Source organism: Notamacropus eugenii, chromosome 2 (assembly GCF_028372415.1).
Source record: "Notamacropus eugenii isolate mMacEug1 chromosome 2, mMacEug1.pri_v2, whole genome shotgun sequence".
Taxonomy (NCBI): domain Eukaryota; kingdom Metazoa; phylum Chordata; class Mammalia; order Diprotodontia; family Macropodidae; genus Notamacropus; species Notamacropus eugenii.
In genome coordinates, this window is record NC_092873.1 from 389,101,629 (window position 1) to 389,245,807 (window position 144,179).

The following is a 144,179-nucleotide window of genomic DNA, read 5'->3' on the forward strand; positions in this document are numbered from 1 at the left end:
CAGTATGATCCATGGGGTCATGAAGAGTTGGGTCATGACTTAATGATTAAACAACAAAATGGTGGTTTAAGAAACAAAAAATATCAATAAAAACTTTTTTTTTTTTTTTTAAAATGGAAAGGACCTCATTCCAATCCAAGTTCTTCTATTTACCATGTAGTGAGCTTTCTTATCTGAGTCTGTTCAGGACCATGATCCCATCTCTTTGTTAACTGACTGAGTCAATTCAGCTCAGAAATGTCATTTACCTAGTAAGAGGCAGAACTACTATTGAACGCACGTCTCCTGCTTTTAAGACAAAGTCCTCTTTCTGTTACTTTATACTGTCTTCTATTACTGTAACTGCAGCAAGTGAAAGGTGCTTTCTCTAAAGCATCTTATTTCCCCTTAATTGAATCCTATCTTTTAAGTCCAGTTCAAATCCCACCTATTTCATGAAGCCTCTGTGTGATAAGTCTAAGAGTCTAAATCCCTGTAGTATTTGTTGTCTACACCTCTTACTTCAGCAAGTATTTCTGTACTGGCTTGCTTTAATAGATCCTGATTCTCCAAGAGGTACATGCGATGTAGGGATTGTCCATCTTTGGGATCCTTCACTGTGCAGTATTCATTTTTTATTACTATTTTTTGTCTTTGCATCATCTTCATTTCCAAATATATTTTTCTTCCAGTCCTATCTAGAGAGCTATACTTTGTAACAAAGAATAAAAAAAGAGAGAAAAAATTATTTCAGCAAAAATAACCAACCCATCAACCTAGACTGACAATACCCTGAATATTGTAATGTTCTATAACCATAGTTTCTCACCTTTAGAAAGAAAGGAGGGAGCTATATTTTCTTATTTCTTCTTTGAAGCTAAATTTGGTTACTATAATTACATAGTATTCAATTTCATTTTTATCTCCATTTACATTATTTGTAGCATTAAAGCTATTGTTCTTCTGATTCTATTTACTTTGCATAAGTTCATATAAGTCTTCCCATACTTCTCTGCATTCTTCATAAATATTGTTTCTTACAGTACAGAAATATGCTGTCATATTTGTGTACATAATTTTATTAGTCATCCCCCAATTGGGGGACATCTACGGTGTTCCTAGATTTTGGCTACTACAAAAATTGCTGCAGCAAATAGGGCCGCACTACTTTTAACTAGGATTAATTTCACAAAATTGTTGTGTAGAATTAGATAGTCCAAGTAGACAGTGAGGGAATCCTCCAGTGTCCCATAGTCAGAGGGAAAACAGGGACCGGGAAACAACAGTCTGCAGCTTCCAGAAACAGTATTGTGGCCTGGTCATTAGTCTGCCAGAATGTTGAGGGAAAGTAAGGGCTAGAAGAGGAAAGGCGTGCGTGTGTGTGTGTGTGTGTGCGTGTGTGTGTGTGTGTGGTTTTATATATATATATATATATATATATATATATATATATATATATATATATATATATATATATATATATATATATATATATATATATATATATAGTTAGGTTACAGACAGCCTGTGGACAGACTTGAGAGAGCGACTAAATCACACACTGGAGGCATGGAAGTTTAAGGAACTTTGGGAGACAGGACAAGAAATACCAGGCTAGAACACTCACCCTATGTGTGAAATACTCTTTCCCAGGCCTAAGGAAGTGGGAAGATAAGAAAATTATAAAACTGGTCTATCCCTGTGATCAGATATGTATCATCACACCTCTTCCCTCCCTAAAAAGCAGAATGCAGTAAAAACTCTTTTCTCCCTCATTGCCCAGATTTATTAGATATATAAAAAGACATCAAAGGAGGAAAAACAGGAAAGTGGCCCAGAGGCTTCAGCCCTGAATATACCCAGCTAGAAAGGCATCCTTCTTCCCCTGCCTCTTTATGGGAACAACCTCATAGGTGAGTGAGGGGAGGGGACACTCTCTCAACCAAAAATTGGGATCCATAGTCTTACAACAGTTCTTTTGCAAAATTCTGCAACAGTACACTTTCTTTTCATGAAAATGGGACTGTCCTAGAAAATCCAAGGTGAAGAGTCTTTGTGTCTATAACCTCGTACCTTTCTTCCTGTGTGCTGGGACTTTGGCCCTAGGATGACGAAAGGGAAATTTGTTCATGTGCTTGCTTGCAAAAAGTATAGTGATGGGAAGTCATAGCAAAGAGGTTTTAAATTTGTATCACAAATCCCAGGAAGCCAGGAGCTTCTGGACAATGTGTGAATAATAAAGAGGAAATTTAACATCTTTTGGCAAAGGGAAAGAAATCATTTAAATGATATCCCAGAGTTAATTAAAGACAGGCTCCTCAGATCCATGAAGAACTGACTGAGCAGGAATAAGTGTTGTTCCTCATTGTTGAAAAAGGACCATGGGATGTCTTTTTTTCTCCTCTTCCATCATACTATTTCTTCTTCCCCTCCCTCTTCCTTCCCACTTTAATCCTTCCCATCCCTCTCTTCTCCCCTCCTTTGCCTTCATTTCCCTTACTGTCCTCTCCCCTCTTTTCCCCTCCCTTCCCCTCTTCTCTCCTCTCATAATAGATCAATCAACAATATATGTTAAGCACCTACTATGTGTCAGATGGGGCAGCTAGGTGGCATAAGGGATAGAATTCTGGGCCCGGAGTCAGGAAGACTCATCTTTCTGTGTTCAAATCTGGCCTCAGATAATTACTAGCTATGTGACTCTAGGAAACTCATTTAACCTTGTTTGCCTCAGTTTATTCATCTTTAAAATGAGCTAGAGAAGGAAATAGCAAACTACTCCAGTATCTCTGCCAAGGAAACCCCATATGGGGTCATGAAGAGTTGGACACAGCTCAAAAGGACTGAACAACAGTATATGTGCTAGGTACTGGGGGTACAAATAAAGGAAACAATCAATCCCTGTCCTCAAGCAGTTAATTTTTAAATCATATACATATATATGCATTCATATATATATACACACATATATGTATAGATATACATATAAACAGACATACACATGCATACATAAATATATACACATGCATATTTACATACACACATATACATATGTTATATATGTATACATACATTGTATATACCATGTGTATATAATATTATGTATGAAATATATGTATATATACATATATGTGTGTTTGTATGTACAGAATAAACATAAATAGAATAAATGCAAGGTAGTTAAATACACAGTATTTCGGGAAGGAGTGTACCAACAATTGGGGGAATCAGGAAAGGTTTCTTGTAGAAGGAGATGCCTGAGTTGTGTGTGTGTGTGTGTGTGTGTTCATCCTTCATTGTCAAAGAAGACCATGCCATCAGAGAAATGATGACATGAATTGCACTTGACTTTGTTTTGAGTGAGGGAGGGCTGTGCAGGTCACCAGCCTCACTTCTCCTCCAGAGCCATCTGAATACAGTGACCAGATATTCATCAGGATGACTGGAGATGACCCAGGATGAGGCAGTTGGGGTTAAGTGACTTGCCCAAGGTCACACAGCTAGTGAGTGTCAAGTGTCTGAGGTGAGATTTGAACTCAGGTCCTCCTGACTCCTACACTGGTGCTCTATCCACTTCACCACCTAGCTGCCCCTTGCCTGAACTCTATTCTAAGGAAGAGGAGAATTCTGTGGGACAGCAGTGAGGATGGAGGGCTTTCCATGAACCAGGGACACCTGCACAAAGATATGAAGAGACAGGAGAAGGTCATACAGACCTTCTGTATGGTCTGTTGTGGGACTGATGTCTAATGAGGCTGCAAAGATTGGTTAGGGCCAGGTTGTGAAGGGTTTGAAGAGCCAAACAGAGAAGTTTGTATTGTATCTTGGAGGTGACAGTGAGCTAAGGAAGTTGGTTGACTCATATGGTCAAATGTGTTCTTAAGGAAAATCACTTGGACAGCAGTATGGAGAATTGGCTAAAATGTGGAGAGACTTGAGGCAGGAAGATCAATTAAAAGATTACAAGGAGAATCTAGGTGAGAGTGGATAAGAACCTGAATTAAAGTGACTGCTGTGGAAATAAAGAGAAAGGGATCAGATGGGAGAGATGTCATAGAGGTAGAAGCACCAAGACTTGGAATCCCAGTTAGATATGTTATGCCATTTGGAAGACTTAGGACTTAAAACTTAAGATTTAGGGTAGACATTGAGGAGAGGAAGGTTTTGAGTCCATGTGAGATAGAAGTTCCTTAGGAATTAGAGTTGTGCAGAGGCCTAATGGTCGACTTTGGGGGTAATGGTGTTCTACATCATTGGATATTTTTCCTGCAGAAGCTAGATCTCCATCTGTTAGGAATGTTGAGGGGATTCATGTTCAGGTACAGTTGAGCTAGTTTCCTCCCAACTCTTATATTCTGTGGTTCTTTGACCCTTGATTTGCCCATCTCACTCATAGTGCATCTTATGTTCATAGAGTACCATGAGATTTTGATTCTCTGGACCAGATTTGTGAGTTGGGCCCTCCAAGTTTTGCTGGGCCATCTTTTAGGAAAATAAAACCACACTTGGTTGAATCACATTGACTAATATTTGTGTGTGTAGACATGTGTGCATGTGTGTGTAGACATGTGTGCATGTGTGTGTGTGTACATATGCCTACACCAAATTTGGAGGTTTGCATTTCCATGCATCTAGATGCAGATGTATGTATTTTGTTCTTAGCCCCTCACCTGAATTCATTTTCTCACTTCATGAGAACCATTCCATTAAATGCAAATCTTTTGCTTGCTTAAGTAACTTTTCAAGGTGCAAGTTAGGAAGTGCCAGAGCTGCGTTTAAGATCAACAGTGAGTCAGGGATAATTGAGTGTATTACAGCAGTGTATTAAAGGACAGAAGCATTTGCTAATAGAATCAATGACAAGTTGGATGATGAACTGACAGACATATTGCAGAGGGAATTCCTACATTAAACAGAAGAAGGCCTGGATAACCTTGGAGATGCCATCTAGTTCTAAGAGTTTACAATTCTGACTGTATACCATATTTTCATAAGTGGCAAGCACTATTTGTGCTCCAGAATCCAAAGTTGTGATCAGCTTCTTTTAACTCCAAGCTGACATTCTGATCAAATTTCTTTATTTCCCATATTTTTAGAAGTATTGGATTCAGTGCCTCAATGGTAATGAATAGATGAATCCAATCCACTTTTTTCTGGTACAGCAGTAAGCAAAAAGGGAATAGAATATTTATTCAATTAAACAGTTAGTTTTTAAGCCCTTTTAGGTTTATAGATGTTATCTTTCATTCTTGAAGAGGACCATTATATTGGAGGGGTCAAGAAACAGTGTGTTCAACTGTGGGTGATCAGACCAGTATGAACTCAGAAAGTTCTCCCACAGATCAGGCACAAATAGTCCATATGAATGTTTGGAGTGGAGATGTTTCTAAATTTGTGCATCTCACTCATAGCGCTTCTTAGGGTCATAGGACACCATGAGATGCACTGATCTTAGATAATTCCATATTCCATCAAGAGTCACACAGAATTTCAACACTGGAAGGTATCTCAGAGGCCATTTAGTTCAACAAATGGCCATCTTGAAAACCATCAGATGGTCTTCTCTTGAATAGTTCTTCCAAGAGAGGTCTCTTGAGGCAGCTCATTCTACTCTCAGATAACTGTTTTTTCCTTATGTTAGGATTAAACCTTCCTCTGTACAGTTACTTCCCATTGCAAATAACTTCTGATATCTGCGAATGAATAGAACAAGTCTCATCCCTCTTTCCATGTGATAGCTGCAGGGAAAAAGGGGAGAGAATTATTTCCCGAAGAGTGACGCAGTGTCACAAGAATGGCAGTTGTAAGAAGAGGACAGATGCCAACGGAGAACAACATAAGTATTTGGCCTTTATCACCTCCAGCTCCACAGACACGTGGCTCAGTCAAGTAGCAAAATACAATCTAATTCAAGGCCCCAGCCACTCAGGGCTCAAGCTTAAGCTGAATTTAGACAAAGAGCTGATAACACTAAAAAGACTGTTCCACTGTCTGTGATTTCAAGACCACTGAAATTAGAGTATTTTCTGAATTATATAATAAAGAATGAGGAATGAGGGACAGGAATCCAACAAACTTAACTCTAACTGTGCCATGGCAATCAAATAGATGGAGACAGGGGTTGGCCATGCCAATGTCTCTCTCAGTCAGTTAAGCCTTTAGCACGCATGCATCTTGGGCCCATATCCATCACACCCATTTTTGCTGGCTCCTAGCAGTCCTTCAGATATATAAAGATAGATTTCATGACCACCCAGGTTTTCTGTTCCCTGGGTTAGACATCTCCAGTCCCACCAACTGACCACATATGGTTTGATCTCAAGGCTCTTCACTACCAAGGTAGTCAGTCCTTTTGTGGACACATTAGCATCCTGCTGCTTACTTCATATCACTTTTCACTTGTTCATTTTTTTACTGTCTTTTACCATCTTGGCATGACATTGAACTGCTTTCTTTGATAGATTGCAATCTCCTTGAAGGCTGTGGGCTTGTCCCCTCTTTCTTTTGTATCTTCTTAAAGTGACTTCACAGTCATTAATGTTTGAGGACTTAGTGACTGACTTTCTTCTGTGTGCCTGATTTATGAAAGTGCTCCCTCTGAGTATTCAAGGTCAACCAGAGCCAACACTATGAGTTTTGGCACCTGGAGAAAATTCAGCTCAGTGTGTGTGTGTGTGTGTGTGTGTGTGTGTGTGTGTGTGTGTGTGCATCTTGGGGTGGGGGACTGGTAACTAAGATGGAATTCAAAGAGATAAAAATCATAGGATCTGAGAGGATTGAAAAACTGGGGGAGGGTCAGAGTATCAAGAATGGCTACAGTTTGGGGTGGAAAAAGAAGATACTATACTTATGGGGGAATAAGAAAAGTCACCTGGAGGACCATATATGGCAGCCAGAAGGATTTGGACAGAATGAACTAAGTGTCAAATGGGGAGATGTATTTGTTGAGTAATGGTGGAAGATGGAGGGTCTGAAAATGTCAGTAGAGAGCAAGGAGTGCTCCAGTTCTCCATGTGTCTGGGAAGATGAGAGAAAGCATCCAGTCTTGGAGAGATAATAAGATAGTCAGTCTTAAAGCACTATGTAACTGTTAGCTGTTGTGGTGGCTGCAAATGGGGACTGAACCAGTGATTCTGTTGGTATGGGGGAACTCCTGAAAAGTTGAAACTCTCTTCCCAATGTAGGTCAGTTCCTTCTCTGCTACTTATAGTCTTAGGAGAATTGCCCAGAGCAGGACTTCTTAAGCTTTTTCCACTCTCGAATTGTTTGGCAGTTAGTTGGCATTGCATGGCCTGAGGGCATGTGCAGTGTAGCATGCTTTGTGTTCAGAATTAAGGCTGCAAGTGAAGTTACACACAGGCAAACAGTGCCAGAAACACCTCCAGTTCATTATGTGTTTGATTTTGAATTAAGTTTTGGTCACTGCATGTTCAGAAACCTTTTACTGTTGTCAAATTTTTTGTGACCCCCATATGGGATGGCAATCCACAGTTTAAATAAAATTAATTCAGAAACATTTAACAAATAAAAATACAGTAAAGCATAGATAAATGTTAATATGTGGTTTTCTAAGTCAATATGCACCAGTAAGAGATCTTTGTATATGTTTTAGTGGCCCCCATGTCTATTTGAGTTTGACATCACTGGCCTAGAGTACTGAGATGTTAACCAAGAATTAGATGGGATCCCTTAGAACTTAGATGGGACCTGTCCATTGTCATTCAGGCAGTATGAACCCACGGTCTCACTGACTTTGAGGACAGCTCTCCAAGCATTGTACCATGTTGCCTCTCATCATCATCAGCGTCATCATCATGATCATCACCATTTTATTAATCAATTTATTGTTGATATTTATTATTAATTTATTAATATTATTTAATTATTAATTTATTATTATCATTTATTATTTATCATTGACTTGTCAACAATTATTTATTTTAAGATTAGAGCTATTATTTGTTTTTCATCATTTTACTAATTAATGTGATTGATATTTATTATTTTATTTATACATATTATTAATTTATTTTTAAATTTACATTACTTATTAATTTATTATTGATTTTTATTTATTATTATAAGGAGAGGGTAAAAAAGATGAAGTGTCTTTAGGAGAAAGCTAACCTCAGTTACTGTAAGCACCATAGAATGGAAGGAATTCAAGAAGAGGAGAACTGAGATCTTTCAGCTCTAGCTGAAAGGGACGTTATGAGTTATTTAGTCCAACTTCCTTATTCAGCACATGAGAAAATTGAGGCCTAGAGGGGTGAAGTGACTCCAGATTTGAATTCAGGTCTTCTTACGCTAAACCTATAGACCTTTACCCAGAACCACAGTAAAGAAGGGTCTAGTGGGTAAAGCAAAAGGGAGGACAGAGGAGGTAAGTAAGTGAGGAGTGCGAGGACTGAGTCTGAGGCAGCTAGGTGGTTCAGTGGTACACTGGGCCTGGAGTCAGGAGGACCTGAGTTCAAATCCAGCTTCAGAAACTTAATAGTTATGTGACTCTGGGCAAGTCACTTGACTTCTGTCTGCCTCAGTTTCCCCATCTGTAAAATGAGGATAATGATAGCTGTTACTTCCCAGGGGTGTTTTAAGGATAAAATGACATAATATTTGTAAAGCACTTTGTGGCCTTTAACCACTACACAAATGTTAACTATTTATTAAAGGAAATATCTTCAGGCCAGTGAAGCCAGCTGGGTAGGTCACTAGCAGGAGATGGATTAAGAATTTGATCCTAGCGGTAACAGGTATTGAGCAAGGGAGTGACATGGTCATATCCATGCTTTAGGAATACCTCTTTGGCTAGTAAGTGTCAGAGGTCACATTTGAACTCAGGTCTTTCCGATTCCAGGCCCAGAGCTCTATCCATTGTACCACTTAGCTGCAACTTCTGTCTCTGCCTCTTTGGCTCTCTAGTTTCCTAGTTCTAAGATGACAAATTGCTAGTGGGAGATGCCATTATAGCCTAAGAGTGACTTGCAAGAATTTTGCACAACTAGGACCACAGAAACAGCTCTGGGACTCATAAAATTGTAAGTTGGGGTAAATTTTGGAGCAAGGGATAGACTTAAGCTTCCTGTAGGAAGTGATCTCTTATCTAAACTTTGTATTTCCCCCAGCACCTGCCACGATAGTATCTACCTAGCAAGGACTTGATAAATGTTTGATGGATTTTTTTTTTTTAAATTTGAATTGACCTCCAATTGCCTTCCATAGGATCAGATTCTAGCTGTGGGCCTGCCTTTATTTTGCAAAACTAAATTCTATTTCCTGGTGTCAGTAGACCCAGGGAGCCAAAAGTTGCTGTGCTTAATTAGCTGGAGGAACTGTGACTTCACCATTCTGGGCTTTCTAGCTAATGGGCTTCACTAAGAAGATTCTAATCAAAATTTCTGCTTGGATCACACAAAATAGAGCCTGTTTGTAGCATAAGCTTGGTTGTAGATTTCTTTTCCTCAACCACCCAAGCTGTCGTGCCCCGCCCCCCCAATATTACTGGGAAGAGCAGAGAATAGATTGGGTTTTCTCCAGCAGTGAACACGCAGTCTGCTTCCTTAAGCCAAATTCCTTGTTGTGTTAATTAAAAACCAAAAATGACTTTGATCACAGGAGACTTCATTGCATAACTGGTTTCAATGTGCTATTGTTTTCACTTGTTTTTTTCTTCCCCCTCCCCCCTCCCTGAACCCCGTGATGAAAATGATTTGCGTTTCACACTGGGCCTGAGATCATATTTAAATGTTTCCTGGGTTTGATCTCCTTACAGGGCATTAACTAATGTTTCTGCTGACATGCCTAGTGGCAGCAAACAGATTTTAATTAACTTCAAGCTATTTGAGCTGCCATTATGGCAAGTGGCAGCTAAGGTGTTAGAACCTGCTGCTTTGTAGTCTGCATTAATAATAATGCCATTTTGTAATTTTGTACTTATATAGCTCAGAGGGCTTTTTTAAGGCTGGAGGAAGTAGTTATGGGGGAGGAGGGGAGGGTGTCTAGTCAGAGAACCAGATTTCTCTTAAGTTGACTTGACTTGGGCAGGACATTGCATTTTTCCTCTGGCTTTTCCCAACTCATCAACATTGTTCCCTACTTATTTTGCAAGGACAGTACAGGGATGAGTGGAACATGGAGATTTCTGGAAAGCTCCTTTGAGGGATTAAAAATGTAGTGCTAGCAGAGACCAAGAAACAAAAATGTCATTTTATTTTCACATGCCTCAGCTTTCCCAGCCATAAAATGGGAGGCATATTCTAGAGCCTTGTTATAGCAAAAGTGACTGCAATATGGCACTTGCCCATACATAGGACAGGTCCTTGCCCCAAGGGGCTTATTATTGGTAGAAAGTGCAGTGGGCTTGGACACAGGAATACTTGTTGAATCGGCAGCAGGTTTGTCATAATTGTCCCTGGTGCTGCATAAGTACTTTGCTTCTGAGTTCTTTGATCAATTTGTAAAATTGGAATAGTCTTATCTTTCCTTTCCCTTTCCTTCACTTTTCCTCTTACTTCCAGGATCCTCTAAAAAAATGGAATTACTCCATAAGCAGGATGACGTTGGTCTAATAATGGCAATAGCTCATATTTCTATAGCCCATTAGAACTTATAAAGTATTTTCTTCCTAACTACCTTGGGAAATAGGTAGTACAAGTACTACTGAATACATGTAACAGATGAGAAAACTGAGTCTACAAGACATTAAGTGATTTGTGCCATGGTTAGTAAGTGACCCGAACTATGAGGAAGGGTGTATGACTAGTTTATTCCGTTTATCCAAGTGAAGGGATTCTTTGTTCATATTTCTTTCAAGAACTTTCTAAGATTCCTTAAACAACCCCATTCTAGTCCTAATCTGCTCCTGGGTCCATTGCATTTCCTTGATATGAGTATTCCCCTCAGTTATACCTGTCTTGTATGACTCTTGTCCAAGTTTTTACCATATGTTTGACATAGGGGTCCACAGAATGTGCTGAGAGAGCCCAATGTGTTGGGTTCTTTTGATACCACGAGGGCATCAACAGAGAACATCGGGTTGTCCATCACTTGTCCTTCACTTTTATCATTTGGGCACCCATTTCTTTGGTAACACTCGTTATACAACTTGTCCTTTCTAGTTCTTTGTGAAGTCTTGTAGCCTGATTGTACCCAGCATGCCCTTCTCTGCTGTTCTTTGTATGATCAAAGGAGGAAGTATGATATGGTGGCAAGAGCCCTGACCTGGGATTCAGAGGACCTGTGTTCCAATTCTACCTCTGATGATTATCACTCATGGGACCTCCCTGAATCTCTTTCTTCCTTTATAAAATGAGGGGGTTGAAATGGTCTCTAAGGCTCCTTCCAGCTCTCAGCCCATGACTATTCCCTTTATTTCTTCAGTGGTCCACCACCATACAGTATCACCAGAAGAAGAGTGAAATTAAAAAGATGGGCCTTTGTTCAGTGATCTTTACATTAAAACCAGTTAATAGATTTATGTGACCCCAAGCTCTGAAAATGAGGTACCTTGTTAGCATTTACAATGGCTAGCATTATATGGCATTTTAAAGTTTGCAAAGTGCTTGATAAATAAAATCTCATTTTATCCTTGCAACAATCCTGGGAGATAGGTGTGATTGTTATCATCCCTATTTTCCAAATGAGGAAACTGAAGCGGAGAGAGGTCGTGAATTGCCACAAAAACTAGCATCAGGCTGTATTTTGAACTAAGGTTCAGAAACAGCAGCTAGGTAGCCCCAGTGGATAGAGAGCTGGGCCTGGAATCAAGAAGACCCAAGTTCAAATCCAGCCTCAGGCATCAGTTACGTGACCAAGGACAAGTCACTTAACCACTGTTTGTCTCAATTTCCTCAACTGTAAAATGGGGATAACACCTACCTCCCAGGGCTGTTGTGAAGTTCAAATGAGATATTTGTGATGTGTTTAGCACAGTAACTGGCACAGAGGAGGAGTTACATATTTATTTCCTTCAAGTCTTCCTGACTATAGAACCTGAGCTTTATCCACTCTACTACCTAGCTACTTCAGGGCAGATGAAGATGAAGTATAGCACAGTTTTCTTTCTGTTACCTTATTCTCTTCCCTTCTCTCTACTCCCTCCACATACTACCCCATCAAACAGCCCAGAGCCAAAAATATCCAAGAAGACTGTGGTGCCTGGGGCTCTTCTGCTTGCAAAAAGAGCAGCCACAAGCTTCCTTGCACACAGTAAAATGTCTGTCTGTCTGCCAGTTGAATGGTTCTGTCTCCACCCAAATGATTTAAGCTCGGTTTTCCCAGCTTCACTGAGAAGCATGTAGCAATGTCTCTCTGGGAAAGAAGAGAGACAGTAGAAGAAGTCTGGCTGCTGTTCTCTGAACTTTTTTTCCCTAATCCGTTTGCCTGCTCAGAGAGAGATAATCTTTGTCTATCTTTCTTGATCTTTCTAAATCTCACTAATATCTTTCCATAAAAGCTTTGATGAGTTTTCCCTCTTGACACCAATTTCCACATCTTTCTTTTAAAGTGATAACTTGGATCTTTTAAAATTCATTTTCCAAATTAAAGAGCAGTGAGGTGGCTCAACGGATAAAGCGCTGGACCTGAAGGCAGGAAGACCTGCAGCCTCAGGCTTTTCCTAGCCCTATGATCCTGGACAAGTTACTTAACCCTGTTTGCCTCAGTTTTCTCATGTGCAAAATTAGCTGGAGAAGGAAATGGCAAATCACTCCAGTATCTTTGCCAAGAAAACCCCAAATGGACTCACAGAGTCAGACACAACTGAAATGACTGAACAAAAACAACAAATTCAGTGATATGCCTTGTTAGGTGTGGGTGTTGCTGGCCAAACTCTCCCTCTGGATGAGTACACCTCCATCTCCAGGTAGGCAGTGATAGATACTAGATACATATATAGTAAGGGCAAGATGACAGATGGGAATTGGGTCTCAGTTTTCCCATTTGTAAATGGCAAGAATGTTGTTCATCCTTCCTTTTGAAGAGGCCCAATGACAGTGTGCTTAAATAAGACCCATAGCAGTATGGGGGTTTGTAAATGCACGTGAGAGGAGTCCAGCTTTGGCTTTGGTCCTGAGAGTAGTAGCGGAAGGATTGAATTTAAGGAGTGGTGCCTTTGTGTCAGGAAAGAAAGCAGGACAAAGGTCCCCAACTCGGTCCAACCATGTTCAGTCTTGCTAGATGAAGCTCCCAGGTTGATTTGCATGGACCATGTGAATGATGGGAGTTGTAAGCTGTTTTACCCAAAGAGTAGCCATATTCAGGAAGTGGCAGCTGAGACGGAAGAAAAACATTTAAAAGACACATAATACCTAAAGGATTATCTGAATGAAGGAATGAATAAGAGAGCATTTATTAAGCACTTACTATGGGCTAAGCACTGTGCCAAGCTCTGGGGATATAAACACAGGAATGGTGAACTGAACCCTAAGGAGGCAGATGGACAAACCTTCTGGTAGCAATGGCAGTATTGATCTAATTATGGAAAAGGGTGGGGGGGAGAACTAGAATGTTGATGTAAGGAGATACAAAGGGAGGAAAGTGAAACGTGGCTGGAGCCTACCTAGCTATATTAGGTCAATTAGGACAGTGGAAGAGGGAGGCAGGAGGGGAAGGACAGGAGCTCTGGAGCTGAAAGACTAGATCTTCTCTGAGAGGCTTCACATTGAAATCACAAAGACTGGAGCCTCTGGGGCTATGAGAGAAAAGTGCTGTAGCTCTTTCTGGAAACATCTATCAGCTGCAAATTTAGCAGAAACCTAACAGAGAACAGTTTAGGAGAGATCACAACCTCAAAGTACAACAGAGAGAATGGATTAGCAAGAGAATTCCAACAGCTTGGTGGCACAGGCCTGGAGTCAGGAAGATTCATCTTTCTGAGTTCAAATCTGTCCTCAGACACTTACTAGCTGTGTGAACCTGGACAAGTCACTTAATCCTGCTTGCCTCTGTTTCCTCATCTGTAAAATGAGCTGGAGAAGAAAATGGCAAACCACTCCAGTATCTTTGAAATGGGGTCATGAAGAGTCTTGAACAATAACCAGAAATTGGCAGCAGCATGGGGGAGGGGGGTAGCACTTCACAGCCTGAGGTCATTATCAGACCTGCAAATGATACCAGCAGTTAGTCCAGTAGCTATGGAGCCCCTCTAGGAACATGAGCTGCTTTGACTATGCCTGTTTCCTTGGTGTACCAGTTCTTGACCAGGTGGAGCTCTGCGCCATGTCATTTTTATTACTACCTCCTCCATTTCTACCTCTTATTTCCTAATGGTTACGTGAGACTTGTTTTCACCAAATATTTACCAAAAACAAACAAAATGACTAACGATGCTTTGTGTTAGGCATCTCATTAATGCTTCATGAGGCACATTTTGAAAGAACCCAAGACTACAGGTAGCTTCTCATGGGAAAAAAAATGGCTGTCCATGTGGTAAAAATGACTAAAAGGTTATAACAGGTTTAAAACACAGGATGTGGTGAAAAGAGTAATTTGGAATTAGAAGACCTGCGTTTAAATCCTGGTTCTGATACTACCTCTCTGTGAGAGCTTAGGTACTTAACCACTCTGACCTTCAGGCTCTCTTATCTGTAAAATGAGAGAGTTGGTACTAGATGTTCTCAAGACCCCTTACAACTCTATGATCCTAGTTAATCTCCCAGGAAAATCAAATTAAAAAAACCAAACCTCTAACTTTCCTAAGATTCTGTAGCCACTGAAATGCTTTGGGGCATGGGGAGGGGAAGGAGAGTGAAAGGGGAGCTGGGAAACCAGATCAAGGAACTTTATGTGATTTAATTGGTACTGGGAACTCTTCATGAGGAAATTCCATCTACAAAGCTAAAAAGCACTTGCTTTGTAACTTAGTCTTTGAAGGTTGCCTAGGGATACTGAGAGGTTTAATATCTTTCCCAAGGTCACACAGCTAGTACTGACCAGAGTCAGGACTTGAACCCAGGTCTCCCAGATTCCAAAATTCTCCATCCACCAAGCCCCTCATGCCTGAATTCAATTCAGTTTTGAAGATTTCTGAGTTCTTTGCCTTATTTTGAGGAACACATTTAGACTCTTTCTAAAATCTAAAGGAATGTGAAGAGAGAAAAACGGAAGATAACATCTTTCTGAGTCAAACTTCTACATTTAAATGTTTCATGGACTCTTTTTTCCTAGTTCCAATTCATTTCAGATTTGGTCTTTCTTGATTTTATTTGAACATGCCCAGTCCATTCTGTATGTCAACAATCTCCAACTCATCTTACCCATAACAGGAAGAAGTATGTAAAGGGGGAATTCCAAGGTGGCTTAAAAAAAAATGACCAGTTTTAAATTGAGGACTTTGGGAATCATTCAAGAGTTTGTTTTGTGGTTCATTGATCACCAGTGTGGGCAGTGGAACCCAGTCTTTCCATTTTGGCTTTGGGATCACTTATGAGACAGACATGGTTGCCCTGGCTGTTTTGGTTTTGATTTCTGAGCTGGCTCCTTGCTATCCATGTTTTTTCTCTCCATCCTTACTCCTTTTTTCCTCTAAGCCTCTCACTCTCTATGGTTTCACTGCCTGCCACACCAGATACCTGGAGGCTATTGCTGAAGTAGTCTGCCCCAGTGGGCAATCCATTCACTGGGTAAGAATTTTAATTCTTGATCAAAACCTTGTTGGTTTTTTCTCCCCTCCATTTAGAAATTTCTTTAGGGAGCCCCTGAGATCACACGTCTGAAATTAAGGAATGTATTTATTGGAGTCAGCTTCTTTCTGAGGGAATGTCATACTTTTGGGGTGGCTCAGTTTGGTTTGTCTGGCCAGTGTGTAGTCCCCTATGTCTCACTTGCCTGCTTTTTCCCCTCTCCCCCTGCACGTCCACCGTTTACACTCCTTGGGCTAAGCTCTTTTTTATCTTCATCTCTCTAACTGATCCCTATTCGTGCCCTGCCTCCTTCTCTCTGGCACTTTGCTGGCCAAAGGTGTCTTAATGCTCCCAATCATATTCAGAACTTCTCGTCTTACGTCTGATTTACAAAGAGATCTGGCATGCCAGGCATTTCCCTGCTTGCTGAAATACCGCAGAAGAAAGAAGTGAAGGCAGCAGAATGTATATCCAAAGAATTATCTGAACTGAACACCAGTAGGCTTCTTCTAGTTTTCTTTCAGTTTACAGTGTACATACAAAGGCAGATAACACAGCATCAATTTTCTCTTTCCTTTTTCTTCTTAAATGAGTATTTGATTAAGTTGGGCATGGATCCACAATGTTTCACCTTTTATTTTTGTCCTACTGATTTAAGGATTCTTTTAAAACCAGTTTTGCCAATCATGAAAACAGCTAAGCTAAGCAGAGAATTTTGGCTTTCCCTTGGTCCCTTCCATTAAAACAAACAAGCAAGCAAGCAAACAAAAAAACCCAACTGTTTATCTTGGGTGTATATCAACCATTAAGCATTTATTAAGCACCTACTACTCATCAGGTACTAACTGGGTAAGGGCTGGGAATATACAAAGACAAAAATGAAACAGTCAATGAAACAGTCTCAGCAATCTTAAAGCATTGTCCTAAATTGTGGGTGAGATACAGAATTGAGATAGGTAAAATGGGAAAATCATTAGACAGAATCAATGACATTTGAAATGAATAATACTAATTGTTACTTATTTATAACTATTGAGAATTATTAAGTAAGTATTAGTAATTATTAGCACTTAATACAGCTCCAGTGTTGGTAGAGGCATACATTGGTCCAATTATTTTGGAAAAGTTTAGAATTATGAAAACAAAGTGACTAAATTTATCATCATTTTTCTGGAGTCATATTTGGTCACTGCACTGATAGCATTTATAAGCCTGTCATGACTGTTTTTCTTCACAATACCCTAGTCACTGTGTACCTTTGGTTATGCTCACTTTATTTTGCATCAGTTCATATAAGTCCTCCCAATCTTCTCTGAATCTTCCCATTTTGTCATTTCTTTCATTAAATTCATGTACCATAATTTCTTTAGCCACTCCCCGACTGATAGGCATCACTGTAGTTTCTAATTATTTGCTACAACAAAAAGTGCTGTTATAAATATTTTTGTACATAGGGGCCCTTTCCATCTTTTTTCATCTCTTTATCTGTATGCCTGGTAAAGGTATCACTGAGTCAAAGAATAAAAGCAGCATCTATTGTTGAATATGTGTATTTAAACCTCTTCCATGAGTGAATATGTTTATATTTGGATCTTCTCAATGAATGAGCAGAAGCTCACAGGCTCATAACTCACATGGGCAATTGTAGAGCTTTGTTTCTAATCCTGTCATATAATTGTACAGAAGGTGCTATGATCTTGTCCATCTCCCTTTCCCACCCCAGGAGGAAAAGTGTCTACCTACATTGAATGTATTCTGGAGGATGGGACTGACAGCTGATGGAGACCAGATTCTCTCATCCTTTGTCAGAACTGTACAATGGCTGGTGTATTTATATGTGTGTGTATGTATACATATATATACATACATGTGTGTATGTATATATACATATATCATATATATGATGCTATATGCATATGGCATTGATATGTATACATAGACAGTAGAATCACATCTTATATGAGGGTTAGGTTCGAAAGTCAGGACCTAGGGCACAAATCAGTTAAAATCTCTCTCTCTCTCTCTCTCTCTCTTTCACACACACACACACACACACACACACACACACACACACACACACCACCTGAAATTACTCATAAAGGCAGCAACCAAGGGTATGTTGAAAGTCTGTTCTACAACATCTGGATCAGAATTGGTTTTAAGGTCTAAGTTGGTCCACTGGGATGGGGGCAGGCACTGAAAGTGGATGGACACAAGTTGCGTCTTGATGATATAACTCTCCTGCTCAGTGCTCCCTCAATCTCTACTGCAGCCCTGTTTCAGCCCTCACATACCGCCACTCCACATGGAGACTTGGTAAAAGGGTAGTGGAAGGTTGTGGGGCAGGGTTGGCAATGGAATTTGGTGGGCAGATTTATCACATCACACTCACTCTGGGGATTATGTTAATTATATACTGGAGCTTATGCAAATAGTTATTTTCAATTTTGCCAAGTACATGCAGTTAAATTTACATAAGTTCAGTGTGAATATGATGTGACTCTAACTGCATGGAACATTGAGCCTGCAGTCAGAAAGACCTAAGTTCAAATCTGGCCTTGGACACTTACTTAGCTGGGTACCCTGTGCAAATCACAGCCTATTTGTCTCAGTTTCCTCATCTGTGAAATGGGGATAATAACAGCAACTATGAGGCTCAAATGAGATAATAATTGTAAAGCACTTAGAACAGTGCCTGGAACATAGTAAGCACTGTGCCAATATTTGTTGTTTTATTGTTATTGCTATTATTATTGTATACATATATTTAAGCTATTAAAGCTTCAAGTTGTACTACAATTTTGGGGACAGACTGCATCCTGGCTATTTGAATACATGATACTTATGTGATTAGGAAACTCATTATATTATTTAAAGAAATAGTTATTTATAAGGCTATTATATGAATATATGCGTGTCCACCCCTATTTGCATATGTCTACATGAGTCTCTGAGCTAGTATGGGTCGAATTATTTTATGATTCACTCCAATTCAACAGATATTCAATAAATTTCTAACATGTGTAAGGCCCTGTGGTAGACACTAGGGATAAAATTAAACAATGTCTGCCCCTGAGGAACTTTCATTCAAGGGATACAACATGTGCTCTGATAAGTTAATACTAGGTAATTTCAGAAGAGAGAAAGCACTAACCACTTAGGGAGGAGGTTCAGGAAAGATTCCCTTGAAGAAAGAAGTGGCATCTTATCTGAGCTTTAAAGGAAGGTGGAAATTCTAAAAGGCAAGTGCGGAGGGTGTTTCATCCCAGGCATGAGGCTACATACAGCCTAGGCAAGGACATGGAGTCAGGAGATGGATTCTTAGTTTCCTATAACTTCTTAAGGGAATTTATTGATTATTTAAGTCCCTAAAAATAGATGAACATGCAGAAATTTATGACACCATTCTTGCTAAATTCTTGCTAAAGCTCTGCTATTAGGATGAGAAATTACCAGTATACTGAATATATGATGTCAGTTCTTTCAGTTCATATTTATAAAAGCAAACCTTCTCATTCTTAGAAAATTGTAACATTAGTCAGTCAGTCAACAAGCATTTATTAAGTGCTGACTATGTGCCAGGCTGACTGTGCTAAGTACTTGGAATGCAAATAAAGGCAAAAACAGCCCTAGTTCTCAAGGAGCTCACAGAGCCCCTGGTCTAATGAGGGATGGCAACATGCAAAAAACAGTGTGCATTTAAGGTATATACAAGGTGAATTGGAGATAATCTCAGAGAGAAGGCACTAGTATTAAAGGGGATTGAGAAAGGTTTTTTTTTTGCAGAAGATGGATTTTAGCTGACATTTAGAGAAAGCAAAGGAAACCAAGAGATACTGGTGAAGAGGAGGGAGAGAATTCCATAGATGGGAGACAGCTAAGGACAAATGCCCAGTTGGGAGATGGAGTGCTTGATGCAAGGAACAACAACAGGAAGGCCAGTGTCATTAGATCAAAAAATATATGGAGTAAAATGTCAAGTGTAAGAAAACTGGAAAGGCAGAGGGGAGAAGCTTTAAATGCCAAAAGGAGGATTTTTATGTTTGATCCTGGATATACTAGGGAGCCAACAGAAGTTTCTCGAGTAGGGGCATGATATGGTCAGATCTGCCTTTTAGATCACTTTGGTAGCTGAGTGGAGGATGAACTAGAGTGGGGAAGAGACCAGCCAGAAATATATTGCAGTAATATAAGTGTGAGGTGATGAAGTCTTCATTCCTCTGTGGAAATTAAAAAATTTGAGAGACATTGTTTCTGGTGAATTTAATCATTTTATTAATAAGACCAGCATGTCATTAATTAATTAATTAAAGGATAATCTTTCTCAGAGTATAGTCCCCTAATGGTAGTGGACTCACAGTTTATATACCCTAAAAAGAGTAGGTGTTCCTGAGGGTGCCAATCAACTCTGGTTAACACAATGGGAGGTAGGACATATTAAATGAGGGTCTTAGGGTAAGTGACTTAGGTCACCCAAATCTCAGTCAGAGAGACCTCAATTTCCATATTACCTGCCTTGACAATAGGGAGAATCAACATTTTCCCCTGACCTGTTCCAGCAAGCACAATGAGGAGGAATACACCCATTAGCCCAAACTTAGAATTTCTTTTACTATCTGATTAGATCTTGACCTGGGTGAATCTTTAAGAGGGATTTCCCATCCCCCACTGGTTGGTTTCTGGATGAGGAAGTAGAAAAGGGGAAAAACCTTGGTCCTAATACAATAATTAGTTATGAAGTACAAGAAAGAAACATTCATTTCTCACACCTCTAGATTATACTCCTGACTCTCCACAGGATTTTGTCTACCATTCCATGTCTACCTCCTTACCCTAGAAGTTCACTCTACCCCTGAACAACCCATATTGGAAATACCTTCCACCCCTTTGGTCTGTCCATCTGATTGGTTGGTTCCTCCTGGAACATACATTTTAAGGAAGAGGTTCATGCCAACTATGTCTTCATTTCTATGAAGCTTCTATCCTGGCTATATAAAGGCATGCTACTTATATGGTTAGGAAGCTCATTATATTATTTGAAGGAATAATTATTTATAAGGCTATTATATGAATGTATGCATGTCTACTTATATCTGCATAACCCTATATGAGTCTCTGAGCTAGTATGTTTCAATTTCTAACTAGAAATAACTTTGTTTCCATGCCCCAAAGCCAGTACCTCCATTTCTTACCCCACCCCCTGCCTTGCTTTTCAGCTCACTTTAATGTGTTGTCTTCCCCTTTAGAAGGTAAGCTCCTTAGTCTTTCTAGCATTTAGCACAGTGCCTGGTACATAATTTAAATGCTTATGGATTTGACTTGACAAGAGGGCCTCTGTGGCAGCAGTCAGAGGAGAGAAAAGATCTTAGCTATACCTAGACTGTCACTAAGATTAACTGGTTAATGTTAAGATTACCTAGAGCTTGGACTTGAGCTGTGTCATATGTACAAACATGGGTGCCTTGCCAAGGCTATAGTCATATAGTTCTATCTAGAGAAGAAAATACTTCACACGAATAAATTTCCCTCCTGTTTTGTCTATCATAAGAGCTGCTCAGAAAGACGAGTAGCGCTCTGATGCCTTAAAAGAATTGCAAAGAAAATCCATTTTATTCTAGAAAGAATGGAGTTTCCAATGGCCTCTGCCAGAACCAGGTCTGGTTTTTCCAACAGGCACTGGATATTATTAGGAAGGTAGACGACAAATCCCCTCTACCTTGGATATCTGTCTATTCAGCAGAATTCTCCCTTAGGTGATAAGAGAGAGTGCTGCTTTCGTTCTGAACATAATAATGGGACTAAAACACTATAATTTGCCTCTGTGGATTGCTTACCACTTTTTCTGCCTACTCAGGCAGCATGACAGGTGCCTATTAAAATAACCAACATAGAATTTGCTTTGAAATTCTTTGAGAGTGAGGTGGCTATTTGAAAGTGGACTGGAAAGGGAAGTGGTCTGTGTTTGCTGGGGAATAGTGAGGGTCCTTTGCTGTTTCTTTTTAAGTAGGAGCCTTGGAGTGTTTTATAAGACTCAGAGACCTGAGAGAGCTTTTAGTTTTCTCCCCACCCCTACCTGGGAAATCAATTTCTCTTACTTTTTCGACATATAGCTTCCAACCCATTCTGGAGATTTGGCTAAGCAAAGAGGAGCTTCCTTTAAGCCTGAAGTTAGCAGTCTCTTTAGCTCTCTAGGACTAGGTCACCAACAGAACCAAGGAATACCAGTGGGTAACTAAACCACAGAGGGAAGAAGGAGTAAGTGAAAAGGGAGACAGAGGATATTTGCTATTCTCCCTATCTTCAAGAAGAAAGGGAATTGGAGAAATGGAAAAGAAATGAGGAAGCAAAGAAGATGAAGAGACAAGAAAAGAGAAGGGAAGAGAAGAGAGAAGTCTATGATGGAGAATACTGACCAGCTGTGCCAGAGGTTTATAACCCCTGATCTAAGGGATTTGCCCTAAATTTAAAACAAAAGATCTCTTTCATGCTTCACTCCTCCCTCCCCTTCACTCTCCTCCCTTTTCCTCTCCTCTTCCCTCATTTCTCTTCCCCTTCCCTTTCTTCTCTTCTCCTTCCTTCTCCACCTCTCCTGTCCTCTTTCTTCTCCTCTCTTCCTCTCCTCTCTTGCCCTCCCTTCTCTATCTCTTCTCTGCTGTCCTTTCCTCTCCCTATGCTCCTTCACCACCTTCTCCCCACCCTTACCCCATGCCAACTCTAGAGCCTTGAACTAATATCAAATCAACTTTTGTCATTGTTCCTGGACAGAGTATGTCCATCTACTTCCCTTTAGCTCTCCTCCCTACCATGGCAACTTTCTGGACCAAAATGGCCCTTCCTGCATTCCATCTTCCTTATATGTATAGTTTCCCCCATTAGAATGTAAGCTCTTTGATTTTGTATTCCTGTCACTAGATAGACAGACAGATAGATAGACAAACAGACAGATAGACAGATAGATAGATAGATAGATAGATAGATAGATAGATAGATAGATAGATAGATAGATAGATGGATAAACACATTTATTAAGCCCAAACTATGAGCCAGGCCCTGAGCTAAGTACTGAAAGAACAAATAGAAGCAAAAGAATATTTCCTACCCTCTGATGACTTTCATTCTATTGAGGAAAGTCAATAATACATAAAAGAGACCTGGAAAGGGGATAGGGGAGGGAGGTGTCTGGAGAATAACAAGTGGAGCTGGAAGTGAAATGAACATGGTCTGTGCGCTGAGTAAAATGGATTTCCAGGCTAGACTCACCAAGTGGAAGAGGATCAAAGGATCTTCAGGGTGAGAAGTCTGGTGGTGAGGCTGTGAGAAAGCCCTAAGAGTGAAGAGAAAAGCTGGGAGTTGGCACAGTGCTTGGCACCTGCCTAATAAATGGGTGTCTTAAAAGAAAAATTTGTTCAGCAAAGGGAGCTGATGTTGAAGGCAGTTAGTTTGATGTAGTAATTAACACAGGGGAAGTGAGCAGTCCCAATTTAGCCATGCTTCACCTTTATCACTCCCCCCGCCCTGCACCCAGCCTGTAAAAGAGGTGCCTTATTTTGGGGTGGGGAGAGCTGAACGGAAGAACGTAAAGTGGACAAGTAACTTGGTCTGTGTGTATTAAAATGGGCTTTTCATGTGAACCAAGTATTTACCAATCTGAAAACAGGAAAAGGAAGTTGTCAAAATATAGCTCAATGCCCTTGCCCTAGAAGACGGAGAGACTTAAGCATGTTTACTTACTTCTGGTACCAGGAGTGATTAGGGATGGTGAGCCTTATGAGGCTCAGGGGAGAGATAAGGACACAGGACTTCAAAGCCAACCAGGGAGGGGCCTTTCTATTTGTGAGCCTGGATCATTTCCTCCTTTTCCACTTGTGCCCCTCTGAAACCCAAGGTCCTAACAGCCAATGGAAGCAAAAGCTCAGAACAATCATGTTAATACATTTCTTCGTGTTTACCCTTCATCTACAGTCTTCACAATCCCTTACAAAAACCAGTTTGTGTGTGTGTAGGGGGGGAGGGGCGAGCAGGGTTTCTTACCTCTGGTAGGAGTTTGAAAGCAATGAAAAGGAGTTGAGAAGAAGACACACTCCCCCAGGTCACAAATAACAACATTGCCATAGGAGTGGCAATGGAAGTGAAAATATTTAAACAAATAATAATATGATGACATCTCTGGTAGAAAACCAGAGAACTAAAAGGTACCATAGATGTGTGCTAGTCTAGGGGTTCTTCATCTTTTTTGTGTCATGTGTATCTGAAGAGTCTGAAGTTTACCTATAGAGTAGGGGAAACAGTAACTCAGTTTTGCCACTTGCTACCTGTGAGACCTTGCAAAACCACCTCAACCTCTCTGGGCCTTGACTCTTTCATTTATAAAATCAGATTATCAATGAAATTTTATGAAGTGGCTATTATGTGTCAAGCACTGTACTAAGTGCTGGGGATTCAAAGAAAGGCAAAGGATGATCCCTGCCCTCTGGATGCTAATGGGGGATTGGATCCAAATCTCACATCTGATGGTGCTTGGGAGAAATAAGTTACATGTATTTGTGCCTGCTATAGAAGATAGTTCTTACCTTTCCTGGCCTCCTTCAAAAGGTAACCCCTAATTCTAGTATTTCAGGATATGGAGAACAACTCCATTTACCCTGACTATGAACTTCATACTTGGTATAGATTTCTATCATATCTCCTTTCAGCTTTCACCTTTCTTAATGGGTGAGTCCTCATTTTTTTAGTTTCTCCTCAGGAAAGTCCATTGATCCCTTTTGTCATTTTAGTTTCTCTAAGCTTTTCCAATGTCCATTATGTCTTTTTGTGTCCTGGTCTCTAGGCAGCTTGGTATAGTGGATACATCATTGGATTAGGAGTCAGGAACTTCATTTAAATTCCATGTTAGATCCTTACTAGCTGTGTGACCCTTGAGCAAGGCACCTAAACTCTTTGAGCTTCGGTTAACTTCCTATTAAATAGCACCCACCTTCACAGGACTGTTGTGAGCTTGAAATCAAATAAAATACCACACAGGGTTTTGCAAACCCTAGTTTGTTGTTGTTGTTGAGTCATGTCTGACTCTTTGTGACTTCATATGGGTTTTTCTTGTCAAAGATACTAAAGTGATTTGCCATTTCCTTTTCCAGCTCATTTTACAGGTAGGGAAACTGAGTCAAACAGAGTTAAGTGACTTGCCTAGGATCACATAGCTAGTAAGTACCTGAGGTCAGATTTGAACTCAAGAAGATGAGTCTTCCTGACTCCACTTCTCTATCCACTGAGCCATCTAGCTGCCCCTCAAATCACTCTATAAATGCCATCTATTACTTTGATTGGGAGGCATTGATCAGATTCGCATGTAGGCTTCTGGTGCATTGGTATAAAGTTCAGGTTATGTTTTTGTCTTTTTCTTTAGTACTCAGCCTAGTACTATCTGGTCCCCTTTTAGACATTTTGTTTCCAGACAACCCTTGCATACATGTCTTCAGGGAACCATTGCCCCTTGACTCCAAGATCACTTTTCTAAGCCAAAGATCCTATAAATATTGATCTGATTACCTTTTACATAAATGTTTACTCATAAGAAAGTAAAGAATCAGAAGGCAGGAACCCCACCCACATTGTGAGTGCAGGCAATAAGTGCTCAATCTGTCAATCCTTATCCCTCCTGTTTTATTTATTCTTGATTGGTGGTGGAGTAGGGGAGGGGAGAATCTGGTGTTGACGAAAAAACTTGTCACGAAGGAATATAATCAGATTTCTAGGCTTCCTTTTTTTTTTCTTCTGAGGCTTATCTATCTAGCAGAGTCTATGGTATAAGGGATGTGCCTTTACAGTGTAAGATATAGTATATAGGGTATGCGGATGTAAAATGAAAAATGATTTTCAAATAAACATGGCAAAACTTATCTAGTTAAAGAGTCTTTTCCCTATGTGAAACTTATTCCAATGATATTGCTGCTGCTGAGATGATTTTGAAGGCTCCTCTTTTACAATTGCCTTCAGAGCAATTTTATGAACCACAAAGGAAAAGTAATCAAATTACTTTACAGGCACACCTTGTTCTTGACCCCAAACAGTATTACCCAGATTGCTTTCTCCTCTTTTTCACACGGCTCCATATGACTATTGGTTGTCTGCCAAATCAAATTGACACTCAAAAGAGGGAAAGGAAATTTAAAAGGACAAGCTGCAGCTTTTGAAGATAATTCTCAAAAAGAAATTTCCAAAATATTGTAAGTCATGTCAGCCTTTAGGTCCCTCAAAGGCTCTGTTCCTGACATTCTGGACTTCAAAAGCATGCTTTTACCTACTGTCGTATCCTGGAACTTTCCTTGGTAGCTAGAGCCTTCTCACTTACTGGGACATTCTATTGCCCTTGTGGCAGACTCACCAGCTCCCCTCACGTCCCAGTGAAAATGACCCCAGAAACTAAGTGTGAGAGTTTGGATAATTGTGATACTGCAGACCTCCTTCCCTGCTTCTAGCTGGGGCTCCCAAACCAGCATTGTGGAGAGCGATCACTGTGGACAAGGGGATCGCTTTTTTTGCCATCACCAGTGCAAGCTGCTGACCAGCTGGCACCACAGAACAGAGCTCACAAGAGCCTGAGAGCAGAACCACCCTCCCCACTCCCTGAGACCACCAGACCTGCTTCAAGCTGGGGAATTAAATTTGTGAAATGTAGAGTATAAGAATTATTTCGTTAACCTTTATTGGCCTTCCAGTCCTCTGTTTTCTGCTCTTCTGCCCTAATTTTGGTGCTGTGTGCCCCTTTCCTGAACTCCCTACCCCCATACATGGATCCTCATTTGGCCTGGTACAACTCCCAAGGACTCCTACCATGGCATCTCCTGCTCCCTGCTGGCATCCAATTCCCTTCAGGTTCTGTTTACCTCCACCTTACACAAGGTCGCAAGGTCCCCTACCAAACCTTGGGTTTTGAAATCCAGAATGTTAGAACAGGCCTAAATGCTGCCATGACTTACAATACTTTGGAAATTCTTTTTTTGAGAATCATCTTCAAAAACTGCAGCTTTTCCTTTTACATTTCCTTTTCTTCCTTTGAGTGTCAATTTGATTTGGAAGATAACCACCAGTCAGATGAATGGGAGAAATGCCTGTGGTAAGGGGCTTATTAACTAACGTCGCTCCAGCCAGAAAACATAGCACCTCATATTTTTACAGTAATAATAATAATTAGCATTCATAAAGCACCCGTGCCACGCACTGTGCTAAATTTTTTATAAATATTACCTCATTTAATACTTAAAACAATCCTAGGAGGTAGGTGCTATTGTTATTCCCATTTTATAGCTGAGGAAACTGAGGCAAACAGGTTCAATGACTTACCTAGGGTCACCCAGCTGGTAACTGTCCAAAGCTGATTGGAACTCAGGTCTTCTTGACTTCAGATCCAACACCTATTCACTGTACCATCTAGTTGCCTAACGGAGTAATTGCTTTGGATCAGAAGGAGGGTTTTTTGTTTGTTTGGGTTTTGTTTTTTTTGTTTTTTGGTGATTTGGGGCCCCTCAAACCACATTACTAGGAAGCTGCCTGCTTATTGGCCCTGAGGAGGACCCATATGTCTCTGCAGGTGCCATTGATAATTCAATTTCCTTACGCTTTCTCATTGAAACCTTTGGACAGAGCAGTGAACAATATTTACTGATGGTTGAACTGAATAGGTAACGATGGCTGCCCTGGTCAGATGCCAGGTACTTGGCTGCTGTCTCGTTACTTGCCCTTGACACAGGGTGCCCCCCTTCACTTATATCCTGTCATTTGTAAGGATAGAGCAAGAAAACTTTAAGGGCAAAAGAGTTGAGGGACAGGGGGAGTCTAGGAAAGGGAGTGAAAAAAGAATGCTGGTAAATCTGCAGTGTTTCCAGGACATCAGCAACCATGCCAACCCCTCAGAAAGAATCCTCTTGGAAGAGTTAATGGGGCATATTAAAAATGAGCCAGACATAGATAAAAACCCCTCCTGCAGTGTGGGCTCATACTAATAGAATGACTGTAATCAGGTGTCTGCTTTCTTAAGGTGGCTGAAATATCAGCTTGAGGGAGAAGCAGTACCTAATGTTAGGCTTGTTTTAAAATTCATTCTCTTCCTGATGGTTAGCTGAGCTCAGCAGGCACTGATGCTGCTAGGCTCCAAGATTCCAGAGTCGACTGGGAATCCATGTGTTTTATTCCCAGCCCTCTCCACTGCAATTCTCCACAGGGGAACTCAGGCCATTATCCCTAGGCTAAATGGAGGTTTTCTGAGTGAGGCATCTTTTCTGGAGTCATTTCCCTGGGCCTGAGTGTGTTTTTGTCAGGGAAGCTTGAGACCCTTAGGGGTTCATTAATCTCTTTTTAAAAAATATTTCAATGACTATATTTCCACCTAATTTTGTTTCCTTTGTAATCTTTTGTATCCTGTGTATTTTATTTTATGAATTTAAAAACATTATTCTGAGAAGAGGTCCATAGGCTTCACCCAAGTGGCTCATGATATAAGAAACGTTAAGAACCCCTGGTTGAGAGGGATGGGTGGGGTAGCCCATCAATCCTGGCACCTCAACAGCTTTCCTGCGACTGCCCAGACATGCTGGTATTGTAGTTGCTTGTTGGGGGAGAGAGGCTGAGAAGGGGATTGGTGCACATCTTGGTAAGCAAATTGAAGTCTTTTTGAAGACAGTTGGGGCACAGAGCCCAAAGAATCCTAACCAGAAATAATAAGCATATGTAGGGGGAATTAAAAAGGAAAGGGGAGGCAATCCTATGGCCTAGAGGATTGGCTGTGCATTTGAACAGTCAGTGTTGCCTAGTGTAAAAATGTCAGTTACTTCCCACAAACCCGTGGGGTCTTGGTACGACCCATATGTGTTGAGTGAGCCTATTAATTCCATATAAATCAACGCCTCTCACTAGAGGATTTCAGTGGGTTGCCTCCTTGTGTTGAAGTAAGTGGAACTAATCCTTCTGAAGGGAGGCAAAGAATTTCTTGGGTTTTTTAAAATCACTAAACATGCAAATCAAACTTTGCCTTACAGACATATTTAGAGAGAGAACTCATAAAGCAGGAGATGATTTTAACCAAATTTAACATTTTGATGGGCCCTCGTGAGCTCTGTGAGAAAATCATTTTTCCCTTATAATAGGAATCACATGCACATTCTTTCCTTTTGACGTGTGCTTGGGCAAGGAAGAAACACCTCCGTGCAGGAAGGCCTTGCTCTCCTTGGCCTTCGGGTCACAGAAGGCCATTCTTGGTTGGGGGGGCAGTATTATTTTTCTTCTCCCTTTCAAATTTCTAAGCTTTGACTTCAAGGGCTCTTTTGTTGTTACTTTTGAGTTGCTTTTCAGTCGTGGCTGACTCTCCATGGCCCATTTCGGGTTTTCTCGGCGAAGATACTGGAGTGATTGCCATTTTCTTCTCCAGCTCATTTTACAGATTAAGAAACTGAAGCAAACAGGTTTAAGTGACTTGCCCAAGGTCACATAGTAGGTAAGTGTCTGAGGCCAGATTTGAACTCAGGAAGATGAGACTTCCTGACTCCAGGCCCAGCACTCTATCCCCTGGGCCACCTAACTGCCCATTCAAGGGCTCTAGGGCTTCTCAAAGCTGGACTGATTTTCTGTTCCTTTGACCATAAAAGACCTGGGGCATTTGTCCCAAAATGATCCCAATTTAACATTTCTAATATAGTCCTTAACTGTGGCGGATATCAACAGATTGAGAGACTTGGCCACAGGGCCTGTCTTAAGTAAACAAAGCTCAGACAAAACTGGTCACCTTCCTCCTCTTTCTCAAGGTTTCTAATGTCTCCATGCTACCCCTTGATCCATTGTACTCCATCAACTATGGCACTTTGCAGCCAATCTCACTATACTCCTTCCAATAGAAGCCTGAACATATAATAAGTAATTCATATAATGTTTTTTAGTTTACAAAATGCATCCTTCTCAACAGCTTTGGAAAGTGTATGGTGTGAACATTATCATGCCCATTTTATAAATAAAGAAATGGGGCCTCAGAGGTGATGTAATATATCCTTGAGCACATGGTTAGAAAGGACAGAACAAGGCTGTCCAACTCTGAGTCTAGCACTCTTTTCATGATACCAGATCATCTCATGCATTATGCTTATAGAACAGTGTCATCAAAATCTTAAAATGCCAGAATGGCAGATTGTCGATTTAAAAGTGTGGTAGAGATGAGAGACATAGAGAAGGAATAAAAAAAGGAAAAGAAAAGAAATATGACATAAAGCAAATAGCTCCTGCTGAGGCAACATTGACGTAGTAGAGAGGGTGTGGGCCTTAGAGTTAGGACATTTTAGGTTTGAATCCTACCCCTGATCCTTACTATAGATGGCCTCGGACAAGGCTTGACTGTCATTTTCTTTATCTGTAAAATGGGGTTAATTTCTGTAGTACCTACCTTAGTTGTTATGAGACAGAAATGAAATAATACATGTAAAGTTTTTAAAACAATGTAATTGTCACTTATTATTTCTAGAGGTGTGGCAACCATAGTAGTTTATCTCTGGAATTCAGTAGAAAGAATTTTCTTGAAAGAGTTATCCCTTTAGTGGATCTTTTCTGACCCTTCCTTCTATCAAATGTCAAGTGTGCTATTCCTTTGGGGCCCTACTTGTAGCTAATCAGATCAATTAATTCATATTATGTTGTGACAGTGGAATGCATTAGGCGTCTTAAATAAGGTATTTATTAATATTGCATTTTAATAGGGATCTGCAATGTCAGTCCTAAAGAATGAGTAATATAGTAGTCCTGGACACCATGGCAAGAGCAGTGGAGAGATATTTTAGGCAGCAGGGAGATCTTTTAGCTGTAGCCTTCAATCAACATCCAGACTTCAGTCTATTTCATCTGAATGTATAGCTGGCATTATTTGGCTTGAAATTCTGGATAAATTTAACATACAAATAAAACAAATAAATTATTAAATAAAATAAAACAGACTAGAAGGAGAGGGTCACAAACTGGTGTGAAAGCAAACCAAGTGGGATTTTCGTTGTTTTCTTTTTGGAGTTCAGTTTCCTCATTGAAAACATCTGAAGGATTGATCTCCTTTGAACCCTGATAGTTCACAGCTGTGCTGAGTCATGTAGGTTTCATGCCTACTGACTCTAAGCCAATCAGGAGCCAAGTCTTTGTTATATATAGTGGGAGGTTGGTGTTATACCTTGGAGGCTTGTTTGTGGGAAGGGCCTTGTGATTCTCTGGTTGAGACTCTTGAGTAGCCATATGTTCTGACTCCACCCTATCCTCCTTTCCCCACCCCCACCAGATGTAAAGACTTTCTTGATCCAGGGATGTATGTTAACTGAATCGCAATATTGCTTTAATTCAGGCAGTAGAGCCCTGCTTGTTGGTCTTTATTTCTCTGCTTATATCTTCTCTGAAGTTCAAGATGCTGACTTTTCCTCTGGACTAGTGAATGTAATTAAAGAAGATTGTTGGCCCCTTAAACAGCGATCTTTCCTAGTAAAGCAAATCTAAGAACCTATGCTAAACAGCCATCCTGGATGTGCCAATGTGGTGGCTGTTACAACTGGTCAGCAGGGGTGGAAATAATGTTGGAACAGGACAAGAATGGGGAGGGAGAAGAGGACACATAGGAAAGAGTATTGCCCCATGTCTTGCTGGTGCTACCAGGCCAGCGTCTTGACCAAAACACAGTGATGGAATGGTGGGTTCCCAGATTCTCGATTCTCACCCTTGTCTGTCTATTTCCCCATTCATTTTCCTAATCAGTAGTTATTGATCTAGGGCTTATGATTTTGGATCAGATCCAAGGTGTGGGTTAATTAGTCAACCAACACTTGATCTACATTCTACATGAATGATTTTGGCATTTGAGAAGTCGTAGAAAAGGAAATGAGGCTCTTTGGGGATGAGAATACAGGGTAACTATTAGTTCCCATTCTACTTCTTGCTTACCTATTTCTTTTTAAAATGAGGCCCAAGCCTGAATTGTTGTGTTCCCAGACCGACCTTGGAGAACCTTGAGGGAAAACTCACTTCCTAGAAACAGTTTTCAGGAAGGTGGGGGGAGTTACTGGAAGGTGGCCAGGTGATAGAGAGAGGCCTGCTTGTATGAATTACATAGTGAAGAAAGAACAGAGTCATTTGGCCACATACCATGGATAAATCTTCTTTTAGCTGAGAACCTCTACCTAATTGACAGATTTTTTCTTTACCTGATCCTTTATATTTAATGAGGATATAGACTTCCTCAGGGCAGAAACTAGTGCTTTCTCCATTACATCCTGCCACCAAAGTGATTATTCTAAAACAAAGTCTTACCATGTCTTTTCCTTGTTCAATAAAGTCTAGTGGCCCCCTATTACATCTAGTATCATATATAAACTTCTCTGTTTCAATTCTAAATATATTCATATTGCAGCACTTTCCTACCTTTCCAGTCTTCTTACACATTAATTTCTTTCTTGTATTCTGTGATCTAGCCATATTCACTCAGACACACATGATGCCTCCATCTCTCATCTCCATACTTTTGCATGAGCTGTCCCCCTGCCTGGAGTACACTCTCTCATCACCTTTGTCTCTTAACATCCTTAATTCCCTTCAAGATTCAGTTCAAGAACCCCCTGTTACATGAAGCCTCTCTTGATTCTCTTAGCAACAAGTTCATTCCCTTTCAAACTACCTTGTATTTATTTTGCATATATCTGGATGTATATATATGTATATGTGGATAGATGTCTATGTATACATGTGTATGTAAATTAATATAATATGCAATGAACACTATAGATTATCTATATTAATATATATTCTCTCTATATTAATATGTGTACATGTTATCTCCCTCATTAGAATGTAAGGTCCTTGAGAGCAGGGTCCATTTCACTTTAGTTTTTATATCCTCAGCACTTAGCACATTGCCCGATGCATAGTAAGCACTTAATAAATGCTTGTTAATTGATTGGGCTTGAGATGAATGATTGTTACAAGGTTTTTGCAGTCATCAATGAATTCCTTTTATCCTTGCTCTCAGATCTGGTAAAAAGGCAAACTGCAACCTCAAGGTGCAATATGCAGCACAATTCACCAGAGTAAATAACTAGGTAAGGGCAATCAGGGCTTTGTACAAGGGTGTTATATTTAAAGAACACTAAAAGCATTTGTAGTCCTTTAGTAATTCATTGAGCTCTTCCCTGACTTGATCCTCTTTTCCCCTAGCTGGCCTACCAAACAATGTTATGGGATCTTTAATACCCTCCCCAAACATCTTTAGTAATGTCCCAGGTTATCCAATATCCCAAGAACACCTAAACAGCTAGTGGGCCAAGCAGGACAGAAATGGCAGAAAATGTGGCACCCAAAAGAAGCAAGAATAGAGAGAAGGCAGGATAATGGCACCAGGATACCATCATAAATGTTTTCCCCTTGCTGTTATACATGACTGAGACAACCCAGTTGGTTATATCTTATGAAGACGCATATCCTCTGTACCTCCTGCTGTAGAAGACAAACATATGGGGAGGAATGTCTGTATGGGGAAGCCAGCAGGATCCTCCAATAACTAGAGAGCCAGAACCTTGTTTGTAGCTAATCCTTCATCCTCCCTGCTACAGCAAGAAGGGAAGTTTGACTCTACACATCTCACCTGTTTCTTTTCTTGAACTTCTAGGCTTGGGGATGCATTCAGACTGATTTAGGTTGCTTAGGTTTGGGAAGATCTTTGCTTGTGCAATCTGTAGTTTTTTAATATCCTTAACCTTATTGTTTTTTGTTTCATTGGTCATGAGCAAACAACTACAAACAGTTGATTCATGCTTGTGTGAGCTGATTCAATGACACCATGCTCATGTGTTTAGAGTCTATTGAAATACAGGATGGAAGGGAAGAGGGTGGAGTCTCCCAGGCAAGGGTTGAGTCAAGAAACTAATTGTATAAATCCGTGCAGATCATAGCCCAAGGTGATCATGGCCATCTAGTAAAGGGCAGAGATAGGGAGTAGAGGCTACTAGCTCTGTGAAAACCAGAAAGGGATTGGAATTGACCCTTGGCTTTGGTGTTCAGTGGATCACATTGCCTGGAGGGTGGTCATGAGATCAGCAGTATTGCAAGTAGTCTGCATTCCCTTCCATTATAACAGCAACAATGGCAAGAATAGTGTTTACGTAGCTCTTTAAGGTTTGTCACTTGTTTTATATGTGTAAACTCATTTGACCCTTACAACAACCCTGTGAGGTAAGTGAGGGAACAGGAAGTTGATTTGTGCAGGGTCAACACAACTGGAAAGTATCTGAGGTAGCATTTGAATTCAGATCGATCTGATTCCAAGTACTAGATTGTATCCACTGAGTCACATGATTGCCTAAGAAGAACAAGAACATTTATTTAATGCTTTAAAGTTTGCCACCTACTTAAAACATGTTTGCTCTTCACAATGGATCAGTAAGGTGGCATGACCGGCTGGGGTCATCCAGTCATGTATAACTACCAGGAGGGGAACATTCATAATGGTGCCTTAGTACCATTACCTGATGCTCTCCCCCATCCCCACTGCCCATCTGTCTGCCTTTCTCTGTCTCTGTCTCTCCTTGCTTCTCCTTAGGTAGTGCATTTTATTATGCTTACATATTATTTTCATAAGCCACATTACTTGAGTTATAGCAAAAACTCAGGATGTTGGATTGCTAGAAACTCACAGAGGAACATAATTTTCAAACTTGGATTAGGGTCCACAAAGGCCTTGTCCTAATGCCACTTACTCTATCCTTGCACTTACCTCTACTCTCCACCCACAACTCCCATTCAAATATAATGTATAATTGAGTTTTGATTACATCATAATTTTAATTATTCTTTTTGAAAGCCAATGATGTTAGATTTCCTAACCTATGTTAAAATACCCCATAGCTAAGCTGTTCACAAAGGGGATTAAACATGTCTGTCCTGTGATCCATCTCATACTTGTTCATAGAAGCTCCTTTTTTCTCCTTTAAACTGGCTTACATTGGCTGCAGTACCTCTTACATACTCTGAAATAAGAAAGACCGAATGCTGGGTGTGCTGTCTTGGTGTATGGATAGGTAGGGCTTGCCAAATCTGCATTTAGAGGGCAGGATTTCCTGATGAGTTAGGAGAGGACACTTGTTAGAGCCTGTCTTTTCAGTGAAAAATGTCACTGCTCTGGAAACAAAGGATATTCTGAAAGGCAGCTTCAGATAAATTGAAAAGGTCCTAGAAGGAAGCAAAAGAGTTGGTCTGGATTGAATGAAAAAAAAACAAAACAAACAACCTACAAATCAGTGAACCCCTTCTGATAGCAGGCATATCAGAGAGCTCAAGGCACTCTGTGAAAAGAACCTGAGTAGATCTTGACAGCAGTGCTTGTGAGGCTGACAGAATTCTGTATCAGGTCCAGTTACCGTTGGAGAACAAAATATGCCAAATGGTAAGTAACATGTTGTCCTTTCCTGTATAGAGTAATGGTTCTTCTCAAAGGGTGTGTTTTTGGTTTTGTCAAGTATGCCACGAAATTTTTGGATGTTAGGTAATTGCCAATTTTAAAAAATTGATTATTTTATTTCATGTAAATTTTACTTAATATATGGCATGGTAAGCATAATATTAAAATAAACAAATTTGCTCAGTGTGTGTATATGTATATATATTTATATATTACTTCATATATATATATATATACACACATATATATATATATATGAACTTACCTCAAAACACATCAGACCTTGAATTTTAACAAGTAAGTCTATATCTATCTGTATCTATTTCTATGTGTGTGCATGTATATTTACATATATTTTTAAACACTAGGTCTCCCTAACTATTTATGGCCTTATCCCACCCTGATTAGCAATGGAATTTTGACCTGCTCCATTTCTAACTTGTGCTGGTTCAATCCTTCTTAGGCAACTTTATGTTCCACTCCCTCTCTCCCAGTGCCCAGGCTCACTCTATTAGTCTAGAACTTAGTGCTGATACCATATCATTTAGTGCACTGAAGTTTAGAACTCCTGAGCTTACTTGATCTTCACAACAATTCTGGGAGGTAGATTTTTCTCATCATGCAGATGGGGAAACTGAGGCAAACAGAGGACAAGTGATTTTCCCAGGGCCACATAGCTAGCAATACACTTAGAAAAAAGGATATTACATCCAGTTGAAATAAAGCAAGAGAACATTTTTGCAAATTTGTTAAATTGTTTTTCAGTCGTGTCTGACTCTTCATTACCCCATTTGGAGTTTTCTTGGCAGAGATCCTGGAGTGGTTTGCCTTTTCCAGCTCATCTTGCAGGTGAGGAAACTGAGGCAAACAAGATTAAGTAACTTGCCCAGGGTCACACAGCTAGTAAGTGTCTGAGGCCAGATTTGAATTTAGGTCTTCCTGACTCTGGGCCTGGCACTCTATCTGCTTCACTATCTAGCTGCCCCTAAAGAAGGGCATAAGGACTGGCAATTTCATTCATCTATTTCTACTCATTACACAAGGCACCCAGTGTAGTATTCTGGAAACTTGCTTGGGGGAAAAACAAACCACTCAAACCCACCAATTTGCTGGGGGGAAAATGTACCTAGGGCACACTTTTATGTTTAATCTTAATTATTAACATTTTCTCCACTGATTTCTTAAATGTGGATAACCAACACAACAGTAAATTAAGACTAGATTTGTAGAATCTGCTGAATTCCAAGGTGTGTAAAGTTCACACTAAAAATTTAACAATTGACTTTTGCAAGTCTATGGGCTAGCTCCAGCGTACTTCTGAAGTCCCCTAAACAAGACCCCATGATTAAGAACAGTCTTATAACTTTGTGCTTTCCCTCTTAGCTTTTAACCTCTGCAGTCTCCCAGGAGGCATGAGTTTGAGGAGGGAAACTGACAACATGCCTATTGCTTCTGTCACTATCACTGCTGTTATTGGGTATGGGAGGTAGGAGAGGGAAGATCATCACCTTCCTCCTCCCAGTGTGTTCTCTATCTTCCTTTGTCTTAAGACCTTAAAAAAATACCACAGTAGAAAACTCTACCTTCCTATTCTGATCTTGTGTTAATTTCTTCTCTTTCCAAGTTGGGAAGAAATAGAACTCATAGTCTTTAGCAACTTAGGTTCTCATCCAGTCTAAGCCTGATCAGGACTGTTATAAAGTTCTTCAGAATACTCCAAAAGCAAGGAAAAAGCCATAATCAATATTAATATTGACTACGAATATATACACTGAAAAAACTTGAGGGGGAGAAACTACGTAACTAACCATATACATAATTTTTCATCTTTGCATAAGTTTTATGAGAATGGTCTATGACAATATTGAAGGGTGGCATCCTTGATGAAAACACGAAAAGGGAACAAACAGGCAAAAGCAACTGCTCTTCGGTGACTTTTCTGTTATCCCAGATCCAGTAATATGGCAGTACCCTAGAATAAGTGTATCTCCAGCTAGAATAAATTGTATCTTTAAAAACTGGCCATACTGGGATGGTTTCTTCCTTGCTCATTCCCTCCTGTTAGGGAGATCTCTCATTGTTCAACCCACAGAGGCAACATCGTAAATGCAAATCAGGGATTTAGGGGCACCTTCCCCAATCTAGGTTCAGAGAAACAAGCCTAAGGGTGTTTTTTGTTTTTGTCTCAATTTTGTCTCAATTTTAGGTACATTCAAACTGAGAGTTTGAGCTGTGGTGACCTTGGAGTCAGAATCACAAGTAGGATGTTGTAACTAACCTAGGAAAACCAAGAGGCCTGGGACTTGAACCTGAAAGGGATTTTGGTCTTGGAACTAGGACTGTTCTCTATCAGAATGAACCCTAGGAATAGTAGATGCTCATTAAATATGCTTATTGACTGATAGGGACATGGCCCTGAAAAGTATGATGCTTGCATAGAGGTCTCCTATAATATCTATTCTTCCCATTTAAGTGAAACTCAGTGAGAGACCCATCACTTTGTGCTGCCTTGTAATAGACTTCAGTTTTCTCCCATTCTTCCCCCTTCTCAAAGGAGACTTGATTCCCGCTGTCCCTCACCTACATTCCCTCTCTTACTGCTTCTAACCTACTCCCTTCCATAGCCCTCTAGGCTAGTTGAAAGACTGAAGAAATTGCTTCCTCTCCACTTGGGGTAGGAATGCCTTTCTGTTTCCTTTTGAGCTTCCCTTCCCCCACCAGTAACTTCCTGTGGTCACCTTCCCTCCCTTCCAACTATTGATATGGGCTTTAGTTATTGGGTCCTTTAACTCTTCTAGTTTCTTTAGCTATTCACTCGCTGTTCTCCTTTTGGCTCTCAACCAATGGGAGAGGTTTTATTTTTTATTTTTTTAAACAAAATCTATTCTTGCCAAGAAGAATGAGATCATAGATCATAGGATCGTGGATTTTAGAGGCAGAAAAGACCTTAGAGGCCATGCCTGCATTTTATAGATGAGGAAACTGGGGTCCACAGAAGTTAAGTAATGCAACCAGGGTGGAAAAGGTAGGATGTGTCTGATCCAAGATTTAATCAGGTCCTCTGACTCCAAATACAGCTCTCTACTTCTTTACATGACTACATTCATTTAATAACTTAGTCTTTTCTTTTTTAGCTATATTAATTTTCTTATGCTTCTTTGGTTTGAAATATTCACAAGTCACATATCTGATTCATATCTCATTTCTTTTAAATAACTCAAATTCTTTCCTATTGTTGAAAGTCTCTTAATTGATAATTAGGCTCAGATTTACAAAATATATTATTGGGGGGAACAACCTGATTTTCTTTGCTTTGGGGGAATATCATGTTATAATCATTCCATTTCTCATTGGCTGCTAGGTGATACAGTGGATAGAGTTCAGGGCCTGGTTTCAGCAAGCCTCATCTTCCTGAGTTCAGATCTGGCCTTAGACATCTACCAGCTGTGTGACCCTTGGCAGGTCACTTAACCCTGTTTGCCTTAGCTTCCTCATCTATAAACTGATATGGAGAAGGAAATGGCAAACCACTCCAGCATCTTTGCCAAGAAAACCCCAAATGGGTTCATGAAGTGTTGAACACAACTGAAACGACTGAACAAACATCAGTCACATATCTATTTCGTATTTCATTTCTTTTAAATAACTCAAATTCCTTCCTGTTGTTGAAAGTCTGTTTTAGCTGATGATTGGACTCATATTTATAGGATGGGTTATTTTGGGGAGCGACCTAAATTTCTTTGGGGAATATCGTAATCACTCCATTTCTCATAGACAAAGCTCTTTTAGTGGATTTTCCTTGAGAGCTAGAGACATTTCTCTTGAATGCCTCAAATATTTTATGTTTTGCAAAAATATACTGAGTTTTTGCCCCTTATGTCTTGTTGATGTAAACTCTGTCTGTCATCTGTGGATTCTATCCATCCTTACCTTGCCCTCTATTTTCAATGCTTCTGGGCAATTTTCTTTATTTCTACACTACGGTAATTAAGCATTTTAAATTATCATGTATTTTGTGTGAGGTGTTAAATTATCTCCGCACATCTTATTTTCAAGGTCAGTTTCTTTAGCATGTTTAGTATTCATGTGCTCTTCCACTGTTGTTTTCTTTTCATAGAATCTTAGATTTAGATCTGGAAGGAATTTTAGAGGTCATTAAATACAACTCCCTCATTTTACATGTCAGGAAACTGAGACAGAATGAAATTAAGTGAATTACCCAGAGTTACACAACTAATAAACGTGTCAGGTAGGATTTGAAACCACGTCTTCCTGAATCCAAGTCCAGGACCATTGTATCAGGGGTTGGTAAACTATGGCCTGTAGGCCAAATACAATAAAATTTTATTTAAAAGTATAAAAGCTATTTTTAGTTTGTGGGTCATACAAAAACATACAATGAGTCAGATTTGACCCTTGGACTAAAATATATCAACTCCTGTAGTATAGTGTTCTGCTTTTGTATTTTGTTCCATCAACTTTTCTTCCATTTCTGGATTTTTGAGCTGTAGTTCTGCCATTCCTCCTTCCCCCCCAAAAAGTTCCACTGTTTGGATGAAAGCCTATAATATGTTCTAAATGATCTACTCTTTTATTTTCTTTTTGCTTTGCGAGCTCTGATTTCTGCTCTAATTTCCATCTTTTCATAATTTAATTTTTCTTTCTTTTATGAATAATTCTTTGTTTCTGGTTGTTATTCCATTATTTCTCAGGCTTCTATAGGGATTATTGTATTGCTAACATTTTTATGGAGGGGTTATCTATCCTTTACTATATTTCCTCATTGTTATGCTCCTTTTTTTCTTAATAAGTCTCACTGATGCCTTGTTTGCTTAGAGGAGATAGATAGCTTATACCTATTGTTTCTCTCTGTCTCCTTATTTTCTATCCTTTCTCCTGTGTTCCATATAGCTTTGTATCAAATCCCCTCACTGTTTGGCCTCTCATCCATCCACTATCACTCGCTTTATTCTATTTATACCACTGCTTCAGTGCTCCACACAAGAAGGTAAGGTCTGAGTAGATCCCTGCCATGTGTAAATTCAATGGACTTCCAGTCAAGAAGGTGGAATAAATAGGAGCAGAAGAGCTCAATTCCCATTCATATACTCCAGAAAAGGTGTAATACAGAAGATTACCAAATTGAGTAGTGGTAAATAGGGAAAGAGAGAAACTATAGTAACTACCTTCATTTAGCTTCAACTGACAAAAGGAGATACCCCAAAGTCTTCAGGAATTAAGGTGGGGATCAAACCAGAGAAGATGAGTAAGTCAAGTTCTGTGCTCAAAAGTCTCTGATAACCCCCCACAGTACTTCAGCCAGGAACCCCTAAAGTGGGGTCAAGCATGCTCTGACTTGGGAACCAAAAGACCAGAATGGTACAACAAGACAGTTCCAGAATAGGTAAATATCCACAAAGCTTTGGATCTGATGTGGAGAGGGAATTCTTCTACGTGGCAAAGTTCCTGGAAGATTCGGACAAATTTACATGACCTGAAGGCTCTGAAAGTTTGCAGCAAGCTGACAGCAGCTGCTTCTGATCATCTCGAAGAGATCAGTCCTCTGTACCTGGTACATATAAGAAGGCTTGGCACCTACCAGCATATGATGCACAGCAGACACTATTACGTAAGAGGGCCAAAAGCAGAACTCCAGAAAGGGGCTACCATTTCATTTGAGAATACAGGATCAGACAGAGCCTGACCTTGGCCAAAAAAAAAAAAATCCCTATGTGGGCAATAAAACTAAAAATATGAATAAATAGAAGAAAATATCAACAATAAAGAGAATTTATGAATCCAAGGACAAAAGGCTAGAGGAAAAAACAACTTCACAAAGACTATGAGCAAAGCCTCAGGTAGAGGTGTGACTTGACTAGAAGATCTATTAGAATTCCAATAAAAGGAAAACTGGAAAATAGCCTAGAAGAAATTAGGTTTAGACCAGTATTTATATGATATACCAAGATACTCAAATGAATTACAAGCTCCTTGAGGAGCCTTTTTTTCTATCCCCAGTGCTCAGCATAGTGCCTGGCACATGAGAGATGCTTAATAAATGTTTGATCAACAGATTGATTAATAAGTGACATCGATATAAATTGATATGTCCCAAACAAATTTAAAGGGCAGGAAAGGAAATATTTTTCCAGCTTTTGATAGGGGAAGAATTCATAACCAAGTGAGAGAGAGAGAGAGGGCAACAGAAGATAAAATAGACAATTGTATTACATACAATTGGAAAGGTTTTATTCAAACAAAATTGATGCAGCTAAATTTAGAAGAGATACAGATAAATGGGAAAGATCTTGTTAACAAATTTCTCTGATAAAGGTCTCATACCCAAGATATATAAGAAATTTATTCGTGTGTATGTGCGCTTGCACACACAAGAGCAAGGCAGCTACATGGCACAATAGATAAAGTACTAGGCTTGGAGTTGGGAAGACTTGAGTTCAGATTTGGCCTCAGATATTTCCTAGCTTTGTGTTCCTTGACAAGTCACTTACCCTCTCTCTCCGTTTGCCCAATTGTCAAACGGAAATAATAGCAGAACTTTTACATCACAGCGTTGTCGAGAGGATCAAATGAAATATTTATAGCGTGCTGAGCACATAGTAAGCTCTATATAAGTGTTTCCAGTAGATAAATGTTCAAAAGAAATAACGAATCAGTTTCCAAAGGAAGAAATTCAAGCTACCAACAGACACAAAAAAGTCATGAATGATTAAAAAGTGCAAATTAAAACAACTTGAAGATTCTCTCTTATACTAATCAAATCAGCAAAGAAGACAAAAAAGGAAAAATGACAAATGTTGGAGTCTATGGGTAAGCAGGCAAACTAATTCCCTAGTAATGAAATTGTGGATTGGTCTAGTTATTCTGGAATGAAATTTGCAAGTATCCTTCAATTTTACTAAGCTCTCTCTGTCCTTTGACCCAGAGACAGCATTACCAGAGCTACACCCTTAAAGAGATCAAGGAAAGAGATTCATATGTATAAAAATCTACAGCAGCTCTTGGTGGTAAAAATGGAAACTAAGGAGATGCCTATCAGTTGGAGAATGGCTGAACAAATTAGGGCATATGAATATGATGCAGTAGTATTTTGCTGTAAGAAATGATGAAAGGGATGATTTCAGAGGAGCCTGGAAATGCTTTTATGAACTGATGCAGAATCAAGTGGGCAGAACCAAGAGAACAATTTGAGATAACAATACCATTGTAAAGACAAAATTTGAAAGACGTGAAATTTTTATCCAGCAATGGTAACTACAGTTGCCAAAGGGCCAGTGATAAAGCACGGTACCCTCCTCTTGACAGAGGTGTCAAGACAGATTGTCACAAGGTGCAGAATAAGAAATATATTTTCAGATACGGCCATTTAGTGGATTTGTTTTGATTGACTGTACACCTTTGTTACTATTTCTATTTTCTTTGTTACTGTTTCTATTTTCTTTTTCTTTTGGGGGGAAGGGATTTGGAGGGCAATAATATTGTCAAAAAAAAGAAGAAAAGAATTATTGGAGAACTTTTAAAATGAACAGAAGGAAACACAAATGAGCAGGCCAGCTTTTGAAGTAACATTCAGTTTATTATATACTTAAAAAGAAAAGTCAAGCAGGATATAGTAGAGATTCATGGTTTTACTTCGTCCTCAATATCTGCTTTAACTGGAAGTTCAGAATAAAACAAAACTATTAAAAAGAAATTCAATAGGAAAATAACTAGCTAGTTTTATATCCCAACTTGTTCCCTCAGCAGAGAAATCTCCCACTTCAACAGCTGATCTGGTTTTATACTTGTGAGTCCATCCCTTCTCCTCAAGTGCCCATTCTTTTATCATGGGATTAAACACGTTTAATTTTCTCCCGTAATTAAGGGGGCAAGGTTGAGGGATTAGATTGAGTCACTTCTTAAAGGGGATAGGATAGAAGCTGCCAACACCACTAAGCTCAAAATGACAGCCTAGTCAGAGTCACTCATATTGGGTATAGGATGGTATGGGCATTATTAAAGGGAGTTTGTGTTTCATGTACCCCTCTGCTACCATTTCAGAAAGTTTTACGTAGGGTACAGTTGTTTATTCTCTTGTTATAATTTTAATTTCTGTATTTGGCACATTTCTTGTTTTGAGAGGGCAGAAGAGAGAGTTTTGCTGAAAATAAGCCCCTCACTTCACTATCTTGACATAAATTCCAGTTGCCCTCCATCAGAGGTGTTCCAGCTTGTCTTGACCTTTCTCAGATGTGTTGCTTAGAACTAAATACAGTTCTCTAGATATGAGCAGGCTTGACTATGGCGGAACTCTTGCCTCCCTTTTGCTGGACAAAATGCATCTCAGTTTGGTCTAGGGTTAGATCAATGAACTGCAATATCACACTTTTGACTCTTAGAGAGTCTGTAGTACATGAACCTCCCCCACTTCTTTTCACACACACAAAAATGTCATTTAGCCACATAGTACTAATAATGCCCTCCAGTCAATGGAGGAGAAGGTGGAGGATGCTTGGAACACTGCCCCCATGAAGGGAGAGATTCCAGGACATCATTCCATCAGTAAAAAGGAGAAATATTTGGGATACTCACCTCAGTAGTCAAGGCCCTGGGACACTGAGGCAGTAAGAAGGAGAAGGATTGCAGAAGGTCACATAATATAAATTTTTGCACCCTCTGAATTTTGGTGCCCTGGGCAAGACCACCTTGTTGTGACTCCTACTCCCTTCCTGGTTGTAAAGTACACACCTTTGGAAGGTCTGTTTGTTCTTTCAGATCAACAGGATAATGTGATACCCAGAAATAGCAATTTCTCGAATCATGTCAGTGCACTATGAGAATGGTTACAACTTCCAAGGGTGATTCAAGTTACTCAAAAGTAATTTAGGGTTGGAATTGGCCAATGTCTGCAAAGTCTTTTGTGTTGACTGGCAGGAAGGAGCAAAAGAAAGGTAAGTCATTAAAATGACTCTAAAGATTAATGAGCTGAGCAGGCCTCCTAGGTAACGGGAGGGAATGTGGTAAGTCCTCTTTCCACAACAGCTCAGCCTCATTGCTCTTAACTTTCCTTTGAAGGACTATTTTTATGCCATCTTTTGCCGACTTTAACCACTTAAAGTGCCACAATTCCACTATATGAGGAGACGGACAATGCTACCCTAATGACTTTCAGGATTTATCTTTTCTCCCAAGTGAACATTTAAACTTGGGGCCGTAGGTCTGGAGAAAATGCCAAGTTCATCTAATGGAGATTTCCTTAGACCAGTAAAACATCCGGTGAAGTAAATGCCCTTTGGACTTTGGGATGTGGAAAAGGGGGATGAAGGCGACTTCTTTGGGGAATGAAGGTGACCTATCCACATAGGTGATTACCAGTTGCTGGTAAAATAAAATTGACTCTGCAAATATGGTACCCTTTGTGGAGGTAATACAAAAAGCTGAGAAAAGTCAGCCAGGCAGTAAACACTTATCAAGCACCAACTGTGTGTCAGGCACTATGCTAAATGCTGGAGATACAAAGAAAGGCAGAAGAGAGTCCCAGCCCTACAGCAGCTCACAATCTAATGGGAGAGACAACATGAAAACAACTATGCACAAATAAACCATGTGCAGGATAAATAGGAAATGATCAACTGAGGAAAGACCATAGAATTAAGAGGGATTGGGAAAGGCTTCTTACAGAAGATGGGATTTGAGTTGAAGGAAGTCAGGAAAGCCAGGAGGGGCAGATGAAGAAGAAGACTCTTCTACTCACAAAGGACAGCCAGTAAATGTGCTTGCATCCCAGAGATAGAACATCTTGTTTGACAGATAACAAGGAATCGAGTATCACAGAATAGAGAAGGGTGTAAGTTTTAAGAAAGACGAAAAGGGAGCTGGTTGGGGCTAGGTTTTGAAAAAGCTTTGAACTCCAAAAAGGATTTTCTATTTGACCCTGGAAGTGACAGGGAGCTATTGGAGCTATCAAGTGGGAAGCAGGGGTGGATGAGAGATGTGTGATACACTTGGACCTGTGCTTTAGGCAATTAAATGGAAGATGGACTAAAGTAGGAAAAGAAATATAGCAGAGAAGCTAATCAGAAGGCTATTGCAATAGTCTAGGCATGAATCAATGAGGACCTTCCTGAACAAGGGTAGTATTAGCCTTCTCTTTCTTACTCCTAGTAGGCACTCTGCAAGTTCAAAAACTATATCACAGGAATGTAGTTCCTTTTGTTTACCCATCTAGAATCCAGCTCTTAGTTCAAACATTCACAGGATACATAGAAGCAGCATGGTGTAATGGGTAAAGTGTTATACCTAGAGTCAGGAAGATTTAGTTTGATTTCCACTTCAGACACTGGCTAACTCTGTGGGATTCTGGCCAAGTCACTAGCATTATGCCTTGGTTTCCTCATTTGTAAGATGGAGTTGGACTAGAAGACCTCCAAGGTACTTCCTGGTTTTAACTCTGGTCTTGAGGTGTTGGGGGGAAGAATGTGGAGTTTGTGGTTTTCCCATTTCCTTTTTTTCAGCATGGTATAAAGGGGAGAGCATTGGACTAAGTCAGAAAGATTTGGGTTCACGTTCTCACTAAGACACTTATCAGCTGTGTGACACTGCATAAGATATCTAACCACTCTGTACCTTAGTATGTTCATCTATAAAATGAGAGAGGAAGGGGGCAGATTCAATGGCTTCTAAATGTAATTCTTTAATTCTAAATCTATGATCAAATGAAAAGAACATTGAATTGAGAGTTAGGTGTGTGGCTTTGGAAACAGTCAAACTCTTTGAGTCTTGCCTATAAAAATGAAGGGGTGTGGGGTTGGACTAAATGATCCCTAAGAGCCCTTATAGCTTGTGACCTTAAAAGAGGAACTGAAGGGTAAGAGCATTCCTGGATTTTAGATGAGGATAGATTGTTCATCCTTCAGTCTTACCTCAGAAGGAGTGAAGATGTCCTGGGGTGAGGGAGACACACACACACACACACACACACACACACACACACACACACACACACAGAGACTGTTGTTCAAAGAACAGAAAGGATCTTACCTCAGAGTCATCGGATCCCAGACTTGCCAACTTTCTGAATCCGTGCTGGCTTGGGAAAGCCAACTGTCACAAATCTCTCTAACCTAGAAATTAAGTGAAGTGGGGTGTCACGGTCAGCCAGATTACACATAGGAACTGGGCTACCATTATGCAACTGGGTAAGGAAGAGAATGGGTAATCTAATAATGCTACCCCTGGCACAAAGGAGACATTAAATCAGGGTTCCTTCTGCTTGTCCCCAGGGGGGAGTGAAAGGATCCCATGGCGTTCTTCAAAAAGAACCAGGGATCACCCCACTGCCCTGGTCACTTCCCCTCAATGGAATAGGTTCAAATGCCCAAAGCTGCATGAGGAAAATTTCTGAGCATATAATGGCTGCTTTGTCTATCTCTACACGGTTACGCTCTTCCCAGCATCTGACTCATGGTTTAGCAAATCACTTTCATATCCCTTGAGTACAAAAGGCAAGTTTTTGAAACCAAATTTTAAACCTCAATTCTATTCAATATGAGCCATAGTTTTGGCTCCAGATATGTGAGCAAAGGGAGACTATTGTTCTCTTTGAGAAAACACCTTGATGGAAACATTGAGGTGTATTAGACTATGATGGATCAAATGATACTTATTATCTCATCATGTGTGAGAGACATACTGACACTGAGATCCTAGGAAAAGAAAGAACAAGATAAGAAGGAAGGAGGAAATGAAGGAAGGTAGAAAAAAGGGAGGGAGGAAAGAAGGGAGGTAAGAAGGAAGGAAAGAGATAAAGAAAGAGAGAAAGAAAAGTAACAGTTCTAGTTGTGGAGATAAACTTAGCAAGGTGATAGAATGATTTCTTTTGTGCAGAGGCTAAATACAAAGTCCAGTTGATGTGGTTTTCAGAGTATTTTGAAAATAGTATATACTAAAAAATGGTCAAGGTAATTTAGAAAATAAAAGGATGGTGGTGAGTGTCGGTTAAATGCCACAGACTTAGATCCAGAAGGAACCTCAAAGGCTACCTTGTCTAATCCTCTCATTTTCTAGATGAGAAAGCTCAATCACAGGGAGGTAAAATGGTGTGTCCAAAGTCATGGATATGTGTCAAAGGCAGGATTTGATCCCAAGTCCTTTGGCTTCAGAGTAAATGCTTTTGTCTTATGCTATACTGCTGCACAGACTAGCAAATAGAAAGCAAAACTATATGGGAAAAATTGAAGGAAGGAATAATGAAAGCTATCTGTTTCCCTGAGAGTTTCTAGTCTTCTTTCCCTCAAAAATGAATGATTATCTGATTTCTTCTTTGTATGACACTACTGGTTAAACCTCTGACGTAACTGGTCTAAAAAAGTCTGATGTGTCTGATAGTTACATTTAGAAAGACTAAATCTGAGGAGCTGAAGGGAAGAGTTAAAATTAGGTGACCAGGATGATGAGGATAATTTGTCTATGTAGTTTAGGAGTGGCAATTATCCCAGCTCTCTCCAGGCTTTCTCTATTTCTGGGCTGGGACTTACCTCATTACCCCACCTAGATCTGCTCCTGTAGGTTAGGGTGGTGTCTCCAGAGGGGCAGCCGTGATGTTATCACATTCAGCTCTTTCACTGTCCTAGAGGCAGGAGTACACTCCTACTACTCACCACTAGAACTCCTGTTATCACCACTGGTATGCTTCCTATTTATACAAAAATCAGTACAGTAAAATCATTGACCTCCTAAACAGGAAACATTTCCTAAAGAAGGCAAAACCAACAATAATCATAATATTTACTCAAAAGAAAGTGAAACAGGAATAGTCATGGCATTCCTTTAGTAGAAAGCAAGAACAGAAATAATCATAATGAACCCAATGGAAGGCAAAAGCAGGAATAACTAAAATGTCAACCATAAAACTGGATTAGATTTTTGCAATAATGCACACAATGTCTGTGGGGGAGAGTGGGTACACACTTATAGGAACCTAGTAGATTCCTATAATATATAAGTAGGGAAGCCCATGTGCAATTCTTGCCCCTGGATAAGCTTGATATTCTTGGTCTCTTTAAATAACTTAGATAACTGCACCTTGAGTCACTAGCTGAGCAAAGTCATTTCTCTGCTATCTGCGTTCTTTCTGGTTCTTACATTCTCTTGTTGGGCAAAACTACTTTTGTGCCGATCATGGGCTGCTGAAGTCATGTCAAGTCTTTCTGTCATACTGTCACCATAGACAAGGTTCTGAGAAAGCATTGTATTCTTTTAGCAAAATATATCCAGATATCTCCAAATAGAGTTATCTTTCCCTTTCTCCTTCCCCTTCTCTGAAGCTAAAGAGGTCAGTCAGTAAGGGGCAACAGATACTGCTGAGGTGTTTCTGCTTTCATGATCTATAGATGGCACTAGAGGGCAGGTATCTCTTCAGGTAGAAGAGCCTTGCGCTTTCCTCCAGACAGACTCTGGAAGCTGCAAATCTTGTCAAATTGCAGTCAGCTCTCACAGATGACTTAGCTTTTCTCCATCCAATCAGTTCTCAGCAAAACAACACCTCTCTTCTAATCAGCACATCTCCTAGCAAAAGAGCTACAGAGCCTCCTTGAGAGCCCACCTCCTAGCACCTTCTGTTATTGCCTCTTAGGTCAACAATTCCTCCCTTTGCTGCTGTGTTTTCTGTCCTGACCTCCTGAACTATAAGCTTCCTTTCCTGATTCTTCTAGTTCCCTCCCCTCCTTGCCTCACTCTCTCCCTGCAACTTCTAATGTCTCAAATCAGGATTTCTTTGTGTTCTTAGTAGCCTGACTCTAATTCATAATGTAAAACAAACAAAAAACCCCCACCAGTTATGACCCTAACAATGCTTTTACAGGGTCTCCTAAAAGTTTGTGTGGTTTTAAGAGGTTAAAACTTAAAGCCGCACTAAGACTCTTGGGACACTGTATAATTTTCCCATAAAAAGTCTCTCAAAAGTTATTTGCTTTATAGCTTATCAGCTTAATACTTCATAACTCTTAAAAATGTTCATATGTAAAGGAGTTGACTAGTTACAATGCACTACAACCATCTTTAACTTAATCAGTGATCTGCTTTAAAACAAGAATTCTCAGTACATTTATGTCAGGGGTCAGTTTTATCTCAGATCCTCAGAACAGTTTATGTCTTTCAAGTATTTTTATCTGAGGCAACATATTTCTTCAGTGTTTCTTATTCAAAGTCTTTTTTTTCCTGCCTCTTTCAGCAACCAAAATGTTTGTATAACAAATAGAGACAGGTAGATGATAGAGTATTTGTGTGTATTTGTGTATGTATGTACATATGTCTGTATGTGTTTATGTTAGCCATGTAACGTAGCCATGTTTACTGGTGCTGCCCCCTCACCCCTTTCTCCTCTTCTGCTTTCACTCTTCTCTCTCTCACTTCACTCTCACCTGGAGTGACTATATTCTCCCCATCCCCTGTGGTTTTCATCTATATTTTAAATGTAGTCTTCATCCATTAAATTATAAGCTCTGTAAGGCCAGGGACTGTCTTTCTTTGGCTTGTATTTGTATTTCTGGGCACGTAGAAAGAGCTTAGGAAATACTTTGTTGACTTGTCATTTCTCCCCTATAGTCTTTTTTTTCCTCCCCCTGGTAATTCCTCCTATGATAATGTAAGATATGTACTTGGACAGAAATGGGGTTAAAACAGTTTGGGGGCAATGGAGGGGAGGAGGATGAGCAATATGAGCAGTCTTTATGTAAAGTTGTTTTATTCTTTCAGACAGGCTCGTTGGTAATAGAACTCCCTTGGTAGCTATCACACTTTGAAGAGCCAGGCTTCTTTTTTCTTGGATATAGTAAATGGTCATATTTGTTATGTTTTGCTACAGGATCCAATTTCCTTGAATTTAGGATAAGCCTTATGAAGTACAACCCTATGATGATTAATAAATGCCAGACTAGATCACAAATTGGTGAGAAGAGAAAGCACAGGGAATGTAAAATCTAGACCAACCCAAAGCGTCATGACAACCATTTCACCAGCTACCATGTTCTCACTCATAAGGCCTTTATAGAAACTGAAATGGAAGTGAATGACTTTCATTTAATACTGAAAAGAGTGTCAAATTTCACATCAGAACACTTAGATTTAAAACCTGACTGTAAAAGTTACATGGCAGTTAGCTGGTACAGTGGATAGAGTATCAGCCCTGGAATCAGAAAGTCTCATTTTCCTGGGTTTAAATCTGGCCTCAGACACTTACTAGCTGTGTGACCCTGGGCAAGTCAGTTAACCCTGTTTGTCTCAGTTTCTTCATCAGTTAAAAAAATGAGGTGGAGAAGGAAATGGCAAACCACTCCAGTATCTTTGGCAAGAAAACCCCAAATGTGGTCATGAAGAGTCTGACACAACTGAAAGACAACAAAAAAGTTATTTTAATAACCTTGGGCAAATCACTTAATCTTTCTAAGCCTCAATTTCCTTTTTTTGAAAATGAGTATGTTAGACTAGATTACCTTTAAGCCATTTTCTGGCTCTAAAGCTAAGACCCCATTAACTCTTTTTTCTTCCTCTGGAAGCAGTGTAAATGAGAACCGACAGGACCAAATGCTAGGCAAAAGAAGAAAGGTCAAAGAATCCAGGCTTTTAAATTATCCACAAATTGAATAAGAAGTAGACCATAGATAAATACGAACCTGCTGCATATTCCCACCAAAAATTCCCATTCTCCCTGCACCCCCCCTCTACCCCCACCTCCAATCATTCTTTATAATTCATTTGACATAAATTGTTACTTTCTTTGAGTACTGGAAACAAGTAGTCCTTAGGAACACAGATTGAGAGCTACAAGGGACCTTAGAGGTCATCCAGTTCATCTTCTTTCTTTTTCAAGGTGTTAAGTGACTTGCCCAAGGTCACATAGACAATCCTCGAAGAAGCAGGATTTAAACCCAGGCCCTCTGACTCCAAATCAAATACTTTTTCACAGTAGCACATTCTCTTTTCAAGGCTGGAATATGGTACCAATTGAGAGATGGTCAAAGAATAGAAGACAATTCATTTATCTACCTTTTGATCAGTGATAAGGTGACCAGCTATCGAAGGCCAAAGGCCAAGTAGGGGAAGCAATCTCCTTCTGTTTTATTTTCCCCACTAACATCCTTCTTTCTCAGTCAATGGACCCTCCAAGCCAAAGACATAGCAGTAAACTTTCCTTCCATCTAAACTTGCCAGGATAACAAGGTAATCTTTATTTAAAAGTCATTTTGAATTCCTTGAAGAAAAAAGCCGAATGAAGAAGGCACAAAGCAGAGTATTAAACACATGTTCCCCTCTTACAGATTCTTCATTATAAACTAATTTATAACCCAAGACTCTGCCCAGGATCCTGATCCAAAGCATGTGTTTTGTTTTGTCGTGACAGAGGATATGAATTCTAACTAGCATATTGTACCATTTGTCTTATTCTTAAACTAGCCATCTATCTTCCTTCTTGGTAAGCTCAAATACTGACCAGAAAGGTCTTGAGGGCACAGCACCTGAGAAGTGGGTCCCTTTCTTTTAATTTCCTCATCTTTAAGTGATAGAAATTGGACCAGATGATGCCTATGGGTTCCTTCCAGTTCAGAAATTCTACGAATCTAAGTTTTTTTTTCTGCAATGGCATCAGTATGTGTTGGTTTTCGTACTTTAGCTTTGTTTCTTCAGCTGGGTTGTAAACTCCTTGAGGGCAGGGACAAAGGTCTGTGCTTTTTTCCTGTGTTCCCACTAACACAGCATTGAAGACTATAGTAAGGGCTGAAAAAAATACTTGCTAGTGGATTGAGTTCCAGAGTGCTTTGTTCCTATGAATTTCATAAATTCTGCCTCTGTTCATTTTTCCCTTTCAAAACAACTGTCTTTTAGCTCTTCTTAGCAATGCAAGGATCTAAGACAATTCCAAAAGACTCATGATGGAAAATGCTATCCACATCCAGAAACAGAACTATGGAGTCTGAATGCAGATCAAAGCGTACTATTTGCTCACTCTCTTTTTTGTTTGTTTGTTTCTCCTTTCTCGTGGTTTCTCCCATTGGCTCTAATTCTTCTTTATAACATGACTAATGTGTAAATAAAGTCTATATCAGATTGCATACCATCTTGGGGTAAGGGGAGGGAGAGGGAGAAAATTTGGAACTCAACATCTTAAGAAGTGAATGTTGAAAATTTAAAAATTAATAAGAATGAACAAAAAACAACAATTATCTTTCTGGCTTTATTTATTTAAGTATCCCATATTACAATATATGTAACTTCACAGGAACCAAAGAATCCAATGAATATTGAACCCTAAACCACTTATAAGAACAAAGTAGCCTTGAATCACAGAATCTCAGCGTTGGGAACAACATCAGAGGTTATGCAGTCTAAACAGTACCTGGTCACTTGGCATCCACTCAAAGATTTGAGGGTGAAGGGGAATCATAGGATTCTAAGTCTGATGCTGGATCAGACTTTAGGGGCTAAGCCCAACATCAAGTCCGACCTTTTCATTTCACAGATTGAATAGGTTTGAGGTCATAAGAGTAATAAAGGACAGAGAGAAGACATAAACCCAGATAATCTATTTTAAAACCCTATGCTTCTTTCAGAGGTATTTTGGAACTGTTAACTCATATCAGCTCTGGGACAGCGAGGTGGTACAGTGGATAGAGTGCTGGGCTTACAGTTACAAAGACTCATCTTTGTGAGTTCAAGTCCAAACTCAGGCACTTAAATAGATGTGTGATTCTGGACAAGTTACTTAACTCTGTTTGCCTCAGTTTCCTCATTGGTAAAAAAAATACGAGCTAGAGAAGAAAATGCAAACTCAGATGGGGTCACAAAGAGTTGGACACGACTGAAAAACAACAGAACACAACTTATCACCCTTTAAGAGCTGATTGTTAGTTTTTTGAGGTGAGTATACCTCAAAAACCAGAAAACGCTATACACTTGGTTTAACTTACTAGTCTGTTGATGTTTAGCCTTCAGAAAGCTATGAGGAAAATGTTGATAATGCATAATAAATTTAAAAATGCAGCATCAGTATATTCCCCTCCATCCAGAGAGCTGGCTGTTAGACATTTACCATCACCCATTTGTACAGTTGTCATCATTTTATATAGTATGATAGAAGTTTCTTCATTGGAAGTTTTGCAGGGTTTTCTTGGGAGAAGGGGAGTTATTAGATTTTTCATATTTTTTGTTCCTTATAATAATGACTAGTTTTTATTGGATATTTTAAAGTTTACAAAAGACTTTCTCACTTGATAGACAGGAGTTACTGAAAACATGTGATATATTTGTAATCATTCATTCACTCACTCACTCATTCATTCATTGAACCAATATTTATTGGACCTCTGCTATGTCCAAGTCACTATGCTAGATGCTTTAGAGGCATTCAAAGATGAGGAAGATACAGCCTAGGTTCCGAGAACCTTATAAAGGTCCTTTTATGTGTCATCGTTCTAAAATCAGTTTTTAAAAATGAATCTCAAATTTGCATTTTAAAACGTAAAGCCTCCTACTAGTTTCTGTTCCAGAGCAGTTCGTGTAGTCACTGTGGCCACTCTTGCTATGGACGTTAATTTATTCTTCACAAATGGAGTACTGATAGAAACACAGATTTCAGAGGAAGTTTATGTGATTGATGTGATGGCAGATTTTGGTGATAATGGTATATCATATTCCTTAGCACCTCTCTGGAGCTATTAGTGGATAGAGTACTGGATGTGGAGTTAAGAAGACCTGAGTTCAAATGTGGTCTCAGACATTTATTAATTGTGTGACCCTGGAATGTCACATTGTTTGACACTGTTTGCTCCATTTCCTCATCTGTAAGATGGGGATAATAATAACACCTACCTCAAGGGTTGTTTTGAGGACCAAATGAAATAGTTATCCCTTCTACAACTCAGGAGTTAGGGGAGGTTGCCCCTGAGATCTGAAAAATCTGCGTTAAAAATTTTTGGCCCTCCCTTCATATCAGAGAAGAAGTCTGAGTTGTTATGGCATTAAAAGATAAAATATGTTGATATGATATAATACTATGGTATATCTTATGCATTTCTGAGTTTTTAAACTTTTTCTGTATTGTCTGCTAGCCTTTGTGTGTCATCTGTCGCTTCTGCAAAACTACAAAAATTCCCACTTAATTTCTTATGCTGACCCATGATATATCAAAACTGCAGTGGGGAAAGTCATGATGTGAAAGGGAGAGCTGTCATATTTATAAAGTGTTTTGTAAACCTTGAGGCACAATATAAATGCTAGATAGTATTACTAGAACTACAAGGAAATGTTGAGTTCATCTATTCCAAGTTCCTTATTTAGCAGAAGAAGAAATCGGGGCCTAGAAAAGACCGCTGCTTTACCTAAGGTCACATAAGTAGTAAATAACAGATTGAGGATTTGTACCCAGGTCCTCTGATACCAGTGCCACCATTCTTTCCACTGCCCCATGTTGCCTCCTCAGGGGAGGCACAATCCCTTTCTTGCCCCCCAAATTCCCCTCAGCAAAGCTGTCTGGGCTATGTGCAAATACTATCCAGTGGAAAGCATCCCTGTAGGGAGATTTACAGGGCAAACTGTAAGAGATGACATCATGCAAGAAACATCCAGAGATGCCTCTAAAGACAAGGTGGCTCTGCTGAGTTGGAAGGGAATACCCAGAAGCAAGGGGAATAGAAAGGGTGTGTGTGTGTGTGTGTGTGTGTGTGTGTGTGTGTGTGTGTGTGTGTGTGTGTGTGTGTGTGTGTGTATGTATGTGTATGTTCACATCTGCCAGTATATGAATGCTGGCAGGGGTGGGAGCTTTGTGACTCCAAGCAGACACATTCTTAAATGACAAATGACAACCTCTGACCAGCTCTCATTTGGCTGTCGGGGGGCTGATGAGCTTTGGAGTGGGGTTGGAGCAGGGTGAAATGGTGCTTTGGCAAGGGTAGGACCTGCTTCTGTGTACCCAGTGACATGAAATATCACCCCATCTCTTGGGAAAGTGGAGTCAATGAACCCACTTTTTTAAACCAGTGAATTGTATGCCATTTTAATCAATGCTTGTGTATTGCCCCCTCCTCCTGTACCCCCTTGCCCTCTACACATACACATGCACACACACACACACACACACACACACACACACACACACACACGCACACGTAAAATAGTGCCCAGGGATGACATATACTTGTCTTTCATGGGCAGAATGGATGTCCAGAGGTAAGTGACTTTCCAAGATTGTTAAACCTGTTTGTGACAGGACTAAAATTTGGACTTGTGATGCTCTGTGACACAGACCACACAAATATATTTTCAACTGCTAAATATTAATTAGCAAAAATCATTAGCTAAATATGAATCACTTGCTAATTATGCTTCTAACCAGATTGGCATTTTCTTCTTGGCCCTCTTTCTTTGTGGAGAAAATAATGAGACTTAAGAATTGTGCTAAGTAAGAAATTTACCGTAGTCAGGATGTCATCAAAGTCCTCCCACCTTCCAAAAGCAACTATCACTCTATACTGTAGAGTGCAGGGGAGTACTTTTATTTATTGTCCTTTTATCGAGGAGATTTGCTCATTGAAGTCTGGATTCATTCAAACAGCTGCACTTTGAGGATCTAGAGGGCCACATGTGGTCTTGAGGCCATAGGTTCCCCACTCCTGCCTGTGGAGACTGATGGAGGGTCCAGGGTTCACATCCTTAGCCTGTCCCCAGAAATCTCACCCCATATACATGTCATGGAAATCCAAGAAGCCTTTCCTCTTAGTTCCACACCCTGAGCATGATTCCAAAGCTCTGCCTCTGTCTTTTCACATTTTGTCTCTGGAACTAACCACTAATGGACACATTCCTCTCTCTCATGAATCCTGATTTCTTTTCTTATATTATTTTTAGTTCTTTCTTATTTATCCAGGATATAGCTTACTTTGCTTAGATTTGTTTGTACATTGTCTTCCCCACTAGATTTCAAGATCCTTGAGGGGAGGAACTGTCTTTTGCCTCTTGTGTCCCTAGTGCTTAGCACACAGTGCCTGGCACGAAGTGGGTGCTTAATAAATGCTGATTGTATTGAACTGAATTATTTCCCTCCATGGCTATTCCTTACCCTGTGACAAACATAGCTAGAAACTAGAGCTGATTGCCAAAAACTAATATTTGTCGATTAAAAAGTGTGCTAAATTTTTTTTCTATATAATCAAAGAAAGTTGGAGATGACTATTGCAGATAATAGGTGGGGCTGGAGCAGGAATTCAAGCAGTATGTGATGGTAAATGTTTAACAACTGGCTCTCTGGAAAAAAATAATGCATCTTAGAAGGTTAATATATATTATTAACATTTTCTCCACCACTTTCTTAAGTTTAGAAATCAAGAAAATAATGAATCAAGTCCAGATTTATAGCATTTGTCAATTTCTGAAGTGTAAATGTTCACATTAAAATTTTAACCATCAGCTCTTGGAGCTAGGTCCAGCTGAGTTCAGGTCAAAAGAAGTAACAAGGATTGGGGTCAATAGGGAAGGCTGAGAAAGGAGCTGAGCTGGGGCTTGAAGGGTAGGTAGGGTTTAGAATAATTCTAAACTTATAATAAATCTAAATTTTAGATAAATAGAGATTAATGGAAAGGGAATCTCAAGCAAGGAGAACAGTATGAGCAAAGGGAAAGAGAGAAGGATGTACTGGCATGTTTTGGAGGTGCTGAGGCTACAGTGAAAGGCTTACGTCAGAAAACTGTGTGGGGAAATAGATTAAAGGACCTTGAATTCAACATTAAGTAATTTGGACATCATCCCATAGGCACTGGGAAGTCATTGAATGTTTGGGATCATATGAAGCAGAGTAAAGGGAGCAGCAAAGAATGCACAAAATGATACCTTGGAAAGATTATTCTCCCAAAGAGCAATGGAAAAATGCAAGTTGAGAGAATGTGGGCTGCCACAAGTCGCCAACCATGACAAGTAGAGCATGAGAAGGGGTAGAAAAGACATCATCAAGAAAATGTATGACAAGACAACGAGAGCCTCTGGAGCAAGACTGATGGACAAGCCAAAGTGCTCCACTTCTGAAAAAAACCAGAGGAAGGTTTCCAGCACATTGAGGAGAACTGCCCTGGAGAATTTACAGGAAGATGTGAACAAGAGTCCTGCTGGCTGAGGAACACAGTGCTTGGCAAGTAGTTAGTGCTAAATAAATGCTTCTTGACGGGATAGCACTTGAAAGCATGGGAGAACTGTGAGTGCCAGTTGTGGAGGAAGCACCCACTTTGGCTGGATAATCACCCATGGAAGGATGGAAGTCTGCTGGTTGCTGTGAGTAGGATGGAGGACAGAAGGAAGAAACTGGAGGCAGGGTGAATATTTTAAAACTCAAGACTTTGGATTAGAACAAGTGAGAGAAACCAGAGGAAGAGCTCCATAGAGGTCAAAATCTATCAATCTCTCCCCTCCCTCTAAATCCCCCCAGCCCCAGAGCCTTGGTGTTCCGGCCAAAGAGGACCTCCAGACTTAGAGGCAGACAGAAAGAGAATCCAGCTCATGTCAAAAATCAGGTCTTACAAAACTGTATTTTGATGAGTCAGGAGTAAATCCATCCCAAACATAAGGATTAAATTTCCCCTCAGATACACAGGGGGTGTAACGGAAGGTTCTGGGGGAAGGGAGAGGAGTAACTAGCTGAAAGGCATCCTGAGTTTTGTCAAAAAAGCAGTATTTGAAACCCAGTGACAGATGTTTTGTGAGTCTTAAATCTTCCCAGAATCACCCAGTTTCTAGATAGCAGAAGCATTCATGCTGTTCCCATGTACAGCTGTGTGCTTGTCCTTGGGAAGAGATCTTTAGAATTGAACTGAATTGTAGAACTCTTTGACTGTAATCTGAGTTGGAAGAGACCTCAAGAGGTCATCGAGTCCAATTACTTCCCTAACTGTCACCCTCTACCTACATGAATCCCCTGTACCCCAACCAGACAAATGGCCAGGCAGCTTCCTGAATACCTCCAAGAATCTCATTCCTTGGGCTTGTCTTCAAAGGGGAAGGAAGAGAAGCACCCCACTCTAATGTGCCATGCTGTGTGCAGGGGTCCATTTTGTTAGTTTTGAGCTCCTGCTGTCTTTTCCTGTGGTCTGGCAGCCCATAAGTCCAGCTCTGCAGGCTACTCCAGGCCCTGTCTCCTTCCCCAAGGCTCAACTTTACTTGATCAGCATCTTCTCAGCTGGAGGCTACCCTCGGATCAAAACTCAGGATTTATGAAATGAACCATTTATTGCTCCCTAGAGTGGAAGCTTGCAAGATTGCAAAAGAGAAGTTCAACTAAGGGCCAATCTAGACACAGGCCAGACTCTCCACCCCCACTGACAATTTCTCTCACAGAACCTTGGAGTTAGAAGGGACCTCAGAGGCCTTCTAGTCTGGGATGTAACTGAAGAAGGGACCCCATCTATAACTCTATGGCAAGTTCCTTTACTTAAAACCCCCACCTTGGGGAAAATCTACCACTTCCCCAAGAAGGCCATTCCAGTATTAACTTTAATTATTGGAAGTTTTTCCTTACAAGTTTACTTTTCTGAGACAAAGCCTACAAGACTGTCCAATGACTAGTCTTGAGGACACAGAAGAGATATCGTAGATATAGAGTGAGAAGGGAACTCGTTGTTGTACTTGTTTGTCCTTCGTTTTAGAAGAGGACCATGGGTGATGTCTTGCCTTGTGCATGAATTGGATTTAAGTGAGGCAGAGCTCTGCAAAGTCATGAGCCTCACTCTGTCTTCCTGAGTCATCAAAGTCCAGTGGCAAGACAGAAGTCGAGATGACTGGTGATGGTCTAGGATGCAGTGGATGACCTTAACGTCTTTGATGTCTGACTAAGTTCTAAGTGCTCTACAGCGCCTACTTCAACAGCCTTCATGGCCCTTGGAACAAATTGTTCTCATCTCCCCATTACACCAGGGGAAATCTTCACATGCTTGGGATAGACACCCCCCCTAACTCACTGATGGGTTTGAGGACTGTCAGTTACTCTCAACCTGGTTTGAGCCAAGATGGTTTTACCTGGGTGTGGCCACTATGCGTGCTACAGCTTTTTGAGCCAAAGGTACAGGGTACAGGGGGAGTTAAGTCACCTGTACAAAGTAACATGGATAAACATCACAGGAAAGATTTAAGCCGTGGTCCTCTGACCCCAAAGACAGTGCTCTTTCTGTTATATTATAGTCCTCATATTCTACTACTGAACACTTGTATGGCTGCTCAATCATTCCATTTCCAGTTTTTTTTTCCAGTTTTCCCATCAATAAAGTATTTATCAAAATACCTGCTTCCCCTCTGCTCATTTCCTTGTTAAACCTTTGCTATCTGGCTTCTCATATCATTATTCAGTTGAAACGGCTAACTTCAAAATTATTCTTGATTTCTTAATCTCCAAATCTAATGACCCTTTCCCAACCCTCATCCTTCTTTACCTCTTTGTGATATTTGACACTTTTAAACACCATCTTCTCTTGGATATTCTTCTTTCCTTACTGGTTGAATTTTTTGTTTTTTTCAGTGATGTTCTCTTGCTGTCTTTCTATTTGTCTGATCATTCTCAGTCTCCTTTGATAACTCATTGAGTACTTCCTGCTGGCTAACCCTAAGTGGACCCACAAAACTCTGTTTTGGCCCCTATTCTCTTTGTGCTCTCTCTCATTTTTGACAGCTCCCATGGATTCAGTTGTTGTTTCTATGTAGATGGCTCCCCAATCTAAATATCCAGCCTTCATCACTCTCCTGAGCTCCAGGCCTCCATCACAAATGGCCCATTATTCATATTTCCCAGAGGCATCCCAAACTCGACTTGTTCAAAACAGAACTTATTACTTTTTCCCAAAAATCTACCCTTTCCCCAAATTTCACTGTTACTATTGAGGACACTACCATCCATGTAGTCACCAAGGTTTAAAGCTTAATGTCATCCTTATCTCTTCACTCTCATTCACCCAACATCCAATAAGTTGTCAAATCTTGCCCTTTCCATCTCCCTGATATTTCTGATATGCCTTCTTCTGCCACCCCCCTATTCACCACCTTAGTTTAGGCCTCATCCTCTCTTATCTAGATCATTATATTAGTAGTAGTCTTCTAATTGGTCTCCCAGCTCAAATATCTCCTTACTCCAATGTATTTTTCCATACAGTGATTTTTTCCCTGAAGCACAAGAATGATTATGTCACATCCTCCCTTGGTAAATTGTAGTGGCTTCCCTATTACTCTAGTATCAAACGTAAATTCTTCTCATTGACATTCAAAACTCATTACAACCTGCCATTTCCTGTGTCTCCAATCTTCTTACATATCACTCACCTCAGTAATCTCCACAGTATCCACACTGGCCTCCTTACTGCTTCTCCATCTCCATCTTGGTGTCTTTGCCATGAGTGTCCTACAGGCCTCCTAAATTCTCTAGTCACACTTCTGTCTCCAGCCTCCTTACTGCTTCTCCATCTCCATCTTGGTGTCTTTGCCATGAGTGTCCTACAGGCCTCCTAAATTCTCTAGTCACACTTCTGCCTCCAGGAATCCTTGGTTTCCTTCAAGACCCAACTCAAACATAATCTTCTGTGTGAGTCCTTCTTGGTGCTCTCAGTTGCTAGTGCCCTCCCCTTCAAGATTATCTTGTATTTTATTTGTATAAGTCTTGTGTATTTGTATCTGTATATGTCTTATGTATACCTCTGTTTATGTATCTGTGTCTCTCTCTTTAGAAGACTCCTGGAGAACAGGACCTGTTTGTTTTCATATCTCCAGGGTTTAATACAGTGCCTGGAATATAGTGAGCACCTGCTGTGTGCTTGCTGTTTGATTTGTAACACAATTGTACAATAAATAAGCTACTTTCTGAGAATAAAAGCATCCAAAAACAAGTGACTTGAATTACTCAGACACAATTGGTATAATATTGGTTGGCAGGGTAAGGGGAGACTGAAGTTAGCCCATCCAAAAGCCAGCAGGCACAGCACCAAGATAGCATTTTTCTTTGCTCAAGCTATCCATGAGCCATCTGGGCTCTGGAGTTCCAGGCAAAACAAGTGGTGAGGGGTGTGCCCTTCTTCCCAGCCTTCTTGTCAATGTCTTCTTTCCCTCTCTCCTCCTGGCTGGACACTGACCTTTCCCATCCCCACCCTTTCAGCCTATAACCCCCAATCCCCACTCCTCCTGAACTTTCAGGCTCATTCTTCCTTCTCAAGCCAGGCCCCTCCTTGCTCTTAGAGTGGACAGAGCTACATTCTACCATTTGGATGAATAAGAGTCACCAACTACAATTCTTCTTACCAGAAGATGGAACCATCCACCCTTCTACTGTGTCCCAAGGTCCTCGGGATTTTACCGTCTTCCTTATTGCTCTACCCTCCAGGCTTTCAGGCTGTACGACTTGACCCATTGACCCACTCTAAGAACCCCTTGCTATCCACTCTGCAGGCATATCCTTAGGAGTTTTCCATCTTCTCTGTGGTTGGACCCTTCTGTGTGTGCTGTCTCCCTCTATTAGAATGGGAAATCCCTTAAAGTGGGTACTATCTCACTTTTCTCCTTGTAGACGCAGCACTTAGCATTGCTTGGCACACAGTAAGCAGCTTTAAAAATGTATTTTCATTCATTTGTACAAGAGAATACCTAATTCAATCCCCCTTCTGTAACAGCTAGAATTTATTGGCTAGCTTTGCATATATTGTTTTATCCTCACAACTTTGTGAAGTAGATGCCATTACTATCCTCATTTTACAGGTGAGGAAAGTGAGGTAATAGAGAGGTTAAATGACTTGCCCAGGGTCACACAGCGAAGTAAGGTCTAAGGCAAAATTTGAACTCAGGTCTTTCCAACTCCAAGCCTATCAACCAACTCTATCAACCAAATCATCTGGCTACCATTGGGTTGTTTTTCAAATATTTGAAGATAGCCATGATATCCCTACAAGTCTTCTTGCCTCCAGGCTAAACATCACCAATTTCTTCAACCATTCCTACCCATTCATGAACTTGAGATTCTGTACCATCCTTAGCACCTTCGTGAGTTATCCTAGTTTAAATGGCAAATTACTTCTGGAAAAGCTGTAAAGAAATAGGATTCTAGTAAATTAAATTACATTTCACGTGCACTAAAGGTATTGGCAATAGGAATCCTGGGGTAAAGTCATTTATTATAAAGGGAATAATTATCTCCCCTTCCACACCAACTTCCACATTGGTTAGTTATATAAATTAAAATTTTTCTGTATGTAATGCTTATGTTCAGGTGAAACTGAACAGAAATGAAGAATCTCCACTGAGTCTCCTTAATAAGATTAGCTCTTTGATAAGATGTAGATTAGACTGGTCCTAAGGATTTCTCTTGATCCTATAATACCACATTAACAAAGACTGATTGATTAATGCCCAGTTCCTGTCTCTGGGCTATACTCTTAGACCTTGACCTTTAAAATAGAAGGGTCAGGAGGCTGAAGATGGAGAACTAGAGATACCTAGTGAGAAGAAGAGCTACTCCCAACTTCCCAGGAGTTGTTCAGACTTTCATTTGTGTTTTGATTGTGATCCCATGTGGAATTTTCTTGGCAAAGATACTGGTGTGGTTTGCCATTTCCTTCTTCTGCTCATTTTACAAATGAGGAAACTGAGGCAAACAGGGTTAAGTGACTTACCTAGGGTCAGACAGCTAGTAAGTGTCTGAGATCAGATTTGAACTCAGAAACATGAGTCTTCCCAATTCCAGGCCCCAGAATTCTATCCACTGAACCCTACCATAAATCTAGAAGACTACATAGGTTGCTTAGAGGTGGTGACTTAGCTAAAAGAGAAGGAGAGTTGTCTGTACTATTTTGGGACTGGGGTATGAGTCCTTTGCATTTTTTTGGTCAGGTTAAATAAACCTGTTTTGTATTTGATGTTTTATTAGCAGAGAGACTAAAAACCTGTGTAATGAGTCAAATTTCAATGTTCCCAGGAGAACTCTGAGTGGAGGCATTAGTGAGATAAATTGGTGAAAGATAATTAGTGAAACTGCCAAGATTGAACTTTTGGTTCTAAGGCTGTGTATTTCATGAATATTGGATTTTCTTGTGGTGAAATGCATCAGTATCTTTCTCTGTCATCCACATCACAGTCATATTTATGTGCTTTTAAATTTATGTAGAGGTGCATCATCACACTGGGACTCACACTCTGATATGAGTAACACACATGCACATACCTTCTCAGATGAACAGAAGCACTAGAACAAATCTACCCTTGACCCAGGTCAACTCTACCGCAGCTAAATACTTGCATTATCATCTAAAGTGAGGAACAGAGGGAGGATAAGAACTGTAGAAATGTGAATAAGTGGGGATACCCTGTGGCACATGAAGAACATGATGAAGCAGCCCAGGGCTCTTGGGATGCATGGTGCAGTTAGTAGCATGAAGGAAGGAAGGCAGAGCCCACAGTGGCAATGGATGGGCCCCAGGTTAGAAGCATGAATAACAGAGGATTCAGTGCAGGAGGGAAGGCTCTGGAATTTGGTGGGGTAACAATAGATGTCTCTGAAATTCAGGTCTTGCAATGAGCAAAGAGAATATTTTTACTTTCATACCTATGCATATACTTCTTATCATTTAGTCATTTCAGTCATGTCTGATTCTTGTTACCCAACTGGGGTTTTCTTGGCAAAGATACTAGAGTGGTTTGACATTGTTTTTCCAGCTCATTTTACAGATGAGGAAACTGAGACAAAGAGGGTTAAGTTTCTTGCCCAGGGTCACCCAGTTAGTATCTGAGGCCAGATTTGAACTCTGGAAGATACATCTTCTTGACTCCAGGCCCAGCACTCTGTCCACTGTGCCAAGTAGCTATAGATGTATATACTTTGTGCTTAGTAAATTTAGTTCTCTATGGTGACACAATTGAGTCAGTCATCAATAAACATTCATGAAACACCTACTATTATGCAGGTACTGTGCTAAATGCTGGGGATAAAACAGGAAAAAGAAAGACTGCCCCTGCCCTGGAGGCATTTGCAAATAATATGGGAAGACATCCCATGAAATAAAGCTGAAAAAGGAGAGGGGGGGAAGGGAAATTTGGAAAAGTACCCAGGGTGGGGTCAGGTGGGAAGGCCAAGAAGTCCAAGATCAGTGCAGCTAGAGAACTCTAAAATGAATGCATCCAAGTGGGAAATAAGGGGTGTGGAAGGGATCTTTAAGATCCTCTTGACTCTCTGAGGTCATTTGAGATCATGGGAATCTAGGATCACAAAACCAGTATGGCCAAAGAGATGACCCTGGCCTGGAAGCCAGGAGATGAGAGTCCTAAGCCAGGATCCATAGCTAATTCTGTTCTTCCCTCCTGGGTTGTCACACTCCATGTGCTCTAATTCTGCTGTCCTCACCACACCAGGACATTAAGTAGACATTGATCTCCTTCTACATGTGTGTTCATCCTTCGTTGCTGAATAAGACCATGCCATCAGAGTCAATGATATGACTTGCACTTGACTTTGTTTTGAGTGAGGGAAGGCTGTGCGGGTCACCAGCCTCACTTCTCCTCCAGAGCTATCTGAATCCAGTGACCTGATATTCATCAGGATGACTGAAGATGACCCAGGATAAGGCGACTGGAGTTAAATGACTTGCCCAAGGTTACATAGTTAGTGAGTGTCAAGTGTCTGAGGTGAGATTTGAACTCAGGTCCTTCTGACTTGTGCACTGGTGCTCTATTCACTGTACCACCTAGCTGCCCCAAAGCCTTTACTGAAGCATGACAGAGGTCTTTTTTCCCCTTGAAAGAAAATTATATTTTTCTCAATGAGAAATTTTGCTAAGAAAATAAAGGGAAACAGATTTTTAAGTCTGTGGTAAAAAAAAACATGAAAATAAATGAATTTTCTGAGTTCAGATTCATAATCCTAACTTTAAATAACATCTAAGCCAAATGCAGCTCTGGTTGCCTCAGCATATAAAACCTCTAGCCCCAGCTAGTCTTTCTCATTTAAATCTTGTCTGCAGTAGATGCTAAACAAAAACGCTCCTAGCCAGAGGTAGATTTGGATTGGCACTGCTACCAGGTCTCTTGGGATCTGCCATCTCTGCAGGAGCCTGATTTCTAGTCTTAGCTTTATTTGTGGACATTTCAGCTTATCCCCTCCAGCCCTCAGTTGCATGATACTAGGCAGCCTCTTAGCTTGCTGAGATTCTGTTCTGGTCCCTGATTGAGAAATGTATTTTCCTATTTAACCTTGAAAGATCTCTCCTCTGGGACTTGGATCTTCATGCTCTGAGCTCACTCACTGCCACTTCATTTGCCCCTGCTCTACTTCTCTATAGCTATAAGGCCCAGGAAGTCTTATTTATTTTTATCCCTGACCAGTTTCTTTCTGTCTTGTTCTGTTTACCTGATGCACAGTCACATAATAAAAGTATGAATTCAGAATGAAGAATTTGTTTTGGGGTAAGGCCACCATAATAACTCTATTTAGGAAGTTTTGTCCTTTGTCTTCTGCTGTCCCCATCCACCCTCACACCTTTTCATTTCCATGAGAGATCTTGGGATTGAGAAAAACTGGAGGGCCTATCATTCTTATAACTCTTGTGGCATTCTTCAGAAGATTCTTCTTCTGAAATGAATTTAGAGGCTATAATGTTAATGGAACAGGAAGATCTTCACCGTCCATTAATAGTCTTATGTGACCACATGTGTTCAATCATGAATGTCTTGTTGCTTTAAACTCTGGCCCATTTGTAATACATCCTGAGTCACATATAGCCCATTGGGGGAGGAACTTCCCTAAGGAGGAACTTGCTTAGGGGGAGGTTTGCTTGTGGGAAGGCTTTCACACTTTTTGGTACTAAGGTACTGAGTTTAGAGTATTGCGAAGACTTCTGGCTCTGAAAGTGTATATATATTCTGAGGTTGGGTATTTTGCTTTGAGAGTTTGCTTATGAGAAATACCTTTTGATTCCCTAGACAGGACTCTGAGCAGTCATTTGTTAGAAGCCCCCCACTGCTCAGAGGTTTGTGTTCTTCTGGTCAGGTGGTGTATGTAGGTAGTTTATTACAAGTCACAGGAGAACAGCAAAGAACACACCCAACAGGATCAGTACAGTGACATCACCAGATGGCGCTGATTGCTCAGTAGCTTAAAAACTATGATTTTTTTTTTTTTGCTTCCCACCTGTGCCCTGGCAACACATATTCTCTATAGAGAGGAGAACGTATACATTTGCCCTTCCACTTGTATTTTCTAGGTGAATACACTCTTTCCACTCTTGGTGTGAGTATTTGTGGCAGACTATGTCCCAGATTTTTGATGGAAATGTTCTACTGCTACTTATTTTTATTATGCTACTATATTAAATATCTTTGCTTTGAACTACTAGTGACCTATGGCTGACTACTAAAAGTAAATACATCAGTAGGGGCTGATGAGCAATGGCAGGTTTGATTTTTTTTGTTTGTTTTCAAGGCTCCATGACAGGCCTTGAACCAGGGACTAAAGCATGAACAGGTGGGGGGGGTGAGGGGGAGGGAGGAGAACCATATGCTAGTGAGCATACCTGTATATGTTCCCTCAGTCATCTGTTAAGGCTGATTCTGCCTCTCAGTGAAGCTTATTTTCTTACCAATTCTTATAAACTAGAATCTAGGGCAGCTAGGTAACACAGTAGATCGAGTGGTGGGCCTGGAGTCAGAAGACTTGAGTTCAAATCTGGCTTCAGACACTTACTGGCTGTGTGATCCTGGGAAAGACACTTAACCCTATTTGCCTCAGTTTCCTCATCTGTAAAATGAGCTAGAGAAGAACATGGCAAACCACTCCAGTATCTTTGCCAAGAAAACCCTCAAAAAGGGTCAAGAAAGGTTGGATATGACTGACAACAATTGGACAACAGAATCTGGGTCTAGTCTTTGAATCATCAGCATCTACCATACTGCTTTGTGTGCTGTGCCTTCTTGTTGTTCAGCTGTTTCAGTCATGTCTGACTCTTTGTGACCCCCAGTTGGGGTTTCCTTCTCCAGCTCGTTTTATGGATGATGAAACTGAGACAAACAGGGTTAAGTGATAGGATCACACAGCTAATATATGCCTAAGACTGGATTTGAACTCAGGAGGATGAGTCTTGGCATTTTATCCATTTCACCACTTAGCTGCCCTGTGGTACATTCTGACAATACAAAAATAAAAATAAAGCCCTCCTTCCCCTAAAAAAAAAACCACCTCAGTTCAATTGTTGTGGTTTTTTAAATCATAGCTGTGTAACGTAAGCATATGGTAAGAATTGTTGATGTCATTTTCACCAAAGGAAGAATAAGAGCCTTGACTCAAACAACTTCAGGTGTTATCAACCTGCTTGTCAATAGGAGGGTTAAATAAGGTCCATGGCCCAGCTTGGCTTCATAAGTAGATGTAATAAGCAAAGACACCATCCATGTCCCCATAATATCTCCCTCCCAACCCTGACATGGGTACTTAAAAGCCCTAAACTACTCATTTCTTTGGTTAAAAAATTAAAGTCTCCTAGTAAAATAACATCAGTTAACACCTTAACTTTTATTACTTTAGCAGATTTTCTCTAGAGCAAGGCTCTGAGAAAATCAAGCACAGGAAAAGTGAGTTTTGTGGAAAGGGAAAGGTCAGGAGAACAGGATGTTGCTTAGTTGCTCTAAAATTAGGGCGATTAGCAATGGATTGGTTATAAGGTATTCAGAAAAGAGATGGAGAAGCACTGAAGACAGACTGACAAACTGCTTGCGCATCATCATTTTGCCCAAGGCAAACTCTTCTTGGCAGGCTCAGGTATACATAGTGATAAAGAAAAAAAGAGGGAGAGGAAAAAGACAATTAACAGAGAGAAGAAGGAGACAAGTTGAATAGGAAAAGGGGGTGGGGGAAGGAAGCAAGAAAAAAAGGGGAGGGAAGAAGAACACAGAGCACAGAATGCCAGCAAGCCACCAAGAGCTTTTAGCACTGGAGGCTATTTACCCACATTCTAGAAAGGGATAAGGAGTATCTTTTCTTTGGCCCAATGAGAAACCACTTCAGAACTTTGGATAAAAACCATATTGTGTTCTGTACATGTGCTTAAAAGTTACATTCTGATAAAACTGAGTTGGAGATTGTTTTTAGTCTCTCCAAATTATAAGAGGAAAGTAGTTTTTCACCCAATATGGTGAGTTGGAATTGTTTGTTAAGGAGATCAGCTATGGATATCTTCAAGGCAAATGTTAGATCCAGATGAGGGCAAGGGTGAGATCTCCTTAAAAAAGGAAAGAAAGAGGAATCAGAAATAGAGAAGTCTTACTAGAAAACACAGCCATGATGTTTCACTAGGGTCAATCAGTCAGTAAACAAGCACCTATTAAGAGCCTGCTATGTTCAAGACAGGGCACTAAGTGGAAAGGATGCAAAGAAAGGCAAAAATCAGTCCCTACTATCAAGGAACTCACAGTCTAATGGCATTGGGAATGCGGGGGGGAGTGTGCAGTCTGTAAACAACCATGCACAAATGAGCTATGTACAGGATAAATCAGGGATAAATTCTTGGTATTCATTGATTGACCATGGTGCCCCCACAGATCAATGGCATCATGCTACAATTTAATTCTTCTCTGCCCCCTTTTCCCTATAATTTTTAACACTATGAAAATGCAAGTGCTGAGATCAAAGAATTTGGAAGTGCTAAAAGGGGACATTTTTCATTGTAAAACATTTCTAAATAGATAGTAAGAGGTTTCTTATTAGGGAGACTAGCAAAGATTGGAGTAAAGCTGCTTGAAAGGGCTTCTGTAGAAAAGCTAGCCAGAGGCCCTGAAACCACTGACAAACTCCAGGTAGGTCCAAGACAAGTTTAGGGTAAGTTAGAAGGAAGGAAGGATTATGTTCCAGTTTGAGGAAAACAAGGTCAGATTGAAGAGTGTATGACAACAGAAGGATTTGTGACAAAGGTAGCAAATTAAAACTAGGAATTCCTTTCTTTTAATCATACAATCATTACCATCTTGAGTCAGCCTCCAAAGGCCAACTATTCCAACCTGAGCTTGAACCAGAATCTTCAGGAGTCACTTCTCCAATTGGGAAATCACACTCACTGAGATTCCCCAGTGGCTGACTATCACTATTCTCAGTATTCTAAAGGTAGTTCCGACCTTCCCTAGGTGAAATCCTCACATTTCCCCAGTGTGTTCCCAATTAAAGATCAATAGCTGATTCCATTGTCTTTTAGAAAAGGGATTTACTATAGCAAGAACAATTGGTACAAAAGATTCCCCCCTAAGCCCAACAAAAAGTTCTGGAAAGAGTGGACTCAAACTTAAAAGTACAAACATGGTGAGGTACAGGTGGTATAGAGAATGTGGGCCATGGTGGAATGCTTCCCAACTCCTGGCCTGGGGAATCCTTTTTTCTTTTCATGGAGTTCTCGCCCAGTTTGTGGAGTCCTCACGTCTCTTGATGGCATACTACTCTTAGGTGTGGCTTTTTTTGGGGGCAGGATGCTTGTCTGGGATGGAGTCCCTAGTCTCTAGTCATTACTTCTCAAAAGGCCAGGAGGGGTCCTGTTCTCCAGAGCTGTCTTCCCCCAGGTGACTGACTCCTTGTCTCTGTGTCTTTAAAGGATCCCTTGCACCCAAGATAGTATCCCACTTTTATACTCTGTAGTTAACAACCACCATGTAGCGTCATAGATTGAAGCAAGGATTCCAGTTGCTCAATCACTTTACAATCCATTTGCCATCATATATCCATTCCAGAGAAAGCAGCCATAATAGCATATAAGCTAAACCATAAGGAAGGCAAAGTAATCCACAAGGTAGACTGTCCTTAACATCCTGCTACATGGTGACATTCTTTCCTGCTGTTATGGCATCGACCTATTTCCACTTCTCAACAACAATTTAAAATGTGAAGAATTTCAGAGCAACTTTTAGGGGAGCATACAGGGAAATGGACTGTGGCACTCTGATAATATGTTCCTTGTCTTAGAAGGAAAATGGAGGTAGTGATACCTGCCTCCTTACTTGCTGATAAGTCTGTCATAAGGATTTGTGCCCTAGTGATTTAGTGGGTTAAGCAAATAAAAAGGATTAGACTTAATTCAGGCAGCACAGGATTGATGAGAAGGACCTTTTTATGTGTTAACCCACCCTGAGAAACAGCTTTGCCTGCAACATCTTCAAGTAAGACAGACTGAAAAGGGAGCAGCTATAAAGTGCAATGAGGCTTGTAGGAAGGCAATCTGAAATCCTGAGCACTGGGGGGAGGGGGAGAATAACTGGTTATTTTAATGGAATCAGAGAAAGAGAGAGAGAGTGTTGGAGGTGGGGAGAGGGAGAGCAGCAGGAGAACAAGACCCAGGATAATCAACATTACAAATTGAAAGAGAATGTGAATTCCCTCCTGGGAAACTTCCTTCTATTCACCAGGAAAGGGGAAAATAAAATGAAGCCTGAGCACTGAGGCTTTGCAGCAAGAGTAGTGATGCTCTGGGTCCACTGATCACATTTGCATGTTAAACTCCACGCATTCTGTTCACCTCACTCTCTTTCCCCATTCCCTGGGGATGCTCTCAGATGCTACATTTACAGCTGATCTTCTTCCTTTCCACACCAGGTTTTTCTGAAAAGCTGTGTTCTTTTTCCCACTGCTAAGCACAATGCTTAAATGGAGTAGTCCCTCTATGAAAGGAACTGAACTAAAGTGAATTCCTTCAGGGGGTGGGGGTGGGGGTGGGGGAGAGAGACAGACAGACAGACAGACAGAGAGACAGAGAGACAGAGAGAATCTTTCCTTTTGACTGTTAACCCAAGATTGGTGTGTAGGAATTCAGTTGTTTGGGCACAGGAGTATATTGATATATTCTCTCCCTCTCCCTTTCCCTCTCCCTCTCCCTCTCCCTTTCCCTCTCCCTTTCCCTCTCCCTCTCCCTCTCCCTCTCCCTCTCCCTCTCCCTCTCCCTTTCCCTCTCCCTCTCCCTCTCCCTCTCCCTCTCCCTCTCCCTCTCCCTCTCCCTCTCCCTCTCCCTCTCCCCCCCCCTCCCCCTCTCCCCCTCTCCCCCTCTCCCTCTCTCCCTCTCTCCCTCTTTCCTCCCCACTGCCTCTATCTGGCTGCTTGTCTCTGTCTTTTCTCTTCTTTGTCTCTCTGTTTCTGTCTGTCTTTCCCTTTGTGCCTCTGTGTCTTTGTCCCTCTCTGTCTCTCTTTCAATGTCTGTGTCTGTCTCTCTGTTTCTCTCTGTCTGGCTGCCTATCCCTGTCTCTTCTCCTCTTTGTCTCTCTGTTTTTGTCTCTCTGTCTCTGTCTACCTCCCTGTCTGTCTCTGTCTTTATCTTTCTCTCTCCTATCTTTTTTAGATAAACAAGACTCTCTGGACTGAATTCTGAGATGCTGATACAGCACTGGTGAATCTAAACCGTGTGTGTGTCTTGGCAGTCTCAGCTTTGTTTTTAGTTATCCAACTTGCCAAGAAGAGCCTGACTCTCCCTCTAACTCCCCTTTGGTGCTGATATTTCCAAAAAAGACTCATTACCATATGTACCTTCCCTGGCACTATTCCCTTCCTGCCCCCACAAGGATGGTACATTGGGCCACTCCTTCCTGATTCCCTTATAGATTATGTCCTTAGCAGAATGGAGTACTGGGCAGGGTATGGTGTTTGTAGTCAAAAGACCTGAATATGAATCTTCACACTGTTACTGCTTCCATGTTTAACTTTAAGTCATCACTACCTCTCTTGGTCCAATTTTTCTGGTATATAAATGAATGGTTTGGACTAGGTAGCATTGAAGTCCCTTTCCTTTTTAGACTTGAAATCCCTGACCACTTAAGACCCTTGGAGTTTCATAATGATTCCAGTCCCATAGCAATATTCCTTTTCAGATTTTCTGTCCCCATTAAAAAATTTTTATCTTCTTTTCCTTCACTTTAGAACAACCATCCTCTCAGGGGAGTTCTCTCAGCTAGTTATCAAAGCAGGAAAGTATCAGAGAAACATATTCTAAGATGTTAATATGGCTGATAGATTAATGTGCTACTTATGTGGTGGGTGTTACATTTTGGAAAAGTTTACTTAAAAAATTCAGTGGTGTCAACTCAAAGAAATGCCTTTTTAATGGTGGAATTTCAGGTACTATGGTAGACAGGTAAGGGAGACTGTTTGGGGAAAGAGGGGTCCTCCTGGTAACCCTCAAATGATTATGTAGAAAACAGTCTCTACCCATTTTAATCTTCCATATACTAAATAATAATAGTAAGCATTTTTATAGGTGCTATTATTATCCCCATTTTACAAATGAAGAGACTGAAGCAGGCAGAGGTTAAGTGACTTACCCAACCTACCACAGATAGGAAGCGACTGCGGATGGATTTGAACTTAGGCCTTCCTGATCCCAGGTCTAAGATGTTATCCATTGCAGCACCTGGCTGCCTATCATTCTTAGTGGAGTAAGAATCAGAATCCAATGAGTAGATTAGATGTGTCCAAATTTCTTTACTTTTGGCCATAGAGGGGCAGGAAGACCTATAAACTCAAATAATCCATCATGCAGACCTGGAATGGGGATTTCTTGGCTTCTGAAGAAGTGGCTTGCCTACAGTTACATGGCAATAATAAGTAACTGAGTATAGGACTGGAATCCAGGGATTATGATTTCTCACTCAATATTTTTACCATTTCATATTGTTCCTTCTAAGGTTTACAAGACTATCAAACTCTTTCAAGAAAGTGTCTGTTTATTATGTGAAAAATCTCCTTTGGAGGCTAGTAGAAGAGGAAGTGGCAAGGGGATGCTGGTAAATGCTTAACAACTGGCTCCCTGAGGGGGAAATGAATGTAGGACACATTTTTTTGAGGTAATTGGAGTTAGGTGACTTGTCCAGGGTCATACAGCTAGTAAATGTCTAAAGTCATATTTGAACTCAGGTCCTCCTGACTCCTATACTATTTCCACAACAACACCTCACTGCCTTTCAGGACAGATTTTTAAGTTTAATCTAGATTATCAGTAACTTCATCACTTTCTTAAATCTAGACAACCAACAAAAAATAAATCGATTCTTGATTTGTAATATTTGCCAATTTCTGAGGTGTAAATCCTCAGACTAAAAATTTAATGAATTCTATTTTAACTGGCTCCAGCACTTTCCTGGGAGGAGGGAAATTCTCCCTTTTCCCCTCACTTTCTACTAGCAGAAGGTGAGTAGGAGGAAGGCAGAGCAAGGCAGAGAGGGCTAAGACAGAAAGAATCCCTATTCATCTAGTAGCAGCAGCAGCAGCAGCAACAAAATAATATGTCCAAATCACATAGATTTGTTTATGGAAGAGGATGAGTTTTTGTGAGGAAATTCAAGACCTGGTCATCTCCAGCACAAATAATAAAAAGAGCCCAGACTCAGTGATCTGTATAGAGTATACTGTGCCATGTTTCACTGCAAGATTTAGTACTTTCTGAATAACTCAAAATATGGGATCTGATGGCTAGAATTCTATGTCAGAAACTAATGGAATAAATCCACATATTACAACTAAGAGCTCAGAATATCTGGAGAAATTAACCAATAAATTGTCCTTTACTATACTAACTGTCACCCATAATTTCCCAGGTATAATTTTGATTCATAAAAGGGGTAGAGAAAGGGAATAAACATCTATTAAGTGTCCACCATGAGCCAGGCACTATGTGCTTTGCAACTATTATTGCATTTGATTAAAAAAAATTAAAGAATATTTTAATAGATGTCACTATATCATAATCTCTAAACTTCATGGAACAAAAAGCGTCTTCCTACCTTCATAGGTGGGAATATATCTCTATTGAATCAGTCATAGGCTTTAGACTGAGTTTGGGAAAAATTCTTTGATCAATTCAGATGTCTGTGAAAGGCATTAAATGAACCGGATTACTCAGGAAGTGTGGTGAGACTAATTGAGGAAACCTGGTCGTGCCCCATTGGTTGTCTATAAAATAACAGACCATTACAGAACCCAGAGATCTGAGTGAATGTCTGGTGGTGGAGAAGAAGCAGAGCTATTTTAAAGAAGCATCTGCTTCAGAGGACAAAGCCTGAGCCTCTGTTACAGCCCCCTCCCATTTCGCCCTTCATCAGAGAAGGACCTCATGAACTTCAGAGGGCCAGAGGATTTGGACACTTTACTGCTGTCCTAGCCATGACCCTGGGATAGCAACGTTTAACAACAATGTCCACATCAAGAGCCTAGGAAAGACTGGATATGATAAGGAAAGATAGATTCAAGACCCTACAAACAGCACAGTAGAAAAGTGACATCATAACTAAGTGGAATTATCTACTTGGTCTCAGATGATAGGTGATCTGCTTTGGTGGAGGGAGGGGGTTCCCAAATCAGGAATTTACTACACTGACCTAATCACAGTTCCTTCTTGTATTTGCACATATATATATATGAGACACTGAGGAAAACAAAAGCAAAAATGAAAGTCTCTACCATTCAGAGGTTTGTATTTTCTACAGAGGGGACGCAGCACATACATAGATGAATAATTACGTAGGGGGTTGATCAACTTGATCAACTCACAGAGAGTTAAACTATTGAAATTTTGATAGTGTCTCCCAATGAAGGTTTTGTGGATTAATTAGAGATAAATTGCTTGACTTGGGCTGTTGTGGGTTGTAGCTATCCTTTGTGCTAGGACCTGTAAAAATAGAGTTTTTATTAAAAGTTGGCCTTTTTTCTCTTTTCAGAAAGATTCCAGAGAGAACTAAACACAGACTGGAGACCAGAGTGGGCTTTGGTTCCCATGCACTGGCATAGCCCTCCCTGCCCCCCAAAAATGGCAGTCATATTCTAAGGAGTAGCAGCAGTTGAGGCAATGGCGCAGTATTGAGACATCAGGGTCCTACAATGCACCTGCAGTTTATGTCCCTTACCCAGTAAGTCCTAGGTGACCCCCAGACCTAGCTATAACCTCTGTAGGTCAAATCCCAAATGCCAGGTTTGGGCCAAACTGGATTCCTTTGCATCTTTCCCCATTTCCGCATCCTCCCTCTCCATCGAGGCTTACTTCTTCCATGTAGTCTTCCTTGCTTGCCCCAGAGGTCCTATAGCTTATATTTATTTCCTGAAGTTTTCATGTTCTAATTTGTATTATTCATTGAGTCCCTGTCTTATCTTCCCTCTGTTCCCTATAAGTGAGTTGTGATCTCCTTCCTTGAGGGCAGAAATCCTGTCTTACTCAACAGAGTAGAACTCAGTAAAAGATTATTGAAGTAAATGTCAACTTTTTTAAGGGTCATCTCTAGTCTGAAGAATGTTAGGCAGAATGGGGAAGTTCTAAGGCTGATGCCAACGTTGGGGGCAGCTGTAAATACTCCTCAGCAGCTTCTAGAGGTGATTACAGTTTTTAGTTTTCCTCCCAATCTTCAGGATCACATGGGTCTCCTGTGGGCTCTCAGAGGACCAGGGCTGATCTGGGCTAAACCAGGTTGAAGACCAATCTACTGGCTCATCTGTGGACTACAGATCAAAGCCAAACTCCCAGTTGATTGGTTTAAGGTCAGATCAGCTTCTTGGTATGAGAGGGGCACTTGACAGGAAGAAAGGGTCTGGCCTTGACATTTTGCTCAGTTCCATCCAAAGGAGCCTTACCTGCCCATCTGTCTGTCCAGGTAGGCATGTGTCTGCCTGCCAGTGCTTCATCTCCAGATGGGCTCCCTGCCTCTCATTTTTTCCCTTTTAAAATTCCAGAACCATGACGTGTCCTTCAGAAAGGAAGAATTATTTATGCCTGTGGCATAAATAAATCCAAGGATCATTTGCAATAACACCAAACACATACCTGCTTGATGGAGAGCACTCTGAGAATAAAGAAAAACAAAAACAAAAGCCACACAGAAACAAAAATGAAATGAGTTTATTGAAGAGCACGGATGTCATATCGTTGGATCTGGAGGGAGAAAGGAAGGAAAAAAGGTGAAGGATGATTTCCTCCACTGACCTGGTTTGGGTGGTTTTCTTTTTCTTGATGATAGGGGCATGTGGGCCTTGCTTTTTTCTGCGATCATTTAAACAGAAAAAAAGAAAAAAAAAAGAACCTCCCCAGGCTCTCCCTGTGTGGGAGAAAAAAGAGACATACAGAGCCATGGAGGTTAGCCAGTGGGAGTGTTTGGAGGACCACCAGGGCACGAGACAAAGGTATGCATACAGAATGCCTTCTGTTGACTTCCTCCATTCCAGGAACATTACAGCTGCCAATCAATCTTGTCAGGGTTAACACAGGTTAATACAATTAGCACCCTTTGATTGAGAAGGAAACTAGAGACCCAAAAGATGTCTTTGCCTGGATTAGACTACCTCAGGTAGGCTTCATTTTGTGTCTTAATATCCTGAGGTAAAAGGTATTCTAGAAATGGAAAATAAAGTAAAAAGTCAGGAATTCAGAGCAAACTGCAAGACGGGGCAGGGATGACCTTGGGCTGAGCCACGCATCTCTGAAATCCTCTCTTAGGTAGCTTTCACAGAGTCCTTTGACCCTATCCCCAACCTTACCACTAACAGTCACCCCCACTACTTCTAAGTTCCTGGGGCTAGGTACAGGGGAAACAGGTAAAAGAAATGCATTTTGATTACTTTCAAAGGCAAATAAGTACCTGAAATTACCATTACAAAGTATTGCCTAGTAGATAAGAACTATTTACAATTAACACACCCATTATATCCGGGTACTTAACAATGCACATGCTTTAAAAAATTCTTGTCAAAAATGGGCTGAGCTGACACTCTCTACTGTTGCAATTACTATTAATTGTCTTAATAAGTCCTTTCTCTTTTAATGTGTTTTAATTAAAGGTTTTAATTTAAACCTAAGAACTTAGGTTTACTGAACTGAATTCAATTGAATAACAAAAATAAATTTCAACCTGCCTCCCAAGTCCACCCCACCAGGAGCTCTGAACTAGAGTTAATGAAGTTTGAACTGTGTTCCCCTTGTTATGTGAACTCTCCTTTATTTTGAGTGGTTTTAGGTTGCTCAATTTTGGAAGAAACTGATGTGAGCATGAACAAAAACTCCTCTGGTTCAGCCCTGAGCTCATCCATCACACATAATGAATGTATTACGTTGTAGGGAGATGAATCCTGGGTAGTTGAGGAGGATCTTGAAATCCTGTCTCCTCTCTCATTGTGCAATCCATAGAAAGGGCACCATTAATCAGTCACTGCCAAGACCAAAGAAAAACAAGGAGGAAACCATCCAGCCAAACACGTTGGATCTCGAACAACAGCCACTGGGCTCAATGACAAAGTATTAGGGTCAGGGAGTACTAGGACCCTTTAACCTAATCCTCGGTAAGGCCAATATGCAAAGATGTCTCAGAGTAAAATATACCAATATTTATATCTCCTAAGGAAATATCCCATATTTCCAGAGAATGGTGGAGCTGAGAGGTTCTTTAGGGGTCATTGAGGCTAATGTTCTTACAAATGAACCTAAGGAAGGGTTGGAATGGAGAAAAGGGAGCAAGCCTTTATTAAGCCTCTACTGTGTGTCAGGTACTGTGTTAAGTGCTTTATAGATATTATCTCATTTGATCCTCAGGACAAACTTGGAAAATAGGTGATATTGATGAGGAATGGGATAAAGGGCAAGAGTTGTGCGTTCCTCATCAATATTATTATCACCATTCTACAGTTAAAAGTAAGGCAGACAGAAGCCAAGTGAGTTGTACAGGATTACTTACCTAGTAAGGATCTGGGAACAGATTTGAACTCGTCTATCTTGCTCCTGGCCCAACCTGGAGTGTGCCACTTAGTTAGCTACATGAGGAAACATGGAACCCAAGAGCAAATGTGACTTGTCCATGATTATGTAGCTAATTTATGACAGACCTGGGACTTCCCAGTCCAGTGCCCTTTCCCCTACACCATGCTATCTCCACTTCAAACTGAACCCAAGAGCAATTCTAGAATGCCTGCTCCTCTGGGCCCACCTCGATTTTTTTTTTGCTATACTTTACGTAGGCTTGGTTGTTTTGCTGGAGATTTAGATTTATATCCATTTATCTGTATTTACATATTCTTTCTCTGCCAAGATGTTTACAGAGATGGGCTCATATCAACTCTTTGCCTTTCTAATTCACAAGCATGGATCATAAGATTATGAGATCATAAATTTAGAGCTAGAAAGAACCTGAAAGATCATCTAACCCAACCCCCTCATTTTATAGGTGGGGAAACTGAGGCCCAGAGAGGTTAATTGGTTTGCCCAAGGTCACACAGAAAGTAAATAGTATGATTGGTTAACTTGCATTCTATAGAATAATCAGAGTTAGGGAAAGAGCATTCACCTTGGAGAGTGGCTTGTAGGTCACCATAATTTGACTATACAATAAGTGGTTAATCCTAAAACAGGAAACAAATGTTTCCACTCTCTTAGGAACTAAACCTGCCCTTATGTGAGTTCTGGGTGTGTGTTCATCCTTCATTGCCGAAGAAGACCATGCCATCGGACAAATAATGACATGAGTTGCACTTGACTTTGTTTTGAGTGAGGGAGCCTCACTTCTCCTCCAGAGCCATCTGAATCCAGTGACCAGATATTCATCAGGATGACTGGAGATGACCCAGGATGAGGCAATTGAGGTTAAGTGACTTGCCCAAGGTCACATAGCTAGTGAGTGTCAAGTGTCTGAGGTGAGATTTGAACTCAGGTCCTCCTGACTCGTGCACTGGTGCTCTATCCACTGCACCACCTAGCTGCCCTGTGAGTTCTGAGAGGGCTTGCTAATCACTCATGGAGGTTGCAAGCTTTTATTGTGAATATGGCCATAAAGTTGAATTGAAGATAAGGAAAAGTAAAGATGCTCCCTTTGAACCCTTCATGGAAATCCTCATGGCTTGGTTGTCAGAGATGATGCATTTAAGCTGAGGGAAATCCAAATGTATTTGACCTGTGGGGCTATTGTGATTTTACCGAAGGTTCTATCGGCTTAGTACTACCAAAGGTGGGAATCCTGTGCCCTTGAGGCCATATGCGGTCTTCTAGGTCCTTGGGTGCAGCCTTTTGACGGAGTCCAAGTTTTATAGAACAAATTCTTTTATTAGGGGGATTTGTGCCACACTTGAGGACCTACAGGAGGCTACATGTGGTTCCCCATCCTTGTACCAATAAGAATCATAATAACCACCTATACAATACTATACAATTTATGAGGCACTGTCCTTATAACAATTAACCCCACACACAGACCTTTTTTTTTTGTCTAGACCTATGATTTGATTACTATTGAGGAACTCTCTCCTTTTATACAGATTAGCAACTGATTTGAAACTTACTTGCTTAGAGAGATGTCTGGGGCCACTGAAAGCTTAGTAGTAATAACAATAACTGACATTTACATATCATTTTAAGGTTTGCAAGGCATTTCACTTACATTAGCTCCTTTAATTTAATGGAGTGTAGTTATCCAACTGGTATGTGTCAGAGGCAGCCGTTGGAAGAAGGTCTTCTTGACTCTGAAATCTGCTTTCTAGTCATTACTTTCAACTCCCTCTCATTTAATTATCACGACTTTCAAAATGGTGAAATAGAGGAGGTTCAGTGGAGAGAGGAGATAAAAGCCTAGAAAAATCCTCATGGATTATGGCTGACTCATGTCTTCTGTTTGCGTTAGGGCTTGGCAAGCCTCTACTAATTGTGGAGCAGTCATAGTACTATAAATTGGGAAACGTTTGGGCAAGTTCCCCAAATAGATGGTATCCCATTAGATAATAACTTATCTATATTATTTATGTCTGCAGCCGTTTATATCTGTATCTGTAGCTATAGTTAGATATTTCTCATTTTGACATCTTAGTAAATTTCTGTATGAAAAATTTAATTCTATCTACTGCCTGATTGTGGGAAGGCTCATGGGTTAGTGGAGTTAGAAGTAGCCACCCGTAGTGTACCCTAGAATCTGAGGTAGCACTCAACCCACCACTCTGATGTGCCACTTTGGAGGAATATACCAGGAAATGAGCTACAAATGTATTTACTCGGAGACTTTCAGTGCTTATTGAAGACTTAGAACTGAAAATGCAGGATAAGAGAGAAGACTGATCGTACTTCTACCAAGTCAAGGGCCACATAGTTATAAAAGAGGAAGAAGACCATCGGTGCAAAGGAGAACTCAGGAAATAAAATCCAATAAAACAAATCACCTAATAAAAGCAAGGGTGAACTAGTGATCTGAAAGCAAAGTAATGTAATCTCATAGGTATTGCTGAAATTTGGTGGACTATATGGCATTTGACTAAATATGGTTATGGAAAGAAATGCCTTATTTAAAAGGAAAAGATAACATAAAAGAGGCAGCAGAATAGCGTTGTATATATTAAATTATATTTGGGTGTGGGGAAGAGGAGAAGTTGATCAAGAGATTCAGGAATAATCTATTTCTCTCAGCTAAGAAGCTGAAATTAGAGAAAGGGGCTAATAAAAGAAACAAGGTGACAACTGGGTGGCCAGGCCTGGAGTCAAGAAGACTTCAGTTCAAATCTAGCTTCAGACGCTTCCTAGCTGGATGACCCTGGGCAAGTCACTTAACCATGTTTATCTCAGTTTCCTCATCTGTAAAATGAGCTGAAGAAGAAAATGGCAAAGTGCTCTAGTATCTTTGCTAAGAAAACCTCAAATGGGATCATGGAAAGTTGGACGTGACTGGAATGGCTGAACAAAGATGTGTTAAGCCTTCTCTGGAGCTCAGGGCTTTCCCTCTGATGTTATCTTCCATCTAATCTTTATATACCTTGTATATACGTAGTTCACAGAGCTGTTTCATTTTTATGTAATTTGTTCTTTTTGAATAAGGAATACCATTTTAGAATGCTGAACTTAGAACCACAGGACCTGAGTTCAAGTTCCTGCTTTGTCACTTAATACCTGTGTGATTCTAGGCAAGTAATTTAATGTCAGTAGGCCTCAGTTTCTGCATCTTTAAAATGAGGAGTTGGACTAGATGATCTCAAAAGCTCCTTCCAGCTTTAAATCTGTGATACTATGATTTAATGCCATATTCAATCATCCAGGAGTATGCTGGGGCCATCTTGAACTGGCTGGTGAGAGCTGATTGTTAAATTATCAGTGTGATTATTTATACCTTGGAAATCATGAAAGACTACCCATCAGGGCTTGATTTATTGTTTTGTTAATTATCTAGACTTAAGAAAGTGATGGAGAAATTATTAATAAAGCAGATTAAACTTGAATGAATGCAGTGTGAACTGTTTTCCCCCTTGAAAAAGCTGATTGTTAAACAGTTAGCAGCATACCCTTAATTATATCCCACTGAATCCTAATACTTGGGAAACTTCCTGTTTAAGCTCTAGTTTTTGTTTGTTTATTACTCATATTCTTTGCATTTGTATATAGACATCTGAGGTCACCAGTAGTATTACCAGAGATTGTCTCTTATGAATTACTGGACACTTTCACTGCTATTCATCTCAGTACATCTGCCACATTGCTGTCTTCTATGAGGAATCTTTTATTCACTCCTCAGCTAACTGAACCAGGCTTGAACAATTAAAACTTCAGTCAAATCCTATCACTATCCTTCAGTCCAGGCCTCTGCTTGGTTCCTCTATCTACATCTTATTGCTGAAATAAACTTTGGATAGCTCAGCAAAAGCTGTTGTACCATCTTAACTATCCTCAAATGGGACCTTCCTTGCCCCGTCGAGAAGGTTGATACCAAAAGAAAAGTACCCCTCTCTAATAAAGATCTGTTCATTTGGATCCCAGAACTTGCAGGTATCACAGTAGACCAGTGTCTTTTTTCTCTGTTATCTGTAGAAAACAAAAGGTTTTCATCAAAGTAGGTAATCATTAATCAATTGTAAAGTGGTTCTGGGGCAGAACACAAGAACTCTGGGGATGTGGTCTGTCTGTGGGTACACACATACTTTCTGTGTGCCTGGAACCTGTGAAAGGGTTGCTGCCCTGCCTTTGTATTGGCTGAAGAAGGATGCCACTTCAAGGAGAGAAACTGTTGATAATAGAATCGTGCGTCATTGGACACTTAGTGGTGGTCAGGGGTCCTGACCCTGGTGGGCTAACAAGACAGCAAAAGATTTAAACTGTCTTAAAATTGTTATTGCTCTGCTAATAGCAATAAATAGCGCTAAGCCATGGCCAAAAGTAATCCTATGTTGGAATGGAGTGAGTCATTGGAATACACGTTAGGAGGTCAGAGTATGACATTTTCAGATCCAAATCCAATCAAACCAAGCACTTTGTCATTTCAGTCTCCTTCCAAACATTTCCCTTGAGTCAAGGCACCTACAGAGCACCAGACTGGAGGTTTACCAATGGGTGGTCACCTTTAATTGCCACCACCCAGATCCTAAGCCACTTGTAGGGTATGACAGGGAGATACAGCAAGCACCCTGACTTTTGTGGCTGCCACTGCTGTTGCTGCTAATTTCTAGGAGTTATCTAAGAGACTGAAGGGAGGTGGGGAGGAAACCCAACATGAGGAATCCCTCTTCAGTAAGCAAGCAGGATGAAAATGTGAACAGCTTTCATAACCATTGCAGCACTAGGCAATTTTGAACTGAGCCCATCATTCCCCAGGTTCCCCACTGCCTAGCCCTGCTAGAATCTTACTCTTTAAGCTGGCTCAGGTATCCTATAATTTAAGTACTTATAGTTCCATCTTGGACAAGGAATGGAAAATTTGGGGAACTGAAGAATAGAAGATTTTGACTCTGATACCAAATATAATTTGTGAACCTCTATATCCAACACATTACCTATATGGATAAAAATAATTGAGTTAAGATGTGAAATGTACAGCCAGGTGGTGAGGTGGTTAGAGCGCTGCCCTGGCAGCAGAAGGACCTGATTTCAAATCTGTACTCAGACGCTTGATTATTGTGTGACCCTGACTGTCATTTAACCTCGATCAGCACCCCCTCCCCCCCAAAAGAAAAGAATTATAGGCATCCATGGAGGTAGGAGGGTGGCGATGATGCCTACCTTCTCATAGCAAACAAAGAGGAAGTACAAACATGGCTTCTTTTTCTCCAAATTTAATATCATATTCAGGGGCAATGGGGTTTTGTCAGTCTTCGGGAATGTGAGCTGTTGGGAGGAGTAGAGAAAAAGAATATGGAAATCAGATGCTCCACATGCTGGAATGGTGCTTCGTCTGCTTCTACCATAAGAAAGCATTTGTCTTGGCTGATATTTCAGTCATGAGCTTGGACCTGAATTATTAAATAGAATGGGAAAACATCTATTCAGCATGTATTATGTGATAAATACTGTAAGTGTTGAGGATATAAATACAAAAGCAAAATAGTCATTATCCTCAGGTAGCTTATATTCTAATAGTGAGAGACAACATCATGTAAAAGGGAATGGAGACCAGGGAAGAGGATTGTGGTCTTAAGAGTCATAGAGAGTAGAAGGAAGGAAGCAAAAAAGAAAGGAAGGAAGGACCAAGCATTTATTAAGCACCTACTATAAATAGGAGCTGTGCTAAGCACTTACAAATATTATCTCATTTTATCCTCACAATAATCCTGGGAGGTAGACACTATTATCCCAATTTTACAGCTGAAGAAACTAAAGCAAATGGAGGTTAAGTGACTTGCCTAAGATCACATAGCTGGTAAGTGTCTGAGATCAGATTTTAATTAAGGTCTTCCTGAATCCAGGCCCAATACCCTATCCTTTGTACCACTTAATGTCCTCAATGAATGGTGGGTAAAACCAGAGAGAAATCAGTGAATGGACCCCTTCCAAAGGCAATGATCACATTGAATTAATTATAGTTTCCAGAACAGGAGGTGGAGTCAGGGAGGAAAATGTTACCAGTGGGGCAGCAGAGTAAATATTAAGAAGGTGGTGAAGATAGGTGCTAGAAGCACGGTCTAGTAGTCTGGGGAGTATACTAGAAATAATAGACAGTGCAAGTTTGTGCTCCTTGATTCACCAGTTAGGTCTGTCTGTCTCAGGGCAGGAGTTTTAAAGATAGTTAGATTATAGCACCCAGGGCTTTGATTCTGGAGAGTTGGTAATCCTGAGAGTATAGCAGGGGGATTGGCAAGAAGACAGTCAGGGTGGACGGCTATCAGCAAGATGATTGCAACTTTCACTTTGTTCAGCTTTTTCTCGTTCTAACCCATCTTACGTGCAACTGTTTGAATTATCTTCCTTTACTCCTGTTTTCATTCTGTTACCTCTCTAATTAACAGTATATCAAGGTTCCTTCTTGCCTCTCAGGTTAAATCAAAATGTCTAGTCTTCTTTCCCCTATTTTTATTGTCTTCTCATCCTTCCCAATTAATCTTTTATTACTTCAATCTAGGAAAGGACTTCTGCTCTGTATTCTCTGAGCAAGAGGTGTATTTCTACCCCCTTTCATAAGGGAATTGACTAGGGGATCAGTGATGATTGATTGGTTCCCCAAATCTGAGATTGCCTCCAGGATGATTGGTGACTGAGATTCACATGGATGGACTAACTAATACAGTTTCCCCTGGCCCTGTAAAAATGAGCTATAAAATGACTTGGCTAAGAACCCCTTTTTTTGTGAGGAAGAGAAGGGAATACTCTTTACTCCTTCTTCCTCCCCAGGAGCAGAAAATTGTGACATGAAGGAAATGGATGTGATAAGACTGAAAATGAAATTCCTGGACTTCCCATTTCTGATCACCTTCTTCTACCTTTTTGCTTCTTTTTCTAAGCCCAAGTTAGAGACTAGAGACCCTGAACAAAGACTTTTTCTGGTTAAGTTTATCCCAGGTTTGAGAATTCCCAAGACACCCAGAGTTCCCAAAAGTTTGAGGATTTGGGCACTGGACTTTCTACAAAAGGGTGATTTCCTCAAAATTACAGTTTTTGAAGAGGGAAGAGGAGGACAAACCACCTACTTCCTTGGAAGGATATCCTTGTAGCTGAAGAGTAATATTTGGGCCAGAAGCCATTTCAGCTGTATAAGTTGCAGTTGAAGGTCAACACTGATGGAGTAAGAGGACTGAGAAAAAGGAGAAATCCAAGCATAGTCTGACACTATGATTCTGGGAAAACAGATTTCAAAGTCTTCAGAGGAAAGATAAGTATGATTTCATTCCGTCCCATCTCAGATCGCTGCCTCTTTTATTCCCACTCTCTCACTTATCTTCAATCTCTCCCTATCTATTGGCTGCCCTGCTGCCTACAATCACATTCATGCCTCCTCCATTCTCAAAAATGCTCATTTTATCTGTCTATCCTGTTAGTTATTATCCTATATCTCTCTTCCCTTTTGTGGCTAAAGGTTTTTTCCCTTTATTACTTTTTCTCCCAACTACATGTAAAGATAGTTTTCAACATTCATTTTTGTAAGATTTTGAGTTCCAAAATTTTCTCCTTTCTTTCTCTCCCCTCTCCCCAAGACAGCAAACAATCTGATATAGATTATACATGTACAAACATTTCCACATTAGTCATACTATGAAAGAAGAATCAGAACAAAAGGGAAAAACCACAAGAAAGAAAAAAACAAAAAACAAACAAAAACAGTGAAAATCATATGCTTTGATCTGCATTCAGCCTCCATAGTTCTTTCTCTGGATGTGGATGGCATTTTCCATCATGAGTCTTTCGGACTTGTCTTGGTTCATTGTATTGCTGAGAAAAGCTAAGTCTATCATAACTGATCATAGCACAATGTTGCTATTGCCTATGTACAGTGATCTCCTGGTTCTGCTCACTTCACTCAGCATCAGTTCACATAAGTCTTTCCAAGTTTTTCTTTTTTTAGTTGACCTGTTCATCATTTCTTATAGAACAATAGGATTTCATTACATTCATATACAATAACTTATTCAGCCATTCCCTAATTGATGGGCACTCCTCAATTTCCAATTCATTGTGTGGCTAAACTGCTTGAGAAGACTATCTACTATTGGCATTTCTCCTTCCTGTCCTCTCACTCTCTTTATAACTCTCCACACTCTGGCTTCTGACCTTATAATTCAACTGGAAATACTCTCTCCATGATTACCAATGATCTTTTATTTTCCAAATGTAATGGCCTTTCCTTAATCTTAATCCTTCTTGGTCTCTCTGCAACCTTTGACATTATCAACCACACTTTTTCTCTTTGATACTCTCTTCTCTCTAGGTTTTCATAAACATCTCTCTCTCCTGGCTGTCCTCCTACCTATATGACTATTTCTGAATCTTTTACTATACTTCATCCAGGTCAGGCTTACTGACTGTGAGTGTCCCACAGGCTCTTTCCTGGACTCTCTTTCCTTCACCATCTCTACTATTTCATTTGCGGATCTTATCAGCTCCTATGGATTCAATGATCATTTCTATACAGGTAATTCTCAGTGCTATTTACGTAGTGCTAACCTCTCTCTTGAATGTCAGTCTCACATCACTAATTGCCTATTGGACACTTTGAACTAAATGCCTTGCAAGCATCTCAAATGAAAAATGTTCTAAACTGAACTCTATCTCCCCCCTCCTCAATTCTCCCTTCCTAATTTCCCTTTTTATTATTGAGGATACCACCTTCCTTCCAGTCCTCCAGGCACACAACCTAGGTGTCATCCTCAACTCCTTTCTCTCTGTGTACCCCCCATCCAATCATTTACCAAGTTCTATTGTTTTGGCCTTCTTAACATCTCTCATTTATTCCCTACTTCTCTCCTTTGACACTAATATAAGTCTACCCTAGTCATTCCTCTAGTGTAGGCCATTATTACTTTCATTCAGATTATAACAACAGCCTTCTAGCTGGTCTTTCTGCCTGAAGTCTCTACCAGCTCTAATCCATCCTCCACTCATTCAATGAGGGGATCTTCTTGAAGTATAGGATTGACCATATCACCCCTCTGCTCAATAAACTCCAGTGGTTCCATGTTATCTGCAGGATCAAATATAAAATCCTGTCTGTCTTTTAAAGCCATTTACAATCTTGATGCTTCCTACCTTCCCATTCTTCTTACAACTTATTCCCTGCCCATATACTCTGTGGTACAGCGACACTGGCCTCCTTGTTGTTCCTTGACTATAACATTCCATCTCCTAAATCTGTGCATTTTCACTATCTGTGTCTCCCATCTTTAGAATTCTGTCCCTCCTTGTCTCTATTTCCTGGCTTCTCTGGCTTCTTTCAAGCCTCAATTAAAGACGTACATTCTATAAAGAGCATTTGCCAGTCCCTTTTAATCTTGATTCTTGCTTTCTGAGAGATTATCCCTGTGGGATCGAAGATGCTCAAGAATAAATTCTGAAGACATAAAAGAAACAATTCCAATGAGAAGGAGAAAATGAAATTTGTCTGAAGACACCCATATGGAACTATAGGGAACTCAACAGCCAACCTAGATTTTTAAAAGAAGTATGCAGAAAATGTGAGTCTAGGAATGAATGTGTAATGGTCCTGTAAAACTGTATCAGATATGCTAAAACTCAGAATGAATTGAAGATGTCAAGGAAATATAAAGAGAACAAAAAGATTTGGAGTTGTGTATTTTTTAAAAGAAATATTGGGAAAAGGGGAGGACTAAAGGAGGATTAGGATCTTTGCTTGGGAAGAGATAGGACAATAATATCTGACAATGGAGAGAAAGCAGTTACTCAGTTCTGGTTTTTTTCCCAAGCCAAGGAGGATAACTTTGGCACTGAAAATGACAGAATAAAAAATATTCAGCAGAGAGGTGATATATGAGATAAGTAAGGATCGAGTAAGAGATAACTCAGCTGTCCTTGATGAATTCCTCACTTGACCCAGACAAACTGCAGCCTTGAGTACTGAAAGAACTGATGTTGTATTTGCTGAACCACTGTCAGTAATATTGGGATAGTAATGGAAAATGGGGTGCCACAAAAATGGAGATAGATAAATATTGTCTTGATTTTTTTTAGAAAATGGGAAGAGAAAAGAGTCTGGAAACTATTGCCTGCTGAGCTTATTTTCAATTCCTGAGAAAATTCTGGAACAGTTAATTAAAATGATGACTGACATATATGTAGAAAGGGAACAGGATGTCCAATGAACCAGCATGGTTTCACTAATAGGGTCATGTCAGACTAACATATTTCCTTTTCTGACAGTATCAGGCTTGTAGATGATGGGAATACGATGGCTATATATGTCTCTTTGATTTTTAGCAAAGCTTTTGATAAAGTATATCATACTATACATGTTGAGAAAATGAAGAGGTGTACACACACACACACACACACACACACACACATATTTGGAAAAGGAGGTGAGCCAGTCATGTAGCAAAAGTCAGGAATTGCAGATTCAACCTAAGTTGTATTCTGGTTTTTGTTCAGTTGTTTCAGTCATGTTCAACTCTTCATGACCCCATTTGGGGTTTTCTTGGCTAAGATACTAGAATGGTTTGTCATTTCCTTCTCCAGCTCATTTTACAGATAAAGAAACTGAGGCAAACAGGGTTAAGTGACTTGCCCAGGGTTGCCCAGTTAGGAAATGTCTGAGGCTGGATTTGAACACAGCTATTCTTACTTCAGGCCCAGTGCTCTCTCTGCTTCACCACTAAGCTGCCAATTGCTAGTACCTTACTCTCTAAGGTTACCCTGCATCTATTTTGCGTGTCTCGTATAAATATGTCTCTCCTATTGGAATGTAAGCTTGGTGAGAACAGGAATTGTTTTTACTTTTTCTATGTATCCTTATCACCCAACATGGCACCTGGTGCGTAATAAATGCTTAATAAACGCTGTTGTTTAATTGATTTATTCCAGTTGCTGCAGTTTAAGGACATTGATAAATTAGAGAGTATCAAGAGAAAGGCAAAGGGCTGTGACTCCATGTCATATGAAGATTGATTAAAGGAAGTGAGATCGTTTAACCCAGAGGAGACAAGACAGGTGCCATATAAGAGAAGAGTTTGGCCCCTGAGAAAGAAGCAGGTGCCATTAGTGAAAGTTACATAGAAGAAATGTGGTCTCGAAGTCATGAATAACTTTCTAACAATTAGAGCTTACCAAAAGTGGAATGCACCACCTTCAGAGGTGGTGGGTTTTTCTCTTCCTTCTAGATTTTCAAGAAAAACCTGAAGGACCCCTTGTCAGGTATATTACAGTAGGGATTCCTTTCATGTGTGGCTTAGACTAGATGGCTGCTAAGGGCTCTTTCAACTCTCAAATCCTATTATTGAATATATATTTATCAACTACCTCTATTAAGGGGAATTAAGCCAGTAGAATGGAAAGAACATTAGATTTGGAATCAGAAAACCAGAGTTCAAATTCTGGCTTGGCTACTTGCGTAACCTTGGGCAAGTTACCTACTCTTTTTTGGAAAGTTTCCTCATTTGGAAAATGGGGAGTTGGAGAACATTCCAATTCAAAATCCTGTTATTTAAGTCAAAATTCTAGTCATTCAGTTAATGTAAACCAAATAAGCCAGGAGCTCAAGTAAGGTAAGAGTATTTAGCTAGGATCAACTCACAATTGATTGATGAAAAGCTGGGAAAAGAGGGTACTAATTTCAGGTCAATAATGTAGCCCAGAGTTCAACACACAAGGGAACTTCCAAGGGAGTAGTTAAGGCAAGGGACACAGAGCAACTCAGCCAGACTTGGTCATTGGAAGACATTAGCTTTTTTGAAGGGAAATTAATTTGAATTTTAAAATTGCCATCTTTTGTTTTTATGTCTCCTTCATCCCTCCAAGATATCCCTCTTGTAACACCCTCCTATAATACCATCTCTTACAAGAAAGAACTTTTTAAAAATAGTTCGGTAAGGCTAATCATCATCTGGATCAAATTTGACATTATATGCAACGTTCATCATCTAAGAACCTTCTTTGCAAAGATAGGAAAATGTCTTCTCATAGCTCTTGTTTTGGAACTAGCATGGACATTATAATTTCACAGTATTCAGGTTTCATTGTTTTGTTGTTCTTTTCATTTACATCTCGGTAGTGTATATTCTTTTTCTCATTTTGCTCACTTTGCTTTGCATCACTTAATATGCCTTCCCATGCTTGTCTGTATTTTTCAGTCATTTCTTACAATATAATAATGCACTATATTCATGAACTATGATTTGCTTAGTCATTTCCCAATGAATTGGCATCTACTTGGTTCTATTTTTTTTTTTTTTTGCTACTGCAATATTTTGGTATATATAAGGTCTTTAAAAAAAAAAAAAAGAATTGACAGCCTTTGTACATATAGCTAGTAGTAGGATCTCTGGGTCAAAGGGTATGAACATTTTAAAAACTTCAGCTCTTATATGTACTTTTATCTGCATCTGTCTAAACAACAACTCAGTCCTTTCAAACGAGAGTGGAAATCCTATAGAGTAGTTCAAACTTCATTGCTAGAATAGCATGCTTTTTATAAAGAAATTTGAAGGGAAAAGCAGTATAGTTAAATGCAACTTATGGTAGCTAAGTCAAGAAGCAGAAATCTCAAGGAATTAAGCTTATCCCTGAAAAAAGAATCCAGAGGGGGAAAAATTGAGAATTACTAGGAACTATCTAGACCAAAAGGGAATTGGATCTGTAGCTGTGGTCTATAGCAGACTCCTTGGGTTTACCTTGGCCTAATCTCAATCTAATGTGGTTTGAACGAGACAGAAATGACCACTGAAAACACAGGATGATAGGTGGGAAGTGACTACTCCTTTGAGACAGACTTCGGAAATTAGACTTCCTGGTTTTCTGTGGTGGGCTCCATCCTTTGGAAGTGGTGCTTTTCCAGGATTCCTCTGTCCTGCCAAGAAATATTGGAGCTAGGCAGCCACATGTCTCTGAACAGGTGCCCAAGTTGGGCAGGGAAAGACCACAAAAAATAAGTATGTGTGATGTGAGAGCCCTCACAGCTTGGACTGGAGGGAGCACAAATAGGGCAAATTTAATCTGAAGTGGAATGAAGGGATTCAAGACTTGGCAGGCAGAGAGGAGTCCTTGTAGACATTCCATGGTCATGTTCTGAGATCCAGACATTTTAGGCTAGAGTGAATGGCATTACTGATTTGAACAGAAGTCATCAGACCCTGCATAAAGCTTGGCTCATTCTTTGACATGATTATGGGCAGATTAGAGGAAATGATGAGGGTGGTTGCCTCTGGTGTTTTCTTACTCCAAACGACGGATAACCCGGTAACTGAAGAGGAAAACTTGTTCTGGTGAAGAAAGATTTGGATGCAATCTACAGAGAGGTTAGAATTTCTAACCAAAGGACATATCAGTTTCATAGTAATTTCCCCAAATTTATTCTACTCAGTTTATTAAATTAAGTATGAAAGAGACAGAGATGTGACCAGAAGGTGACCTGTGAATATGAGAGAATGTAGACTTTATTCTTGTAAAGTATTGATGGGGATGAGAGAAAGGGTGGTTTCTTTAACCTTTAATTGGATTAGCTGCAATTTTCTGCTGTAGATTAGACTACTTTCATCCAAATAAGAGAATCTAGTAAAGAAGCAATGTGGCAAGATGGAAAGAACCCAGGATTTGGAGTCCAAGAATGTGAGTTCGAACCTAGCCTCTGTCTCTTACTATATGTGTGACCTTGAGCGAGCTACTTAAGATTTCTGAGCCTCAGTTTTCCCATTTATAAAATGAGACTAGATGACCTTTCAGCTCTAACTCCATGATACATTTCCTTTTCCAGATTTTCACATATTATAACAGCACTGAATTTGAAGTCAGAGGACCAGGCTCTGTGACATCAGGCAAATCAGTAAATCTCTCTGACTCAGTTTTCTTCTCTGTAAAATGACTTTCAAGTCCCTTCTAGCTCTAGATTAATGATTCTGTCTCCTACCTGTGTGACTTTGGGCAAGTCACTTAACCTCCCAGAGTCTCAATGTCTTCAAATGTAAAACCATGCGGTTAGATCAAGTGGCTTTGGAGGTCTCTTTCAGCTCTAGAGCTATAAGCCTATAATCCTAAATTTTATGTCTCTGGCTAGATTGTAAACTCATAGAGAGCAGAAATTAAAACTTATATTTCTCTGGTACCCCTTTGAAAACTGTGTTATTGTTACTATATTATAAAGTATTTCATAATTGCAAACTTAGATAAATAGAATGCAAGAAAAGTCACTCCCCTTGATGAGAAGTGACCTGAATCTGTCATCAAAGAGAACTCAAGAGAGTGGGCAGGGCTGGTTTCCTGATCAATATCTGAGCTCAAGGTACCTCAGTGCTTTCAGATATTGGGGTGGGAGCCATTACCCTTATATTCATGCAAAGTGTGAGCAGCGATTGTAAGAAGACATGCTGGCATTTCACTGCCAGTGTTTGGAACATCATAACACATAACATATGGGCCTTTTCTTTTGAAAACTATCAATTGTGTAGCAATCCATGTGTTCCTATTATACATTTTAATGTCTTATCAGAGTAGACATTTTTCAAAGTTAGCAGCAACATTTGAGAGGAAATTAAGCTCCTTCTATATGCTACCTACAAAATGTCAGTGGTATCTTTAGTGATAGGACTGAGCTCCTTCCCTCTGTGCCCCCAGAACATTTAATTTATAGTTCTTCTTCCCAGAACTATTCTCAAGCATGCTGCCTCCACTTGAATTTAATGTCCAACTTACCCAGCTACTCCATTTCTCTCCACCTTTGTGACCTCCTTGTCAATAAGGGAAGTTCAGCTGGTTTTTCTGAATGTACCTAATATCTTCCCTCCCTGATTCTTTTCTTTCTTCTTAGAAAAAAAAATTAAAGTATAGAAGCCTGGAGAATCAAATTACACTCAAAGGAGTTTGTTCCTCCCTACCTATTGCCAATCCCTGAGCTGTTTCTATTGATCATAACTATACTGCCCAGTACTATCTCTCTTGTCCCCATCAATGCCTCATCTCTAGAGTAGAGACTGTTTCTATATGTCTTTCGTTGTCCAGTGTACCAAATCTGAAGAAATCAGTTTTAAGACCTTTTAAGAAATTGCCTCAAATTAGGCATTCTTATCCTGTCTTCCCCTCTGGTAACTAATGTTCATACTTATATCCTTTGTCATTGCTTGGTTCAGGTCCTACATATAAGCCTTTTCTTATGTTTCATCCCACACTGGAAAAAAATGTCTTCTCAGTCTCAGAATGATGTTGATAAGCTGGAGAATGTACAGAGGGAGACAACTAGAAGAGGGAAGGGCTTTTAGTCCATATAATAATAGAGATGAAAGAAATGAAGATGTTACACTTTGAAAAAAAAAAAGAGGTACAGAGGGATATGATGATTATCTTGAGGGGCCGTCATGTGGAAGCAAGATTAGATTGATTCCATTTGGACCCAGGGGTAAGACAGGGAATGATGGGTAGAAGTTGCAGAGACAAATGTCAAGCCTTTGACAATCCCAAGCCAAATTCCCAAGCCTGGGAAAGTTTCCTATGCATTAAAATTGACCAAAGATAGAAAAACTGGTTTCAGGATGTGGTAGGTTACCTGCCCTCCCCCTCCTCCCATTAGAGGTCTTCAAGCAGAGTCTGAATGACTTCTTGCTGGGTATGTGATAGTAGGAATTCCTTTAAATGGTGGATTAGACCAGATGGCAGCTGAAGCCCATTCCAACTCTAAAATTCTGTGATTCAGATTCCCAGACTCCTTCTTTCCTCATTCACCAGTCAACACTCAAGGTAGTAAGTATGAGAGGCATTAAAGATTTGACAGTGTCCAACAACAAATCAACAAGCATTTCTTGTGCGTCCTACACTGTTCTAGGTGTCAGGGATACAAAGATAAAAACAAAAATGCCGCTGCCCTCAAGGAGTTTATATTCTTTCACAGGAGACAACACATACATATGTAGGTATAGACAAAATATGAACAAAACAAATTTATGGTGATTTTGTTTCCCTGATTGTTGAGGCATTCAGGAATTTCCAGAGTAGCAATAAATACTTTACATCTTTAGGCTTCTGCCATAAATTTTGGTTTTTTTCTTTATTAATTGGAGAGGGGGGGTGTCCAATTACTTTAACCTATCACCCATCTATCAGTCTTCTAAGGCTCTCAAGCATTTCCTGTGAAGGACAGTAATGGTAGAGAAGTGATCTCAAGTAATAAAGAATAATAATATCGTAACAACATAGATACACGAGAGATAGGAATAGATATAGCACTTTGAGGTTTGTGAAGGACTTTCCTCTCAAAAACTCTGGATGCCTGTTGGTAGGAATGAAGTAGGACCCAGGATTCCTGATCCTGAATCACAAACTCATCACTGACCTCTCCTCGGTGGGCTGAGGCATGCTCAGCACTCAAGAAGCTTGGCAGATTGGTCAGGCACATAGATGCAGCTCCACAACATATTTCAATTCAAGACGTCTTTATTTTCTGAATTATAAGTAAATTGGTAAGACCTGGCTTGGACTGTGCCATACATCTAATGGAGTAGTATAACCTATTACTGAAGAATGGTCAGTGTTTTGAAACAGTGTTTGAAGAAATGTTTAGGAATCTCCATAGGACACAGGGTATTATAATGCTGAGCATGAGGTCAGGGGAAAATACCCTTGCTAGATTAGCTGATTGTGCATGCCATTGTGTATTTTGAGAAGAAGGTAGTCTTGTGAGAGATTCTGCAATTGATTCCCAGAATAATCTGTCTCTAACAACCTGAGGGATCTAATAGCTATGCTTGTCCAGATGGATGAGAGACTGTAATAAGAGAGGAGAGGGTTAGTGCATGATCCAAAGATTTGGCAGGAATTCAACAATGGGCAACCAAGTCCAAAGTGCCTACAGCTAAGAGCCAACTGGCATGGCCAGACATTCTAACAGGCACTAGAGAGCAAGCCATAGCCTGTATTTTTGGTGTAGAAGTCCAGGTCACTTGGCCTGCTAGTGCTGCAGGGACTGAGCTCCAGATAGGAAAGAACTGGTGGAGAGGAAACAGTGGAAACAGTCACAAAGGGTCAGACAGAGGCCTTGTAACCCTAGGGGTAGGGCCATACTAGGACAAACTAGGGCCATGATTTTGACATGGGAGTCCAGAACACTTGGTCCATTATTGTAGGTTGTACTAATTCTATCTCAATGGGAGGTATGAGCAATACCCCATACTCCAAAGTGAGGTCAAAGGGATAGGGCTAAGACAATCCCTTTTCTTCCTCCAAAACAAGAACAGGTATCTAAAGTGATCTAGCCAAGGAGAAGTGTGGTGTGAGAAAAAGCAAATCATTCTTCAGCTTAAGAGGAAGGATACTGGGGAGGCTTGAAATATGAAAGTGGGAAAATAACTTTGATGAGATCTGGGAGAAAAGATAGAGGGAAAGTTCTGCTGGTCCTCACTAGTTTTCACTTCTCTGGGGCAAGGACAATATGGAAGAGGTACAACAGGAAGAGGATGGGGAAAACCCTTAAGAGGGCTGTCCTTACTTTACCTATGACATGCTGATGGTTAATTATGGTTCTTTCTCTGAGGCCAATGAGACAGATGTGTCCCCCACCCCTTCCCAGGGAGAAGCAGAACAACATGGTTTTATTGATAGGGTAGATATTAACAATGGTTAGGGATGTCAGGAAAGAAGGAACAGTTGTATATACACGGATGTGGTAACATGGAACTTTCTCCCACTCTTTGAGTCTCTTTAAGGATGTGAGGTGATAAGTAGCCTCAGGACTTGTTTTGGTCATGTTGGAATTTGGAAACTAGCCTGAGTATGGTGAAGGAAGCAGAATGGCTGGAGAGCAGGGGAGCTAATTTCATGAATTGCTACAAGCAATCCCTAGAAACATTGAGTAGAGTGACTGAGTAGAGGGGAGAATTCATTACTGTAGAAAAAGGTAAGTGAATTGAAATTATGAGTGATGGGGTGAGTGTGGAGTTGGCTATCCCAAGCTGTGCATCTAAGATGGGACAACATGTGGGAGTCAAACTTTCTCACAAAGTGCTATATAAAAGGATGGGAGAGCAACAATGAGTCTGCTCATTACATTTTCTCTTGGGCTGCTTGTTCAAATCACGTATTTTCTGAGCTCTTCTCAAGGCTTTTTGTGGGGGAAGAAAATTGCTGCAGAACTCAAAGGAATCTAGAGAATAAGATCTTCATAAGTATAGGTGACAGTTTCATGACTTTCTGGGTAACAATAGTAACGGTTAACATTTACATAGAACTTTAAGTTTATAAAGCAGTTTATGCATTTGAGCTTTACTATTCTTCAAGGTAGATGCTACCATCATCCCCATTTTACAGATGAGCAAAGTGACTTAAAAGAGATTAAGTGACTTGCTTGGGGTCAAAGAGCTAATAAATATCCGAGGTGACATGCGAACGTAGACCCTCCTGATTCCAAGTCCAATGCTCTAGTCGCTATACCAGGCTACCTTTTAAAGGCAGTGCAGTTCCATGAGGTACTGCAAGGAAGTCTAAGGTATGACCATATCATTCAGTGTATAGTAAGATGGAGAAGGAGATAATTAGATTTGAAAATGAGGAACTGTGTGATCAGATTGCTTAAAGGGGTCATCAATGGGAATACTGAGGTGGGTGGCAGGGGATAGAATAGAAAGATCATGATCCCACTACTAGTCTTCTAGAAATTTACATGGTGGTGGTACTTCAAAGATGCCATACAAGTTTGATAAATAAAAAATGAAATGGGAAGAGGGTGTTTGAATGGATGGATTGAATAGATCCCCTAAGAGTAAGGGCCATTGAGGGATGGTCATAGAGGAATGCTCTGGAAAGAGTAGTAGATAAAAAGAAGTATACTTAACTTGTCCTCATCCTTTGAGTTGGTGGAACTGGGAGAAGTGCCTTCTAAGAGAGAGAGTTGAAAGGGACTCATTATCCTTAAGAGAAATCAGATTCATATTTGTGAGAGAGTGGAAGGAACATTGGTCAAAAAGGAGGTAGAAGATTTATTTGGAATAGAGAAAGGGCTCTGATGGACTCCAAAGAACATAGAGGAACGGGTTACAAAAATGCACAAACTGCATCTATCAGGAGTAGGGAGGGGTGGGGTTGATTAGAATGAGGATGAAGCTTGCAGAGGAGGAAGCCTGCATCTAAGGCAGTGAGGTTAAATAACCAGGATTCAGAGATTCATTCAACAGGAAGTCTTTTCCTGGAGTATGATGCTTGACGGATGGGGTAATGTACAGAAGTAACTGGCCCCATGATTCCAAATAGAACTTGGAGCATTGGTTTATTGGTTTCTGCTTCCACAAGGTGTCTTGCCTCTCCTTGAGGGAGAGAAGTAGGCTTTGAGACTCTGGTTGTAGAAGGGGTGAAGGGTTGCTTTGCCAATGGAAACAAATCCTGAGTGGCCTGAAAGAAGCATGGAGAATATGAGTCAGTGATGGCAAAGTCCAGATGATAGGCACTGAAGGGGGGAGACATTGAAGCTGAAAGAAGTCAATTTGGGGGTCTCCTAAAGATAAACTGTTTGCTTCACTATTTTAATTAAATCAGCCCTGAGCCAGACAGCAACCTGCCCTTGTCTTCCATATTTACAGACCTTGTAAGGCAGGAGGTTTCATATCACCCCATCGTAATCAATATGAGCAGTGTAATGACATGATGAAGGCTTAACTGTGTTTAAAAAAAAAAAAGAGGTGGTCTAAACCCTCTGATCTTTTAATGAGGTATTGACCTCTTTTATTAGGTTTAGAAGAGAACAGCTAATTGGATAGAGGAAATTTAGCAGTAAGCCAGTAGAGTGGTGGTCCATTCTAATAGTGGAGACCTCCAAGTTTGCGAGCTGAGAATTCTAATTCAAGAGTTGGAGCCAAATTCCTGAGACAGAATAATACTTGAGGGTGGGAGAGAGTTTATTTCTCAGCAGAATTAGGAGATGACTATCTAGGTGGGGACCGAGTCACACAATGAGGACAAATGGATATGAAACAGTCAGCTAAAAAGAGGATGTTTCAAAAAGCTGAATTCTTATACCAGAGAATTCTGGCTATGGATTCAAGAAAGGATTTTCATGTTATAAAGAGCTGTGAGATATTCCCTTGGTACACATGTATCCTACATGTGTGCCTCACTACCATTGTACTTTTAAGTTTGAGCCCATTTTTCCCGTGAACCTGTGTGTATTTGTGCCCCAAGTTTTGTTGGAGAATGTTTCACACCAACTGTCCTTACCATCTTGGAAAATACCCTTTTACTGAAAGCTAAGTGAAGCAGCTGGCTGACTTAGTAGGAAGCTCATGATTAGTAGTACTATCCAGTCCAAATCAATAAATACTTATTAAGCACCTGCTATGTACCAGGCACTGTACGTGCACTGGGGTACAATGAATAAAAAGAAAGATGGAGCCTGCGCTGAAGAAGCTTACCATCTAATGAGAAGAGACAGCACACAAAAGGGGGCAGGAAAGGGGAGACACTGAGGGTACTCAGTACAGGGGAATGTAGCTGAAACCAGACAGAGCAACAAGTGTAAAGTTGAGAAATCTAGCACGAATACTAGAAACTTAGCCCCTGAGTACTACCCCTAGAATTTCAAGAGACTGGTGGTTAGTTCCCATCTACATGCTTGGCCAACTCATTGCAAGTGGGAGTTGGGGTATTCCCATCTTGTGAATCTCATGTCTTGTTTTTCATAAACCAGTCAACAACCTGCCTGTCCAGCTTTATCTCATCCTCATTGTTCCCAATACACATTGATAGACTAATCAAACTAGACTCCTTTCTGCCATGTGAACACACTCAATCCAGTGCCACCAGTTTGAAAGGATAAAGGAGCAATGGTAGCTCATCAGAAAGATTGGAGAGGTAGAGCTACATCTCCCATTTCCAGCCTATTTTGATCTTTGACTATGATTTTGCTTCTGTGTCTCAAGGCAGAATTTTACTGTTTGGATTTTTCAACTTTGAGACAGACCTTTTTGGGTCCCAAGAACATTATGTTCTTTTTCTCATAATTTTCCAAGAATATTATGTCCCTCCACTTCTGTCTTGCCCACTCAGAATTGACATTATTGGTATATTGTTTCTTGGATGTGCCTCTGGCTCCTGTCTCTGCTAACTGCCCACTTTCTGGTTCCTGACCCTTCACACAGTACACGATAATGCCATAACCTGTGCCTTTCAAGTACTGAGGTGTCTTCACCAATGGTATGTAACCTGTAACCTATATCTGGATTCTAGCTCCTTAAATCTCGCCCAAGTCTACAGCTTTGCTGGGTGATACCTGAGTCTTTCTTGTATTCTCTTTGCCAATATTTCATTTTCTATTGTTGCGTCCATAATCACCATATGCCTCAGGTAACTGACTAGTCTTTCCCTTTAAGGCCTAGATAGACTGTGCTATCTGTTGGTGGACACATCTGAAGTACCTTCCCCCTTCTCCACCCTGCACAAAACTGTTCATCTTTTGTATATTCATTAATGATAATGATCTATAATTCCTTTTTCTCTGCCTTACCTTCCTGAGTTCTAGTTTCAGGGTCATTTTTATCTTATAAGAAAGGACTAGAGGGAGAATTATCTTTTCTATTTTTGAAAACAGCTATATAGCATTGGAATTATTTGTTTTTCAAATCTTTGATAGGAAATTACTAGAGTCCAGTTTGGTCTAGTTATTTTTTATAAGAGCAGTTTATCTGATTTACTTTTCTGATACAGATTTATCTAATTTTCTATTTTTAATTTTGATGATTTAGATATTTTTGGTAAACTTCACTAACATTCTTGGTTTTGTTGGCACTTTGCAATGGAGTGCTATCCTGGACTATAACTCATCTCACATGAGAAGAAACAATTGATGCTCCTCATAAAATTTGTTCAATGGCAACAAAGGCATCACATGATGATTTTGGACATTTGAGTCCAGAAAGAACCCTTGAATTATTGAGAAACAGATTTAATTGGCCCCAAATGAAAGTATGTTATAAGGTCTTCGCAGCTTGAGCTCAGTGTAGCCAAAGAAAAGTCTTCGCAGCTTTTTCTTCATGTTTAGAGTATATAAGCATCAGCCAATAGCTGGAGCTTGTCTGTATTGATTTAAATTGATTAAAAGCATGAGCCTTATCCTAGTGGTTACTCACCACATATTTCACTTGGTATGCATAGGCACACCTAACAAGGAACCGCTGTTGAGGTGTTATGGGAAAAATATTTTTTAGTATATGACTTCCAAGCTAGAATTTATTCTGATCAAGGTAGAGACTCTAAAAGCAAATTACTAAAGAAGATGTTGGCTTTTGCAGCAATTAAGAAATCTAGATCCATGTTTTACCATCCTCAGAGAGATCCGCAACTTAAATGTTTCATGGTATTCTGTAAAATAGGTTTAAAACCTTAAAATCTGAGCAGAAACCTCAGTGGAATTAGCATGTGGCATTTCTAGCACATGAGGACAATGCTACCAATGAGGAGGCCACAGGTTTTATCTCATACTTACTAATGTTTGGAAGAGAGCCACATTTGCCTTTATTTCTACTTTGGAGTTAAATAAATTGTCAAGATCTTCATACAGATGATAGAGGTCCAGTAAGGATCCCTGGTGTGCATGGCACACACAGAATAGTGAGTTGACAGAAAGTCCTACCATGTCATAGAGAGATGGGGAAACTTGTCCATTTACTGATATTCCCAAGGAATGATCAGGACCCTACAAAGACAATGCGTTGGAACCACTGATTACTTATTGGGGACTTCTTGGTGTGTCATTGGAGAGTTATGATGACCAGTCAGCTAAATGGACTCAAAAAAGGAAAGAGCTCGACTGTCTACCACTGAGAGACTGATAGAGCTAGGTAACAGCTCAGAAAGTTATGGTTCTGATAAGTTATCTACTGGCAGTTATCTACTGGTACTCCTTTGGGATATACTTGGTTGAGTTCTCTGATCTCTGTCACAGAAGTGCCCCCAGAGGAGACTGTGGTAGAAACAACTTCAAATTTAGGACTAAAGGATAGTCAGTCATCCAGAGGTTGAGGTTAAGGTAGTTGACCTGAGGCCAGTGACCAGATATCCTTCTGGTATATCCCCAAAATAGGATATCCCAATCCCAATATCCCAAACACAACTTTTGACAAAGTATCTGTGATGTGTGCTTTGTATCTTTGTGTGCCTCTGTAATACATTTTATGTTTATTTTTGCCGTGTGTTATTGCTATTAAAATGTGTGAGATTGGGTTTTTTTTTTTGCAAAAGTAATGTTGATATTTATATTAGTACATAAAATTTGTTATGCACTACTTTTGTGGAATTTATTATTATTATACGTTCATATGCCATATTGCTACATGCGATCTCTGCATTTGGTTGTACTATGTGTAACAGGATTCTTACATTAAACTTGAGTCCTCATTGCTTGCATGCTTTTATTCACTTTTTCTGCCACTTTCTCTATTATTATCTATTGTTCTTGTTTTGTTATTTTTACCAATGACAGAACTCTCATTGCAGATGGCAGATTTTTCTTCAGACATTAGATCCTTGTTTATTTCCTTTAAAATATTTTAAAATGTAATTTGATGATTATTCTACAGTAGATCACATCTTTGTCCTTACATGATTCAGGGAAAGGATACAATATGCCACAGTGCTTATTGCTTATAGAATTTTTTTTAAAAAAAGATTTGATTTTAGTAGAAGAGAATTCCACCTTAAAGGCATTCTTCCAGCAAGGTGTCTTCTATAAATATAATTTCAAAATTATATGTGACTCTATGGTCCCTTGTTATTTCTCCTTCCATCTTCTCTCTGGGTGATGCCATCAGCTCCTATGGACTAAAATATCAACACTATGCAGGTGACTCCCAGCCCCTAGTGCAATATTATCAGCTGCTTGCTGGAAATCTCCACTTAAGATGACCCAAAGCCATCCCCAACTCAGCATATTGAGTTCTATTTTAAAAACAGAACTCAATAACATCTTCCTAAATTTCATCTTTCTTCCAAACTGCCCAATTTCTGTTGAGGGAACCACAATCCTTCTAATCACTCTGCTTCCTATTCCTCCCCTCCCCTTTCCCCCCATGCCTATGTCCAATTAGTGGCCAAGTCTTGGCAGTTCTACCTCCACATTATCTCTGACATTTATATCCTTCTTTCCATTCACATAGCTGCCATCTTAGTTCAATTTTCCATTACCTCTTACCTTGAGTATTACAAGAAATTTCTAATTGCTCATAATTTCTACTTTCTCCCATCTTGCTAATGCATATAGTTCCCAAGTCAATATTCCCAAAGCAGAGATCCAACTATGTTACTCAAATTAAACTTATCTCTAACATTACCAATGACCTCTCAATCACCAAATCTAATGGCCTTTTTTAGGCCTCATCTTTCTTGACCCCTCAGCAGCATTTGACCATTCCCTTTTCCTTTATACTCTCTTCTCCTTAAGTTTTCATGGTGATCTTTTCTCAGTAGAACCATAAAAGATGCTCAGCATTCAATGAAGGAGAAGTAAGAAGAAAGTGACATACAGGATACCCTGTGGAAAGGTACGGAAATGGCAGCTGGTTATAGGGTTCTCACTAAATGTTCATTATAATTAAGATCAGAGATGGGATATGAATGTCAAGTTCACCAAATAGCTAGAGGTTCAATTTAGCTGGAACATATACTGTGGGAAGGGGAGTAATATTACATAAGTATAGAAAGATAGTCTGGAGCCAGACTATGATGGGCTTTAAATACCAAATGGAGAAGATTGTTCTTTTCCTGCAGGCAATAGAGAGCAACTGCTTTGTTTATTTGTTTTTAAGAAAAGGAATGAAATAGTCTTATTTTGTCTCAGAAATACTGATTTTTTTAAGTCAGAATATATAATTTTATTAGTATGAAGAACTTTCTGGGTAGAAACTCCCTCTGTCCCATAAATCAGCAACTGGTTTGTAATTTAAGTAGTCTTACTGAGTTGCCCAGGACTTTTAGGTTAAGTGACTTGCCCATGGTCATACAATTGGTATGTATAAGAGGCAGCACTTGAACCCCAGGTCTTCCTGACGCCAAGGCTGGTTTTCTATCCACTCTACTACCTCCTATGACAATTTAGGCCAATATTCTCTTTTTTTCAGATGTAGAGAATGACAACCCATACGCAGTTAACTCTTCTTACTGGTCTTTTTTTGCTAATCTTAATATTATACATTTATATAGCAATTTAAGACTTACGAAATATTTTCATCACAACAATGAGATCTCTGTTAGCATGAATATTATCACCATTTTGCAGATAAGGAAACTGAGACTCAAGGAAGTGAAGGGACTTGCCAGGATTACACAGCTAGTAACTGGCAGAACCAGGATACAAACCCAGCTCTCCTTACTCTATATGTTGTCCTCTTCACTATACCTCTCTGCCTCCCTACATGTTAGCCCCAATTCCTTTCTCTTCACTCTCTGGTGACAGAGATAGGGTGCCTGCTCACTCCAGAGAAGCAATGAGCTTTCAGTAAAACAAAGTTTTCCAGTTTGGACATGCTTGCTGTTAAATATTTCACCAGGGGCTGAGTTAACTTTTTCTTTCTTTGTTTTAACTGGCATCAATAACCACATAATCAATATAGTCCTTTGGAATATAACCAGAAAGGCAAAAAATCCTGTTTTAACAACCATGAGCACTAATAACTTTCATCAATGTTGCTCTCTGACAACTCCAAGACTAACAAAGAATCTGAATGGTACTATCTGGCTGCTAAGTGAGCATCTTGCACCCAAAAATACAGAGAAAGTCCTTGACCTAATGGATAGACAAAGTAGGCTGTGGTCTACATGAGAAATAATTCAGAGATATTTTTTCCCCATAAAGAACCCAGATTCTCAGAAACAAGATTCTTCCTACCAAGGCTAGAGCTTTATTTTTTAGATTCTAGGCTCTTTCCTGTGTGTTCTGGACCCCAAATTGAATGGAAAAGATTAGATTTTTATGACTTGTGGATACTATGTTAGCTAACAAAAATCATAATTCTAAATTTGGAAGGGACTCTAGGACCATGAAGTGTCTAACTCTCATTCTATAGATGAGACTGTGATACAAAGTCACTTACTTAGGGTCGTATAGTTGGTAACTGAGGCAGGATTTTGAACACTGCTGGTCTTTCTGACTCCAAGTCCAACCCTCAACCCAGTACTCCATACGGACTCTGCCTACAGTCTCAGAGGCAGTAATACTGAGTTACGGTCCAAGATTCAAATCTAGGTCCTCTGAATCTAGATTCAAGGATCTTTCTACTATACTACAATGACTCACAAATGAATTACCTCTTTGTCTCACTTTCTCTAGACAAGGCTGTCACCCATTCATATTTCATGTGAGGATTGTGGAACTCACTTTGGTCTCCATTTTCCCCATAACTGTGACTCTTGTTGACCCACAACTTCTCTTAATTCAACACAACTAGTAGTTTTCAAGGACCTTTCTTATTATTGTTCAGTTGTTTCAGTCACGTTCAAGTCTTCATGACCCCACTTTTGGGTTTTCTAGGAAGAGATACTGGTTTGCCATTTCCTTTCTAGCTCATTTACAGATAAGGAAACTGAAGCAAAGAGAGTTGAGTGACTTGCCCAGTCTCTTAAAGCTAATAAATGTCTGAGGCTGGATTTGAACTCATGAAGATGAGTCTTTCTGATTCCAAACCCAGTTCTCTATCCACTGTGCCATCTATCTGTCCTCCTCAAGTATGTGTTATTGTTGTGCTAAATATTGGGGGTGAGAGCATCAGTCTGTTGTCCCTGAGCAATATGAGAATGGTACTATTGTCCTTTCAACACTTGCCTCATCATTCTGTTGCTTAAATATTGGGGGTGAGAGATGAAAAAGGGATATCATCCCTGTCCTCAGGGAAGCTACAATTCAGGAGGATGGCTAGATGTCTACATAAAGAGCAAGGATAAAAATTAGAAGAAGTTTAAGAACCTAGGAAAGATGGAGTAGAGTGGCTTAAGGGAGGCTGAGGGCTTTGCCCATGGTCACACAACTAGTAACTGATGTAACTAATATTGGAACAAGAGTCTCCTGACTCAAAGGCTAGCACTCATTCCTCTCTACCACCCTCCCTCAAAAGATATAAATTTATTGAACAAAGGCCAACAGCTCATATTACTTTTCTCATAATAGCCTCATAAGGATTGTAATGCAAAATATTCTTGTCCCCATTTAACAGATGAAAAAACTGAGGCTCAGAGAGTTCTCAACTTTCAGCAAAGGAATCTCTCTGCCATCTGAATTCTTTTTTTCTTTGTTATATGATCTTTCTTTGCCTCCATTCTTTTTAGACAGAGAACTTAGGCTTAAAATAAAATAAAATAAAAAACCTTTAGGATTTAAATAAATTCCTTTTCATCACTTAACAGTTGGCTCCAGAAGTATGATTATAGTTGTATCACCTTTCATCAACTCTCAGTTACAATAGTGGAATTTGGATCCAATGAGTTTTCCCTTGGCATTCATCAGTCTGTCTTCTCTGAGAAATATGCTAATGGTACCCGCCATCTTTTCAACACCTGCCTCACCATTCTGTTGCTTAAATCACAGCCGTGGCCCTAATTGACAGATCTCAAGCATGCTGCCAGAATGTCCCTCTAACACAGAACCACCAATCCTCTACTGTAAGGCTGACCCTGGTTTTTGTCCCTCCTGCCTGCTGTGTTTGTATCTCTCAACAAATGGCAGCAAGAAAAGAAAGGAGCAAAACGAATTTGTCAGTTGGCATCAGTTTTTAATTTTTAATGCTTTATTTACCATGTATGATGCAAGACCTTGTTGAGGCCTAATGGAGGAAGCACCAGAAGGCAGAGCGCATGAGTTTTCATGCAGCGTTGCAACCTGATCAAGTAATCAATCAACAAGAATTCATTAAGCATTTACTATAATAGAGAATAATGGTAAGCATGATGCTAAGTGTGAGAGACACAGGTAAACTGTCTGAGCACATAGAAGTATCTGTAACCTTAGATGGAAGGCACCAGCCAGTACAAGACCAGAGGTTTTGAAGTATCTGAGCCAGATTTGAACTCAGGTCCCCCTAATTCCAGTGTTGGTATGCTATCCACTGCACCTAGGTTTTAAGCTTGAAGGAGACCAGGGAATCTAAGAGGTGGAAGTGAGGAGAGAAACTCTTCCAGTCACTGGAGAAAGTCAACATAGAAGCATGGAGATAGAGTGGCATGTATGAAAAATAGCAGGTGGGCCAATATGACTAGACCATGATATTGCGAGAGATACATAACTCAGAGTTTTTGCACTTCAAGCAAAAATTTGTCCTCCTAGACTAGCAGCACAAAGCAGACCTTCATTTGAGGGGTAAGGCAAAGACATAGGGTTAATGATGCTCTGAGGGAGGTCATGGCCAGGAGCTATGGGCAGGAGCTCACCCCACTCTACCATTTGGTAGCTTCCAATTTTAATTATTTATATTTGCCAACAAGCCACTAAGATCTGTTGTTCTACTCTGCTAACATGCTGTCAGCACAATTGTAACTCAGGACTCTCTAAACTTAATACTTTGGGACCACGTTCTAGTCATTTTGCCTGGGTATAGTTCCTTATTGAATAAACCAGACCATTTCTTTAAGCTTGCCTTTACCCATATAAAAAGTGATGTAAGTAATTCCCATTATACCTACCTCATAGGTAAAATTAGTTGGTTCCAGGAAAGCACCTTGAATAGTGAGAATTTATGAATAGAAAGGCAGTTAAAAATATGGAGATCTTCATTATCCTCCCAGCCCCAATAACATTTATCATAAATTAATTCATCAAGAGGACTATGTGTGGTCAAAGACTATTCTGTTTAGCACTAAAATTCACATTGGAAGCATTTAGAAGTCCACACAAAATTTCATTTCCATACCATACCCAGGTCCTGGATCTAAGAGACTGGGGACCAAGTTTTACAGGATTTTGCATTCCCAGTGACTTGTACATAGTAGGTGTTCAATGAATTTTTGTTGATTTAAAGAAGAGGAGGAGGATGAAATATTCTTCGTGCTACATTTGAAAAGATATCATTTGATCTCAGTAGGGGACAGAGCTGGCTTCTGTCACTTCAAATTGTTAATCAGGTCTGCTTTATCAGGCTTTTGTCTCATTGTCACCTCTGAATCCGTCCATGAGGCTTTGGAAATTCAGAATCAGAGTACTGGCAAATTCCATAAGGTAATGATACCATGGAGAATCCATATACTTTTCTCTTTCTTTTCTTCTCCCCTCACTTCTTTCACTTCCTAGCTGATAACATGAACCCCAAGGCACCTTGAGTAGAGTTGATTTTACTGTGTTACTTCACCTATTGCCAGGACGTAATCTTTGGTTTTGCTATAGCTCGTGTCCCCATGAGCAGTGACCATGTGGATGCTATTTGTTTGATCTGGTAAAATTCTGGCCTATTTCAGCAGATCTTGAATAAATGATTCTTCTTCTTTGAAAACAGGGCAAGAATCAGCAACAAATGGAAAGAGAAAAAGAATCCATGAAATCTCATACTTCCTGAGTAGCCTGGGAGCAAACCCTGATTGCTCAGGACACCCACTCCCTTCTTGTGAGAGGGATGCCTTTGGTACAATGCTGGCATACATAACAAGAATGCTCTGGCCCTTGCTCTTAGAGCCAGACCCATTATAATTCCCTTTCAGAGTTCTTAGGTTCCCTGAGAAAGCTGGAGTTGTCTTTTCTCTTTACTGCCATTGATGTGGACCCCCATAAATGATTTTCTCTCCACTTGTTAAGGGCCAGTGAGGAGCACCATTTACCAGTTCTGTTTAACCACTTATCATCAGATTGCTTTTACACAGGCCTATTTACTTTAAAAATATAGCAAGAAAAAATATACAGGCATTTTTGAGGCATATCCAACTTACTTTAAGTTGCTATAGATGAACATAGAACCTTAATCAAACACCCTAATTTTACCAGTAAAGAAACTGAAGCCTGGAAAGACTAAATAATTTGAATCAAGGTCACCCTGTCAGTTAATGATAAAACCAAAGCTAGAAACCAGATGTTTCTACTGTACTTGTGCTGGACTCCTAGTCCAGTATAATCAGTTACAAGGTTCTTTTCCATTAATTCTTTAGAATTTTTAATATCTTTGTGGTATAGGATAGTGACAGAATTCAGGGTTGAGGCCTCTATTAGCACAAAAGCATAGAGGATTTAAGATCTTTATCTGAAATCAGCCCTTAAATCCATGGAAGAACCAAAGTGGTAAATGGGAACTGACAAAGACTTAGCTCATTCTCAGGGGTCCCTTCTCCTCAGCCACGTCACTTAACTAGATGTAAGTTTCTTCATCTGTAAATGAAGGGGCTGGACAATACTGTCCTCCCAGATCCCTTCCAGATCTAAATCTATGATGCTATGACCCAGGTTAAACAATGGTTAATAACTCTATTACCCTTCCTCCTACCATCACCATCTTCATTCCTATACCTTCCTCTGCCCTAAGGCCTAAATGCATTTGAAATGAGAAACTGCCACTTTCTTCTCTCCTTGTCTGAGGTGTCCAAGAGCTACATGAAGAACATTTCTCAAGACCAGAATTAGAAACTGAGGTTGCCCTCCAGACTTTGGCTGTCTCCCCGAGGCATAGCCTCGTAACAGATGGAAGGAGGGTAGCTGCCCTTTCCTTATTGTTCGTTGATTATGAAGAAAAGGATCAAACAGAAAACTTTGAATATATTCAAATACTTAAATACTTCAAACAGGAATAAAGTGAAGCAGGAATCTGGCTCTGATATTTCAGTTTCAGGTCCTGGCTTCCCAGATGGCTAAACTTTCACTGAGTAAGTTCAGTAAGGAACCAAGTATGTTGCTTGAAATACATCCTCGATGGACTCTAACAGACGCCTGTAGGCCAGATGTATCCAATTAGCCACAGCAAGCATGAGCAGGAGCAGGGCCAGCACATGCAGCCAGAAGGAAAGGGAAGGAATATTGCCCCTCCCCAAATTCACTTGCCACATGATGGGGTGGAAGGAAAAGGTTCACCGTGGTATGGGAGGGAAATGATTTTATGCATTTGTCTCCCCAGAGCTGCCCCTAGATTTCAGGAAATTGGGGAAATTGACCCAGGCTCCATGCTTTGAGAACCCCCACACTGCTCTAGGAACAAGGCAGCTATTTAATTCATCCAACTAGTATTTATTAAGTGGCTGTTATCTCAGAAATTGTGCTAGCTGCTAGTGATACAAAAACTTAAACAAAACAGTCTGCCTTTGAGAATCTTACATCATTCTTTTTTCTTTTTTTAAATTGGCTTTAATTGGTATCTTTAGTTTTTACATTACCTACACTTCCCACTATACCTCTTCCTCCAACCATACCAGAAATTCAACCCTTTTAATAGAGAGTAAAAGAAAAAAGAGGAGGAAAAGAATATTTAGCAAAACTAACATGTCATTTTCAGTTGTATCTGATTCTTTGTGTTCCCATTTGTTTTTTCTTGGCAAAGATACTAGCGTAATTTGCCATTGACTTCTCTAGCTCATTTGACAGATGAGGAAACTCAGACCAAGAAGGTTAAGTGACCTGCCTAGGGTCATACAGCTAGTAGATGTCTGATAGCATATTTGAACACAGAAAGAGGAGTCTTTGTACCTGGCTTGCTATCCACTGCACCATCCAGCTGCCCCAAACTAACCTAGCATCTAGTACCATGTCTTGTCCATAATTTTTTGTTGTTGTTGATGCAGTGACAACTCCCTGTGGGAGAAGTAAGAAGAGGGGACTTTCTCTCATGGTAATACCTGATGAAGGAGTCAAATTACCTGAAAAGAAAAGAAAATATTCACACTATGGAATCCACTCCCATAACCATCTCACTATAGAAGGATATTTTTTTTCTAATCTGAGGGTCCTTTTTGAGTGTAGAGACAAAAAGTATTCTATCAGTCAGTCAACAAGCATTTATTAAGTGCTTACTGTGTGCCAGGCAATGGATTAAGCACAAGGATTCAAACAAAAACAAAAATCATCTCTGACCCTCAAAAGCTTACAGTCTAATGGGGGAAGACTACATGCCAACAACTATGTACAAACAAGCTATATGGACAGGATACGTTAGAAATAATCGTCAGAGGGAAGGCACTAGCATTAGAAGGGTTGGGAAAGGCTTCTTGAAGAAAGTAGGACTTTAGTGGAGATGAGAAAAGAGTCAAGGAAGCTCAGAGTGGAGATGAGGAGGAGGGAGAGAGTTCTCCACAAAGAATAGGAAGTAAAAATGTCTGGCGTTGGGAGATGGATTGCCCTGTGTGAAGAACATCAAGGAGGCTGGTGTCACTGGATCATAGAATTCATGGGGAAGGGACAATAGAGTTCAAGGCGAAGGTATAAGAAGACTGGAAAGGTAGAAAGGGGCCAGGTTGTAAAGGGCTTTTCAAGACAAACTGAAGATTTTACATTTGATCCTGCAGGCAATGGGGAGCCTCTAGAGTTGGGTGAACAGGGAGGCTCTCATGGCCCTAATAGTGACTCTGATGCTCTGATTCTATGATTTTTATGGTAGGGTCCATTTACAAAGTTTCTGAGGAAATTGAGGGCCAGAAAGGTTAAGCAACTTACCCAGGGTCATATAGTCAATATATGACAGAACCAGGATTTGAACCCAGGTCTTCTGACTTGAATTCTAGTACTCTTTCTGCTATACCACATGATCTCTCCATTATATCAATTGCCATAGACAAAATTTAACTGAACATACCTTGGGTGTTGTAGTCAATAGTTGCTGTTTTACTCCAATTCTGTTCTTATAACCATATCCTCATCCCCATTTGAGGGGCAGATAGGTGGCATAGAGTGGATAGAGTGCCAGACCTAGAGTTAAGAAGGCCTCACTTCAAATCAAGCCTCAGATACTTAGTAGCTATGTGATCCTGGGCAAGTCACTGAACCCTGTTTGTCTCAGTTTCCTCATCTGTAAAATGAGCTGGAGAAGGACATGGCAAACCACTTCAGTATCTTCACCAAGAAAACCCCAAATGGGGTTATGAAGAGCTGGACATGACTGAAAAAAGACTGAACAACAAACACCCACCCTCAGTTTGGTAAATGATTGCTTTCTTGTGTTCCAACTAGTTTTGCACATGAGAATGTTATATGAACGGTTCATAGAATCATGGTGCTAGAAGGCATCCCAGAGACCTCTAGTTCAACCCAAGCCTAAAACAGGACCCTTTCTATTACTTTCCTAACAAGCAGTTAAAAGTCCTCTGCTTGAAGACTTCTGGCCAATCACAACTGTCCAAAAGTGGAACGGGTTGTGCCTCAAAAAGTAGTGGGGTCCCTCTCCTTGGAGGCCTTTGGACAGAAGATGAACAACCCACTACTTGTTAGGGACATTATAGTGGGGAGCTTCTTTTGGGAATAGGTTGGGAGAGCTGGTCACTGTAGTCCTTCCTACTCTCAAATTCTGTATTCTATGACTTCCTGAGATAGCTCATTCCATTTATCAGTAGCTCTAAAAATTAGGAAGCCCTTCTCAGTTTATTTACTAAAAAGGAATGGGAAGTCCAGAGACATTTGAAAAGAGACCAAGCTCCCATAATTTCCAGGCATTTGTACATTTGTACTCACTCAGCAGTTATAACCAATTCAATTAACAAGATTTTTTTGGGTACTGAGCCAAAGAACATAAACACACACACGCACACACACACACACACACACACACACACAAATCAATAATGGGGGTAATAGTATAGAAAAACTCCATAACGACATGGACAACAAAGGACAAGGAAATATGTGCTATCAGCAGTGTTTTGGTGAGAAAAATGAATGAAAAAAATTTTTAAATGCCCAACACTGTGTTAGATACTATTGGGCATATAAGACATGGTCCCTGCTCTTTAAGAGCTTGCACCTAGAGTTATCATATTTGTAATTAATTGTTCACATTAAATAACAAGACACTAAGTAATTAATTACTTAATTACTAACTAATATGGCATAGACCATGTACCATAGAAGTTCAAAAGAGGAAACAATCAGTGTGGGCTGTAATAGGTATGGAAAGCTTCATGCAGGAGTGTGGCTGAAGGTTGGCTCTTTACCATGAATAAAATGTAAATAGATTGTTGGAGACTTGCCTAAGGTCATATAACTTTGCATGTGTGAAAAACATGTTGGTAGAATACACAAGGCTTATAGGGGGTGGGGGAACCAGTCATCCTAAGAGACATAACATATATCATGATATACATGGTGAAAATCAGTTGACTTGCAATATGATTGGATCCATAGTATGTCAAGGAGCTGTATAAAGTGGCAAGAATAGAGAGTGCTTTGAAATCCATGACATCATAAGTATGGGTTCTCCTTCTACAAATGCAGATCTCATCCTTTTTATGTCTTCTTGTGCTGGACAAGTCTCACTCATGATTGTCCATGAATCCTTTCTAAAGTAACAACTCAACATGCTGGAAGTCTCTACTCTGTTCTTTTTAACATCTTGTAGAGCTCACAGGATAAATATTTCCTTTTCTTGATAGTTGTTTATTTGTTTTGAGGGGGTTGGATGTTATCTGTAGGAACTTTTATGGGTTAACTTAAAATCAATCCTTGAGTGCCACTGAAATTGTTACTTCAAGAATGGATTCCTTCTGCTATGTGTTTGGTTAGGTCTTATTACCATTTTCCATTTTTATTTAAGTTCAGTTTTTACTTTCTTTTAGCAAGAACATTAAGTACAATGGAATGAGACCAAATGTGATACTTATCCTATAGATGAACTGTCCTGTTCAAGGAATAGCAAGGAATCTTGTCACTAGATGATGGAGGAGAGTAGGGTGTGTGTGTGTGTGTGTGTGTGTGTGTGTATGTATGTATGTATGTAGTGAGTGAGGGGCATGTGGCAAAGACTTACTAGTCTTTGACAGGTAGAAAGAGACCAGGTTAGGTAACCTCCATCAATTAAGAAAATTCTGAAGGAAGAATTTACAGAATCTTTCCCATATAATATGAGAGTTACTATTTTTCAGTCCATTTAATTTCTCTCCTGCACTGCTCCCTACTCTTTATCCAGTAAGCTTCATAGAGAAAGAAGACTGACTTTGTCTTCCAAAGAATTAAGGAGTTAGAGTCTTCTCCAAACTCCTCATGACATCCTAATGTAACATGCATCATTTCCTGCATTTTACACTTGGAACATTGAGGCACCAAAAGGCAAAATGATTTTCAATTTATTCACCTAATAAGTACAGAGTAGAATAGTTAGATATTAGAACCCAATAGTACTCAGGTCCTAATCTACTGCTCTGATCACTGAATTTATTTCAGTTTTACCTGATTTTGCAATGCCCAAATGGGGGCAAAACATTTATATTCAAGTAATTGAAAGCAATCTGAAACAAACATTCTATTCATGGGCAGAGAAGAGAAGGGAGACGGAAAACAATCATTCATTCAAGGAGCATTTATTTAGCTCCATTAAGCTATGTGCTAGGAACTATGTATGCAAAGAAGATAATAAAGGAGCCTCTGCCCTTAGAGAGCTTATATTTTATTGGGGGAAGCTTATACACACATATGTATGTGTATGTAGACATAGATATATAAATACAAAATATATATAAAGACAAAATAATTTCACAAGGGTAGGGTTGGGGTGAGAGTGTGGGTCTAAATAAGGGTAGACCTCATGTAGAAGAAATATTTGACGTGGGTTTTGAAGGAATGGGAGAATTCTGTGAGGTAGAGATGAAGATGCTACTTAGCTAAAGGCTACTTGAGTTATCCCTTTTTCAGGAGCTGAGAAATGCATGGAAGGACCTTTGGACAACTTGTTCAAATGAATTTTAGGTTTAAAGAAAAAGGATATAAGTAAAGGAAAGAAGGGACAAAGAGAACGGTAGAAGAAGAAAGAACCTTTTTTAATAGATATCTCTCTCACCTCGACCTTGGAAGAGAGCTAGGGGAATGTTTGATGTCAAACTTGGGGTCATGGCCTAAAAATCAGAGACAGACATGGAGGGAGGTATGTAAACCATTAAAAAAAAAATGAAAGGAAATCCGAGACAGCCCGGAAAGCAGCTCCAAAAGGGGCCCAAGACGAGGCTTTCTCTGTCTCCACCCTTACCAGGCTGGCCTCAGTGAGTGCTTGGAAAAGTGGGGCTCTTTTCAGGACATGGAACCACAGAGAAAATAGGAAATGAGAGGAAAGGAAGGGAAGGCAAATGGAGTCTCCTCAAGTAACAGAGGTTTGTTTTTTTTTTTTTTTTTAACAAGACTTCCTTTTTCTTTATCATAATATAGAACACACAGTTTTCATCTTTTCAGACTTTTCCCATAAGCAAAGATTTCTTGGATTATATTCTTTCCCCCGAGTGCTATGAACATGAACATTTTTTAAAAGTTGAACATTTTATTAAAAACACATTATTGTACTTTTCATCTATACCTTCTCACATGTATTGTTTCTCCTTATTAGAATGTGAACTCCTTGAAAGCAGGAAGGAACTCATTTCTTTGTGTGTATTCCCAGCACTTAGCACAGGATTTAGGACACGGGTAGTACAGTGGATAGAGCACTGTCCTTGGAGTCAGGAAGACCCAAGTTCAAATTCAGACTCAGACATTTACTAACTGTATGATCCTGGGCAAGTCACTTGACTCAGTTTCCCCATCTGTAAAATGAGCTGGAGATGGAAATGGCAAACCACATGCGGTATCTTTGCCAAGAAAACCTCAAATGGGGTCATGAAGAGTTGGATATACTGAACAATAACGGCAACAAAAATTAATAATTTTTTTCATTCATTGAATGCAACCCAGTAAAATTGTTGAGTAACTATTTTCATTTAAATTAATTAATTCAGATGCTCAAATATCACAGGGTTTTGGTCACACTTTCTTAGTGTACTTCAACCTTCCCCATTTGTCTATTCATTGTCATTCATTTTCCCTCTTATATGGTTGTAGTTAGAGTTTTTTCCATTCTTCTGATTTTGCTTTCCATGTTTGGCGTTATTTAATAAAAGTCCTTCCAAATTCCTTTCTGTTCCCTACTCTTGCAGCTTTTAAGGTCCTTACAGTATTCTCTTACATTAATGAATCACAATTTATATAACCATTCCTCTATTGTTGGACATCTTCACTATTTCCAGTTTTTTTATTGTTTTGTTTTGTTTTGTTTTGCAAATACCAATGAGGCTGCTAAGATCTTTGGGCAGCCTTTGTGTGAGTTTGTTTATTTCTGAGACCAAATTCTAGAGAGCAGGTAGGATGAGCTCCGAAGGAGCTCCCAAATCATCCAGTCCCATCTCCCTCATTTTACAGATATGAAAACTGCTGCTCAGAGAAGTTAACTGACTTTCCCAAGGTCCTTCAGCTGGTTCATTATTAAAACCAGACTGTTCCACTACTCAAAACTGAATTAAAATACTCTAGCGATGGCAACGGGTGCCAGTAACGGAAACCAAAGTTCAAGTCCACGATTATGGGTGAGATGGAGTGATGAGGGGAAGCAGAGGGAAGGAGGAGGGCAGTTATAGCTATAGGCTACATACATGACTGGAATTAGACTTTGTCTTCAGCAGCAAATTTATCATCCTAACTTGGAGCAGGCAAACATAGGACTAAAAGGATATTCACTGCAGTGAAAACAAAATAAATAAAAAATTTTCAGAGAAAGAGGGCTCTGTTTAGCAGAAAGAGTCCCCTGGGCCCACAGGTCAGGCAGTCAATGAAAGAACCCTCCCTCAAGATTCCCATTTTCTCCTGGGCTGCTCGCCACCTAGGGAGGAGGGCTCACTGGTGAGTCTGTCACTAAAGCTCCTCATTCTTCTCTCTGTCCCCAAACCTGATGACAAAGAAGTGGAAGGGTCTTTTGGAAATAAGGAGTACATCCTGAGCAAAGTGGAAACACTGGGCAGAAATTACAAGAAAGCATCTCTCCTGAGTAGCTGGGGCAGTTTGACTGTGGGAATTAGATCTTTCCTAGAGGGCAGTGTGAATTCTGTCCTTTGTGGCCAACAGGATGTGCTCCAGGCTACCAGGGCCTAACACTTAGATTGTGGGGCCAAAAGGAACCCAGGGTAAATAGATCCAGTCCTAGAATTACTGGATCTCAAGTGGAATTCTTTTGTTTCTACCTCCAAAAGAACCTTCAGGCTAAGGGAAGAAAGCCTCCTTCCATAGCTAGGTGACCAGGAGGAGATTCCACAGGATAAATATTACCTTCTCCTTCGGGGCAATCTGCCAAGAGTCATTGAGGTTAGAGATAGTGTCTTATCCTCCCGCACTTCCCCAAAGATTGCACAAGGAGCTGGCTTTGCCTCCCTTCAAGTCGAATGAACAAATTTCTATCGGATTCCTTTGTTCCTTGCTCTGTGCTAGGCACTAGAAACAAAAACAAAAAGAAAATATTCCCTGGCCTCAGGGAACTTATATTCTATTGGTGTAGGATAGGACAAGGAAAACTGAGGAGGGAGACGGTCCTAATGATAGAAGGAATCATGGAAGACTTATGAAAATGAAGATGAACAAGATAATATGGTTGAAGTACTTTGCAAATCCTAAAGCCCTATGTAAGTGTGAACTATAGGAATAAATCTGCTAAAGACTAATGAAGCCATTGTGTGCATTAAGTCTAAAATACTTGCATCTCTGAGTACCTTGATATGGGTAGGAGCCCTTCGCTGTCACCCTTGTGGGAACCCTATGGGCTGCCTCCCACTCTGGCCAAGGCCACCGAGACAAGATGGCCCTGTGTTGGAAACTTAGTGCTGACACTTTTTTTCTTGTGACTTTGGCCAAGTCATTGAACTTTCCTAGTCTTAATTTTCTCATCTGTAAAACCAAGGGGGTAAATTTGACAGAGAGAACTGATTGGAATAGGTTAAGTGATCCTTCCACTTGTCCTTTACGGTGCCTGACTCAAGAGGTTTCTGGAGGCGGTAGAGTCCTTTATTCTAGTATATAGAAAGGAAGGAAAGAAACATACATGAAGTATCCACTATGTGTCAGGTACGGTGTTAAGTGCTTTTACAAATATCTCATTTGATCCTCACAACTTTGTGAGGTACATGCTATTATGATCACTTCCGTTTTATAGTTAGCCTCTGTCTGCCTCAGTTTCCTAAGTGACTTGTCCAGGGTCACACAACAAGTAAGCATCTGAGGTAAAAGTTGAACTTATGTCTGGCTAACTCTAGGCGCAGCCGTCTATCCACTGGGCTATGACCTCATTTGGTTCTGTTTTATTTAATTTTGCATCTTCCCTAGGGCCTAGACCAATGATTTTTATCCAATGAATTTTATAGAGTCATTGAATGAAGGAGAAAGAAACTGTAGAATAGGGCTTCCTAACTATTTTTCTGTCATGACCCAGTGTGATGGGCTGGTGAAGACTATGGACTCCTACTCAAATTCGTGTTTTTAGGAGCATAAAATAAAATATATAAATGATTGCACATGTATAACTGATATCACATTGCTTTCCTTCTCAAGTGGTGGGGGAGGGCCACTAGGAAGAAAGAGAATTTAGAACTTAAAATTTTAAAGAATGAATGTTGAAATTTTTTAATGTAATTAGGAAATATTTAACAAAACAAATAAAATATATCTTAAAAAGCTAAAACGCAAAAATGATTACAAAGGAAACCAGTATATTGAAATACAAGTATCACAATTTTTTTAAAATAATGTTTTTTAAATAGTTCATGGAACCCAGGTTAAGAACCTGTGCTCTTATGTTCTGTATAGTAAATGAAAAATCAAAATTCATAAATTGTACCTTATTGATGCTTTGGACCATTTCTTGAAGCAGGCTGATTTGCAAGATGTGGAATATTAGAACTCTAAGGCACCTGACGAATCATGTAAGGCACCTTTAGAATCTCCCTGTTGCAGAGCTTCTAAGGCAGTCCAGTGACTACAGTGTCAAACCTGGTCAGGAAGATCTTAGTTCCAATCTTGACTAAGACACTAATTAGGTCCATGACCCCAGATCAGATATTTAACCTCCTTCTGATTCAGTTTCCTCGTCTGTAAAATGGGGTTAATAATTACACCTAGATCACAGTTTGCTGCATGAGGATCTGTCAAATGAGTTAATACGTGTAAAACTTTTGCAAACCTTAACATGCTAAAAATACAAACGCTACCTATGGCTATTATTTTACAGAGGAGAAAGCCCAGGGCCCAGAGAATTTATTTGATTTGCCCCGGGTCACACAGCAAGTGGCAGAGCTGGAATTAGAATCCAAGTCTGATTTTCCCATCAGTGTTTATTCCCTAGTCCCTTTTTGTGCTTTGAAAAAAGCCTGTGCCAGGTCACAGCTGGTTTCCTTTATCTAATCCTTCAGTCAATCCCCCCACCCCCACCCCTTGCCTGCTCAGTGTCAAATGAATCAGCTGTGAGGTCAAAAAATACTGCGTCTTGACTTCCTTGTGGGTGGGGGGATGAGGGGACTAAGCCAGAGAGCAAAGGAGAAAGCATCTTGGTTGAATCACAGTTGGCTTTGATGTATATTTACATATAAATGAAGGGCTTAAAAAAAAGTCTTTGCTTTGGAAGTATAATGACCCCTTTAAAGAAAGACTAATAGCGGAAGCCATGGTCACCATTCACTGGCTATTCCATTTAGAACTCCGGTTAATGCTCCAGATAAGGAAAAGAACAATGAATAAATTCGAGCATTGTACTGAGTTACCAAAGTTTATGGCTTGTTTGTTTAAATAAGGGCTTCTGCTTCGATTAGAGACCTTGGCACAGAAAAGTGTATTGGCCAAACCCAATTTCATGGTGTGAAATGCAAGGATTCTAAATAAAGATATCCATTTGAAAAAAAAAACAAATATCTTTTTTTCCCCCTCTTTGTTTTAGGGTTCTAATAAAGGCAGAAATTTTAAGTGGAAAAAAAAAGTTTTAGCTTGGGAACAGAAGGGAAACAGAAGCATGATCACCCCTCATCTTGGGTATTACTTCTGGTTAGGTCCTTATTTGACTCACAAACACGCAGACTATTAAGTCATAATAGAACCAGAGGTTCAATGACCTTGGATCAGAGGACATGATTCCTGATCCTAAATCTGATGCCTATTTGTAATGTGGCTTTGGCCAAATCATTTAACTCCTTTGGGTTTCTGTTTCCTTATCTGTAAGATGAAGGGGGGAAACGGGGTTTACCTCACAAGTTTCTAGTTGTTAGCTGGTACAGCAGGAAAGGCAGTGCAGCTCTGCTGTGGAGGTCGAGAGGCAGCAACTGCCACCCTCAGCTTCTTTTTCATTCCAGGATGCTTGCAAGCAGCATCTTTGATAAGCAAAGACAAGTAGGGATTTTAGCCCGGGATTTGGAAAGTAGCCCTCCCCTCCCACCCCCACCACCACAGTGGACTTTTAGACTTTAGAGAGCTTGGAGGAAGGAGAAGGAGACAGGCAGAGTTGCACTGAAGGTGTTTCTGGATCACTTCCCTTTGGAAGTGATGATATGTTTCCACTCTGCTTGTGTTCCCTTACTGTGTCTGAGAGGAATGGATCTTTTCATACTGGACTGTGTTGCTCATGGTTTGGGCACACAGAATACCAAGAGGATTTCCTTGTAATTAATCTGTGTTACAAGAACAAGGAAAGATGTATTCTTGAAAGTATCTTCTGAGAACTTCCTTTTCTATCATGGTACCTCTATTAGAGGTAAAGAGTAATAAGTAACAACAACAGAGAAATAGAGGTTATAGAAAAAAATAGAAAGATATCCTCATACGTTCAACCCTCCTTACCTAGGGGCAGTGAGGCAGTGGCTAGAATGCTGGATTTGGATCTGGAAGACCTGAGGTCAAATCCTGCCTCAGACACTTACTAGCTGTGTGACTGTGAGCAAGTCACCTAACCTCTGCCTGCCTTCATTTCTTTTATTATAAAGTGGGGATAAAAAAAAAGCACCTATATCCCAGGGCTGTTGTGAGGGTCCACTGACATAACATATATAATGTACTTTGCAAACTTAAAAGCAATACATAAATGCTATTATTACACAAATATTGAAGTCATACAAGATTCTGTGGTAGAGACAGAGATAACTGTTCAGTGACCCAGTGAGTAACAACTTGAAATAACAGAGCTGGTTGTTCAAAGATCTGGTGAAAAACAACATTAAGTGGACCCTAAATGCCCACTTAAAGGTAATTCTTGGGATCAGAGGGTGCCCTTATAGAATCCAGATGAAAAAAAGAATTCCTTATAGATGGTAAAGATCTCCAGTTATTCCTGTTCATGGGTGACATTCCACTGATTGCAATGAATTCAGGAATAATACAGAGCCTGCTAACTGAGATCCATAGCCTCTCAAAAAGCAATTGACTTCGTCATCCATATCTGAAATATAAAGTGGATGAAAAATACATATTGCTCAGATTTTGGCATTCTGTAATTTGGGCAGCCTATTCGGTCATCCCTTCAGCATTTTTAAACAAGTAGAACAGTTGGACACTAAGCTGGGTTTAGAACTGAAACAGGAGGAGGCAATTTGGCTGGATAGCTTTTAAAATTGTGTGGTTCTTTAAGTAATACCAAGTGGCTTACTGCTGTAACAGTACATTTTTTTGGCATAAATATTCCCCCAGTGATGTTATATGACTGTGAATTATAAAACACCATGATCTCAGAAGAACCAAAATTGTATGAAATCCAAAGCAAAATGCAAAATGCCTTGGGGGTAAAAGTGGACTCCAGTATATCACCAATAATGATTCAAACCTAAGGAATAGAATAAAGTCATATATATATATGTATATATATAATATACATATACACACACATATATATAATATACACACACATGTATAAGTGTGTATGTATATATGCACACATATACACATATGTATATGTACAAATATACACATGCATATAAATGTATGGGTGTGCATGTATATTTGTTTTTGTTTTGTGTGTACCTATATGTATATGCATATACATACATATATATATATACAGATAGATATGGAGATGAGCCAGTCATGCAGCAAAAGTCAGGAATTACAGATGGATAACTTGAGTTGTACTCTCGTTGTTCAGTTGTGTGTGACTCTTTATGACCCTATTTGAGGTTTTCTTGGTTAGGATACTAGAGTGGTTTGCTAATTCCTTTTCCAGCTCATTTTACAGATGAAGAAACTGAGGCAAACAAGATTAAGTGACTCGCTCAGGATCACACAGCTAGTAAATGTCTGAGGCTAGATTTGAACTCAGGAACATGAGTCTTCCTGACTTCAGGCCAGGTATTCTATCCACTGTGCCACTTCACTGTCCCTATGCTCTGGTATCTAGTGTTTAGAATAGATATTCCTTAGACAATTTGCAGAAAAGCAGGGGCAAGAATTGTCCAGAATGACAAAGTATGGAAGAGTTGTGATCTACTCTGGTGGAAAGAGTGTCCACAATGGGACATCATAATACCACTGGAATACCAAAGGCTAAGAAAGGACACATTAAACAATTACAGTAAAATATTGATGACAAGTTATCTCCATCAGCATTTATTTCCTTGGAAAGTTTCTTTAATAAGTTGTTAGGTATTTAATAATATGGAATGACAGTAGTAATTAGTGAAGGGAAAAATTCCTGACTGAATAAGAGGGGCACTGGCTTTTCATAAACTTTCTATGTGCATATTGTCATTCATGCTAAAAGACCTCATGTGTTGGGAAGAATCCTGCCTTTAGATGCTATATTTCAGGTTAGGATATTGCCTTTTACATCTAGGAATAGAACGCACTTAGGCTCTGCTGCTTTGTCTGCATTTTGGTCTCAAAGAACAGGAAGAATTAAAGACTAGATCTAGAAAGCCAGGAAATTTCTTGTAAGGAAATTTCCAGGCAAAAGGCAAGTATGACTGTACTGAATGAAAATGGAGTACCGGCTCCAACCAATCTGGGGGCCATTTAGCAAATGGCTAGATTGGATTTTATGTCACTTGCTCTGGATCACCTAGTTCTTTGGTTTTAGTGGATTATCAGGGAGGCTGAACTTTTAAATGAATTTTCATAACAGAATCTGCCTCATAATCTAGGCACAGTGGGCCAAATTGTACCCACAGATATGAACATGAATCTCTAGTCAATGCTGGAGGGATTGGCAGGTGTGTAGCTAAGGGGGGAGAATGTGACTCACTAGTTTGTGGGTTTGGCATCTACAATCCATGAAATCCATTCCTTTATGGTGGGAGGCCTTTGGAGCCCTTCAGGATACTATTTCCATGGGGAGGCAGAAACAAAAAAACAAAATACAAGCCAAAAACTACTCTATGCCAGTAAGTAGAGTAGAGGAGACTGAAATACTGAGTGGTCTTCATGGCCACCACTAGGAGCTCCCTCCCTGATACAGAGCACAGCTTAGGGGGTACTTGGTGGCTTCAGTTTCTAGAAAGTTCATAGTTCCTAGGATCCTTCTGAGCAAATCCCAGAAATGCAGTTCTACTCAAAGAAGACTCTAGAGTCTAGCTCACTGGTATTTTTGCCTTTTTTAACCTTCCCTCCCTTTATTTCTTTGACAGAATATTTAATTTGTTAAGTGTAGCTTTTACATAACTTCTCTAGGCATCATGGTGGGCTGGAGCGAGCTTGAACTGGGTCCTGAGACCCAGTTTGTTAAATTTTCAGTGTGGGCATTTACATGTCAGGAATCAAGCAAACACTACAAATACACGCTTCTTTATTGTTTGTTGATCATCTAGACTTATGAAAGTGATGGAGAAAATGGTAAAAATGCAGATTAAACTTAAAAGTGTGTTCTATGTACACTCCCCTCCTCCGTTCCCCAACCCCTTACCTCCCAGTACTGGTTGTTAGACATTTATCAGCATACCCTAGTGGGTACATGAGCCTAAAGCTTTGATATGCAAATCCATGACACCACATCACAAAGTAACAGGAATGATAAAGCATCGATACATAATTTTAAAATTGGTCTCTTTAATAGCAGTTCCTTCAGAGTACTGTAACCATTCTGGGGCAACTGGGACTTTTTCCCAGGGCATCAACGTCTGGGAACGTATTTCCTGTTAGAGAGGGAGAAGGAACTTCTTTCTCAGGATAAACAGCATCTCAGCACATTGCCTTATGCAACCACTATAGCCTAGCAGCACCAGGGCTGTTTGCCATGGTACACCTATCCTAGAGCTCCCCTATCCCAATTTTCATAGTGGTACAAGTCAAAGAATGGACCATCCGCTATCTCCTGGTGAAATAGCACTCGTAGTCAGTGTATCCTTTGGGTTCCTAAAGTATTGCCCTGATTCTCTTTCTCCTCTACCCTGCTGAATTCTTCTGAGGTTCAAGAATTTCTAGTTACAACTGCCTTAGTGTCTTAATTCATTTCATTGGTAAACATCAGATAAACTGATAAGTAATGCATGGTATTTAATAATAACTAATTCAAATTAGGTAATAAGTAAAAACAGAGATCATCCATTTGTAACATTTGGTATACATAAAGTGAGAATTTTCCATCACAGCATGGTTTGTGTTTATGTATGTAAGGCTTACAGCGTGTAGGGCTAATCCATAAAGAAATGATTCATGGGTGGGATGCAGAGATATGATCTAAGTTCGGACCTACCTCTAAGGAGAGTAAAGGATATCCAAAAGCCATGCCTGTACCACCAATACAATAGCTGGAATACGCAGGCAAGCTCTAGGGCAGAATATACTAGGGAATAATTCCTCCATTCTTCAAGAGATATAGTGAGCTAGAATTTCATCTATCTGCCTTCAATTATTTTTGACCTAAGGGATGATAGGTCCAGAATAAAATCTATGTCCCTGATCGCTCCCATGGCTTACACTCACCAACTTAGCCCCTTCCTGCTATAAACCAGGTGCACAAAAAATCATCACAAGCAGCAAATAAACCCATTTGAACAAGGAAAACAACAAATGAAAGTTGAAAAAATTAGAATAGAGGCGATAAATTCACAGCTTCAACAAAACTCCTGAGTGCAGAGCCAGATTAAAATGTAATTGGGAAGTGTTTAACAAAAATTAATAAAAATACAATACAACATAGATAATGCTCATGAATGGTTTTCTAAGTAAATATATGCCCACAGGGTTCAATTTTGATACCATTGATTTAGGATATACTGGCTGGGAATGAAATAAGAACTCAGCTCAAACAAGGAAGGAATGATCTTACCACAGGAAAACTATTCTTAGAAGTCTCTAGAATTGTAGCCAAGTCCAGAAACAATATGAGTCCAACTTCTCATACTTGTCCACTATACCAAATTCTTTTCTCCCTACTCCTTTCCTGAAGACTATCTGGAGCCAATTTAGGTAAGTTCTCACTCAGGTATGCAGTGCCATGCTCAATGTTCTTCCCAGTGATGACTCATATCTCCTTCCATATACACAACAGTGTATGTGCAGCATAGAGCTGCCTTTTTTGGGACACCACCCAATAGAATGATTTGTTATTGCTGTTCAGTTGTTTTTCAGTTGTGTCCAACTCTTCATGACCCTATCTGGGTTATTTTGACAGAGATACTGGAGTGGTTTACCATTTTCTTCTCCAGCTCATTTTACAGATAAAGAAACTGAGACAAACAGGCTTAAATGGCTTACCCAGGGTCACACAGCTAGTAAATGTCTGAAGTTGCATTTGAACTCAGAAAGATAAGTCTTCCTGACTCCAGATCAGGCACCCTATCTACTGGGCCACCTAGGTCCCCAACAAGATGATATACAGCATATAATAAGCAAAATTTCAGAGCTAGAAGAGACCTCAGTGGCTCTCTAGTCACAGGACCATAGAAAAACAGTGGGCATAAACCTTGGAGGTAAAATCCAGCCCTCTCATTTTTTAGATAAGGGCAGTGAAGGCTGGAGTGGTTAAATAATGTATCTGAGGCCATATGCATAGTAAAGAGAAGAAGCAGGAGTCAAACCTCTGAACTTTAATGCCAAATCTGGCACTTTTTTCCAGAGCATCAGGCTGCTCACAAACCTCTACCTGAAGAGGAATTTCCATTACATAGTGCTATCAAGTGCTTATACAACTTTTGTTGGAGTCTTGTAGTGAGGGAGAACGTACTTGCCCAGATAGGTGGTGTAGGGTAGTGGATTGAGCATGGGCCTGGAGTCAGGAAGACCTGAGTCTAAATCCAGCCTCAGATACCCCCTAGATGTGTGACTGAGCAGTTCCCTTTATTTCTACTTGCCTCAGTTTCCTTATGTTTAGAATGAGGATAATAATAGCACCCGCTTCTAAGGGTTGTTGTGAGGATCAAACAAGACATTTGCAGAGCACTTAGAACAGTGCCTGGCACATAGTAAGCACTATATAGATTTCAGTAGTTGTTGCTATTAACAATATTACTTCCACAGGCAACCCATTTCACTTTTGAATAGCTCTGACCATTCGGAATTTTTTCCTGACCAGTATTTTTCTCTTTGTAACTTTCTGCCTTCTTGTATCAGCAGAAAAAAAGATGTGGGTCCTCTTCCATGGTTGGCCCTTCAGATACTCACAGATGGCTGTCACATGTTCCCACTGTCTTCTGTTTCCCTGGCTAAATATTTTTAATTCCTTCAAGCAATTTCCCTATGGAATGAACTCTAGACCCTTCACCATTGCTGGTTTCCCCACTGTAGGAACATTTCCAGTTTCCCAATGTCCCTATGTAAAACATAATACCCAGAACTGAACAAAATATTTCAGTTGTGTTCTGGCTAGAGAAGAGTGTAACAGGACTATCACCACCCTCGTTTCCAGAAACTATACCTGTCTTAAAACAACCAAAGATAGCGATAGCTTTCTTGGCTTCCGTATCGCTTAGTTGATTTGTGCAGAGCTTTCAATCTATTAAAAATTCCAGATATTTATCAGATAATTTTCTGTCTAGCCATTCTTCCTATTCTAATGCTGAGTGGTAATTTTTCTTTTTAACTCAAGCACAATTTTTCTAGATCTCTGCGTCTAAAGGGGAAAATTGTGTAGCAAAAGGCAACGGAGGAGGACAGACGTTGAATAATAAGAAAGACATGATGAGACGCTGGGGATGGATTTGGATTTGTGAGGAAGGCACAATACTGAATTGGAGTTTGGAGTGGGGGGAGAAATGTGGGAAAATACCTTGAACTTCAGTTCTGGGAGAAAAATGTTTAAGTTTAAGAAGGGAAAAACTTGAGGAGAAAGGAAATGAAGAGAAGGATAAGCTAGTTGATAAGGCAATATAAGTAATAAAAAATAAGCAAAACAAATGGCCAAAGCAAAATAAGAGATTAATCAGAGAAGGGAAAGGAAGTTGTGTGTGGCTATCAGGTTGTAAAGAGGAGATAAAAGGACATAAATGTGTAAAGATGTGATAAAAGAAGTAAAAAAATGTTAATCAGATGAGTTTGTAAACATGCAAGCAGTTTGAAAAAAAGCTGAGGATCTCAATCAGTCAGGAGAGCAGAAAAAAACCAAAACTTTTCAATAATTTGCCCTGGGAATATAATATTTGTTTCAGCAATCAAGGGACGGGTATCTATGTTCAAAGTGCTGGTCTTCTCAGAAGAGGAGGATTAGCAACTTGAGCAACAGTCTTTCAGGAGGATAGGGTTATCATTCAGGTTATTATGAACCATGACATATTCCTCAATGAAAAATCCAAACAAATGGGGTTGCAGTCAAAGGATGAAATGTAGCGAATGGAACTCCCATGACTTGATATTGCTTTCAATGGATTTTGAATGACTTTGCTGAAGGTAGAACTTCTTCTACACGAAGAACTTCTAGAAAAAATATTCAAATCTCAAAGTTACCTATGAAACTTTCCAGTCTGATCAGGAATTGGAGCCTAAAGTGATCTCAGATATCATGAAAATCATTCTTCCTCTTTTCTGCTGAGCCTCTTGACAAGAGTAGGATAAGGGTACTGGGGTTTTCCCAAAGAAATCAAAATTTAGAATGTTCTGGCAACAATTTCAATAGTATCGAAACAACTGAACTTAATTTCAACGAAGCAAGAATAGTTAGTTGAAATAAGAATCTATTACATTGCCCACTCCCCTCATTTTTCCATATTGTCAGCCATATCCCAGGTGAGCTCCTCCCCATCTGACCCTGCCCCTATCCCCAAGACTTCTCAGAGTGTGGAAAGGTGTGGGTGGAGAGAGAAGCAGGGAGAGGGAGAAAAACAGGCTGAGGGAAGACCTTTCCTAGGGAAACTTGCTTGCAATGTTGGTGCTCCCTGGATTGATGATGAATACCTTGCCTTCTGGTATCCTAATAGCAATGTTCCAAATACATATTTTGGTTTTGTCTTGGAGGAGGAGAGTTTATTATATTTTGTGAACAAACCCATGTGTGCATATGAATATGTGTGCATATTCATAGCAGTTGCTATGGGTGTTACATTGGCATTACAATGTGCCAAAAAATGACAAGCTTGCGATTCTGGGTGACTTTAACGCAAGAGTAGGCATCAACTATCAGACCTGGCAGGGAGTTGGGAAATGGAATCAGGATCAGTAAGAGCAATGGTCATTTACTATTGAAAACTTATGCATGTCACCAACACTGTCTTCCATCTACCTAAAAACAACAAAACTTCATTGATGCACCCTAGCAGCAAATATTGCCATTTAATAGACTATGTCATTGTAAGGAGAAGAGCCAGACAGGATATGAGAGTGATGAAAGTGATATATGGTACAGCTTGCTGGACTGATCAGACTTATCCTTTCCAAGCTAAACATTCATATTCAACAAAAGCAGCGGCCCCAGGTTGTGACAACTATTAAAAGATTGACTGTCAACAGATAAGAGTACCTGTGTGTCAACAGTTTGTTACTGAATTGGAAGGAAAGCTTAGCCAACACACTGTTGGTAACAGTGCAGCAGAAGAGGAGTAGGCAGCTTTCAGAGATTTGGTATAAAGCATCACATTTACTCCTATGGGCCAGAACACTCACAAACATCAGGACTGGTTTGATGAAAGTGATGGGGAAATTCAGAAGCAATTAAATGAAAAAAATGAGAACTCTGAAGGGTCTTCTAGCAGGATAGTTCATCAATCTCTATAAGCAGCATTTAACTCTATCAAAAGTAAAGTACAAGTAAAACTTAGAAAGATGCAGGATTCTTGACTTAATAAGAAGGCAGAAGAAATTCAGTTTTATGCTGATAATAACAACCTGCTTTTATGATACCCTGAAGGTTATTTATGGGTTAAAGACCTTTGCTGCATCTCAACTACTCAGCACTGATGGAGCCACATTGATTAGTGGTTAGAATATGATCCTGGAGAGATGGGCTGAATACTTCCATAGTGTTCTCAACAGATTGTCATCAAACAATGCTGAAGCCATTGACCATTTATCTCTGGTTGAAGTCAATCCCTCTCTAGCTGAATTTCCAACTGAAGTAGAAGTTTTGAATGCAATTAGTCTTCTCTCATGTGGCAAAGTGTCTGGTGCTGATCCTATTCCAGCTGAGATCTACAAGGCAGGGAGTCACTGTTCATGCAAAAGATGACCAAAACCTTCTGGATTATGTGGCAAGAGGTTATCCCTCAGGTGATCAAGGATGCTTCTATTGTCCTTCTATAGAAATGAAAAGGAAATAGCCTGTCCTGTGACAACTAGAGAGGGGTTTCTCTCTTAATTATTGTTTGCGAATATCTTGCCAGAGTCCTCTTTAACAGCTGATCATTCACCTGGAAGATGTTCCTCTACCCAACAGTCAACATGACTTCAGAAAGGGCTGAGGAATGATTGACATGGTATTTGCTGCCCAACAACTCCAGAAGAAATGCTAGGAGCAGAGCAGATGTCTGTATATAATGTTCATCAATCTAACCAAGGCCTTTGATACTGTCAGTTATGAGGGTCTGTGGAAGATCATGGCAAAATTTGGGTGCCCAGAGAAGTTCAGCTGTATTGTATGTCAGTTTCATGATGGCATGCTTGCATGGTTTCTGGGTAATGGACACTGCTCTTGCACTTTCCCAGTTACTGCACCAGTGGAATGAAGCAGGGCTGTATGCTTGCTCCCAAGCCTTTTAGCATGATATTTTCAGTGATATTGTTGGATGCATTCAACAAGTATGAAAACGGCATCAAAGTCAACTACTACACCTACAATAAATTATTTAACTTGAAAAGGTTACAAACCCAGACTAAAGTGAAGGAAGAGTTGGTTTGTGGCTTTTTGTTCCCAGATGATTGTGCACTCAATGCAGCTTCTAAGGCTGAGATGCAACAAAGTATGGATGGATTCTCTGTCACTTGAGCTAATTTTGGCCTGACACCATGAAAACGGGGGTTCTCCACCAGCCAGCACCACATCATACATATGTATAACCATCAGTTATAGAAAATTTTGAAAGCTATGGATAAGTTCACTTACCTTGTCAGAATACTTTCCAGGTACGTACACATAGATGATGAGGTTGATGCATGCATTGCCCGAACTAGGTCAGCATTTTGGGAGACTCTGAAAGAATGTGGAAAAGAAGAGGTATTTTATTTGACTGATTACCAAACTGAAGATCTGCAGGGCCATTGTGCTGACCTCATTGTTGAATGCCTGTGAAACCTGGACAGTCTACCAGCACCATGCCAGAAAATTGAACTCTTTTCCTTTGAATTGTCAGGCAAAGATTCTGAAGATCATCTGAGAAGATAAGGTACTGGACACTGAGGTCCTTTCTTGAGCTGAACTGCCAAGCAATCAAACTCTACAGCAGAGGGCACAATTGCAAAAGGTTGTCCATTTTGTTCAAATGCCAAATGTATATTTATTTGCCTTAAAAGACTACTTTGTGACTTACATGAATGATGTTGAATAAAGTGGACAGAACCAGAGAATGCTGTACACAGTAACAGCAACATTGTGTGATGACTAACTTTGATAGACTTATTTCTTCTCAGCAATCCAATGATTTAAGACAATTCCAAAACACTCAAGATGGAAAATGCTATCTATATCCAGAGAAAGAACTATGGAGTCTGAATGTAGATTGAAGCATACTCTTTTTCTCTCTTTTTTTCTTTCTTTCTCATGCTTTCCCCCTTTTGTTCTGATTCTTCTTTCACAAGATGACTAATGTGGAAATATGTTTAATATGATTGTACATATATAGCCTATGGCAGATTGCATGCTATTTTGGAGAGAGTGGAGGAGAGGGAGGGAGAAAAAAAATCAGAACTCAAAATATTGTAAAAGGGAATGTTGAAAACTATGTTTACATATAACTGGAAAAAATAAAATACTATTAAGTGGGAGGGGAAGACTACTTTAGGGAGAAGTCACACAAAGTAGGCAGTCACATGGTGGTCAGAAGATGTGATACAAGGACACTCTCAAGGTCTCTCTCAAGAGCTTCATTTGCGAGACGTGGGAGACACTGGCACAGGACTGCCCAGCATGGCATTTCCATATCAAAGAGAACCCTGTGCTCAGTGAGGAAAGCAAAATTGCAGTAACTCAAAAGAAATGTAAGATATACAAATTTAGATACTTCTTTCTCCCTGATGGTCATAACCATAGCTGGACACACTGTACATTGACCCTGACGTAGTGACATCATTTTGGTCCTCTCTGAGCACAAAGGACAAACAATAACTTGCTTGTAAGGATGCATCTGGGTGACATTGTGGCTAGAGGACTGGACTTGGTGAGAGTAAAATATGAATTTGTATCCTGCTTCTAGACACTCAGTAGTGGTGTGACGCTGGTCAAGTCACTAAGCCTCTCTCAATTCCATTTTCCTCATCTGCCAAATGGGGATAACACCATTTACCTCAAAGGGTTGTTTTGCAGTGCTTCTTAAATTGTGGGTAGTGAAAAAATTGACAACAATAGAAGGTTTCTGAGTGCTAAACGACCAAAAATTAATTAGACATCAAATGCCTACTGAAACTGAAATGCTTCTGGCAAGCTTGCCTGGGTTGCATCACTCAACTTCACTGTAGCCTTGGTCCTAAACACTGAGTATATGCATTTTGCACCGCACATACCCTCAGTCCATGCAAGCCAGCCAACTGTGGCAGAAATGGGGAAAAAAGGGTCACAAGTGAAAAGTTTAAGAAGCCCTGATTTAGAGGATTAAATGAAACCAATGAGATAATATTCAAATCTTAAAGAACTCTGTAAGTGCCAGCTATTACAATGCCCCAAGCCCAGCAAATGGTTTTTATTTTAGAGGTAAAAGGAATTATGATGGCTCTTCTCATAGTATACTTTAGATCCTGACAGACTGTCAGGAGTGTATTACATTTCTCTTTAGGATCCTCTATTGCATATGCCTCGTTACAGAAGGAGAGCCAGGCTATCAAAGATTCCTTCAGTCATTCCCCATTTCCCCTCCAGCTCTCCCTCCGGCTATCATTCCAGTCCCTTTACAACAATGAGTAAAAACAGGAAATGAAGTAACCAATGTCCAATTATCTCCCATCAACCTGCAGTCTAAGAAGGACAATGATCCACTTAGAAGTTAGGTCAGACATTTTCCTTCATCCCCCTGATGCATTAGTTTTCCTCTTGTGGGGGATGGGAGCTTTAATGTACTACAGACCCTATTTCACATCTTACTCATTACTAGAAATTTCCCTATTAACTCCTTTCCCAAAGCACTGGTTTAAAACCTTGGCTTTGCTATTTGAAGCAGAGAACCTTTAAGACAAAGGGACCCCTGAAATGTTTTGAGTTAACCTTTTATTTTGCTTTGATACTTGAGCTTATTTTTTTTCCCTTGAAGACAGCAAAACAGTCAGTCCAAACTCCCCACTTTAGATAACACATCCAGTTCTGTGATCTCAAACCCAGTGAGCTCATGGGTTATGTTTATCTTGGCACTGACCTGCTCAACACAATGATCCACCAGTTGGCAAAAGCCATAAAAACAAACAGATCTAGAGACTCTTACATAAAAAGAAATATTAGCTAATGGTGGCTGAGTTTTCATGGAATTCATTCCAGGGGGAGTTGGGGGTAGAGAGCAGCAATGTGCTCTGTATTGAAAAACAAAGGATTTGTCAAAATTTGAGCTTCTGCCTTTGAGAGTTTTTATAGTTTTTGCCTCCTGCCTATTTAGTCCCAACTCCTATGTGGAACTGATGGCTGCTCCTTAATGACAGTCAGGGGTGTCCTGGTAAATGTTTAACTACTGGCTCTCCAGAAAAAAAAATGTATGCAGGACACACTTTTCATTTTAATCTGCATTATTACCATTTTTCTCCATCACTTTCTTAAGTCTAGACAATCAATAAAACATTAAATCAAGCCCTGATTTGTAATGTTTATGGATTTCCAAGTCTAAATAAATGTTCACTGATATGTACCTAGAAATTTTGTCTGATTAAAGAACTGGTTTCCTCTCTACCTGACATATATATATATATACATATACATATATATATATATATACATATATATATATGTATATATATATATATATAAGCTCTGAGTTGCATGGAGTTATAGCTTTCAAGATATAGACACTTAGGAGAAGAAATCAAAATCAAAATTACATCCTCATTATTCAATCTGTAAGCATAATTTTTTAAGAGCTACTTGGGGACAATGAGAAGTTAAGTGACTTGGCGAATACCATACAACATAGACAAATTTGAACTTGGGCCTTCCTTACTCCCACTATCAGCTTTCTAACCACTGATAGAAATGAGAAGACAATGAAAATTGTACAGTTATAGTTATATCGTGTGATGACTAATTTTGATAGACTTGGCTCTTCTCAGCAATGCAAGGTTCTAAGACAACTCCAAAAGATTCACAATGAAAAATGCTATCTATATGCAGAGAAAGAGTTACAGAGTCTGAAACCAGACTGAAGAATACTATTTGCTCTCTCTCTCTTTTATTTTGCTTTGTTTCTTCTTTCTTGTGGTTTATTTCATTGGTTATAATTCTTCTTTGCAATATGACTAATGTGAAAATATGTTTAATGTGAATGTATATGTAGAACCTATATCGATTGCATGCCATTTTGGGATGGGGGGAGGGAGAGGGAGAAAATTTGGAACTCAAAAGCTTGTGGAACTGAATGTTGAAAATAAAAATAAGTAAGTGATTTTAAAAAAAGACATGAGAAGTCAAGAATGAAGGAAGTACAAGAAGAAGAAGAAGAAATGAGAAGATACCTCTTTGGTAATAGTAGTAATTAATAATAGTAGGAGATGTCACAGGTAAACTGGAAATATAGTGACTACCTGAATTAAAAGCAATTGGTGGGGTTGGAATTATACTTTTGAAGCCACATTTCCTTAAAGGACCACAAGTAAGAGCCTGGGGCAGGAAAGAAGTGACATTCAGCACTGTGATTAGAACTTGCCCACTGGGTGAAGGAGAAGGGAGAGATGGACAGCAAAAAGGGAGAAGGAGAGGCAGTGAGGGTATGAACTAGTGTCATGGCCACGTGAGTAAACAAAAGGGGAAAGTTCTGAGGGATGTAGAGATAGAATTGACAGAGATTTGTCACCTGTCAGTTCATGAAAGATAGCAAGCTACTGATTAATCGTTCTGGTCACAGGTATTAATCTTTCCTGGGATTCAATAGATGTTAAATTTTTGTAGTGTGTAGTAATGTGTTGCACATTTTCTATCATTTCTTTGTATCATCTGTATCAATTACTATCTGCACTCCTCAGAGATAACCCTTCTGCAATTTCTGGCAGTACTGATCTGATCCCAAATTGCTATCATAAACTTTTCCTTTTCACAAACAAATCCAAATGACTCAGTCATTTTCATACTAGTAAGCTGGAGGAGGCCTAGACTTTTGCCAAGAGCATCTCAATCATTTTCCTCATTAGAGGAAACTGTAATCACTCTTGAAGGCAGAGTCCTCATTAGATACCTTCAAAGGAAGTGCCATTTACCATTTGACTGATGGAGAAAACTAGCTCAGAGAGACGATGTGATTTATCCAAAGAAATGAAGCAAATTTGTGACAGAGCTAAGAGTAGACCTCACTAACAACTAATCTATTACATAATTTCCCCCAAACCACCAGTTATCTAAAGCCAAGTTTACACTACCCAATAGTACCACTTGGTTGATACCTAGTGAAGTAAATCCACTTTGATTTACAACATGGCTTACGTAAAAGAAGCGGCTGACTTTCGTCTAAGTTGTTTATCTCATGCAAGAGTGGTAGAGACAGTAGGAATTAGCTGAATGCAATAAATTGTGCCAGATCTTTCTGAATAGGGCTTTGTATGAAAGGTATGAGCTGATTTCTAGCAGTTGCTTTCTAATAGACACCCTCAGCTATAATATCTAGGCCTGGGTTCATTCCTATCATAGGCTTTTCATCAGATACATACAGAAGGGCATCTTAGCCATTCATGCTTCTGTAGTGCTGTCTCAGTTGTTACCCATCCCCACTCCTAGCCATACACACACACACACACACACACACACACACACACACACACACACACACACGCACACACACTTGAACTATAGTTGTGGCTTTCCAACTACTTGAATATCTTCACCTGGAACTCTGGCCAGCTCCTTCAAATTTAATATGCCCAACATTGAGCCCGTCTTCCATCCTAAATTTGATGGTATCCTTAGCTTGCCCATTTCTGTTTCTGGCACCACCAGCCTTCACAAAAACCTTAGCATTTTGTAATCTTCCCTCTCTCTCGCATCTAGTTTCCAAAACCTGTTGATTTCCTCTCCACTTCTCTCAAATCTGTCCCCTTTTCTTCACTCACCTGGCCACCACCTTACCACAGGCCCTCATTGCTTTCCCCAGACTAATTACTGTAGTCACTTAATCAGTACCTTCTGTTTCTCCTTCTGGTTTAGCTGTCAAGTTCTAATCATAGATCTTAATGTCTCTGTTTTCTTTATATCCTCAGTATATGATACTGTGCACATAGCAGGCTCCTCGTATATTATTAAGCATGTATTAAGGAAAGGGTATTGAAGACAAAGAAGCTATCAGCAATGGTGCTCTGCATATCAGAAAACAAAATGTGATCAAAACTGTAACATTGCCATCACCAACTCCTCTTCCTCCACCTTATCCTAGTTACTGTTTTTCTTAGGTGTCATGAGAAACATTTCTAGACTTTGGAAAATGAGGATTTAAAACAAGCATTTTATTAAGCACCTTCTATGTGCCATGCACTGTACAAGGCACGGAGAACAGACAAAAGCAAGCAATCTCTACCCTCAAGGAGCTTATGTTCTATTAGGGAGGGGGAATACCATATATACAGGGAAAGCAATACAAAATATATACAAGAAAAACGCGAAATATTTGGGGGGAGCACTAAACACCCAGTGGAGTTAATCAGGGAGGTCTTCAAGGTCATTTAGACACCAGCTTTTCAGTCTGTAACCATTAGTTTTTAAGAGTTACTTGGGACAATGAGAAATTAAGTAACTTGATGAAGGTTGTACAACTAGATAAATTTGAACTTGGGTCTTCTTTACTCCCAAGACCAGCTCTCTTCCCCCCACTTAATAGCATTCTATATTTTCCAATTACATGTAAAGATAGTTTTCAACACTCATTTTTATAAGATTTTGAGTTCCATTTTTTTCTCCCTCCTTTCCTTCCTTTCTAGCAAGCAATATGATATTGATTATATGTGCACAGTCATGTTAAACATTTCTTCATTAGTCATGTTGTGAGAGAAGAATCAGAACAAAAGGGAAAAACAATGTCAAATAAAAACAAAAAAAGTGGAAATAATGCAATTCCATCTGCATTCAGATTCCATAGTTCTTTCTCTGGATATGGATCGCATTTTTTCATCATGAGTCTTTTGGAATTGCCAGGACTAGCTTTCTAACCACTGATAGAAATAAGAACTCAAGAATGAAGGATGAAAGAAGAAGAAATGGAAGATGCTGCCTCTGTCGTAGTGGTAATAGTAGTAGAAGTCATTCAGGAACTTGCTAAGTTTGGTAAGCTAAGAGATTGGAACTTATAATCTTTGGGGTCCATTGAATTCTGGGGTTCCATGATCGAAGTGCTACCTTGAATCTGTGATTTTGTTATTGTTTAACCATTTCAATTATGTCTGACTTCATGAACTTTTTCCAGGGTTTTCTTGGCAGAGATACTGGAGTGGTTTGCCATTTACTTCTCCAACTGATTTTACAAATGAGAAAACTGAGGCAATTGGGATAAAATGACTCGACCAGGGTCACACAATTTATAAGTGTCTGAGGTCAAATTTTAACTCAGGTTTTCCTGACTGTAGGCTCAGTGTTCTATCCACTGCCCCACCTAGCAGTCAATTGAATTGTGAGATAATCTCTGTTATTCCAGGGGAACATCAGTATGCCAAAATGTTCTCACCTTTCATGGCTGGTATCCTCTGATACTTCCGCCTTGGAATGACATCCATTATGTGAACTCTTGGCACACCCACAACATTTGTCATAATTTTCTAATCTACTTCAGGGATTTAATCCAGTGAAGATCTCTGCCAACTATTTCTATGAGGGGGCACTTCCCAGTGGCAGACAGCTCTTGGGCAGCATTATGGCTGTTCAAGGATAGCTTGAGTCGTGAAGTTGCTATCAGCAAGTGGGCACTATTGCATCTTCATTCTTACATCAGATGTCTAAGGGAATCAAATGGTATTTGCTGATGTTCCAAGAAATGCAATAAGTAAAGATAAACACCAGGGCTTTCTTTGTCACCACAACCTGCTTCAGATCTCCTTCTAGGGGTCTCTATTGAGTGTGTTCTTTAATGAGAGTTTTAAGATAACAAAGTGTTACTTAGCAAGACTTGGTCTCTGTGGGGACTGGCAGGAAAGAGACCAAAGAGAATTGTCCCATAAGAATACAATTCAAAGAAAATTGAATGAGCTCTTCTTTTCTTTCACTGGTGAGGTCCTGGGTAAGCAGCTTTTATGGAAATTTTCAGATAGGCACCTCTAACAAGTCAAGCCACATCTAGAAGTGAAGGTGCCAAGGGATTATGAAGAATTTAAAAAAGAAAGAGAGGGTAAGGAACAGGTCTGGAAAGATTATGGTGGGCTGAGGGGAATGGGAGAAGAGAGAAGAAGAAAGGATAATATATTTGATGAAAAGGAACAGAAAAATTCACATTATTCCCCATTTATACACTCTATATCCTAACCAAACAGGCCTATTCACTCCCATGGGTTCAATGATCATTTCTTTGCAGGTGATTCTCAGATCTATTTATTCAGCCCTAACCTCTGTCCTGATCTCCAGTCTCACATAACCAACTGCCTATTGGACATCTCCAACTAGGTTCTACAGACATCCCCTAATCCCCTACAGACATGCCCTAAACAGAATTTATCTCACCCCTCTCCCATGCTTTCTTCCTTCTAACTTCCTTACCGTAGTAGAGGATACTAACTTTAATCTCAGTCACCCAGATTCGCTCTCTGGTGTCATCCTCACTCATACAACGCCAATCTAATTCTTTGCTAAACCTTGTCATCTCTATCTATCTCCCTTCTCCTCACTCACCCAGCCTCCACCTAGGTACAGGCCTTTATCACGTCATTCCAGACTATTACAATAGCCTTGTGGTTACATCATCTCTCTGCTCCAAGTTGCTCCAATCCATCCTCCATTCCAACTATCAAAGTAATCTTATAGTGCTGGTCTGACCACACCATTGTCTTACCCCATAAACTTTAGGGGTCAAATAGAAAATCTTTTACTTGGCTTTTTAAAAAAGCCCTTCAAACTCTGACCTCTTCCTCCTCTCCCACTTCCCGGTCTTCTTATACTTTACTCCCCAGCCCCCCAACTCTATGATCCAGTTACACTGTCTTTTATTTTGCTTGTTTGTTTTGTTTTTGCTGTTGCTCAAAAACAATGTTCCATCCCCCAAATCCTGCCTATTATTGGCTGTTCCCCATACCTGGAATGCTGCGCTCATCCCTCCTGGCTTCCTTCAAGACTTCTACCTTCTGCAAAAGGTCCTTCCTGGTATTTCCCACTACTAGTGTGTTCTCTCTTTCTCTCGTTTAGATTATATCTTCTTTACCTTGTATATGTCTTGTATATAGATAGTTGTCTGCATATTATCTCTCTAATTAGAATGTGAGCATTTTTTGCCTTTCTTTGTTATCTCATCCCTTAGCAGAGTGACTGGTGTATGGTAAATACAGAATCAATGCTTCTTGACTGACTTGACTGTTTTTGTTGTTCTGATTCTGTTGGCAGCCATGCACAAATCATCAGGGTCCCAGAGCTCCCAGGACTCCCTTCTACATGCTGGTCCTCCACACTGCCCAGTCCTCATGCTTGATTTTTCCTTATACTACTCCCCTTGATACCATTCATCACAAACTGCAAATTTGACCCAAACTCATTCCTCCTGAATCCTTCCTTCTTCTCTCAATCACTCCCTCCTTCTCTAAGCTCTTTCCAAAAAGCCAGGGGCTAGTTTCTACACCAGTATCTCTCTTAAACATGGAGACTATGTCCTGACTCTTCTTAAGAAGGGCTAGAATTTAAGACTACTTTGAAGGACCGAACTGTGACAATTGATGCAATGCATTTTGTTAATTCATAAGTCAAAGAAAATAGAGATAGTAGGATAAAAAATTTTATTTCAAAGTAAAATTATATTCTTTGCTTATAATTATTTGTATTTAATGTGTATTTACATAGATTGGAGAAATCATAGTAAATGACAGTAAAATTATTTGAAAAAATTCTTTCACCAATTTCTACACCTGGTCCATCTAGTGTTAAATAGTCTCAGGAGGTAACTTGGCAGCTGTAAGCAGCTGTGTACCCCTGCAGACTAAGACCACAGCTGTTCTCCCTTTCCCAGAATTCCCAGATAATCATAAGCAAAATTTTTACCACATGCTTGACGAGGTAAATTGTTACTAGTGTGCACTACCAAAGGGCCTCAGCACTATTTAATCCTTTGTGATCTGACTTTTGCCCCAACAACTTTACTGAAACCACTCTTACACCAAAGAGCTTCTATAGCCCCCTTTGGAATCCTCATTGTCCTTGATCTCTCTATAAAACCTGGCACCGTTTTCTACCCCACTTCTGCATACTCTCCCTTTTCTTGACTTCAGAGATACTACATTTACCTTGTTCTCCCTATGGGAGAAGGGGGAAATACTATTTGTTTCCTGGTGCTGGCTCCTCACCAGGCTCAGTGGCCACCCTATGGTATCTCCCGACCTTGCAATGCCCAGAAACTTGTGACTTGGGCACTTCCATCTCTAAGTTGCTGCTTAGTCTTTTCTTAACTCCTGTGGTTACTGATACTTCCTCTGCTACTGCCTCTTAATTACTGGTGGGACCTTAGGTCCCAAACTTGGTTGCTTGGGTACTCCCCTTTTGGAATACTTATTCATCTAAGATCAGGAAAAATAAACACAAAAGAAACAGTGAGAACTGGATGGGGAAATGTGGCCAGCTGCCTTTCCCAACCCAGCAGTTCAAAGTAGCTCTCCCCACATGAAGTCAACAAAGAGAGAGACTGACACAAGAGTGGATTGTACCTTTTGTATTCACTCTCAGTTTCAGCCTGGGAGTTCCTGAATAATTGCTTCATTAGCCAATTAGAGACTTTTCATCATCACCTGAAGAATTATGCAGGAGAAATAGTGCAAAGGATAGCATTAGAGAGTTGCATAGATGGAAAAGGATGTGAGCCAGTTATATAGCAAGACTGATAGATAACAAGTGTTCTCCATTGCAATCTAGGAAACGTGGGGAGATCTGGAAGATGCTCCCCTCCAAAGCAGCTCTCAATATGAGAATGAAATCCCAAGATCCATTTATGTATCAAAGAAGTTAACTTGGAGGGAATTCCCTGGGAGAGCATGTAAGCACTCGGTCCTTGTCCCTGTGCCGTTTTATCCATTACTTGGACGGAAGCATTGATTGCATGCTTACAGATTATGTGCACCTTGGCTAAAATGTTGGGTGACAGTTCAATCCTTGATGATTTAGAACAGCACTTCTTAAACCGTGAGTCATGACCCCATAATGAGGGTCATGAAAAATTTGGCAACAGGAAGAGGCTTCTGAATGTGCAATGACCAAAAATGAATTAAAAATCAAACTGCAATGAATCCGAGGTATTTCTGGCAGTGCTTGCTATGTTGCATCATGCAACTTCACTGAAGCTTTGGTTCTGAACACAAAGCATGTGTACTTTGCACTGCATATGCCGTCAGGTCACGCACACTGCTGAAAAGGGGTTACAGGTGGAAAAAGCCTGAGAAACCCTGATTTAGAATACTAGGTAAAAATCAAATAAGTTAAAAGAGATGAATATAAATGTCCTCTCTTGGATCCAAAAATCTGCTATAAACATAGAATAATGGAGGTATGGCTAGAGAAAAGAGCATGCCAAGAATAAGAATGGTGTGACTTGGAAGACACAAGTGTTGCTTTTCTGGGTTACATTAAGAGAGTCACAATGTCCAAAATGGAGTAATGGTTCCCCTATAATCTGCCCTGGTTAAGCTATATCTAGAGTGCCATGTTCAAATTTGGAAACCATATTTTTGAAAAGATATAAGCATTATAGCCGGTCCAAAAGAGGAATGTGAATTATTGAACAATTTGCCATACCAAGAAGAGCATGGATATATAACCTAGTGAAGAGAAGTCCCCTAGGGAACATGACAGCTATATCTCTAAGTATCTGGAGGGATTTTATGTGGATGAAGCTTTAGATTTGTTCTGCTTGGGCCTAGAGGGCAAAACTAGGAGCGATGCATTGACATTGTAAAGAGGAAAATTTCAGCTCAGTTTAAGGGAAAACTTTCTAACAATTTCAGTAGTACTATCCAAATAGGAATGGACTGCCTAGGTGGGGTGAGGGGGGAATAATGGGTTTCCCTTCGTTGGGGGAGAGGTCTCTTGTTAGGAATATGGTAGAAGTTAGAAGAAACCCTTATAGCGTGGTCCCAACAGAAAATACTTTAATCTCTAGGAAATAAGATCTTTATTGGTTGGATCCATCTTTTACAATGGAACAAATTTTAAGCCAGAAACAACTGGACTTCAAGGTCTGTGACGTTTTTCCTAGTTCCTGTGATTATGTAATTTCTGCCTTCAACCTTCATTGTTAAAAATGTTGAACAGTGCAAGATGAAAGGCATATCCCTTTAATACTCCATTAGAGAACTCCTTCTGTGTGGAAACTGATCCATTAAACACCACCAGTTGGGACTAGTTACTCGTATTGCTCTGAATCTAACAGTACAATTTAGTTTAACTCTTCCATCTTTCTCACAAGGCTAAATATGAGATTTCTTTTTTTCAAAAATCTTACACACATAGTTTGTCTCTGGTATTACTCTGATTGCCTAGTCTAGTAATTCAATCTAATTCAATTAGTGTGGTATGAACTTTCTTGGTGAATCTATGCCAATACAATAATTCCTCTTTCCCTAAGTACTTATAAATCATTCTTTTATTAATATGTTTTAGAATTGTGGAAGGAATTGAAGCTTAGTTCAGTGGCTTAGGGTTAAAACAATGTAACTTTTTCTTGGAAAAAAAAAAAGATAATACTTTTCTGCTCCAAGTCCTAAAGCATCTCATTTAATCATAATTTTTAATTTTTGTTTTCCTTTTTTTGAGAGGCAATTGGAGTTAAGTGACTTGCCCAGGGTCACACAACTACTAAGTGTCTGAGGACAGATTTGAACTCAGATCCTCTTGACTCCAGGCCCCAAACTCCATCCACTGTGCCACCAAGCAGCCCCACAATTTCTTAAGGATTAACAATAGCAATCGACAATCACATCTAAGTACTTCTGGTGAAATGGGAAGTAATTTACCTAACCTGAGGACCCAGACTCACTGAGATCCAGGTGTTCTCTTATCTCTTTATTTCATTTCAATTCCCTGTTAATAATAATAACCAAAATTTATATAGTTCTATATGGTAGGCACTGTGATAAGCACTTTATAATTATTATCTCCTTTGATCCTCAGAATAACCCTGGGAGGTAGGTACTGTACACATCCCTTTTCTAAAACTTTCAAAATCTGTTCTCTAAAGTCTAGAGTCCATGTCATGTTTTGCCCAGTTTTTTCATTTTTCTCCATCACAAACTCTAAGGCAACATAGGCAATTCCTCCCAAGATTCTGATAAATTTCACATTGCAACCAGTTCATGCTTCTGCTAGAAATTGTAATCTTAAACCAAAATGAAAAGGGGGAAATGAAATGACTTATCCTTAGACCATAGGTGAATTCTGATGCTATAGCTGTAGGGATGAACATCCTAGTTGATTATTTGGTTTGCTCTAAATGCAAAATGGTCAAACGCTGGTATGATACAAAACCCAATAAATTTAGAGCCAGAGGACCTAGGTCAGGGTGGGGTACCTGTAGCCTCATGGCTACATGTGGCCCTTAAATGAGGCCCTTTGACTGAATCCAAACTTCACAAAACAAATCTGCTTAATAAAAGGATTTGTTCTATGAAGTTTGAATTAGGCCACATGTGGCCCTCTACGTCTTCAGGTGTGGCCCTTTGACTGAATCCAAACTTCCCAGAAAAAATTTGTTCTGCCTACCTCCCAGGGTTATTTTGAGGATCAAAGGAGATAACAAATTTGTTATGTATGTTATTCTTCCATCAACTGCTGAAGGAGGTGATAGGGAATTGATCAACTAATCCTAATTTGTTGAAGAAGATAGGATGGAATAGTATAAAGGATGTGGGTAGAGGGACCTGTCTTGACAAGGAGAAAGGCCACATCTTCATCTGAGAAAAGGAATAGAAGGCAGGGGCTGGGGAAGACAGAGAAAGTGTCAGACTGATACAATGTGAGAAGAGAGAACTCTTGTGGACCTCAATTAAGTAGGAACTTTTGCTCTAAGGGGAAGTAATTCATACCTTTTAGGTTAGTAGAATGAATGGAATTACACCAACATAGACCTATTGATGGGTAGACAGAGACCCATGGGCAGATAGGCAAGCTGCTAGTAGCAGGGAGAGAAAGGTGGAACAAAGAAGGATTTCTCTTTCCAGTCTATCATGTGATAACTTCCTATTTTAATCAATTATTCTTGCTGGAGAAAACAGTATGGAACAGTGGATCAAGGGGGAGGTCTTGGGGACAGAAGACTTGGTTTAAAAACTCATCTCTGGCAAATGCTAGGCAAGTCATTTAACCTCTCAGTGTCATTGTTCAGTCATTTCAATTGTACTGACTCTTTGTGACTCCATGGACCTTTTGTCCATGGGGTTTCCTTGGCAAGGATATTAGAATAGTTTGTCATTTCCTTCTCTGGTGATAAACAGAGGTTAAGTGACTTGCCTAAGGTCACATAGCTAAGAAATTTCTGAGGCTGGATTTGAACTCAGGTCTCCCTGACTCTAAACCCAGTGCTTTATCCACTGTTCCACCTAACATCTCAGCGTGTTAGGGAGCTCTAAAATTACAGTTTCTAGAGAAAGTGCCCATACGCATTGGTAGAAGAAGAATTCCCTCAATCTGGGAATTCCCTACACTAAACGAGCTCACAAATTCATTCCTCCTCCTATTCGTGCCAACTAGGTGTCAATCTTTGTTTCTTCACTGATGAAGGGCTGCAGGCACTATGGATGCCCTCTGAACCTGGGATCCTAGAACAAATGCCTGGCCACCCCTAGGACCTCCAGGTTTTCCTAAGTTCATCTAAATAAATCCTCAAGGGCATGAGTTCAAAGGGTGGGGAGACAGAAGGTAATAAAATCTATCGTTTGTTGTTTGTGTTTTAAAGGAATTCAATATTTGTTGTGACGCAAAATGTGATTTTTTTTTTTTGCTTTACTGTCATGCTAGGTTAAAACCAGCAATGCTTAAGCCCAACCTAAAGGCGCACGGGCTGGGTTAAGCAGAAAGCACTAATTACTCTGTAAAATTACTCTTGCCTGTACAGCTAACTTGTCACTGGAGCATGAATGTAAGTCAAATCCCTATGAATGGGGTGTAACCTTAGGATCTTTGGAAACGAGGCAACTGCTTTTTACAAGTTTTTGTTATGTCATGGTTAAAGCTTTAAAGAAAGTCACTATTACCTTGCCCTTGCGTGACCTCATGTCTATTCAGCGTCAGGGTTTGTGTCTGTTTGTCTTAGGGCTTTATGGTTTTGAAAGATTGTTTTCATATTTTGTCAGTTTTCTGCATGCAGGGAAGCATCTGATGAGCTGTTGCTAACCACTTCCATGCAAGCGTGGGCTGTTGGTTGGCATCTGTATGTTTTCCTTTGGTCTTGCTACATAGAGATTTGGAAATAGGAATATATCCCTACAACCACCTGCAATTCTGTTGAAGACTTTGGTGATGGTGGTGGTGAGGAAAACTCATGCTTGATGGAACAACA